We start from the raw sequence: 142,912 nt of genomic DNA on the forward strand, positions 1-142,912 counted from the left end.
GAGGGCATGTGTGCACGGTGACATACGGTTATAACGAGCTTTCAAAACGGCGCTAGCAGGCTAGGCTAGCCACCATGCTAACTGCGGTGGTAACAGTGCAAGAACCCGCCGTCACGACTTTAATTCCACTTCTATCATGACACTGTTTCTATAATACCGTCAGGTTAGAAGCAAACACTGGATAGTAGTTGTTAGTGCCGGGAGTCCCTGCTGACTGTGTGTGGAAGCTGGGGGGGAGCTAGCTCCGGGTAGCTTCTAGCTACATGTAGCCTCAAGCAGATTCAAGCTGTGGAATCAGCAACACAGTTCGGAAACAAGACCGGGGAACCGCTGCGCTAAGAAACGATTACATCAGCATCTTGACACTCTGGGTGTCACTTTATTTAGTTCTGTTAGTTGCCATGGTTCAGTGTGTGGGAGGCAGGCTAACATGTAAACAGAGACACGTGGACTTCTTCTTCCCAAATGGGGTAGGCTTCTCTGAGCTCGTCTTCCGTTGCGCCACCTATGGGTTTGGCGATGAATTTCACGGACTGTGTCGGAGAAGTAAAAATCAAAAAGACTCTTTGCCCCCCGCTGAGACCTCTCCGAGAAACGGACACGTAGTAGTATATAAGAGCCTTTTCTTATACATTTAAATCTCTTTTACGTATATTTATAAAGCAATAAAAATCAAATGTGCAAAGAACCTGAAAGTTGAAATAAAGAAGCAAACCAGTCTGTTCTTTTGTGTTCATTCCAGAATCTCATTCAAAGCTGATCCAGTGTGTTTGGATTTAAGGCTCCAGTATGCTTCTACGTATCCGTTTCTCGGAGAGGGCTCCACGAGGGGCAAAGAGTCTTTTTGATTTTTACTTCTCCGACCACTGTACGTCGAAAAAAATTCACCGCCAGACCCATAGGTGGCGCAACGGAAGACGAGCTCAGAGAAGCCTACCCCATTTGGGAAGAAGAAGTCCACGTGTGTCTGTTTACCTCTGTTAGCTTGTCTCCCACACACTGAACCATGGCAACTAACAGAACTAAATAAAGTGACACCCAGGGGGTCAAAATGCTGATGTAATCGTTTCTTAGCGCAGCGGTTCCCCGGTCTTGTTTCCGAACTGTGTTGCTGATTCCACAGCTTGAAGCTCCGTGTAGCTTGAAGCTAGCTCCCCTCCCAGCTAGCTTCAAGCCCAGCTTCCACACACAGTCAGCAGGGACTCCCGGCACTAACTACTACCCAGTGTTTGCTTCTAACCTGGCGGTATTATAGAAACAGTGTCATGATAGAAGTGGAATTAAAGTCGTGACGGCGGGTTTTTGCTCTGTTACCACCGCAGTTAGCATGGTGGCTAGCCCGCTAGCCTAGCATGCTAGCGCCGTTTTGAAAGCTCGTTATAACCGTATGTGACCGTGCACGCATGCCGTCAGTGCTCTAACGAGCCACCGTCAGCCGGACAACTCCGCTGGCTTAACACACACGTCACATTAATCGTAGAATCGTAGTTGTGTTTGGGTTTATTGTCAAGCAGGACGTTTAAGGTCCGGAAATGTGAAATCCGGAAATGACGTCGTAGGGAAATGATGTCGTTCGCGGACAAATCACAGCCAAGGTCTGTCCGTGGGCTCTCCGACATAAACACGGACAGTTAGAAAAATCAGATGTGTACGAAAAGCTCTCCGAGGCGCTCGGAGAGGGCGTTCTACGACGGATTGGGCGGTCTTATCTGTCCGTAATAGAAAATACGTAGAAGCATAAATTGGCCTTAAGACTGTCAACATACAGAATCAACGTACAGTGTGAACAGAAGGAAAGGATTGTCACAAACTGCCACATATAAATTATACATTAAGAAAATCCAATGGAAGAAAGATATAGATAATGAATAAATAAATGAAAACTGGAGAATTAAAGTGAGGATTTGTTGAATTATCTCGATGACTCCTCCTGCTTCATCCGACGACTGGGCAGTTAGGGAGCCAAAGGCTGTCACGGTTAGGATGGAGAGATGGACCCAAATGCAGAAATTATAAAGTAAAAGGTAATTTAATTAAATAAGTAATTCACAAAACAAACAAAACATTAATACTAAACAGTAACAAACAAAACACGAGGCTTACGCGGGGATACAGGAGATCAGGAGATCATGAAAGCACCATGGAAGGCGGGAGGGATGACGAACAAACACCGCAGGAAAAACAGGACAGACAACACCGCAGGAAAAACAGGAGGAAAAACAGGACCAACAAACACCGCAGGAAAAACAGACAATCCGACCGAGGACAAAGGGAAGACAGAGGTTTAAATACACAGGGGAGGCAGGGGCAATTGAACACAGGTGTAACACATGAGGGCAGAAGAAGACAATCACCGACAGGAAGTGAAGACAGAAACAACACACAAGGAACAGACTACAAAATAAAACAGGAAACAGAAACAGGGTGTGCAAACATGAAAACAACTAGGACACACACAACAGAGATTTACTAGGACAGAAAACACTTTTACAATTAAACTAAACATGCACTAAAGTGCCAGATCCTGACAAAGGCAATGCACTGGCCAACGTACACCATCAATCTCTCCACGCTCACATATCTATCCGCACTGTCCTATTAAAGGGAAAAAAAAAATTCTTTTGGTTTTGGATAAGCTTCTTTCAAAAGTAAGTGTAGGTTTTGGTATGGTACTTTTCTTATAATTTTAAGTTTGGGTGGCCGATAAGAGGAGAATATTTAAGAAAAGGGACATTTTACAAAACAATCCCATCATCCTTTGGGAGTAATGGACCAATCAGTGAAAACTGTCTATTTATTAGGTTAAAAGCCTATGTAATGTGTATACAAATAACTTATAATGAAAAAAGATGACTCTAAATATTAAAGTAAATTTGAAAGTTCCTCCCTAAAAATGTTGAATGTGTGCAGCGTGCTTCCCATAGATATGGTGCTTCCTGCCTGGTCCAGAGAATGTTTCAGTGTGAGAGAGAGAGAGAGAGAGAGAGAGAGAGAGAGAGAGAGAGAGAGAGAGAGAGAGAGAGAGAGAGAGAGAGAGAGAGAGAGAGAGAGAGAGAGAGAGAGAGAGAGAGAGAGAGAGAGAGAGAGAGGCTCCTTTGATGGAGGAAGGAGGAAGGCTCCTTTGATTCAGGAAGGAGCAAGGAGGAAGGCTCCTTTGATGTCATATAAGAGGAGCCTTTTGCGTCATCAAAGGAGCCTTCTCCTAAATAAAAAAGGAAGAATAAACTATAGGATAACATAGCATAGAAACAGCTGGCCATGAATGAGATAACACAGGAAAGGAATATGGGTCATTTTATCACAGGAGCGCAGCAACTGAAGATGGACATTGAGGCAGACCTCCGAAGTATGATGTCAAATAGGGCGTGGAAGGAAGTTATGGACACGGCCTTCAGGGTGATGAGGGACGTGTTTCAAAACTCTCCCAACCCTCCCACTTCACTTGAGGAGATGGGTGTGGCCCTTGCGAAGTTGGGGGAAACGTTTCCAGAGATACCAAACCCCCCACCTTCTCCGGAAAAGCCAGTGATGGTTTCTGCCCCACTCAACCCTCCACCTCCACCTTCTGTCCCACTCAACCCTCCACCTGCACCTCCACCTTCTGTCTCTACCCGGACCCTTCGGCCTCGGAGATGTAGAGTTCCTAGGGACTGGGCAGCTCCATCAGTGGGTTGGCCTCGAGTCAAGTCGGAGAGACTCGTTCCTGTTGGATTTCCGTATGTATCGCACCCATGAATTCAAATTAACACACAACTGTGAGCTTCTGTTTGTATGTTTAAACACACTTGTTTGGTCATCTAATGGATCTGTCTGATTGTGTTTATGTAGGAATACAGAGGCTGTTAATGGGACTCCAGCCAATACAGCTCTCACTACTGCTCCTGATACTGCTACTGATCCTCCTCCGTACACTCGCATTTCACAGTAAAGGCCGGCGCATTGTTCTGCGACTGCAGCTTTTCACGCATTTTTGTCGATGGACTCGTTTTAATTCATGGTTCTCCAAGGGTTGCGCGCGTTGCAAAGCAATTCACCGCCAGAACACTAGGTGGATTAACCTTTTCTGTCAAGGACGACCTTAGAGACGCCTTCTTTGTGTGTGGCAGTTATTGTCGACTGTTTATTTATTTATTTGTCGTAGTTGGACGAAGTCGCCCCATGTATAATATGTGGTTCCGACCAAGATAGGAATAATGAAATGGCAGGGACTTTCTTGCCCCCTGCATCGCCACTGCTGCTCCTCATAGCCTTTTTCTGGCGGACAAATTTGTCCCTGATCTTCCTCCACAGCATCGTACACTCGTCGACCTGCAAGCCGACGTTAGCCGAGATCTCCTTCCAGGAATTGCAGGCCATCTGCGTGCCTTGTATTCCGTCAATGATGGGTTATACAAGTGGTTAGGGTTTTAGGATCTCTTCTGCCAAACGCTCTTCTATTTGGTCCATATTCGTGCTTCAAAATCTTCCTGGGTTTCTGCCAGTATTATGGGGCATGAAACTGAAATGTGAGACTCCGGAAAGGATGTAGTTAGCAGCCCAAACACAGCCTTGCAGGCTTTGTCGTATAGTTACAAAAATTGGGCGACGCACGCAAGAAGAGGTACGAATGCACGGAAGGGGCTTTTGCGCATGGGTGTCCCTGCGTGTCTCTGAAAACGCAGAACCATGCGCCAGCCTTTAGTCCGTCTGACAGGGTTCATCATTTTTCAAGTTCTTTCAACTGGAAGACCGAAACAAATGCTCTTGTTCTGTTTTCCCATATAAGGAGAAGTTATGAGCATGACTACAGTCAGCCATATATCAAGAAGCCAGCCAACGCTTTCATGATCTTCAGGAGGGAGCAGAGGCCCGTCATTGTGACCAAGCTACACTACAATGACTCTGCCTCTCTGAACACCATCCTTGGACAGAAAGTAAGTTTTAAATGTTTTCTGCCATCATTCATCAAGCAGCGTCTGTGACAATATTTTAAAATGTTCCTCCAGTTTCAACTCTTCACATTTTGACAAGTTGTGTTCTTTTGAATTTTTAACACCGGTTTTCCAGCATTGTGAGTCGCAAATTCCCTGTGGGATCTGTGTGTTGCTGTTAATATGTTGTTATGTAGTTACATGTGTGTTGTGTGTCAACAGTGGAAGGCCCTGTCAAAAGACCAGCAGGCCAAATACTACAACAAAGCTGAGGTGGAGAGGAAGCTCCATAGTCAGATGCACCCTGAGTGGTCAACCAGTAAAAACTACGTATGTTTGCTCACATACAACTTGTACATGTTCACATCATTACGCTAAATGATGCAACAAGTTTTATCAGATGATCAATTGTAAATAATGTTTGTTTGTGTTTCCGTGTAGGGGAAAAAGAGGAAGCGGTTGAGAAAGAATGTTCCCAACTGGACTAAATGACTGTATTCGTCCATGGGACACTTCAACAGGGGACTTGGAGCCCTCCTCCCCTCACTGCACACTGTCACCTGTGCTCCTCTCCAGATTTTTTTTTTTGCTTCATTAGGGCCCGAGCACCTCCGGTGGGAGGCCCTATTGTATTTTATTGATTATCATCTCATCAAGATGGAGATAAAAACTACCTGGAATTTTTCATCACACGGTGTGATTGTGGCGTGGCGTCAAAGTTTGATTACACGCCATCAGAACACGAGGTTCTGTATCTCAGACATACATGGTTCAATTGACTCCAAACTAGACATGTAAGACAAGAGTCCTGGCCTGATGACATCTACACAGAAATCATGACTTCAGATTCCAGCGCCCCCTGGTGGCAACAGGAAATGTCTTGGTTTTTGGATGTCTTACACTTGGATGTATTCCTCCTCATCCACTGACCGCAGCCATGTCAAGCTGTGTCAAAATGAAGGCATAAGATTACTGTGAGTATTTGTCAAACGCCATATTAGTGGCTTGGTGTTAAAGTTCATCAACTCGCCGTGACACACGAAATTGCTGTAACTTCAATGTTCATGGTTCAGTCTTACTCAAACTACATCCGTGTAACAACACAACAGCAGTGCGCGAAACCGTGTGTCTGGTTGCCGATCGCTCTCTCCACCAACCGCAACAGGTCCCGAGTTGCGTGTAATCGGGCCCCTTCAGTGCTACAACATAGCACTGGTTTAACTTTGGATTTAAAATAGTTTTACCTTCTGTTTTATATATATATATATATATATATATATATATATATATATATATATATATATATATATATCCTGTATATAGATTTGTAAATTAAATGTTTATCATACCCTTTTTTTTTCTTGTGATTTTACTTTTGATACTTATATTTGAATTTGAAATGGAATTGAACTGAAACCTGATTTTCCAGGTATTTGATGGCCTGTACTGGATAAAACATGAGCATATCAGAGTTACTAAGTTTTTCGGCTCTGAAATGTTGTTGATATATTTCAAACCAGAACTGAAACTAGAATAAAAATCAGTAGAGAGCATACCTCCTCCACCAGTGCCCAACAGTCACCTTAAATTCAATCAAGTTGTTGTAGTTTATAAGCAGTACATATAAATGTGATCATTTTTATTGGGGGTAGTCGTAATAACAATTATGTTATTTCTGAACTCAGCACAGAGGGAACCACATTTACTGTCATAATGATGCCATCTATGGGCTGCAGTGCATCACTACCACAATCATTCTGTAGCGTATGCTCCTTTAAGAGCAAGGCTGCATCAACACAATGAGGTTAATACACAGTCATAGATCAATGTGTTGTATATACTAATAAATGAGAGGGTACAATAGGAGATTCTGTGTACTGTTGAAAAACGTGTTCTTTTATCCTTTAAGAGAAGACGAGCCGAACTCAGTTTTGCTCAAATCAAAGTATTTATTTAGGAAAGCAATGAACAGGTTACGGCAAAAAACAATGGGCTTCCAGTACATTAGGTGTATCAGAGCGCCCTGGACATCCGGCATCTGTCCATTTTATACAGTAGATCTTCGTTCCTCCCTCCTCGGAAGTGCGCAGGCGTAGGCCATCCTCCTGGCTTTTGGAATACGGAAGTGAACAGGGAGACACTCCCAATGACGCTATAGTTGCTCGGCAACTGTTTTACTTCAAGAACGTCCTTCAACCACAGATGCAATATGGGCCAAAGGTGTTTACAATTGGAGAAAAGATTATTATGTTTCAGCTTAATCAAAACATTCCTGACTGTGTAAACATTTGCAACAACTTAACCCAAACAATGAAACAGAATTAAATCAACAAAGTCACTCTGTCTGACCTCCACGACTTTATCAGACAGCTTCTGGAACTCTGTGTGAGTTTAATGAATCTAATGAAATTATGCTTTAATACAGAAGTTAGAAATGAGATCAAGTTAACGTTCATTCTTAATTTGTAGATTAACCCCTAGGAAGGAAAAGGTTATTATTAAATCCTTTGTATGAAGGCCTTATATCTTATTAAAACTATTCCTAGCTTTATTGCTTAAGAGTTCTTTCAGCCACAACCTTTAGTTAAAAGTTTGAAATTCCTAACAGTACACACTATACACATTGTCACAAATACTGTAAATCTCAAATATCTATTTTTAATCTCACAACTTGTTAATACTTGTACTTTAGTATCCATAAAATGTTCAGGGCTAGCCCCGAATGCCCAAGCCAGGCAACGCTCATTATGGACAACATCACAGTTCCCCGAAGTGAAGCCAAAGTGTCTCGCTTGTCCCCTGTGCCTGGTTGTGGTATAGATAATAAACCCCACCTCCTCTATGTTAGTGGATGGGGCATGGATCAAACTAGAAGTCCAAGTACATGTTAAACTGATTTTTCTGAAAGATGGTTTCTGTCGAGTCAGGTCATTTTCATGACATTAATAGTAATATAGTAATAGTAATGAACCACCACCAATCCTCACCACCTTCTGCAGAGGCACCGTGGAGAGCATCCTGGCCAGCTGCATCACTGTGTGGTTCGGGAATTGCAAATAGGCAAAAAGCAAGACCCTACAATGCATAGTGAGGACTGCTGAGAAGATCCTTTACAGTCTCTTTCCCCACCATCATTTTTCAAAACACGTTGCACATCCTTACATCATGAAGGACTCTCTTAAACACCAACCTGCCTTCCACCACATAGTGCCCCCCCAACACATGCACACACACCACTACCCCAACCTCGACAGACCTTGTCAATAAGGTATTTCAGTAATATACTATTATTAACCACAGCTCTGTCCTCTGTTTACATTTTTGTTATGTTTATATATCGTGTGTTTTTTTTTTTATATGTTGTGTTTAAAACTGCACTGCTTCTTTAACGTAAATGGTAAATGGATTTGTATTTATATAGCGCTTTCCTAGTCTGATGATGACCACTCAAAGCGCTTTACAGTACAGTTTCTCATTCACCCATTCACACACACATTCATACAGTGCATCTACTTGCAGCACTTTGTTATTCTATGGGGGGCAATTCAGGGTTCAGCATCTTGCCCAAGGACACTTCAGCATGCAGATGGTTCAGACTGGGGATTGAACCGCCGACCTTCAGGTTGGAGGACGACCACTCTACCCCTCAGCCACAGCCGCCCAACGTCATTTTGTTCAGCTGTATACTGTGTATGTGGATGAATGACAAAAAGTTGACTCTACAATTATTTAAGTCAGTGAGCACTACATGCTATTCTTGACATTGTTATATAACATGTGTCTTTGTCACTTCCTGCCCTTTCACCTATCACTCTATTTTAAAAAGTAGGATCCACCTACATGTGCATGATCCATTCGTAAAGCTGGTTGCAGCATGAATACATTCATTAGTTAACGCTTTATTAATGTTGTCTTGCTGGTAGTATTTTTGTGTTTGCCAATAGTCATTGGATTATTTGTTCATTTCTTTAAAACAACAATGACAGTGCAGTTGGTCGTTATTTTACATGATATCATGTAGACGGGCATGATGCAGGCTTGGCCTCAAGCTTTGGGCATCTGTTTCATGAAAAGTGAAAGTAGCTCCAACACAAAGGAAGAGAAATGAAAGTCAAGGAAATGAGACCTAAATAAAGTTTCATTTTCTCTCCTTATACATTATGACATAATCTTTAAAGTAACAGTTTAGTTCCTTTGATAATCCAAAATATTTTTTACTAATAGACAAGTAGTGCACAAGTGTAAACCTTGTGGTAATGAGTTGAATGACGTTGACTTAAATTTTAAACATAATTGGTTGATAATATATACAGTCAGACCCAACCAGATCAGGTTTGGAACGTGTCATTATGTGCTGACATGAAAAAACGTTCAAAAGGATAAAAATAATATTCTGTCTAAACTTCGAATTTGCTTAAAATGTTTTTTCCTCAAAGTACTGGCATTGTGTAGTTTTTGAGTAATTCTGTGTCAAAGTTCCCTCCACAAAACAAGAATGAACTTCTTCTGCTATATTTGCTGAAGGATGTAAAGCTTTTTTACCATAAGTTCTTCATGGAACTGATATTGTTGGACTTCTAGTGAGACTACTGTGTTTATTGTTAAAAGTGTAAAGTGAGCACAGAGGTGAGGAGGAAACATACGCCGACACATACAAGACCGGACCTTTAATGAGCCCCGCCCACAGTCACTATCTCATAATTACGAGATACTAAGTCATAAATATGAGATAAAGGATTTTTATTTTCTTCATCACGGTGGCGGAAATGGGCTTCCATATTAAACAGACCAGACTTACGCAGAGTAAATACATCATGAGTGTTAATTTCCTTCTATGTGAACGCACCTACTGCATTCGCTGCAGGTTTATGAAAGTTAAGGAAACGAAACCTAACTTTAGAAATCTGGGATTCCGCCCACCTGCAAATACATAAAAGACTGTGACGGAAGCAGCAGAGCCTCTCTCTTTCTCAGCATCGCACGACCAGCTGCTGTCTCTGATTCCTTCTTTAGTTCTGTCTCCGCCACAGAAGAGGAGTCCCGACCATGAACAGTCTGAACGAGCAGTATGAGGAGAAGGTGCGTCCCTGCATCGACCTCATCGACTCGCTCCGCTCTCTGGGTGTAGAGAAGGACCTGGCGCTGCCGGCCATCGCCGTCATAGGAGACCAGAGCTCGGGGAAGAGCTCGGTGCTGGAGGCGCTGTCAGGGGTGTCCCTGCCCAGAGGGAAAGGTGCCGTATATTCCATGGAGAACTACGCAATTGTTCGCTCATTTGTCACAAAATAATGCATTTGTTTGAAGTGATAATTTAACTCTTCACACACCACATCGAAGCTTTTGATGTGGTAAGTAAGAGGGATAGTTCACTTAAAATTTTTAATTCACTCATCATCTGAGAGACGTGGACCTGCAGAGTTGTTGGATGTTCAGTTTCCTTCTCTGATCGGCAGGGCGCTACAGGACAAGTAAACATGTATTAATTCAGTTTAGTGTAGTTTATTGGTTTCAGTGTAGATAAGGAAATGTTCGGGTTGCAAATAAAACATGTTTATTCAATGGTTGTTAGCAGTGGCGTCACTAGGCTGTTTTATTCGGGGCTAAACCCCCGGATCTAATTTGATTAGCCCCGAATCTAATTTTTTGGTAAAAAAAAAAAAAAAAAAAAAAATCGACTTTCCGACGGTCCTTGAACGCCCCTCATTTACCGCACGAGAACAGAGCAACAAGTGCGTCAGTACACTTCAGCAGCCAGTCTCTCACTGTTTACAACAGGTGAGTAGTGAGCACAAGCCCTAGATTTCACAATGTCTTTATTATATGTCAGTAATTAAAATGTCTGTAAACGTTTTGAAAACCTTACTTATGGTAAATGTATATAATGTTATAATTGAATGCAAATGTATATCATGTACTTTGTCTGCAGCTAGAATGCTCTAGCTAGCTAACGTTAATGACTAGTAGTGTGATGGACCAGAAGTCATTGACCGGTTTGCCCAAGTCAAACCAGGAGATACCCACTTGTGTTCAAAGGACAAAGGTCCAAAGAAAGGAGCAAGAAACAGTGAAACGAGTGAAAATAAAAAGTTCACTACAAACAAGAAATGAACAAAGAAAGACAATACATGTAGAGTAACAGTTAATAATACACAGACAAATGTACAAGTATACACAATATGGAAAGTGTAAAGTAAAGACAGATATACTGTAGAACAGGGGTCTCAAACTCAAATTACATCGGGGCCGCTGGAGGCAGTATCTGGGTGAGGCTGGGCCGCATCAGGTATTCAACAAAAAAAAAAAACTTTGCTAAAAAAATCCAAACTTCTCTAATGTCATTACTAACTGTTATTTAACTTCAATGGGTTCTTCTGAACATGAATAGAATATTGAAGAACACGAACGGTTCTTGTAAACATGGCTTCTCTTGCCTACTTCTTGCTGCCAGAGACCTGGCAGCGCTTCCTCTCACATAGCTGAGCCACATTTGGCTTGAGGGAGGAAGCAGTTGAGACCCTCAGTATGGCTTGAAGATGATCATCAGTAAGCCTGGACCTGTACCTGGACTTATTGAAGTTCAAAGTGGAGAAGAGCTTTTCACACAAATATGTGCTCCAAAAAAGGCACATGGTCCGCTTGAACATTCGGGAAAGCTCAAGGAAGCTGGGGTTCAATTCTCACAAAAATTGCCCAAGCTTGTCTTCCTTTCCACTCACCTCCCTGAACTTGGCTTTGAGGTCAGAGTTGCACTGCAGGCCAATGTGCTCCATTTGAAGCACAGGAGGGGCATCTTGCACATCAAAGGAGAAGGGATCCGCAAAATTTTTGTAAAAGTCGCTCTGTGCGTCTTGAAGTCTGCAAATCTATGATCAAATTCCTCCTGTAGCCTCACATTTTTCTATACATGTTTGTGCTTACTTTGTGCCGGCGTGTTGGCTTGCCTGCGTTCTGGGACTTATTTGAGCAGATCCGGTACCTCTCGTATCGAAAAAAATATGAATATTAAAAAAAGTTTTTTAAGAAATGATTAAAATAAAATATAACAATATAATGTAATCACTAGAAGATTACGGAGCCCCTGTTGACATTGGTGGATGAAATACTAATTTGTGGCCACGCAATAACAAGATAATCTAATAAATTATATATAAAGCTTTCTTAACAATAGCATCACAATTTCATAAAATAATAACAAATGCAGACTTCTAAGATGAACCAAAATAACTAGCACATCGTCATGTACAGTCCGTGGCTCGGTGCGTAAATGTCACCACCAGAGGATGAGGGAATTGAAATCATTAAAATTCATCCACACATATCAGGTGTTAATAATAATGTAAACAGCCCAGACTGTAAAATGTAGATATTAGCTCAATGACGTGTTATAAACTGCTGCGGTTTAGAATAATCTGTCTGCGTAAAGAAGCTCCAAAACCTCACAGCGTGTGCGTAAAGGAGCCGTGGTGTCCCTTGAATTTGCCTTCAATTTAACAAATTGTGTGTGTGTGTATGTGTGTGTGTTCCGTTCCGCTGGACACAGAAGTCGCCTTTGCTCAGGACGCCACTTTATTAATCACTGACATAAAGACTGATACCGTCACTGCAGTATAGCCTAAATAAGTCCCACTGCATTGTAAGTGGCATGTGTGTGCTGTTTTAAGCGGCGTTTTATGTGCGTTCCGGGACCTGTGCTCGTCGTACCTGCGCTGTGATATGTACTTAGCGTTCCGGCACCTTGTGATTTACAAATGAAGCACTGGATACATCATGACCTGCGCGAAAGAGGGCGGAAAACTATGAATTTCACCCTCCTGCACCGCGCATCCAAAGCCACTCTTTTCTCTCCCGGCTCTCTCTCTCACTCACTCTCACAAGTACACACACACACACGACTCCGCCCCCCATGTCACTCACTTGCATGCTGCGTTCACTGGTCAGGCACACAGTAGGAAACCAGAATATCATAACATTGTCCCACACAGCAGCTAACAGCGGAGCTGCTACAATGTTTGTGCGGGCCGCACTAACATTAAACTTTCATATTAAGGTGGGGGCCACAAAATATCGTCCCGCGGGCCGCAATTGGCCCGCGGGCCGCGAGTTTGAGACCCCTGCTGTAGAAGAAAAGAAATGAACAAAGACAAACGCATGACTACAGAAAGATAAGATGTTTAAAAGGCTCTTGCCTTTTAAACATCTTATCTTTCTGCATTTCTGCATTGTATACTTTTTCAGACATTGTTTACTATTGTGAAACTAATACAAATATGTGAAGAATACATATATGACTATGTGACTCATTTATTATCGAAATGTGTAATGTTGGTGCTTATGAATGAGGCACTCATTCATAAGCAAAGGGAAGTTTGTGAAAAAAGACAAAGGGAAGTTTGTGAAAATCTATATTTTTACCATTGGTATTAATAAACTGCATACATTGTTTATTTTGTTATTTGTTATTATTTTCAAAAATTGCATGCGCAGTTACGTTTTGGCCCTGGGCTAAGCCCCGGATCTTTCAGAAACCTAGAAACGCCCCTGGTTGTTAGTGGTTAGGCATGTTTATTGGGGGATTTACAATGGACATAAACCAATATTACATGCAAGGGCACGTCGTTATTTTACTTGTACAATTGTACACCTAGACATATAAGCTTGGGGCGAGGCGTCGACGTAATCGAGGTCATTGATTACGCAAATACGTCGACTTCCGCAAAGTGGGTCATGAGAAAAGAGGCTAAGCACCATCAAAGGATGGACTCACCTGATGAGCAGGCTGATGTGAAACAAGTCGCCCACAATCCTCTAACATAGGTCCACAATAATCGGAGTTGTTTATGTTTGTTGAGTTTGTTTATATGTGTAATATAGTTATATATTAAGAAGAAATGGGTAGTGTCAAACTTTATTTATTTTTCAAAAATTGAGCACTTTATTTATTATCGTGCTAAGTGAAAAGTAATTTGTGTCTATGTCATCTAAGATGGCATCCTCCTTTCACCAAGTCCAGTGAACTTAAATGTATCCATTACCCCTCTCTCATTATTCACTCTCTAATAACTCAGGCATAGTGACAAGATGTCCTCTTGAGCTGAAGATGAAGAGAAAGAGATCAGGAGACGTGTGGTACGGAAAGATAAGCTACAGGGACTACGAGGAAGAGATAGATGACCCTGCAAATGTGGATAAAATGATTCGAGAAGGTACAGTACCACATTTTTTTATGTTACTAATAACAGCAAAGAATTGAAGGACCTACTTCATTTTCTAAGGTTTCATCTTTCATCATATTGTCCAGCCCTTCAATTATTATTATATATCACATTCCTTCTCTCCAGCTCAGGATAAAATGGCTGGGGTCGGTGTGGGCATCAGTGATGAACTGATCAGCCTGGAAATCGCCTCTCCTGATGTTCCAGACCTGACGCTCATTGACCTGCCTGGAATCACCAGGGTGGCTGTATTGGGACAACCAGAGAACATTGAACACCAGGTATTCAGGGTCCACAAAAACTCTGTCAACACGTCTCACAGGGACAAACTGTTGTTGAGTCCTGAGTGTTGTCTCTGAATTATCCAGCTGAACCATGCTAAAGCCTTTGGCCCAATACTATATCTCAGATATTACTTCTCATAGAGTTTAAGGATACATCTATTCTATGTAAATGGTATTTTGAAACTAAAACAATCTCTGTACTAGGGCTGCACGTTATATCGAAAATTTATTTTGACCCGTGTCAGATTCATTGCTATGAGCGGTTGAACTCTCTCTCTCTCTCTCTCTCTCTCTCTCTCTCTCTCTCTCTCTCTCTCTCTCTCTCTCTCTCTCTCTCTCTCTCTCTCTGTCTCTCTCTCTCTCTCTCTCTCTCTCTCTCTCTCTCTCTCTCTCTCTCTCTCTCTCTCTCAGCTGATGTCTCTGACTTGCTACAGTTTTAAAGTTCATTTGTTTGTCGCCAAAATAACAACACTGATCATCACATAATGATCAATATTTTAATAATTAGTTAAATTAATAACCCCCTGTATCTCTACCTCGCTCTCACACATGGTCAATCTCCATTGACTCAATCAAATCTCAATCTGGATAAAAGCAACAGACTTTGTCAACTTAGTAAATGTTTTTGGAGCTGAAGTTTCTTCGAGGACCATGTGAACGCCAGGCTTGTTCCTAGCAGACTTGATTAGTTTTCAAAATAAAAACATATTAGTGTGGATGTAGTTCTGTAATATTCATTCATTATGTGATATGTAACATTCTCAAGCACAACAACGTTGATGAATACTTTCAGATAAAGAGACTTATCAACAAGTTCATCACAAAACAAGAAACCATCAGCCTGGTGGTTGTCCCATGTAACGTGGACATCGCAACCACAGAGGCCTTGAAGATGGCCCAGGAGGTGGATCCCGATGGAGAGAGAACTTTGGGTAAAAACATTGGAGTTTTACAAAACGTCGGTCCAAATGTAGGTGACGTTACTCAGCTCTCAGTTATTTCATTCTGTCTCTTTCAGGTATTTTGACCAAGCCTGATCTGGTTGACAAAGGATCAGAGGAGTCTGTGATTGACATTGTTCATAATGAGGTCATCCCCCTGAAGAAGGGCTACATGATCGTCAAGTGCAGGGGTCAGCAGGAGATCACAGACAAAGTGTCTCTGACTGAATCATTAGAAAGAGAGAAAACCTTCTTTACAGAACATGCATATTTCCAGTAAGTTCGTTTTTGGGGTAATGCTACAAAATATGAATATGGTAAAGTGTTGACAGGTTCTGTACTATGTACTCAGTCCCTGTTAATTCCTACTGCAGCAACCTGTACAATGAAGAACTGGCCACAGTTCCTAAACTGGCTGAGAAACTCACAATTGAGCTGGTGCATCACATTGAGGTGAATCTTTATTATTGTTTTGTTACAATTACAGTATAAATTATTATTTGTCAAATTTGGTAACAATCATTTGACCCCTGCTGTGTTATTTTCAGAAATCTCTCCCTCGACTGGAAGAACAGGTCGAGGAGAAACTGGCACAAACGCAGGTAGAGCTGGAGAGATACGGCAGTGGACCCCCATCTGACCCAGCTGAGAGAATCGCATTCCTGATTGATGTGCGAGCTTCCTCATGCTTCATAATATTTACCAGGCAACACAAATACTCACAGCTACTATTTCTGAACAACCTGTTAACAGCTGATTCTGCTGTCTTACGTGGATTCTAGAAAGTGACAGCGTTCACTCAGGATGCCATCAGTCTGGCTGCAGGAGAGGAACTCAGATGTGGAGACAATCTCAATGTCTTTTCTATGCTCAGAAAAGAGTTCGGGAAGTGGAGCATCCACCTGGACAAAACGGGACACAACTGTGAGTGTTTTATTTCTGTCTGGTGTAAAGCCCATCAGCAGGACTCAGAAATAAATATCTGTTAATGTGTCATAGTTAACAATAAGATCGAGAAAAAGGTGGAGGACTATGAAGAGAGGTACCGTGGAAGAGAACTGCCGGGCTTCATCAACTACAAGACGTTTGAGGGCATGGTCAGTGAGCAGATGAAACAGCTGGAACAACCAGCTGTTAAGAAACTCAAGGAAATTGGAGGTAAATTATTGAATATACTGTAAGACAAAAGCATTGTGTTTTTCTGCATTCTGTTTGCCTCAGTGGAAATCAGGCTGCTGCATTTCCATTTCCTCCAGATGCTGTTAGGAAGGTGTTCTTGCAGCTGGCCAGCAGTAGCTTCACTGGATTTCCTAACCTCACAAAATCAGCCAAGGTCTTTTATAACTTCGATATTGACATTCTTATAATTTGATATTCATCGTCAGTAACATACTGCATGTCAAAAATCTAATTTTCCAGGCAAGGATTGAAAACATAAAGCAAGAAAAAGAGTCCATTGCAGAGTCCATGCTGAGAACCCAGTTCAAGATGGAGACGTTGGTTTACTCCCAGGACAGAACCTACAGCAGCAGTTTGAGTGACAGAAAGAGAGAGGAGAGCGAGGAGGAAGAAAAACGTTCTAAAAAGATTGCTCCTAGGCATTACATGGATAATCATGCAACACTTCAGGAGTTGCTCTTTCACCTTAGATCATATTACAGAGTAAGTTTTCATTGTGGGTTAATGTTCATGAACAAATACGATGAGTCCGCTAGAGGTCTGTTTTTTCCCCAAGGACTGTTTTGTCCGTCAAACGTTTCTCATATAATATGTCTATTAAATTTCAGATTGCCAGCCAGCGTCTCGCTGATCAGATACCGCTGGTTATTCGCTACCAGATGTTGCAGCAGTCCGCTGTCCAGCTTCAGAGGGAGATGCTGCAGATGCTACAGGACAAGGACAATTGGGAGCTCTTGCTGAAGGAGGACAGTGACATTGGTTCCAAGAGAGCTGCTTTGCAGAGTCGCCACAAACGCCTCATGAGGGCCCGAGAGTACCTGGTGAAATTTTAAAGCCTGCAAGTTAAAGCCTGCATTACTCTGCTTTTCAACATTCATTTGAGAAATACTGCAAATAAGTCGTCGAAGAAGTGTAGAATGGACAGGTTGTGTTTAATGACCTGTTATGTGCACTATATTGTTAGACAAGGAAAGGTCATGAAATTCACTGAAAACTATGCCTTTCCCTTATTAAACAGGATTTGAATGTTGCTTAATATACGTATATTCTTGGAACATATCCAAAAGCAACAATATTCATATTTGTTACTGCGTTTGTTTAAGATTTCACAACTTGCTTTTACAGGTAATAGTACTCAGACAATCTGTTGTCTTGAAAGTTATGTATTGTCAAAAAATATTTTATGTTATTGTGTATGCAGCTTATTTAGACATCCAAAAGTAGAAATATAAGATTTTTTCAGAATTATGTTTCAGTTTTCAATGTAAGTTGCGTATTCATTTTTTTCTAAGAGAAACATCGGTCTCTTTAGCTGAGACTTATTACTAAATTACCAAATCCTCAGGGGAGGTGCGGATGCAAGTGATAACTACGAGCGACACATTCCAGTCTTTTAATACTTTTACTACCATCAAAATGCTTCTTAGAGCTGCTTTAAAGAAACACTGATCAATTCATGCTTAACTGAATTGTTGTCAGAGTAGAAATGTATCTGTTTTAACCTACTACAATCCATTAAAACACACTTGAAGTTTGCATTACTGTAAAATAAATGCCTGTCACTGTCTTCTTGATGGATGTGTTAACTTTGGACTTGAATTTACTCAGGACTATACTGTACTTTGACTACTCCTGGTGGTTTCACACAGGAACTTGTAAAAACAAAATCCCATCTGGATGAGATGACATTAGTAGAAAGTTGATTCAATAATAACATCCTACTCAGTAACTATTAACCAATGATGAATTTGACCAATTACCTTTTAATAGGCGTTTTTCAATCACTTGTATTTGTTATTGATATCAGTCTAATGTGCTGGATGTCTTGCGTACATGAAATCCTTGTTGGCCTTGAAACCTTGGTAAATCATTCTAAACAAAGAGAGATAGACAATTTCAGTTCTATGTGCCGACATATAAATATGCAGCATATCAATAAATAACTAAACTGAATAACAAAAACGTAGACAAGCCAACTTTATTGAACAATACATACAAAAAGATTCAGGGACAAATACAAAATCATTTAAAAGCGATCCGCTGCATTCATTCTACTCAGGAGCTTGAAACGTTCATTCACCATTCTCTGCTGGGCTCTCCTGGCTGTTGTCGTCATTGTCTGATTTTTCATCATCTAGGAAAGATAAAGAAGATTAGCATAGTGACCTTTAAAATTTCCAAACCTTAACAGAGGTCCGGGTTTGTTGTACAGCACAACAGCTACTGAGAATAGAGAACATAAAGACAACACAAACATGGTACCAACGCATGCCCTTGTTTACTCACTCTCAAGAGTCTGCTGTAGTTCCTGTATGGTACTCAGTAGCACGTGGAACTGCTTCTTCCTTAACTCCAACTGAGTGAGACAAAAGGGGCTTAAAACAATTGAGGTAAAATATTACGGTTGATTGAAGGCACTGGGAGGGGGAAAAGAAGAGAGCATAATTGTATTTGATTTTACCTTATCCACATTCTCCTTGATGTGAGACAGTTGCTGGAGTTCTTTAAGTGCCTCCAACTGTCTTTAGGTGTTCAAAGCAAAGGGAGGTATGCATTATTATTATCACCACATACTAAGTGGATGTTTGAAATGAAACAATATTTGAATGAAACAAGACAAAGGCCTACTTACTTTAATGTCTCGTGTCGGTCTGGGTGCTGCTGGATAACTTTGGCCAAAGCATCATACTCTAAAGAGAAAGAAGAAATAAAGGACATGAAACATTTTTGCTAAATTTTACCTAGCCTCGTAACCAGCTAGTCCTCTGAAATGACTGATGCCTTCTGTGTTAAAAAAAAAAAATTTAAGTTGTGTTGCAATTCTACGTATTGAAACTGTGTATTTTTTTAATCATCCTATTTCAAAAGGTCAAAGCCTATCCTAATAAAATACATCACTTCTGTGTGTGTGTGTGTGTGTGTGTGTGTGTGTGTGTGTGTGTGTGTGTGTGTGTGTGTGTGTGTGTGTGTGTGTGTGTGTGTGTGTGTGTGTGTGTGTGTGTGTGTGTGTGTGTGTGTGTGTGTGTTCGTCTCTGTCCCCTTTCACACAAACTGATATTCACATGTATTTAGTTATGATTCGATTATGACGGGCCATGACTCTGTCCTGTCTGTGCGCGTCAGGTTACGTCTCGTGTTGTGTGAAGCGGGGGAATGCGTGCACACGGTGTTTAAACAGGTGTCTCATGAACTCAAACAAACACAAAGTAAACGTCAATCCTGTACGTGTCCTAATCACTTGTGATCAGTGCTGGTGTTTATTGTTAAAGTGTAAAGTGAGCGCAGGTCAGAGGTGAGGAGGAAACAGACGCCGACACATACAGGACGACCGGACCTTTAATGAGCGGCTTCCCTGCTCTGCTGCGCCCCGCCCACAGTCAGTATCTCATAATTATGAGATACTAAGTCATAAATATGAGATAAAGGATTTTTGTTTTCTTCAACACAGTGGCGGAAATTGGCTTCCATATTAAACAGACCAGATTTACGCAGAGTAAATATATCATGAGTGATTTTTTCCTTCTATGTGAACGCACATACTGCATTCGCTGCAGGTTTATGAAAGTGAAGGAAACGAAACCTAACTTTAGAAATCTGGGATTCCGCCTCTCTGCCAATACATAAGACTCTGTATGTGACGGAAGCACCAGAGCCTCTCTCTTTCTCAGCATCGCACGACCAGCTGCTGTCTCTGATTCCTTCTTTAGTCCCGACCATGAACAGTCTGAACGAGCAGTATGAGGAGAAGGTGCGTCCCTGCATCGACCTCATCGACTCGCTCCGCTCTCTGGGTGTAGAGAAGGACCTGGCGCTGCCGGCCATCGCCGCCATAGGAGACCAGAGCTCGGGGAAGAGCTCCGTGCTGGAGGCGCTGTCAGGGGTGTCCCTGCCCAGAGGAAAAGGTGCCGTATATTCCATGGAGAACTACGCAATTGTTCGCTCATTTGTCACAAAATAATGCATTTGTTTGAAGTGATAACTTAACTCTGCGCGCAACACATCGAAGCTTTTGATTTGGTAACTTAGAAGGATAGTTCACTTAAAAATTTAAATTCACTCATTATCTGAGAAATGTGGACCTGCAGAGTTTTTATTAAATGGTTGTTAATGGTTATGTATGTTTATTGGTGGATTTACAATGGACATAAACCAATATTACATGAAAGGGCGCGTAATTATTGTACATGTACAATTGTACACCTAGACATATAAGCCTGGGGCGAGGCGTCGACGAAATCGGGGTCATTGAATATGTAAACACGTCGACTTCCGCAAAGTGCGTCATGAGGAAAGAGGCTGCGCACAATCAAAGGATGGACTCACCTGATGATCAGGCTGAAGTTGATGTTGGACCGGTTAATGTAGATTTTATTTTGGAGAGATATGGGACTGTAAAAGGCTGATTAGCAGTTCTATCCGGGACCCGGGAATAATGCATTGCAGTTCATACTTTGTTTGTTGTCAGATTTGTTTGTATACGTGTATTTTTGATAAATTCATAATATATAAATCAATGAATAGGATAATACACACAATATCAACCTCAACCCACACATTGAGGAAAAGACTAACAGTAAGAGAAAATTACAATGTCATACAGAAGTTTGGGAACCCATGGTCAAAATTTGTGTTACTGCGAACAGTAAAGATATGAACTGATCTCCAAAAGGCATATCAATGAAAATGCTTTTTAACATTTTAAGCAAGATTAGTGTAAGGTGAAAAGAGAGAGCAGTGTGCGAAAGTTCAGACAGACCAAGAGATTTTAGCTGTTTTGTCAGTTTGTAATGGGATGTGATTAAGAAAGAGCAGATAACAGTAACAATGGAGGTCAAGTTGAGGCCATAAATACATATTCATAACATACATATTCTTTATAAATCTCTGTAAACACTGTAGAATAAACCTGCATAACTAAGATAATTTAACATAAATACTGTTTACTCTATGTATTATTACAGATTGCACTTCAAGTGTACCTGTAGTGTCTTAGTTGTTGTACGACCATTTACTTGTTTGTGCATGCGTACATCCAGAACGAGGGCTGGGCAGAGGCTCTCTGTGTCTGCATGTCAATGATATTGCATTATCCACTCACCGCTATGCCAATGGAGAGGTGGGTGAAGTGTCCACGAAACACTTACAGAGTTTCAGGGGTGAACAGCGTTGCAGCCAATTCCAATACAATTGACGTAAAGGATGACCTCTTCTCCAAACAGAAAAAAACTGGAAAAAAACATAAAATGCCTCCACACACATTGACACCATGTTTTGAACTTAAATGTGTGCTGTTATCATTCTTGCAGTTCTCGAGAATGAGCTGTAGTTACTGCAGCAGTTACTAGCGGGAGGATATCAGAGGCTAAAAAGATGGTGTAAATGATGCTTTTTCGGGTCGAATTTGAATGTCAGGGCTAATTTTTTGGTGAACTATCCCTTTAAGGGAAACTTTTATTTTATTATATTTACTACGGTAATTTAAATATTCACCAGATTATCGTGCTGAATGAAAAGTAATTTCTGTCTATGTCATCTGTGATGGCATCCTACTTTCACCAAGTCCAGTGGACTTCAATATATCCATTACCCCTCTCTCGTTATTTACTCATTAATAACTCAGGCATAGTGACAAGATGTCCTCTTGAGCTGAAGATGAAGAGAAAGAGATCAGGAGACGTGTGGTACGGAGAGATAAGCTACAGGGACTACAAGGAAGAGATACATGACCCTGCAGATGTGGATAAAATGATTCGAGAAGGTAACAGCAAATAATTGAAGGAGCTATTGCATTTTCTAAGGTGTCAACTTTCATCACATTGTCCAGCCCTTCAGTTATTATCATATATCACATTCCTTCTCTCCAGCTCAGGATAAAATAGCTGGGGTCGGTGTGCGCATCAGTGATGAACTGATCAGCCTGACGATCGCCTCTCCTGATGTTCCAGACCTGACGCTCATTGACCTGCCTGGAATCACCAGGGTGGCTGTATTGGGACAACCAGAGGACATTGAACACCAGGTATTCTGGGTCATCAAAAACTCTGTCAACACGTCTCACAGGGACAAACTCTTGTTGAGTCCTGAGTGTTGTCTCTGAATTATCCAGCTGAACCAGGCAAAACCTTTGGCCCCATACTACATTACATTACATTACATTTCATTTAGCTGACGCTTTTATCCAAAGCGACTTACAATAAGTGAATTCAACCCTGAGGGTACAAACCAAGAACAACAAGAATCAAGACAGTAAAAGTTCTTCGAAATAAAGCAAAACTACAAAGTGCTATAAGTAAGTGCCATTTTAGTGCTACCAAAGTGTTAGTTTCAAAAGTGGTTAGTTTTTTTTTATTCAAGGTACAGTCGGAAGAGGTGTGTTTTTAGTTTTCGGCGAAAGATGTGTAAATCTCAGGAATTACTTCTCATAGAGAACCGTGTGGACGCCAGGCTTGTTACTAGCAGACTTGATTTGTTTTAAAACAAAAACATATTAGTTTGGATGTAGTTCTGTAATGTTCATTCATTATGTGATATGTAACATTCTCAAGCACAACAACGTTGTTCGTTGAAAAACAACATGAATCAATACTTTCAGATAAAGAGACTTATCAACAAGTTCATCACAAAACAAGAAACCATCAGCCTGGTGGTTGTCCCATGTAACGTGGACATCGCAACCACAGAGGCCTTGAAGATGGCCCAGGAGGTGGATCCCGATGGAGAGAGAACTTTGGGTAAATACATTGGAGTTTTAGAAAACGTCGACCCAATTGTAGGTGAACTTACTCAGCTCTCAGTTATTTCATTCTGTCTCTTTCAGGTATTTTGACCAAGCCTGATCTGGTTGACAAAGGATCAGAGGAGTCTGTGATTGACATTGTTCATAATGAGGTCATCCCCCTGAAGAAGGGCTACATGATTGTCAGGTGCAGGGGTCAGCAGGAGATCACAGACAAAGTGTCTCTGATGGAAGCATTAGAAAGAGAGAAAACCTTCTTTACAGAACATGCATATTTCCAGTAAGTTCGTTTTTGGGGTAATGCTACAAAATATGTATATGGTACAGTGTTGACAGGTTCTGTACTATGTACTCAGTCTCTGTTAATTCCTACTGCAGCAACCTGTACAATGAAGAACTGGCCACAGTTCCTAAACTGGCTGAGAAACTCACAGTTCAGCTGGTGCAACACATTGAGGTGAATCTTTATTATTGTTTTGTTACAATTATAGTATAAATTAGGATTTGTCGAATTTGGTAACAATCATTTGACCCCTGCTGTGTTATTTTCAGAGATCTCTGCCTCGACTGGAAAAACAGGTCGAGGAGAAACTGGCAAAAACGCAGGTAGAGCTGGAGAGATACGGCAGTGGACCCCCATCTGACCCAGCTGAGAGAATCGCATTCCTGATTGATGTGCGAGCTTCCTCATGCTTCATAATATTTACCAGGCAACACAAATACTCACAGCTACTATTTCTGAACAACCTGTTAACAGCTGATTCTGCTGTCTTACGTGGATTCTAGAAAGTGACAGCGTTCACTCAGGATGCCATCAGTCTGGCTGCAGGAGAGGAACTCAGATGTGGAGACAATCTCAATGTCTTTTCTATGCTCAGAAGAGAGTTTGGGAAGTGGAGCATCTGCCTGGACAAAACGGGACGAAACTGTGAGTGTTTTATTTCTGTCTGGTGTATAGCGCACCAGCAGGACTCATAATAAATATCTGTTAATGTGTCATAGTTAACATTAAGATCGAGCAAAAGGTGGAGGACTATGAAGAGAGGTATCGTGGAAGAGAACTGCCGGGCTTCATCAACTACAAGACGTTTGAGGTCATGGTCAGTGATCAGATGAAACAGCTGGAAGCACCAGCTGTTAAGAAACTCAAGGATATTGGAGGTAAATGATTGAATATAAGACAAATGCATTGTGTTTTTCTGAATTCTGTTTGCCTCAGTGGAAATCAGGCTGCTGCATTTCCATTTCCTCCAGATGCTGTTAGGAAGGTGTTCTTGCAGCTGGCCAGCAGTAGCTTCACTGGATTTCCTAACCTCATAAAAACAGCCAAGGTCTTTTATAACTTCGATATTGACATTCTTATAATTTGATCTTCATCGTCAGTAACATGCTGCATGTAAAAAATCTCATTTTCCAGGCAAAGATTGAAACTATAAAGCAAGAAAAAGAGTCCATTGCAGAAACCTTGCTGAGAACCCAGTTCAAGATGGAGACGTTGGTTTACTCCCAGGACAGAACCTACAGCAACAGTTTGAGTGACAGCCAGAGAGAGGAGGGCGAGGTGGAAGTAAAACGTTATAAAAGGAGTACTAAGGGCTACATGGATAATCATGCAACACTTCAGGAGTTGCTCTTACACCTTAGATCATATTACAAAGTAAGTTGTCATTGAGGGTTAATGTTCATGAACAAATACGATGAGTCACGTTTACATAGAGGTCTGTTTTTTCCCAACAGTTTTTGTCCGTCAAACTTTTCTCATATATGTCTATTATATTTCAGATTGCCAGCCAGCGTCTCGCTGACCAGATACCGCTGGTTATTCGCTACCAGATGTTGCAGCAGTCCGCTGTCCAGCTGCAGAGGGAAATGCTGCAGATGCTTCAGGATAAGGAGAATTGGGAGCTCTTGCTGAAGGAGGACAGTGACATTGGTTCAAAGAGAGCTGCTTTGCAGAGTCGCCACAAACGCCTCATGAAGGCCCGAGAGTACCTGGTGAAGTTTTAAAGCCTGCAAGTTAAAGCCTGCATTACTCTACTTTGCAACATTCATTTGAGGAATACTGCAAATTAGTCGTTGAAGAAGTGTAGAATGGACAGGTTGGGTTTTAACGTCCTATAATGTGCACTATATTGTTAAACAAGGAAAGGTCATGAAACTCACTGAAAAATATGCCTTTTTTTTTTAAACAGGATTTGAATGCTGCTTAATATATGTATATATTTTTGAAACATTGGTCTCTTTAGCTGTGACTTATTACCCAAACCTGAGGGGAGGTGTGGATGCAAGTACTAACTCTGTTTATCACTACGAGCGACACATTCCAGTCTTTTAATACATTGTTTCTAGCATCAAAATGCTTCTTAGAGCTGCTTTAAAGAAAACACTGATCAATTCATGCATAACTGAATTGTTCAGTGTCACATTAGAAATGTATCTCTTTCAACGTAACTACAATCCAGTGAAACACACTTTCTGTCTCCTTGATGGATATGGTTAACTTAGGACATTAAACGTACTCACGACTATACTCAAATAAAAAACATGTACTTTGACTCCTCCTGGTGGCTTCACATAGGAACTTGTAAAAACAAAATTCCCATCTGGAGATGACATAAGTAGAAAGTTGATTCAATAATAACATCCTACTCAGTTACTATTAACCAATACTGGATTTTACCAATTACCTTTTAATAGCCGTTTTTCAAATCACTTGTATTTGTTATAGATATCAGTCTAATGTGCTGGATGTCTTGCGTAAATGAAATCCTTGTTTGCCTGGAAACCTTGGTAAATCATTCTAAACAAAGGGAGATAGACAATTTCAGTTCTATGTGCCGACATATAAATATGCGGCATATCAATAAATAACTAAACTGAATAACAAAAACGTAGACAAGCCAACTTTATTGAACAATACATAAAAAAAGATTCAGGGACAAATACAAAATCATTTAAAAGCGATCCGCTGCATTCATTCTACTCAGGAGCTTGAAACGTTCATTCACCATTCTCTGCTGGGCTCTCCTGGCTGTTGTCGTCATTGTCTGATTTTTCATCATCTAGGAAAGATAAAGAACATTAGCATAGTGATCTTTAAAATTTCTTCAAACCTTAACAGAGGTCCGGGTTTGATGTACAGCACAACAGCTACTGAGAATAGAGAACATAAAGACAACACAAACATGGTACCAACGCATGCCCTTGTTTACTCACTCTCAAGAGTCTGCTGTAGTTCCTGTATGGTACTCAGTAGCACGTGGAACTGCTTCTTCCTTAACTCCAACTGAGTGAGAAAAAAGAGGTTTAAAACAATTGAGGTAAAAATATTACTGTTGATTAAAAGGCACTGGGAGGGGGAAAAGAAGAGAGCATAATTGTATTTGTTTTTACCTTATCATCCACATTCTCCTTGATGTGAGAAAGTTGCTGGAGTTCTTTGTCAAGTGCCTCCAACTGTCTGTAGGTGTTCAAAGCAAAGGGAGGTATGCATTATTATTATCACCACATACTAAGTGGATGTTTGACACATATGAAACAATATTTGAATGAATCAAGTCATAGGCCGACTTACTTTAATGTCTCGTGTCGGTCTGGGTGCTGCTGGATAACTTTGGCCAAAGCATCATACTCTAAAGAGAAAGAAGAAATAAAGGACATGAAACATTTTTGCTAAATTTTACCAACCCTCGTTGCCACCAAGTCGTCTAAATGACTGATGCCTTCTGTGCTAATTTTAGTTTTGAGGCAATTTTAACCTTTGTTAAATAGCCTCAAAACAATCTCTCCCTTTGCACTTTGAAATACCACCAACTTATTTTTCATCATCACTGCCAATAACTCATTGGATCATGTTTGCTAGTCAATCAATGAATGATATTTATGTCTACATCCGAGGGTAAAGCTATGTGTGTTTAACTTACAAAAAAGATGTATACAAATTTTTACTACCTTCTTTTTTTTTTATGTCAAAGTTTAATAGTAGTGATTTCACCTCCATGTGGTTGGGTCTTACTATGGCTACACAACACTGTATATAAGGAGCGCAAGCAGTTAGTCAATTGCAAATGCACACATTTTCTAAAAGTCTAGAGTCCTGAAAATATTCTTACCTTGGCGATTTTTTCGTATCCTCTTTGCCCTCTGTATTTCCTTTTTGCATTCTGCTATCTTCTCATGTGCCGATGTGATGTTTTGTTCTGCAGGGAGAACAAAGAGCTGGTTATGAGGTCATTGTGCGATGCATTTGAAACACAAACATTGATGTTATTTTGCGGTCACAGTTTTTCCTAATTACTAAACAGATAGTATTAAAATCAAGAGGATTTGTATTATACAATAACAATGATAATAATCACTCAAGTTACTCAAAGCCACTGCAGAGTTAGTAAAACATAAAACAAATCAAGGACAGAAAATAACAGTAGAAATACTAGCTGGGGGATAGTGAAACTAGCGCATTACGGCAGGTGGATTTTGAAGAGTTTTTAAAAGTGTCCAGAGATGGGATATTGTGGATCAGTGCCAGACTCAAACTGGGGTCTCGGGGCATGCAAGGGGAGGATTATTGAATGGGATGCATATAAGTGACAGTTCTTACCAATGTTAGTGTAGATTGTCTCATAGTTCTCCATTTCCCGAAGATTCATGTCATAAACCATCAACGTCTTCCCCATGGAGAACTCGCACTGGGCCAGTGTGCTCTGCATCCTCTGCGTGAAGCTACACAGAACAATACGATGCTGTGAGACTCGGAGCAAAGCAGCTGTTCACCACAGTTTTAAACATGAATATTAAAATACTATGCGACAAAGGCTGAGGTCCTGTCGTCTTCCAGGGAGCTCATTTACCCTTCCTCCGGGGTCCCAGGCGAGTTGCACCATTTGGTGAAACTCTTTAGCAGCACATTGATCCGACGATCATCACCAGCTCCGTCCCCGTCGATGAGAAGACGTTTCCGAATAACTTCATCTGGGATGGGGCCGAGAGAGAGGGGGGGGGGGTTAGGCAACCTTTCATAAACAGCAGCTATGTTAGAAAGCCACCGGCTAACTGTTAGCTAGCTAACGTGGCTACTGTTCTATTAGCTGTTTTGGAAGCATGCTAACACGTATTTGTATAAGGTGAGTTTGGTTATTTGTGATCTTACTTTGAAAATGTACACGTTTCTACTTGTGGCTTTTAGCAAAGCGGAAATCCACAAATAAAACAATAACTTACCATCTGTAACTGCGCCCATGTCTACAGCCGCTGGATAAACTTTATTGAATAGCCGGAAGTGAACAAAGCACACTGAGGCGGTGATTGGTCTTTTTTTTCTTCGGTGTTTATTGGCGGTTGGCATCCAAGTCGGGTCATTACCGCCACCAGCTGATATGGAGTATGGATCAAAATGTCTGCAATTCACAGTAATAAAATAGTCCTTTCAATCAGATTACTTATTCGAAACTTTTCAAAGGAAATTATTTATAGTTTATCTTGGGTAGTATTCAGTTCTACCTATAAATACCTACTTTATTCTAACAAAACTGAATGAATGACAGAATAAAGAACCATAATGGATACACATGGATCATTTCGTTTATAGTACAATGAAGCAATATATATGTCTTTTCAATTCATAATCATTATTACCTATTATAATTTGCACTCACTGTGGTGCCATCGCCAAGCAGTATATTTAAAGCTGAAGCCATCAAATTGTGCCTGTGATATGTTCTTCTTGCAAATTGTTTAAGGTTTTCTTTGATGGATTTTAGCCAAAACCATGTCAGTAGCTTTCATTTCACTTAAGTGAATAATGAAAATACTGCAAAAACATTTTTTCTGCGAAACTTCAACAATTAAGAAAGCCATGAAAACATAATAAACTATTTAACTTGCATGGGTAATAAATCATAATTTAAAAAAAATGATTCAACTTAAATGTAACAAGTTGTTTATGCTAACAATTGACATACACTTTACAGGCTGATATCTATCAGTCTGCGTTGATCTCAAAATAAAATAAAACAAAACACAGAGAAGGACCTCAGGTCTGTTGAAAGCCTCCCTGAAGAAAAACTGAAATAAATAACCAGAATTATTCTTTTCTTGAAAACTCACATCTATAGTTTATATATATAATAATAACAATATCTGTTTACCGTACATATATTATAGATCATCTCCTTATATCACCTATATTATTTATTATATATTTACATTATCTGTATGATAAATAAGATGTCTTTATTTTACTTATACATATTATCTGTCAACTTGATCATTATCAGTGTGAAACTTTGTTTATAGCCCTGGCGTTGTATATTTGTGTAGCTGATGATTTGCATTTTTGGTTATGTTCAGGAAAATATATATATTGGATTATGGAGACGCATGTGCGTGAGTGCGCGTGCGTCGTGACGCAGTGACGTCTCCGTCCCAGAATGCAGTCTGGTAAACAGACATGGAAGCACCAGGTGAAGACCTCCACAGAGGCTGAGCTCTGCCCTCGCTCTTTCCCACCGTCTTCTGTCTCCTTCGCTCAGCGCATCCAGCTGATACACGTCGGCCCGGGGCCACCGTCGCGTCCACAGCGTCCACAGCCCGGGTAAGAGCGAAGTTACTGTGTGTGTGTGGCGGCGGTGAATGACTTCTGCTGGGCTGTCAGGCTGCTGCCAGCTTCCTCGCTAACGCTAGTCATGGCTGGCTGGCTACAGGCTGCAGCTAGCAGGCTAATGTAGCCGCCACTGCTCCTCAGTACTGTCTGTACCTGCCACAGACTCACACTGTCACCGTGACACAGCTCCTGATGGACTTACTGGCTTTCTCACACATCGTATTTAGCTGATGAACACGTTTTCTATTTGAATCAAAGTTAACGTACGTTAATGAGAGCAGTGTGCAGCAGAGGTGGGGGCAACGCTAGCCAATCAAACTGCTGGCTTCTGGTGGTCAATGCTAGATACTGTTAGCTAACTGCCATTAAGTTGTGAATGTCAACTGGTAGCTTTCATAAAGCCCAAATCCCAACTGACTTCAGGTTAAACTATGACTTACTGAAATGTTTATACTTCAATATGTCAGACTTTACAGTATAAGATGTGTTATTCCACTCCAGGCTTTGAGGTGAGCCATGTCCGAACAGTTATCCAGAGCAGATGTTATGTGTTTGGGACACTCTCTCTTCACCAGTCTCGAATGGAGACTTTGACCAGGCAGCACAACTAAACAATATAGACACGTTTACTGTCTAGGGACTCTGTAGGCGATGTGCAAACCATTACCTCTCTAGATTTTGAGCTACAGACAATGATGCAGTTTTTAGGGCATCCAACCTAAAGACTGTAGCACAATACATTGTGCTTTACAACTGCAGTTATAATTTGACTCTGCTGCTATTGACATTAATTACTGCTGCATTCAGCTTATGCATGCGACACGGAGCAGAGGAATTTTACAAGTAACACAGGAGCTTTTCCCTTCTAAAGTATGAAAAGTCAAAATGTCTGCCGTGCCAGTGCTGTGTACTGCACGTATGAAGAATCTGGCTCTTGACATAATAGAATGTACCTCATTTCGTTTTAGCCTTTTGCTGACCCTGCTCTACATAGATTTTAGCATTTACGTGGTGACTGGTTGTTTCATACATTGGCCATTACACTTAAAACCTTTACATTTAAACACTCCTTGACATAATTGAGTCTTCGACTTGGAGATGTTTGAAGTTCTAATTGTTTACATTATTTCTGAGCTATTGCATAGTTTAAATATATTTTTGAGCTAAGGGTGAAACTACTGCTCTACTTTCTTCTGATACTCTCAGTAGTTTTAGCAAGGGGGAGATAAATGTGTGTTTTAAAATGGTTGTTATGCAAGCCATGTTAATTTCTATAGATAGCACATACCTCAAATGGATAAGACATCAAGACAAAACCAACACAACACAAAATACAAAAAACATTTATATATAGCTACATATTTGCTGTGTTGTTAAATATTATGGTACAGGTCAATAATCCATTGGAATGCTAAATTCACTCGGATTAAGCAAGTCATAAATATTTGCAGAATTGCAGCTGATTGAGAAGTTAGTTAATTTGCTATTAATTTGCTGTTAATTTGCTAATTTAAAACCTTTTTGCAAACAACATTTGAGGTATTATGCAGGTTTAATCAAAACTAAAGTAAGGTGTTGTAAAATATACACAACACTTAATATTGTATGGCTCTGTGTTCTGTTTAATCAAGCCACTGGTTACCTCTGTCAATTAATTGCTGTATGTTATTTCATCAGTTAAGACTAGAATAATAATGATAAAAGGGTATGGTCTCAGTCTTTAAAAGGGATTACTGTGGGGCTGGATTGGTGGTTAGGGATGCTGCTTAATGGATTGGATTACAGTGGTGAAGAAGTGTGTGATAAGGTCCATAGAGGACAATGTTGCCTTCCAGACGGTCTTATAATCCCCGGTTCACTGAAAAACTATATCCAAAAACAGCAAAACAAAAAACCTGATACTGATTCATCTTTCTTCCATGCTTGTGTGTGTGTGTGTGTGTATATGTATGTGTGCGATTGTGTGTGTTTTCAGTCTTCCTCTCCAGTGTGTGTGGCAGCCAGCAATCACCCATACCGATGAGGATCAACTGATAGGGTTAAAAAGAAGTTCCTTTTTTTCTTATTTTGTCACGGTAAGTTCTCACAACTACTCATTATTACACTCTAGTGACATTAACTGTTTTCTAATACAATACATTACAATAATCACAAGTGCTTAAGAAGTGCTAACAGTTGTTTATAATTGACTTATTTAGAAACACTTTAGAGTTCAGTAGAGTAATTGTTTTCCACAAATACTCAACCCTGTAATTTCCACAAACTGATTCTTATTTTGGTTCCTGGTTTCATTTTGGTTTCAGCCAGCTTACTTTGGAAGTGATTTTCAACACATATGCAACAAACATATATCTATGCTGGTGTGTGGTTAGGAAATGAGGCATAAAGGAGAAGTACTGCTTTGCAGTTGTAAACCTCCACCAACCACTCAAGTTGCATTTTGCATCAATGTCTTTAGCAGATGCAATAAAATTAAGTTAGTTTCAGTGACCTTGACGGATGGGTGCACAGATGGACGGGTGGAGGAACAGCCCATAAACATAATACTGAGTAGTGCAATATTCTACTGTAAATGTACTCCCACTGTGAATGAAGTCTTACTTAAAAAACTGTAAATGTAGCACATATTACAATTAAACAGTCCTTTAAGGAATATAACATGCAGTTTTTCTGACACATCAGCAGAAACATTCACATATTGTGAGGAAGGGGATGCATATATTGAAGGTGATGGTTATATGTGTATTACACTTTGTAAAACGATAACAACTGTGACTGAAATGTAATCCAATACAACACTAGCACCTCAGGAAACGAGTACTGCTACAAGTTTCTGAAAAGCAGTAATTACAAGACTTAAGCTTTGGCTACCTTATGTTGTACAGAGGTCTTATTTATTGTGATTGAATGCACAACCAGCCTGTGATGTTCAGTCTCTAGTGACTAGTTTGAGTGGCAAAAGTTACAAATTTGTGTTTGCCTTTTGTGGCAATGTCACAGCTTTCAGTTATGTTAATATTGTTTCTATTAAAGTATATGTCATCTAATAAGAGTTAGGGTCAAATCGACAAGATTGTGCTCAAGAACAGCACAATAATGTTTAGATTGAAATTTCCAAAAGAAAATAATGTGGTACTAAAAAAAACATAAAGTTTGTTACATCTGGATCTCCAGGATTTTAAATATATATGATAAAGTAGTCAAATATAGTGTTCCACTCCTGTTTGATGTTTTTCTTTACATTGGTAGGTGCTAGTATGATGAAATCCAAGCCTCAAACCAACTCTAGAGAATATATGATATGAATTATGTCAAAATCATGATCTTTACATTCTGGGGTTTGACCATTTTAACAGTTCCTACAGAGGCCAGTCTTAGAATAGAAAATAACGCCCTTATTGACAATGCACAGCTGTATTGAGAAGTTTAGCTTGTCCCCCTGAGTGTTGCTTAACTTTGCTGAATTCTGAAACTCAACATCCTCATTGTCGTAACCTATGCAGCAAGATTTTCAAATTCACCAGCGGTTGTTCACATGTTATTGCCCAGTTTGATCATTTGTGACACAGGTGCATGTATATGCAGTAACTAAAGACAAGATTAGATCAAATATAACTTATATTTTAACCACATGTCACTGGTGGAATCTTCAGGATAAGCTTCTTAATTTGTACTTCTAAATTTAGAGTTTGTCTAAAGACAAAGCCAAGTTTGTACACTGGAAACTACCAGCAGAGGGCCAAGTTAATTTTTGCTCAAGGTTCTTCAGTGTACGTGCCAAATGGGAATACATTCAACTTCTATGACATTTATTAGGAGGAGATGTTTTTAAACATCCTCTTTTGGTATCAGAAGAACAGCACACGTGCTCACACTGTCCTTGTTACTCTGTCAAGTAGACAGTTGATCATATCTCAAGAAGTTCCGATGAGTTGCCATCAGAATCAGATCAGAGTCAGCCCAACGGCATTCACATAATCAAGGACACTATTTGGTCCTAAAGTCAAGTTACAATTTTACTTTATTGCAAGAAGCAATCTCTCCACTATAAGTGGTCTGCTTCTGTTTCTATTTTCTTCTTGCATGCCAGTTTTTATCAGTTTAGATTGTGCAGTATTCTTGCAGATGACACCTTTTGATTTTGAAAGTGAAAGTAAAGAAAACCAGGCTGTGACACCAGCTTGTGTCTTTACTCATTTGAAAAATACAGAAACAAAAGAGAAATCTGTTCACAACAGTCAAATGACATTGAGTGTTACATTATTCGGATTAACAGAAACAAGCTATACATCATAACTTTAGTCTGTCTTCATTTCACTTGCAAAAAAACAGTTACTGATTCAACATCCTTGAAGAGCAAGTCATTTTTATCATTAAATATGTTTCACCTATGTTGTGTGCTGTGTGAGGACATACATCTATGTAAACACCATAAACATACAGCGAGACAAGCCACATACTGTATATCAGTTTCACTCTGACACTAACAGTAAGTTATTCATATCGATGGTCAAATCAGTAAAACATTTTTTTCTGCAACTTCCTCCTGCAATATGTTGGTTGCATATGAAACATCTTCCAGGACTCAAGATATGAAACAATTTGTGGTTTGTCTTCTAGTGTGTCTTCTGATGGATATGTTTACATTTTTAAATGCTGACTTTTCTAGCTATTCTTGACTATTTTGCGTCACAATTTCATATACAGAATTTGAATGAGCACAATGCTTAGACTGTAATCTTACTTCCATAGTAATCACGCCTACAAACGTGTTTAGTAAGCTGACACTGCATGCATTGTGGAAAATCTCAAAATTAATTAGCAGCTATTTTATTTATTGACATTGCACAAAATAATAATTGTTGCGTGTGCAAAAAATATTCAACAGAGATGGTAGCTTTTGATATTTTAACATCCATCCATCTTGATGCAATTTGTAAGAACTGCTGAGATAAACTTACTTACTTTGTACAGTAGTCAATGCACAACTGTATGATGTTGTATTACATTGTTTGTGTTTTTTGATTGTAAGTCAGCAGGATTACGCAAAAAATATGGATTGCCATCAAACTTGATAGAAAGATGCATTATGGGTTAGAGAAGAACCCATTCAATTCTGGTGTGAAACCATATTAGGGGCAGGATCCTGGAGTTTTATTCTTTCTCTTGAATTAAGTTTGCGAGAGAGTACGTTTTGTTCTGATTTCTCAGGGAAAAATTAATGCATTTTTGATGAAAAAAATCATGCTAACGGGCACTGATATTTAATGGTTAAACTGTTGTTTACGGGGGCTGTGGCTCAAGAAGTTGTCAGCTGGCTGCCACTAACCAGAAAGTTGGAGGTTGATCCCAGTTTCTTGATTTTACATGCAGAAGTATGTTTGGGCACTGAACTCCCAAATTACCAGCTGCTGGTGGGATTGACGTACTGTATGATGTGTGTAAATAGGTGAATGGCAAACGCTGTCCTGTAAAGCGCTTTGAGGGGCCATCACGACTAGAAAAGCTCTAGATAAATACAGATAATTTACCATAGTTATGAGTGTGTAATATGGTGCGGATCCAAATAAAAAATCTGCCCCCAGTGAATTCAAATGTGGGACTGTTGGGCCTCGGTGGAGCAATGCACACTAGTTACAGTATTTATCACATACTATTTGCCTGTGTTGTGCATATCTTTTAAAATAAACTGTATGCTATTGCAAATTGAATGAACCAGAGTTCATTATGCATGCGTGCGTATTTAAATGAGCCACCGAGCTAAGTAGCGAAGCACCGCGTGCACTGTAGGAGATGCCAACGAACCAGGAACTCGGAGAGCTTCAGATGAACTGTCCGCCCGGGTACATTGGGGTATTTGTACTTGTTGCCTGTGCAATGGCCACACGCGGCTCCGAGGTGTCGCTCGGTGAGCAAGTCCTCCTATCCCGAGCGCGACCACCGCTGACTCCTGTGTTGTTACATTGTAGCGGAAAGAATGTCGGAAAGGGCCGAGGATGACGTCAGGGGGGAGCAGCGCCGAGCGGCCAGGCAGCAGCTGAAGCAGCAGCAGCAGCTCCAGCGGGGAGAAGGCTCCACAGCAATGGCGACTGTTGCGGAGCGGAGATCCCTGCCTAGTCCAGACATCATGCTGGGGCAGCCCTGGAGCAGCTGGGTAGACGCCGCCAAACTCCACGGCCACGACGGTGAGTCCCTCCGGCGTCCGAAATGTGCGCGGGCAGGCGAGGCGGCGCGCCACAGTTGCCAGTCCCGACCTGCTTTTTGGCCGATCGCATGCAGTTTTTTTTGGTGGAATATGAAGAAACGATACTGGTAGCAACAGCACGGGCAGGCGAGCAAGTGCAACTATTGATTTGTCTGTGTGTCGGGTCGCCTCGTTTTCAGGTGCTGAATCGGAGGAAAGTTTCAAAGACTTGGGGAAAAATCGAGAAGCCATGCGTCTGTGCAGAGAAGGTGAGTGTTGTTTTTTCTACTCCAGGGCCAAAGGTGTATTTTGGTTCTAGGGTTTTTTCATATACACATGCACCCAAACACTTCACACGGGTCGTCAGGTTAAAATGCACACTTACTGTAAACCATGCGTGCTGTGAATTGACTGGACAATCGGATATACAGGGACTCGTATGGCAGCAGACATTTACATCGGCCCCTAAAATAACTTACCGGTTAATAACTTGGACTCTCTTTAAGTGAGTGCAGGCCCAGACATGGCACTAACAAAATCATAATCTGTCTGGAGACTGCATCGTATGGACTTGACTGTTCAGCATCCACATTTTTTGCCATCTTACATGTGAAACCTTACACCATGTGCCATGTGCATCCCCACACTGAAAGACAACAAAAATGTTACCTAAAGAATTGACCATCAAGATTTCAAAAGTTAATAAGTAATACCTTCTATGTTCTGTAAAAAATTTGATCCCCAAATGAAAATTTGACTGTTAAAACAGCTCTGAATTTTCCGTAACAGCTCCGTCTTACGCTTGGTGAAGTTACGCTCCAATATCACATTCTGCCTTATTAAAAACAAAGGAGCTGTAATATTTGTATCGCATATTTAGATAAATAATTATTAAAATGACTTTTTAAAGTACTCAAACAAAACTGGTATATCAATACAAAATGTATTCAGGTCATACAAATATAAAACATTCAACGAAACATCAAGGAAAAAAACCCAAGAAAGAAAACAATCTGACTACTCTGACAACAAACTGATAGGTTGATTATGTTCCTCCTATTTTCTATCATTTCCAGTTTCTCTCTAAAGCTGAAACATATTGTAGAGTTGTAATGTTCAGTCATGGTATAATAAAGAGAAAAGACCAGATCTCACAAAGGTGATTAAACCCACAATCAGAAGTGCATATCACCTGGCTCCTCAGCCACACAATGATGTTTGAAAGCACGTTGTGCTGCAATATCATTATTGGAAATTGGAAACACCACTATTAGCATTAGCTGATTTGTCCTGCTGACAGGCCTGGATTTGCAGCGAGCTTCACCACAAAGGTACATCTGTTACAACGATAAAATGGCATCTTTTTAAATTACATATCAACAATCGTGCCGTCATTTTCCAGGCTCGCCAAGCACTGAGAATGACATCAAAATGAGTCAGGCTACAGGATGAGTCAACTACTGATTTCTTCATTTAAGTCAGATTTAAATGAATGAATGATGAATCTGTTTTCTTACTATAATGATAGAGCGATTTGTACTTAGAAGCCCAGCTTGTTCAAAGAAACATTTTGTGCTTCGCCAATGTTCACAAGTAGTTAACCGGACCACCTTCTTTACCATCAAACATGTGTTTATTTCTGCTTTTTATATGTTTCAGCAACACACCCACAGCTACTTACGATCTGTTTGCAGTGAGGATTTAGACACTAAGATTAAGATGCCTCTTTTTATTTTTACTCTGTTATAACTTGCCATGCTGTGGCCAACTCAAAAATGAAAAGAAAAAACTATCGCTACTAACAACTAAGATTTTTGAAAAGACATCTGTAGTGCTCAGAGAATCTGAATGCACGTACATATTAAATAATTATACAATAGTAGATATTATTGACAGGTCACTTTGAGTGTTGCTGTGAACAGGAATTTAGGCAAAACATTATTTTATTTGACAATGGATGGTCTATCATGAAAGGTGGCACTTTTCATTTTTGTCACATGATTTTGGCTCACACTTACACACAATATCATCAGTGTGTGCCCAGCTTTATCATTTCCTTCTTTCTCTCTGTCCCTGTTCAACTGTTCTCACTTTATAATGCAACTCAGGTTACCCGATCACAAGTGCACAGCTCTAAGTACGTCAGTTCACACCTAACACTAGAAATGCGTCTCCACATCACGTGTGTCTCCAGTGACCACTTGTGATCGGATTTCTCTTTGCTGCTCCATATGTAATTAAGCAAGTTACAACACCATTTCTCTTTGCAAAGACCGAATGCTGTGTTGTTTTTAGCTTCTCCAACAATGACAAACAGGTCTGTTGTCAATGTGATGGTGAGAAAAAGGGCTAGCAAAGGAGTGGCCGATGGAATCAGGACGCTGGGAGAAGATCTTCAGATCAACTGAGACACATTATAATGTCAAGTGTGAACTGGCCTTCTGTGACTCAGTGTGTTGGTCTTAGGCCAGAGATGTACTTGGTGTTTGAACACGTGTTGACGTAGACAACAATCTGCGTCGTGAATGTAGTTGTTCACATACTTACCGATGTACTACGCATGTTACCTGTAGGATAACACTAGAGGGAACACCAGACAAATCAGACTGTATAGAACTTCCTGATATTGATGTAAACAATAAACATGGTGACACTCAAGGAGGTTACAATTTTGTTCATTCTGAGATCACAGCAGAAAAAGAGACAGCGGCGCCATCAGATGGTCTGTAAGGCCCGTAAATCAAGCACGGCGAGACAATGGCCAGGATGTTTCTCTTGTTCTGCCAATGCGAGAAATTGATGATGAATACCAGTACCTTTAAATGTCCACCAGAACCTTTGATGATTTTCTCTGCCGGATTAGCACGCTGATGATACACCACACATTCCTTATACTACTGCTACACTGTCCCTACCGGTCAAGTGCATACTGCATCTGGCGATACCGTTGCGTTGATTTCGGAGCATGTGCACAGCGGACGCTGCAAATGGACGCAGGATGCCGTCTTAAAGGAAAAGGCTTGTGAGCAGGCTCCTTGTCAGGGTACTTAGTGTACCTAATTTAGTATTTGCATTGGTCAGTGTTTCCTTGCATGCACACTCTGAAGATCAATGCACAATTTCAGCAACAAATGTCCTATTACGTCTCGTAAGCATGTCTCAGAACACTATTTAAAATAGGGTATTGGTTATTGGACTACACTTATTTTTCGTGTTTGATTGACCTAAGAGATGCCGTCATAATCAATACTGTTTGAAAGTGAATGAAAGTAGTGTGTCAGAGGCAGGCAGAGAGATGTAGTGGACTTATTCGTTTCAAGGTTGTTATGCCACTTGCCTCTCAACTGGCTCAAAACATGCCTCTATCATGTAGCAACATCTATCAGTGAGTGTGGTTTGTCTCACAGGGCTGATAAACACTTGCTGTGTGTTTTCAAAGCATGTTGTTCTGCATGTGTGTGTCTGTCTTGTGGGGGTATTACAAGGGTATGACTACACCTCTCCATGACTCACCACCAGATTCCTCCTGTGATGCAACTGCCATTCTAATACACACATTGAAAAAAAGCTTTGAAATTAAAGACTGATGATTCTACTCATCATCGGGTTTTTTTTTTCTTTTTAATTTCACAGTTTAATCTGTACAGTCAGGAAGCTCGGAAGTGTAGTCCCAGTGTCACAGTTCAGATTGTGTGTGTGTGTGTGCACTTCTCAGAGGCAGTCAGAGATGCTGCTGTTCTATCTAGATCATTCATCACTGCCATGGATGAGGATGCTGAAATTAACTGGACTCTAGCTCTCTTCCTCTGTCTCGTGCTCAAAGGCTCTTATTCTCCTCCTCAAGCGCAGGTCCACTGCTCACTTCCTCTTTGTCTCGCTGAGGCCTCAGCCTGCTTCTCTGTGTTTTTTCTCTGTCACGCTTGTTTCTTTGCTTTCCTCCATCTCTTGTTTCTCCTCTACGGTAACTTCCCTTCTCTCTCGTTCCTTTTCATCTGCTTCTTGCACAAGATTAAAATGGAGAATCGGTCAGGCACACTGGCGTTTGACCACATTTTAGGACAGGCTGTTTTATTCGTCCAGTTCAGTTGGTGCCAGTGTGTTGAATGCAGAGTGGCAAGGTGATCTAGCCGGGTTTCTTTTATAGTCGAGCAACCTGTTTGTAGAATGCTCCACTTGTACAACAGCAGCAGTTTGGCAATAAGAGTTGTTTGACCTTGCAAGTGATTTAATTAGGAAATGCAGGTGGCCTGTTGGCCTCTGCAGTTTTAGACCTGTCTCTTTAAGATTTTTGGAGAAGGTAGACTTATAATAGAGAATACATGTGAAGTTGGCTAATATGTTTGCTATCTCATCATAACTTCAATTTTCCAGTTGTACAAAGGAAAAGCTCACAGAGAGAATAAGATGTAAAAAGGACATGCTGAGTAGAAAAGAAGTTGCCCAGAATTTTCAGGGCGGCTTCCAACCGTTGCTTTAGTGGCATATGCTTCTGCAACTGGCAACCAGTGGACACTACCTTCCTTACCACATCTCTGCACTTGTTTTCTTTACATAGCAATCAGACCCATTATTGTGCACATCAACAGTGCTTTACTACTCAAGTTCTATATCATTAACATGCCTTTGTCCATTAAGTGAAGACATTCACCTATTCTCTGTGGCAGACCCCAGCCGCTGTGAAAAGTCTTTTCATTCCACTGCTGTTGAAGGAGACACTTAGCTGAGTGGCTTCAGCCAAATGAAGCACATTAAATCGCACTAGGTCTGTCAAATCTTCCACACAAGACTGCCACTGATCTCCCTGAGAGGGAACCCGCCAGGTAGACCCTTTAATATGGTCGTTACTTAATGGCACTCATTCCTTCCAGATTTAGCTAGCGATGTTTGAAGAACCCTTGAAGGCCCTTGTAGAGTACGTCCAGGAAAAGGGCTCCACTTCTTTCCACTTGTATCCTCTCCTCTGCTCATCTCATAACACCCCAGGCATTCTCTTAATTAGCCTCCTTAATTAGCTGCTTTCTGGTTCTGTGCGCCAGAGTAAATTTTGATCACATCCTGGTGAGGAGCGGCACTTCCCTCTGATTTACCATAGAGTGGCTTGAGAAGAGGGTGGCTTGGCTCATAACACTGGGGATCTAGCGATGCTGGAGCTGTACACATTCAATTTTTGTGCCTTGCTGTTCTTGATCCCTGTGCTTTTTAGGATCACCTGTCTAAAACTGCCATACCTACAGGGTTTTTGTGTTCCCCTGAAAGAAAGATGAGACATTAAATCAGCCATATCCTCCCATTTCTAAGTGATCATTGCTATCATGCTTTAATTAGTGAGTTGAACTCTTAAGGGGGCTATGACCTTTTATTTTCACAAATTAACTGTTACCTCATGTCTTGTGTTTAGCATAAGCCGGTTTAAGGGGAGGGCGTTTTAGGTCACCATGCTCAGCATTATTGTATTAGGAATATTTCACTCTTATTTAAAACAGTGCTATAATTCTCACTCTGATGTACAACTTTCGTAACTAGACAAACTATGATAAGCACTAACAGGTCTTGTTTTGATTGTAGAGCTGAAGATAATTATTTCCATTGTGAATAAATATTAGGAAAAAAGTGAGGTGATGATATCTTCGAATTGCTTGTTATGTCTGTCAAACAATCCAAAACCCAAAGATATGCAATGTACTATTACTTGCAGTGCATTCAGAAAGTATTCAGTCCCCTTCACTTTTGCACATGTTGTCGTCACTAACGATTAACAACATTAACAATTACTACACTTTTGCAACTTCACAACAAAGGAAAAAACTGAATTACCTAATTTACAAACTATATATATTTATATTATTTATGGCAGAATGAACGAAAACCACTCTTCAGTAAAAGACACATGAAGGCCCCCGATTCTAAGTGTCATGTCTTGAGGAAGCCAGGTATCACTCATCACCTGCCCAACAGTATTGGTAGAGACATGGTGAGTGGTCAGGCATGAGGAAAGGTTGAACAAAGCAAAGTACAATACACTCACGGCATCAGACTGAACTGAAGGTTCACCTTTCAGGACAGTGACCCTTATCATACAGCCAAGATAGCACAGGTGTATTTAAGGGGAACTATTTGGATATCCATGAGTGGCCCAGCCAGAAACCTGACTTGAACCTAGTTAAACTTCTCTGTAGAGACCTGGAAATGGCTGTCCAACAACAGTCCTCATCGAGCCTGACAGAGCTGGGGAGGATCTGTAGAGAAGAGTGACAGAAAATCCCCTAATCCAGGTGTGCAAAGCTTGTTGCATCATCCCCAAAAAAGAAGAGACTGTAATCCCTGTCAAAGGTGCTTCAATTTAGAAATTAGTTAAAAGTCTGAATACCTATCTCAATGTGATTTTTTTCCCCTTTGAAAAAAATAGAAGATTTCTGAAATTATGTTTTCACTTAGTCATTTTGGGGTATTGAGTTTAGACTAATGAGGGAAAATTGTAAGTATTTGAGCATAAGCCTGCAGCATAGAAAAAAGATGGAGTTGTTTGAATCCTTTTTGAATGCACTGTAAAAGAGAAAAACAACAAATTGAAGTTGATTCCTCAGTGATAGCTCCGAATATGTTTATTTTCACAAATACTCCACACTCCATGCTATGTATATTTTGTAAGGGCTGCGGTTATTTGTGTGTGGGAGAGACACTAGCTTTTTGACAGTGAGTAACCTTTGGATTGCTGGCTTGGCCCTTCCCTGGTTCTTATCACTAGGACATGTTTTCTGCGGTGAGTGGAGCCTGGGGAGTAATACACACTTGCATGTTCAGACTATTAACACATGTATGTGCATATATTGTATCACAATGAGACATTCCTATTTTTCTTCTTTTTTAGATTATGAAAAAAATGTGCCATCATGCTGTCATTACTCTCTCTTGTGCTGTTACAGTGTTAGGTCAGCTAATGACAGATGCTTAGGTGTAGATGCAAATTCCAACTGGGGCACTTGGCGAACACAGGTCTATTTTATTTGCCCTTTCATGACTTGTGCCCTGTCTGCTTTATTCTTCCCCTGTGTACAGACATGCCCATATTCGGCCAGTGTCCCGCACAGGACGACTTCTACCTGGTGATGTGCAGCCACTGTGGTCAAGTAGTCAAGCCCCAAGCCTTCCAAGCACACTACGGTAAGCATCAATCCCATGCACACAAATACATGCATGTATATGTTCAGTCATATTTCATGATAACACCATACAGACTTTGCTTTAATAGTTTGAGAATATTATAGATCATTAGAGAGCAAAGCCGTTATCCGACATGGACTCGATGGGGATTCTTCGGGCAGACGCGCACAGAAAAATCTCAGAATCGGTTGAGGCAAATGGTGGCATCCGGGTGAAACATGCAGGAGGCAGGATATGACGTATAAATTCCTCTGTGGAGATCATATGTTTCTGCTTACAGCAAATCGGCACTGGCGTCAGCACTCATTGGCTTTCCAAGTTGACATTATTGTCTGTGTCTTCTACCGGTGATGCCTGAGATAGTTGTATTATTCGTGGTCATCAATGCGCCCAGTCCGCCGTGGGGAATCCTCCGGTTAACCCCCTGCTGTATTCTCCAGCTTTAATTAGGGGAGCCTAATAAAAGCCCCTGATGTAACATGAAGTATATTCCATGTGTAGAAACCCTATACTCATCCTGTACACCACTACAAGGCTGGTGGTGTTATTTCCCACAATACCACACCCTGTGGTATAACGTTTCCTTCTACCTGTTTATTCCCTCACCACTTTTCCTTCTCCACACTGCAACCTGAGAGGGGACTCATAGACTTTGATTTATTTATTTGTTTGACTCACTATAACACTTGTGTGTGTTTACAATTTCCCTGTCAATATTTGATGTGGCTCTCTCAGTCTTACTAGTAGTTTAGTTTTTTGCAGTTACAGCTAAGATCAGATTTCGAGTCAGGGATGTGCATGTGTGCCTCTCAGTGTGTGCATTTCCAATGCAGAGATAGTTCAGCTGGATGTTTGACCTGAGTGGTAAAGTAAAGCGATGAATTCTTGATCTTTGAATGCAGTGATTGCATAACTGCGAATCACGTTGCATTTGAATGTGTTCACAAACCTCCCCAGTCACAGCAAGAAATGAACTGTCCTTGTCAATGTAAGGCTGAATGTTGATGTTACACCTGCGTTGTATTTAACGTAAAGATTTGTTTTAGTCTTTGAAAGTCAAGCAGACAGGAATTGTTATTCATTTCACAGGACACAATTATAACCAACATCTGGTGATTTCAGCTCTTATTAACATCATTTGTTGTTCCTACACTTTCAGCATCTTAATCTGAAATCTCAGATACTATTCTCTTTCTCATAACATGGATCCTGTTTGCCCTAAATGAGGATTGAAATTTAGACACCGAACTCATCTCAGTGGTGCATTTTTTCCATGCTGTTAGACAGCAATTACAGTTGTCAAGGTCAGCCACAAGAGGGAGGTATAACAGCACATGGCTCAAAGATGAACTGTTCTAACACATGTGTCAACACTCAAAACAATAGGACTCCTCCCACAATGCGGAACAATATAGACAAATACTGTCTGGACTACACTATTAATTGTGTACTACAACTTCCAGTTGAGTTTTCTTACCTGCATTACAGTTCCTCGAAAGTAAAACCATACTGACAATATCACAGCAGGTGGCCGAGCTCATCTTGCACAGCCTGGTATTGTTGATGAAGACTGTACACAATCTGATCAGTGCAGTAGAAGCACCCAGGATGAATAGTGATCTGACAGTCTGTTTTGTAGACAATGGTTTCCTCTGTTTTTGTAATGTGCTCATACACAACAACCATGTGTTTCCTCTTTTTCTCTCATGTAAGACTACATAAGAAGTCAAGTGGCACTCAGCAGTGGGCTTACCTCTGCCAAACCCATAAAGTTCTACACGTAATTGTCCAGCTCTTATTAGAGATAAATACAAAAGGATGAATGTGCAAACTCACAGGAAAAGCTTCTCCTAAACTATCTGGTCCTAAACTAATTTAACATGTTATTTTTCTGTAATGTAAAATTCAATTAAACATTTTCAACATTGATTGTCAAGATAAAAATGGCATATATCAAGTGATAGATATTAACCTTAGTCAATATTATTTATTTGAGTTTTATATTTATCTTTATTTACATTTGAGAGGTTGATAAGATACGACAAGGTTATGTTTTTCTCTGCTTTGAAATTACATTTTTTGTTTGTAAATGTTTTTGAAACTTTATAAATTATCAAAGCAGTTGGATAGATACTTTTTCTTTTGATTTACTAAAGATTCAGCTCCAAAGTGGAACAGTGTAAAACCAAGTGAAATTCAGTGGTGCTGCTCTATGTGGCCGAGCAGAGCAGCAGTGCTCTTGCTGTGATTTCCCTCCCGTCTTCCTCTTTCTGATGTCATTATGGGACGACCACATGTGGCGTTAACTCAGGGCAAAGGCACTGATCTCAGCGCCATGGAGAAGGTCTCGATAAGACTTTAGCAGCCTTCTTTGAGCACAGATGTCTCCCGTTAGGTGTTTGCGCTCTTCGGCTACGGCTGATCCCAGCAGGGGTGACACTCACCGCAGAACGGGAAGCCAGAAGCTCGGCTGCCGTTGTATGCATTCATTTATAAACATGTTGAACAAAGACTTGTCTCCTCACTGCTCCGCTCAGACACGAGGCCTTGGCTAAACAAACACTAAGGCTTGAATCATGTACCTTGAGCTTAAATAAAGACGAACTAACCACAGTCTATTATCATTTTTGCGATGAGAACATTGTTATTATTTAATATAAAACATTGTGTCTTCAGAGACTGCAGTAAGGCCACTTACACGTTGATGTAGACTCCCAGAGGCAGGGATTCCCCTTAGCACCATGATAACAGTTTGAGAGTGTGAATCAGGACATTAAGGCTCCTCCTATTCCTTGTGTCTGTCTTATCCCACCAGAACATTTTACTTGAGATCTTTTTTCCCGTCTTCTGGTGCTGTTGGTGCCTGCTCGCCTCTCTGAACCTCACTGAGTGTCGTGCTGGGGTTTCCTGGTGTGAGTTTGTGTGTATGCTGAGATGTTGACTGCGACTGGAATAGGACAAGATACCAGGGGAACCAGGGAGGGTTAGGGCTAAGAAAGGCTTTAGGGGGTATTTTGCCACTTAGAAGTGAGAGGGAAAACTAATGTCGTGTGATGACTATGTAATGAATTGGTGTGTCGAGAGAGGCCCTCAGGTGACAAGAGGGCACTCTTTATTTCTACTTTTTCCTCCCTGAAAAGGGAAATTGGAGGAAAGCTAAACAGGATGAAGGTGTGTGTGTTTTTGTGTTTACGGCTGAGGGAGATGGGGGAATGATGGCTCTCTGTGTGCATGTGTATTCGTATCCCCTTTACTGTGTCTGCAGCAGAAAGCTTGTCAGCAGATCACCTGCTGAGACTAAACTTTGGCTGCCAGCCCACTTTCCAGCTACACCACAGAGTTAGCTCAGTAAAACGTTTGCTAACTAGGCCCACACTTCGTCCTGGTAACTATCAAAACCAGTTAGTGCTCCTGAGGTTGTGTCCTCTGGCGTTCTGTAATCATTGCATGCGTGCGTATGCCTGCGTGTGTGCGTCCGCTTTCCCCCCTCAAAATCCTTTTATAGCAATGAACTTCTTATATTGATGAATTTGGCCCGGGACAAACGTGATCACTACAAGCTGTTTCCATTGTACTAGAATTTTGTCAGGAGGCTGCATGAAATTTTACGGCGGCGCCAGCTCGCAATTCTCTATGTAGGTAAAACCCTGACTGTGAAATAAGCTTTTGTTGTGGAACAGTATTGGAAGTTTCAATACCATTATTTTAATTGTGCAATTTTCATTGCTCTTACTTAAAGAGCAATACATGAGACCTGTGTTTTGATATATGAGATATATAATTTTGAAGGCAAGCACTTGGTGATATGCGTTTATTTATTTCCTCCTTCTATTTTTGTCTTTCTATCCACAAGTCAGTTTTGACCTAACCTTTTCTGCTGTCATCCTGCTTTTCATCAGTGTGCACAGCAACTGTTGTAAGAAGCTCAGGCAGGAAGTGAAGCTCTTGACCTGTTAGCTGTTTCGGTCGAGTTGGCATGAATCACAAACGCTACTTATTTGTTGTCTTGTTAAACTACTCACTACTGTCAGAGAAAGATATCATGTACTCATGTGTTTTCCTGTTTCTCCTGACTAGTGGCCCACTTACTTACACATCTACACTCACAGACTCGTCTGTTACGGCGTAAGATCAAAGCTTTGTGACATCTGATGCTGATCATCTAGATTTGTATTATTCGATTATCTATCTATAACTTCTATGTTTTAATACCGGCCTTGTTTATACTACTCTGCAGAGAGAAGACATAGTTCAGCCAGCAAGCCAGCCTCCACCTCGCCCTTCCCCGTGTCAGGCAGGAACCGGAGCAGCACTGGGCTTGGGCCTGGGCTGAGCTCGGGGTCTGTAGCTGGGGTGACGACTGGAGGCATCCTTGGCCGACCCTCAACTGCTGGATCCAGCTTGTCCTCTTCGACCTCCTCCTCGACCTCTAATCCCAAACTCCTCAAACCAGCCAAAGAGAAGCTGCCAGGCACTCAGCGAAGAACCCCCTTTCCACCTTTCAGAATGCTCCCGCCAGATAAGACTCAGTAAGTTTCACTGTTATGCAATTTTGTGTTTCGCTAGGGTTTCACGAAATTGTGACGTGTATATATATCCTATATATAGTATATAGTGTAGCATTATGAATTTTTCCCACTGATGGGCAATGTTCATTTACTGACCATTATCTGTTATAATGTACTATTTAGTAGATACCTGTATGTCTCTTAATGTTTTTCATATTAATTTCAGCAAGATAAAACTTCTGTTTCCTGTTTAAGAAGTGATTTCCAGGAGTGTAGCATTAACCAGGGCTAGCAAAAATTTCAGCAATTTGACAATAGTAACCTGGAAAGGTCCACAAGTAAAAAGGCTACGTGTCTCGAATACATTAGCAGTAGGCCATACTACAATAAAAGCAAACACCACTTTCATACTGGGTTAGTAGCATACAGCTATATATTTTTTTATATGCCCGGATATCGGACCAGTACTCTATATCGACTGATACACAAAGTCCAGTTTTCATACCAATGGGATCTTGTTTACATGTGCAAGCATACACAATAAAACACAAGGGTTCACACATCACCATACTCCTGTTGTGGCCTCGATGTCATTTTTCTCATATACAGTAGAGCGATCATTTTAAAACTCTGAACTCCCCCAACTCCTAAAGGTTGTGATGTTACGTCGCCCTACAGCTTTATAGACATTCAGATGCAGATTAAACACAAATATAGCTACTGCTGTGGTAAAGACCTGTATGATGTCATTTATTACTAAAATCTGTATTTCTGACAAAGTAATACATGTAAACACTTCTTTGGGATTAATAATTGATCTTATTAGTTTCATGTTTTGTCCTCCCAGCTCCATTCATACGTGTGCTTCTGTCTCTTACCATGCGTTTCTCACCGGCTCAGTGTTTCTAACTCTCAGCTTCCTCCTCGCTGCCCTCTTCATCTCTGTAACCTTCTCTTCCAGCCTCACCCCGGCTGTCAAGGTGGAGAAGATGCACCTGAGGGTGGACTCGTCAGCTAAGCTGGTGCAGGCCCCACCTGCCCCCACCACCACCCCATCCTCCTCCACATCCTCCTCTAGCACCACTGTGAGCTCCAACACTACCACCATCACCACCTCATCATCAGCCCTTAAACCAGGCCTTAACTGTCCCTCCATACCAAAGCCTCCGTCACTGACCCTGGGTCAGATCCCCAACGGCAAGGGCCACCTCTCGGCCCTCTCAGACAAGAAGCAGGACAGCAGCAGTGCCAGTAGCAGACGCCACCCCAGCAGGAAAGTAAATGGTGAGCGAGATGTTTCATAAACACTATTGTTGTTTTGTACTGTTATAAATTATATTTAGAATATGGTTTATATCTTGTATAAGCACTGATGATAACACAACCTAACCTATGCAACTCCTGATTTGACACATTGTAAGTAACAGTTCTTCCTCATTCTTGTGCTGTGCCTTCAGAACGTGAGTTCAATGCAGATATCCACTGTGGCGTTGTGGATATTACAGCTCGGAAAACATGCACAAGATCTCTAACATGCAAGGTAACTAGTCGATTTTCTGTGTAGTGAACTCTTGAAGTAACTGTCCATTATTTAAAACCTAAAGCTGGCAGTCATCTACATTTCTTGTTATCAACAAATCTATTAAAGGTACAAATCCCTGAGGTGGGATCTTAATTTGAATGTCTTCACTATTTGTGTAAGGAGCGGTAGAGAAATGGTGATACTGGAGTTTATGCTACTATTTTCCCATTTTTCAAATAACATGTAAGCATCAAGCCTCTTTATAGGTGTTCTCTTTGTTAAGAGAAAATTAAAGTTCAGCGTTTCTTAAGCTGCTTTCAGAACCCATATGGGAATACAGCGAAAGAGTGGAAATAAATGGGGGGGGGGGGGGAAATGTCAACGAGGAAGACAGCAAAATGTTTAGTGTTTTGAGCCGAATCTGGTGTAAATGTGCTTTAAACATAAACACGGGCTTAATTAATGCATCGTGTTCTGCCTCATGCATGCTCCATCTACCCAGGTGCAACTCCTGGTGTCACTGTTCCGTACTTATTCCTTACGTATTGTGAAAGGCAAATTCTAGAAAATTCTATTTTCAGTTTTAGATGCATGTTGTCTACTGCTGTGGTTTGGTACTGACTGCATCACCACACAGCCCCTATACAGCGGACGTAATGATGGTATATGTCATGCAGTGCAATTGTGTTGCTTGTTGATATTGGTTTAATAGGTTTTTGGATGACAATGTTATTATGTCATGATTATTAATAAACAATGGTCTTATTCTTGATGTTAAAATGGTTATGATCGTTTTCAGCAAAGTTTTAAACATGTATCAAAACAGAGGCCCTCATTCTAACCAAAGCGACCCTCTACTCTGCCAACAATAGTGACCTTTGACCTTTCCAATATCACAACAGACACATTCCTTAAGCCAGCGAAGGGCGGTGCCAGGGCGGAGGAAGCGCTTTGACACATTGCTGGCGGAGCACAAGAACAGAGCAAGGGACAGAGACCTCAATCCACCCCATTCCCAGCAAAACCCCCCTCTCAGGGACCCACACCCCCCCTCCAACCTCGCCACTGCCCATGACCCGCACCAGGGGGCTCATGGCAACGGCCCTGCCCCAGAAGCCACTAAGCCTTTGCCACTCTGCAAGCCCAAATTTAGTCCTGGTCTTCCACGGTGAGTTTTCAGCCACACATGCTCCTGTATTTTAGTTTATGCTTGTATCGTGTGTAGTGGCATCAGACGAATTTGGTAACAATTTTGGCATTTTAGCGGTTAGATCTCTGAGTTTTTCACAGTTGAAAATGATCTTCCTACTTCTACCATCAGACTAAACAGCAGTCACGGAGTTGGCACCCCTGGAGACCCTGCGGTAGTCCACGAATCACCACACCATCCCCAAAGTACCCCCGATGGGTTTTCCCGACCCTCGAGTGATGAGGGCGAGAACGAGGAGCGGGAGGAAAACACTGACAAACTGGACTGTCATTATTCAGGTTATCACCCTCGACCGGCAGCTGTAAGTGATCCCTACCATCGCTGATAGGTGTCATAGACATCTTTTCTTTTTTATAACAGTAACTGCCATGAAGGATTCATGAATCGATCTGTGCCACCTCTCTTTTCCCAGCACTGTACCTTTGGAAGTCGACTGCTTGGAAGAGGCTTCTATTCGTTTGACCGGCGATGGGACAAAGCTCGATGTGCAATTACCACAATGATGGACAAGCATGTCAACTCTCAGATGTGGAAGTAAGTCTGCTCAGCTCAGATTCTTCAGAGTAATACTGCGGGAGGAAGAAGCATCAAAAAAGTGCATTTTTAAAATACATATTTAAAAAGTTACATCATGTTTACTCAGATGGAGAAAATAACGAACAATCGTTTGTCTTGTGGACAGAATTTCAACTTGTTTACAGGAATATCTAATGTACGAAATGTTTTCCTTATTGCAGGAAAATCCCATTGGCCTTGGAGAACTCCTCCTCCGTTGCACCTACCCATAGGACAAGCACAAATTCCCATGGTAGCACTCCCTCCTCAGGCTTCCTGGGCCCCCCTGCCACCTTGCCCCAGACTCCTTATAGCCAATCATACGAGGGCAAATCTGTGCTCTCCTATGGGACCACCTTAAATGCCCGTAGCTCCCCACAGGGTGGGGCTGAGCACCCGGCCTACGGCACTACGCAGGCCCGACAAGTGTCTTCGTTGCCGCAGATGCCTTCAGCCCACTCGTCCTCATCTTCTTCTTCAGTTTCTTCCCTAGCCTCAGGCCGGGCGCTCAAGTCCCGCTCCTCCAGCAGCAGCACTACCAAGTCATCATCGTCCTTCAGGCCCAAGGAGATCTCCCCTGTCTCCTCCGCTTCTGTCGTCCCCAACGCCACTGGTGGGGGCAGCAGTGGAGCTAACAGTAACATTAGCAGCCCTAGCGTCAGCGCTGGGAAGAAAAGGAAGAACAGCTCTCTCCTCTCTTCGTCCCATTGCGCCTCTGAATCCTCCTCCTCTAATGCCAACTACTCTTCCTCCTCCTCTTTCAAGAAGAACTGTGCAAATGTCGGCAGCTCAGGGAGCACCTACCACCACAGCTCATTAGGCTCTTCATCCTCATCGTCATTATCCTCCTCCCACAGCGGAGTCCACAGCGTGGGGCTTAACTGTGGCCCCAATGTGCGGACCAACTCACTAAGCCTCAAGGCCGAGCCTCCTGGAGGTTCAGTAGGAGGCTCTTCGGGGCCCCCTGCACGAGGTCCTCCCTCGGGCAGCCCGGCAGAGTCCATCAAGCGTATGAGTGTGGTAATGAACAGCAGTGACTCCACCCTTTCCCTGGGGCCCTTTGTCCACCACCAGTCCTCATCTGACCACCACACCAGCTTCAGCCACCACACCTCAGACGGGCGCCTGGAGGGCAAGAAGCGCAAAAGCTCTCCTGTCTCCAGCAGCATTAATAGCGGAGGTGGGGGAGGAGGGCTGGGAGTAGGAGGAGGGGGACCTGGACCTGGTAGACCCAAAGTGGCCAAGTCACCCGCCATTAACAACATCCATGGGAAACATGGTCGGAGCATTCCAGGGACGCCAGGGCTGCCAAACAACTCACATCTACATCAGGTGTGTTCAGTTTTCTGCACCATCCAGGATGTGTTTTAATTCACTACAGAGCAAAACTTGCTATTCCATGGAGATTAATCTGTTTAAATTAACGATTTGTCACATTTAACAGTATGTGACCGTGTTTATGAAACAACAGTTCCTTGTTTGAACGAAAAACAAATTGTCTGGGAAATCCCATTAATCGTTTAGTCATTATTCAATCAGCAGTGCCAAACTTTCATTATCTCCAGGTTTTCTGCTTCATTTGGCACTTAAGCTGTTCAACTGTCATGCCACACAAGCAATTTGATGTCGCCTTGGGCTATGGGAACTTTGTGTTTTGATATTTTACATAGAAAAATCTATGTGATTAATGCTCTGCTATTGTTTGTATCTACTATGGATTGAAGCACATACTCAAGTCAGTTATATGAGCCTACTTAAGCAGTCAATTCATCTACTAAGATTCAAATGCATCTGGCTATTAAAGGGAATGAGAGATTGCACTGTGGTTTGTTTATTGTAGTAAAAACCCAGAGCTGGACCTTGTATTCCTCCTTTAACCTAGCAAAAGTGGATTTGGTCATGCCCTTGAGCTGAGATGTTTAAATTGTGCCCTCAGTTAAAGTAGCAGGAGACATGTCATGGCCAAAGAGAGTATTCGTTTGGATCCAAATTTCAAGTGCAGCACAGAAATAGTTCTTAATAGTGCAATGAATTGATAAATAGAGCCGTGCATGTGATGATTTCAGTGACTTCAAGTGGATTCAGGTAGTTGGGCAAATTTCTAAAAAATACTGACCGACGACTTGTCTCACATGTTTGTCTACAAAAATCGAGCGTGGTGGCAAATAAACACATTTGTGTATGTTCAAGAAAAAAAATACACTTTGTTTGTGATAAGGTTTTTCCAGTAGAATAACTCCACTGAAGTATAAAGTGGTGAATGGCACTACCACAGCCAATTTATATTTGTCTAGATTATGTTTCGCTGATTAAAAGCATTTTAATCAAGTACTTTTTTCTCCTTCCTCCGCAGCCAAAGGCTCGTCCCTGACAGCGGTGCCTGGCTCCAGTGTATGGACCCGGCACACCGACAGGGAAGAGTCCGGAGCGGTCGGCACGCTGCTCGGGACTGAACGAGGCCTTTTAAAGACAAACCCACATTACTCTCAGCTTCCCACAATCCTCAGGGTGGAGATGATCTGGACTGCCCAGTGAAGTCATGTGGTCCTTACTAATTCTCCCAAAGCCATGCGTGTTTGTATGTGTGTGTGTGGGTGTGTGTGTTGGGCATGGTGGCACTGTATAAGGTTAGGAAAGCAGCATGGTGCACAAGGGGTCTAATGAGCGAGCCAAGTGACCCCCCCCTTCTCCACGTGAGTGTTGTCCCAGTATTCTGAGAGGTCTTCCTGTCTGGTTGGACATAAGAGAAACGACAGCAGCAGCCATGGGTCTCTTGAGCGGGGCTGTAAAGCTCATTGGTTCAGGTTAAGGGCTGCAGCAACAAGCTGTCAACAATGCCGAGCAACTGGGGGGGGGGGGGGGAGACAAACCGGCCTCTTCCGTTAGGATGTGTGTGAATGTGCGTGAGTGTGTAGGAGTATTTTTCTCATGTCAGATTCTGCTGGACTACTGGAATATCCAACTTAATTACACCCCCAGCGCCTGATCTCAGAAGCCTTTGGAACAAGAGCAGGAGGAGCAGCAAACTGTTACTTGCAACAACTTGAACAACACACAATCACCTTGTTGTTTCACTATCATCAGTCGGACCCTCTCTGGCGGCGACACGTCGAGTGACCTCGGGGTAACACGCAGTAGCCTGAGACAAATCTGTAAGGACGATCTGGTCAATTCTTTTTATTAACCCAGAATAATTATGCAAGTGTTACTTTTTTTATGATTTCTTATGAGCTTTTTACACTGAACTACAAAGAGTCTTTGTAGACGTGATGAAGACAGTTGTGCTTTCAAATGTGAAACGGATGCCTGATGTGCCCGGTCGATTGAATCTTTTGTCAGCGACAGAGCGAGGTTGGTATTGAGGACACCTGTTAATTGTCTGAATCTTTTCATTGTGCAGAATGATAGCCACAGCAGACCTACCCCCAACTGTGAACAGCACTAAATAACTGCTTTCTCCACAGGCACTGCTTAGTTGTCCACAAGGCTCGCCAAAAGCTGCTACCAGCTTTGCCAACTACTTTATTACAAAAAGGTCGGCCAGGCTTGCTCATGAAGTGCGGTGATGGTGCATTGCCAGCTTACCTACAATTTTTTTTTTTTTTTTTTTTTTACCCAAACAGCTGTTTAACATCCACTGCTGCTGTCGGCAAGATGTGAATTGTAATGTTTTCTTATTTTCCCCATATAGGGAATCAGGTATGGTACATCTTAACTGGAACAAACTTAATGCACATCACCTGTCTTCTGTGGGTATGATTGTCCCTCCTGTGTAACCACTACCCTAAACTCTGGATGTTAAAAGGTTTCGTAGCCTTGTCAGCGTGATTTGAGGAGAGACTAGTCCCAGTGGAACAGAAAGCCAGGCGTTATACTCTATTCCTTTTGTCAAAACGGAGTCTTGAGGCAATACCTGCCTGATTTCACGTTGGGACATTTTCTTATTTTCGCGTGGTCTCCAGTTGGTTTTAAGGTGCGAGATTCATGGAGATGGCTTCACAAGATATATTATTTCAACTTTTGGCATCACTTGTTTTTATGGAAGCTCCACTGATGTCAAGATAGTGTGGAAAAGTAGAGACCATTTTTTTTTATATCTTATTTTAGATAATTTTTTTCTCGTAGCCTCTGTATCAAACAAGTATTGAAGTATCCCTATTTGAGAATACATATTTTGTTAACAAATTGTACATAGTGAAATATGTATTTTTGCACAGGCATTTTTCGTACACGCTAAATTTTTGGTACAATTTAAAACAATACAAAACAAGAGAAAGTTGTTATTTATTTAGGAAGAAAAGACCAGATAAGAAGTCAGAGGACTATTTGAAGTGGTTCACTGCCAAGTCTATATAATGCAATACGCCTATATGTAGAAGCTGAAGCATCTCATGAATCCTGTACTGAGATCCTTTAAGGAACAGCGGTGAAGTGTCGCCACTGTAGCATGTGTCTGTGTGACAGAGGATACCTTTATTCATATTTCAAGGTCTCAATCACATGTGCTTTTACAATACATTTTACGTTGCCTATGAATCAACACAAGGGAAAAAAAAAACAATTTGCTCTGTGACCCAGTTCGCCTGTGATTTTCAAATGTCCTGCAGGCTTGAATCTGTGCCCGTCAGCTGACTAGTTTCCATGAACTCTAGACACTTTGTAGACCATGATTGAAACACTTGTGTTGTTTTTATAAAGGCTGAAGGGACTTTCAGCCGTCACTGCAAGGAGGACAGTCCAGCTGCTCGCATCATTGTTGCCAAACAAGTAATTTGAATCACAGCTTTTAAACAAAACATCAAATTTAAGAAAGTGCCTGAATTTGTTTCACCAAGACTGTTTGAGGACAGTATTCTTTGGGTTGTTTTACCTTACTTGAATGTTGGAAGTGTTTAGGAGTTTGCTTTTAAATCTGCCTAAGAACCCTAAATGTGGTAAAACCTGAGCTTATCAGCTGCCCAGTACAAAACACTGAGTGTTTTTTGTTTTTAATCAAAGTTTTCCAGACACGACGTTGAGGTTTTCAGTTTGCCTCATTGTGTGGCTAAAATCCCCTGTTTACTGGGATTTGTTTACCCTCAAACTCCACTGACATCTTGACCGTTGTTTCCTGTACATGGAAACGTTTGCAAGGATGTTTTATTTTTATCAGCACCATAGACTTGGAATGTGACAGTGAGAGACTACAGCTCGTGTCTGGGAGGAAAAATATAAAGCCACCATTCATACGATGTACAAGTGTGTATAGATTTTTTTTTTTTGTATACATTATCAGAATCATTTTCAGCTGGACTTGTATTGGCTGCTATGTAATTCATGAACAAAACATAAGTTAGAATTAATATTTAAAGAAAAAAGATTGTATAGTATATTTGTTTTGTAACAAGTTTCTGTAAATAAAATAATTTATACTGCTATTTATATGAAATCATGTCTCTGCGTCGTTCCTTTGAGAAAAAAAAAAACTAACTGCAGGGTTAACAGTTAAACAAATTTTATTTATATACACAATGTAATAAGTCACTTTGTCAAACAAACGTCTGGTTTGAGTGTACCAAGAAAAACTCCTCCTTGCTGTGATGAGAGAATATGGCTTCCGTTTACATGTTGATGACTCTCGACAGCTTCTGGACTCTGTTGAGGAGCAGGTCGCCCTTCTTGATGGTTTCCTGGTACTGCCAGTTTTTACTATCAGGTCTGAAAAGAAGAACAGGAAACGTTGAGTGTTCTGAACCCGGTTACTGAGCGACGACATGGATGTGTTGAAGTTAGAAGAATGGTCAAATACCTATTTGTTTCCACAATCTCATTCACTTTATCAATTTTACAGTGAAGACGGCCGGCCGCAATGAACCGAGACAGTTCCCTGAGAAGAGGAAACAGAACAAAAGTTAATGATAGTGTAAAATAATGACCGGAGATTTGCAACAAGGATTCTAAAGTGAAGTTGACCTTTGAATGTAGAATATCACCACTTGATAACTCATTTTATCCAATTACACATTTGTCTGAAGATGTTCATTCTCAAATTATGGCCAAAAACATAATTTGTCAACTCAGAGAGACCTTTGAAAAACACTGTCCATCAGTTTGACCTTGAGGTAAAGCAAATGTTTGTGCTAAATTAGTAATAACTTCTTGAGATATCATGGTCACATGAATTAGACAACCTGAAAACAGTATATTTGAAGTTGTTGCTGTTGCAAGGCATAAAAAACAATACTTATATATTCATAGAGGTTTAGTATTTATAAATACAACTCAAAGGACCAGTTCAACATTTTGGGAAAAATTCTAATTCATTTGACGAGTGAGATAAGAAACTAATACAATACTGCTCTGTGTAAATAAATGCAAACTGACTTTTAAGTGCTGAAGACAATATAGAGACCTACTAGGACATCTGTTGTGACCCTGAAGCTAACCTTTTGTAAAAAAAAAAAAATGAATGTGGCAAATAAATATGGTGCACTGTCACTCACTGGTCGATGAACTCGGTGCTGACCCCGAAGGCCTCACCCATGTAGCCCAGGGTGAGGGAGCGGTAGGACTCCAGGAGCTGGCTGTAGGCCTGGATCCTCATCTCCCTCACATAGTGGCGGTAATGTGGAGCAAAGAGCCAGTCCTTCTTCATCTCCTGCTCCACCGTGGCTGTGGTAACAAGACAACAGTTTCACTTTCATTAGTGAAGGGACAGACCAGGAAATAAGACTGAAGAACTTTGCTACCTAAAAGGTGAAACATCAGTCACAAGATGTGGATTTTATTTCCACTGGTAAAAGAAAAGCGTTCCTCACCCAGAGACTGGAAGAAGACAGAGTAGCGGCACTCGTAGAGCGAGAAAAGATACTGGCGGATAGTGGGCAGACTGTGCAGCACCTCCAAGATCTCTGCTCCCTTTATGACCTACACAGAAAGGTTTTGAACACGTAGGTTAACAGCAGCGGTTTCTCAAAATGTGTGACACACAGATTTCCTCAATAGCATCTTCTGAGTATAAACTCTGCTCCTCTCTTTTTACCTTTTCACGTAGATCAGGCCTTTTGAGGGCGATCATGCAGACGTAAACGGTGTAGGTGACGAACGTCTTGTAGTCCATGAGCTCGTAGGAGGTGAAGGTGGAGACTGTGTCGAGGAAGAGCTCAGCAGCTTGCTTGAAGTCCCTGATGGCCACACAGTAAAGACCCTGGTAGACCTTCAGGCGATTCCTTCGGTCCCAGTCGCCCCCCTCCTCAATGAGGCTGCAGAGAAAGAACAAAAGGTCCATAAGTACTGAGGAGGCCCCTTGCGGAGATGTGCCAAACCAAACACATGAGATTCTTCACCTCTTTGCTTTCTCAGAGTTGCGTGTGATGAGGTCACTATCCATGTAGAAGAGTCCGATCCTCAGCAGGTAGAAGACGATGTCTAGTCGGTGACCCAGAGCAACTGTCTTGTCATAGGTCTTCCTGAAGGCTGTTAGGGCGCCCTCCTGTGGACACACACAAAAAGGCAGACACTGTCAATGATTTGTTTCTACTTAAACTTGAGTTAATTTCCTGTAAGTGGTCAACTGTGTCTTAGCAAAGACAGGAAGGGGATGGAAAACTATTGTTGTTGACCAATACAACTGTACTATATCAGAAAGTAAGAGTCAACCACTTCCCTATGAAGTCTGGTCCCACAAAGGGGGGTCCACACGCAACGTGAGTTGATTTAAGGAATTTCACTTGCGAATACCAGCTGGAGAAGACTCGTACCTTGTCTCCAATTCGGATAAGATATTCAGCTCTGGCCATCATGGCGTCTCGTATCTCGCTCTCTCCCAGGTTCGTGTCTGCGTCCTCCAGCACGTCGTCCAGACGCTTCAGCTCTTCCTCGTTCGCCTTCTTCATCTTGCTCAGCAGATCTGCGTCCAGCGGCCACTTCAGGTCCTTACACAGACTCTCATAATACGGAGCCATGTCTGCACAGAGAGAGAACCACCATCAACACCTTCATGGTCATTCAACGAACAGCTAAACACTGTAGCATAGTACATTATAGATACGGAATAACAACTTAATGCTGTTGCACGAAGTTTGACACACCACCTTATTCACATTGCTCAATCGGCTAACTGACGGTTGCTAGCAGCGTTAACGAGCAATGCTAACGAGCATAATGCTGGAGGTTCAATTAAAGCGGAGGCATTCAAAATAAAGATCATACAACCAGGAGACAACTTTGTGTGCGATCAGTCATGTCAACGCGCATGTTGAAAGCAGACTTTTGAAAGCTGCCGTTCCTGTAGAGTGGAAATGCTAACTCACTGTTAGCTTTGATAGCGTCCATGAGCTCCGTCTTCACTTTGACGTCCTGTCGGTGGCCGTCCATCGTCAGCAGGAACTTGAGCTGCGCTATCCGCAGGTCGGGGTTCTTGGGCAGACCCTCCTCCTCCAGGTTTTCCATCGGCATCTTGAGACGAAGAGGTGCAAGCGATCACGACCGGAATCTTTTCTTTGTGCAGGCGGACTCCGCTGCTCGACGGTAACTGCTAATGAACGATGACTCCGGGAAACACTGGACCGTGTTGCTTCCGCCGGAGTGTCCGTCAACGAGAGGAAACAAGAGCGGAGCGTTCAACCACCAAGCAAAGATATACCGCCACCTACTGGACATGAGGGGGAACACCACCTCCTGTCTGAGTGAAGCGGCTCAGCTCATGTACTGCAAATATGTTCATAACGTGAGTGTGTGTTTGTGTGTGTGTGTGTGTGTGTGTGTGTGTGTGTGTGTGTGTGTGTGTGTGTGTGTGTGTGTGTGTGTGTGTGTGTGGTTGTGTGTGTGTGTGTGTGTGTGTGTGTGTAGCCCAGGCATTACTACACACTATGGGGACCTTGTCTGCCTTGTGGAGACACAAAGTAAGTCCTCAAGATGTAAATAATTACATTTTACGGCGAAGACATGTTTAAAGTGTCAGTTTGTAGAGTTTAGTGACATCTAGTGGTGAAGATGGATGTTGCAGCTAATTACCCCTCACCTCACCCACCCCTTCCCAACATGAAAGTTACCACCAGCAACCCTCTTCACATCTTCTTCCTGTCTGTTTGCAATTTATTTTGAAAAATGAACTTATATACTAACAAGGTGCAATAACTGCCATGCACACTCCATACAGTTAAAGCCCATGCAACTTTTAACGTGTATAGCCTTAGTTTTGTATGGTTTCGTTTTTGACTCTTAATAATAGCTCTTTTTAACTCGCTTTTATTTTATTTTTTCTTTATTCTTGTCCAACACCTTTTACTGGAGACCCTTTGTTAAATGTGTATGACAAATAAAACTTGAAACTTTGTACACCATTACACCACTGCACCATTACACCAAATACAGTATACATTATGCTGGTTTCTGATTAAATCAAACTGAATCAGATTGATGGTCCAGCATAATAATATCCGACCAAAAGACAGATATTTGATAGACGAATGAGGAGTCACTGTTAGGGTGCAGGTTCATTATTTCTGTGTAGGACTGAAAAGTTAATGATAACCAGCCTGACTTACTTAACTGACTCCACTATGCAGTCTGGGCATGTGTCTCTACCAGAGAAGACACAATGGAATCCTTTCTACGGCTACTGGTGAGATATTACTCAACTCTTCTCCATTTCCTGAATAGTACTATAATTGTCACATATATGTATATGTAGATACTTTCAATTGACATTTTAAAAAGTGAGAACAATTTATATTTTTGTCAGAGTGTTTTATAAACCAAACAATTCTATTGTGTCCTGTATGTTTCCTGTATGCTTGTGTCCTGTATGCTCTGTAGCTCTGACTGATCTTCAGAGCAAACACCAAAAAAAAGTAACACAGGTGGTTTTGAAACAGGCAAAATCCGTTTTTGAGTTTGGCTGGGCTGGCCTCCGTTTTTAGCTGAATCATTGCACCTTGAGCCGCTTACAAAATAACACATGTTCCAAAACAGCTGTGATTTCATCATGTTACGTCAGTTTATCAGTTATTGTTATATATGATCAGACTTATACGTACCGAGTCGTTCCTATATCAGGCCAAAACACAGTTACTCTCTTATATATATATTATTAATGATGTTGACAGTATTATTCTAACTATTACATTTGAAAGCTACATATCAGTATCAAGTATAGGCTACAGCACTATGGTTACTAGGTTCTAACATTTTTTGTATTAAACTAGTATAACACTAATATCACCATAGTGGGATAAATTCTTATTTGATCTAATTTTCTCTTCTCTTCTCTTCTCTTCTCTTCTCTTCTCTTCTCTTCTCTTCTCTTCTCTTCTCTTCTCTTCTCTTCTCTTCTCTTCTCTTCTCTTCTCTTCTCTTCTCTTACCTTTTTCTTCTCTCATCTTGTCTTATCTTATCTTATCATGTCTTATCTTATCTTAACAACCATAACTTTAACACCTAGCATAGCAGCTTAACGGCCCCAGAGAACAGGCCACTTGGATTAAGTGGGGGGTGTTTTTAAATCAGTACCCAAACTGATCTTATTTCCATGTTTAATCACCACTGTGACCTGCTGTATTTGTGATCCCCTGTAGACTCGTGGCAATGGTTTTTTGCTCATCATTATTCTGGGAGCTGGAGGAAGTTTTCAGTCTGGTTACCACTTGTCTGATTTAAGTTCTCCCTCACCGGTGAGCTGCATCCATCACACACATATTTTCTTTTCACTCTGTGGTTTCTAACTGCAGGTTACAATCCTCCACAATTTTACCCCCCAGCATCAGTTGTCATCTCTCCCTGAGCTCGGGGCTACAAACTGTTGCTTCCTTGTTTCTTCCTCTCTGCAGTTTATACAGCGCTTCATCAACAGCAGCTGGTATGACAGATATGATGACCCTCCGCCTGCTCAGACCGTCACCATCATATGGTCCCTCATCGTCTCCTTGTATGCTGTCGGGGGACTCTGTGGTGCTGTCTCTGTCAAATTCATCTCAGGCAGGCTGGGGAGGTGAGTAAGAGAGAGTTAATGCAGCATGTAGTTGTCTTTTTGACTGTCCTTATGAGACATGAAGGGTGTGTGCTCCCTCATCAGAAAAACGGCAGTGATCTTCAACAGCCTCCTTTCCATGGTTGCAGCAGGGATCATGCTGACAAGCAAAATTGCCAATTCCTTTGAAATGATCATTGTGGCAAGGATCCTGTACGGCTTCTCATCGGGTAAGAAAACAGGATATACTCTGTCACAAGCATGTCAAACTGTATTAATATGCAACAGTGCAGTGTCTGTTTAAACCTGCCTGTTTGGATTGGGCTGTTGTCCTGTGTTAATGTTCTGCAGCGCCTTCAGAATTATTTCTTGTCATTAGGGAGTTCTCCTCAAACAGTTCTAAAACATACTGTCACTTTGTATTGTTTGTGTGCTGGACATTGTGTGCAAAGCTTTTTTATATGCAGACTATGGTCCAGAATAAAGTTAGAAAATCTTGTGGTCCTTCTACCTAGTTTATCTGCAATAAAGATCAGTGAAATACATTACATGTCGGTTATTTCAGTCTGTTCAGCATCCGAAACAATCTTCGGACCCAAGCTCACAACTTTTCAAAATAGAAGCTCTGTAATTTAGCTTTAAAGAAATTAAACAAATGGAGTGCTTTCATTATGAAGACGAAACAAGAAGTTATTCTATGAATGTTGCTGCCATGAAAGAGATCAGCACCTTTGACTCCCATGAATGTCTGTGTCAGTCCGATATGAAGAAATCTACAATAATTAGAATGTCAAAATTACTTTTTGGAATTAGTAGGCAGATTATGTTTTTGCCTGTTTATCCAAATGTTTTAATTTTCTTGCAGGTTTGGGAGTGAGCTTACATGTGATGTACCTCGGAGAGATCGCTCCTAGAAAGATTAGAGGCATAGTAACTCTCACCTCAGCAACCTTCTCGTCACTTGGCAAACTCACAGGACAGTTTTTTGGATTAAGGTACATTATTGTGAATTTGTGTTAGATGTCAAAATGTGTGGATGAAAAGCTAAACTTGCACTACAGCTACGAACAGAACATACAGTCGCTTCTGGATGATATCATCTCCAGACCAGATGGGAAGTATCCTCCTTCAGGTCTGTCCACAGACAGTCTGTGGGGTCAGAGCTGTGGCTGTGTCATGTGCTTCACCATGTGGACGGTTATCCACATTAATAAAATGTCGCTGAGTTCTGACTAAAGTTCCTTGGATTCCTTGGTGCGAGCCTTTCTACACTGTCAGTTCAGTTCAGTATACGCAGGTAGACTTAGTCCAGCATATAAACTTCCTGAAGCCACATTAAGTGGGTTGTGCAAAAGGGGCTGCTTCAAACCAGTGTTAGAAAAGGTAAAAAGGTTTAATTTTCTATAGTTAAGACAAATAAATTAATTTTATTTATGTTTTTTCAGTGAGATCCTCGGACGTGAGGAGCTGTGGAACATCTACCTCAGCGTCCCTGCAGTTTTCTCTCTGGTTAATATCATGGCGCTGCCTTTTCTTCCAGACGCTCCCAGATATTTACTTATTGAGAAAGGTGATGATAAGGCATGCAAAAAAGGTTGGTATGTTTCCCTATAGTTTTAGAGTACCTGACCAAACAGGCTATCTATCAATGTGGGAGTGTGTGCCTCCCGAGGTAGAGCGGGTTACCAACTAACCAGATGTTCCGTAGTTTGATCAATGTCTAATACAGAAGACGTTTAGTTAGTCTATATTTCACCAACTTTTGTATCTTGAGCAAGGTAGAACATTTTTTGTACTCTTTTTTTAATCCAGCCCTCGAGAGCCTGTGGGGTCCAGCTGACTACAAAGAGGAGATGGATGAGATGTTGACAGAGCAGGCTGCCATGGAAGCCGCTCCACCAAAGAGCCCCCTGCAGCTGCTGAGTGACAGGACGGTCCGCTGGCAGCTCATCTCCATGTCCGTCATCTACACCTGCAACCAGCTGTCCGGCATGTCTGCTGTGAGCATGGCACTTAGATTGGCCATTTTACGATCGATAAAGTTTATAGCCTTGAAGAGATCGAAGAGAGCTTCTTCTTTTTACAATCTATATTATTAACATAACTTCATCCATTTATATACAGATGATACATTATTGTATTGTACTGCTGAGCTACTGTGGAGAACCTGCATCCCATGTGCTGTGGGATATTCATGGCTACACTCTGCACTCCCTTGGGAAATCAAATCCATGGTTTCCTGCCATTTAGCTTCATCTTCTTTAACTTGATTTAAATTACTTTATATTTTGTATTTTTATGCATCATATCTATATACTGTGTTAATTTATTCATTATAGCTGTATTTACTTGTATCCTGTCACTCAACCTCATTGTAAATGAGGGCCTCCCTAAATTATATAAAGGTTGATTGAAAAAATAATAATCCGTGCTTCTCTTCCTCACAGATCAGCACCTTCTCCTTTGACATCTTCTTGGAGGCGGGGATACCGGCAGACAAGATCCGCTACGTCAGTCTTGGTCTCGCAGTTTGTGAGATCATCACCTCAATCTCCTGTGTGAGTCACTCTCTCAGTATGTGTGTGATCATGCTGACTGTAACCCCTGTCTGTGCATTCACAAATATATATTCACATTTTCCACCTATTCCCTCTTAGGGTCTGATCATTGAGCGCACAGGGAGGAGGCCGTTGCTGTGGGGGGGCTATGGAGTCTTGTCGGCCTGCTTGGTGTTTGTTACTATCACAATGAACCTGCAGGTAAACCTCTCACCTCAGATTCTGATCCAGATGAGGGAATAGAAGATGCTCAATGTGTTTTAAAAGGCACACATCAGACACATTGTAGAAAAATCCATGACCACGTGTCAAACTATGCAGACGATGATACAATGAAGGTGAACAGAATCTTTGTGCTGCTCATAGTGTGAAAAAAATTAACTTAAACAAACTACAAAATGTTTTCACAAAAACTCTTGATAATGCCCAGATGTCACTGTTAACAGTTTTAAAGGGTAAAATACTCTCCACCAAAGTAAGAGCAGAAAACAACCCATATTAATTTTCCATTGTTCTCCATTGTCCTGGGCTTAGGATAGAAACCGCAGGAAAACTACACATTTACAGTACAAAACCTCAGCAGATAAAATTGAAATTATGGTTTTTGAATGCTGTTTGAAGAATATACTGCCATTAAACCTTAAACTGACCTACTCACATATAGGCAAAATGTATATTAGTTTTGATATCAGCGATGTAATAATTTCTCTAAAACATATTAATCTAGAATTTTTTATATATATTCACATACATAAGTTTGTATTTCATCCAGAAGTCCAGTTACTGGGTTCCTTACGTTACTGCTGGTTTGATCTTCATCTTCATCATCTTCTTTTGTGGAGGACCTGGTACGTGCTTTACAGTGTTGAAAATAAAAACTAAATTCAGGGCCTCAGACACTGAACCCTGTCCGCTCTGTGGTTCTGCTTCCTCCAGGGGGAGCGACAGCGACTCTCAACAGTGAGTTGTTTATCCAGTCCAATCGAGTGGCAGCGCTTGTCCTCATGGGAATCCAGCGCTGGTCTATTTTCGCTGTGATGGGTTTCGTCTTTCCATTCCTCATTGTGAGTACAACCTGACATCAAACCACACAAATATACAAGTCACTGTGTGAAGAAAAAAGGAATTTCATGCAGAGAAAGGAAAAATAACTTGTGCATACAGATACACTTGAGGTCAATCCATTATTGGTATAGGATGCATTTGTCATATAAAAGCAAGTAGTATTCAAACCAATATATAGGTGTGGCCCAAGCGACCACAGACATACATCTGCACTTGTTTACATAGAAATAAAAATCTGGGCGAACACAAGTTCAATGACAACAATAACAATTTATATTTCTACTATGAGAGCTCCTGGCTAAGACCCCTTGAGACAGTGCAACATACAAGGCATAATAATGTTGCTTTTAGGAATCAATTGAGTTGTTTCCTTGTGAACATGAACCTCATTGTGACGCTTTTCTCTTCCTGTGTCCCAGAACACCCTCCACTCTTACTGCTTTGTGCTGTTCGCCTGCGTGTGCCTGCTGGGTTGTCTCTTTATCTTCTTCGTCCTGCCTGAGACCAAAGGAAAGACCCTGCTGGAGATCTCTGAGGAGTTTGAAGCCATCACTGTCTGTAGGAAATCCTTCGTAGGAAAGAAAAGTGTGGAGACCAGGTTATAATACAGAGCAGATGCAAGTAGCTACAGACTGTTGAGATGCAAGAGTTTGACTTTTTGTTGCACACAAATGGGTTTAACTATATGATAAACATTACTAATGCATCTTTATTGCACAGCTTAACGGCTTCTGTCCCGAGGGAGGATTTTTACTTGTGATTCGTCTCACTCTTGCAGAGCCAACTTTAACTGAAATAAACAGGTATTACGTAATAGACACATGCCTAAGAGGATTTTGTATTCCAAAAAGATGAAACTGAAGCAATTGCATTAGTTTACTTGACATTACAAATTTGTATTTATGAAACGTCATAAATGAGGAAATTACTCTGCCTACAGAGGGTGAAGAAAGACGTGTAATTTTTAGTGTTAACTATATTAAAACAATCAGGAAAGCTCAATTTCTGTCCAGTCTTCATTCTTATTTTTAACATTTTAACACAACTCACCAAAGAACAAACAAAAACAATAACAAGTTGACATAATCTGCCAGGGATTTTCACTGAGCGACAGAACGGCTTTAATGCGTCGGCCGACTCGCCTGTGTTCTCGTCACCAACTTGCTTAGCCTTAGACTGAGCCATTGAAATTGGTTTTGCCGTGTAAAATAATCTCAAATCCAAATGGCATTATGCAATTTACGATAAATATTAAGACAAAGAAAAGGATGCAGATTGCTTGTAGCTCTGCTGCATTTTATTTATTTTCCTTGCTTTGCCGAAAAACAGAATAAAATAAAAATGTATGAAAATAAAATTAATTAGTTAAACAAACTTCTAGAATTTTTTTTACAAAAAAATCAAAAAGATATACATGTAATTTTATGAAAGTCAACTTGAACATATCACTCTTTTTGTTCCTAACTCCGAAACTTCTCCGTCAACACTCGTCTTCTTCACTCCCTTTCCTACCCCTGACCCGCCAACAAACCAGCCAATGAGAGCCTGTCATCCCATACAACCCCACAGCCATTGGTTAGAACTGTCACATGCCCCATCCCGACTTGTTCGCTGAGCTTCAGGACATCTCAATGCTTATTTAACAAGGTGTACTTAGCTGAACATAAGTCATAACAAACACATAGCAGTCAAACAGGAACATAAACCTATCTAACAGGCCATTACACTAATAAAAGGATTTTCTCTACTTTTACAAAAAATATATTAAATTTATAATTGCCTGCTGCACATCTACCCCTGGACCAGCCTTTCCTCCCTCATCAATGTGAATGCTGCAAACCTCGGCCTGCGAGTCCTCCTCACCTCCCTGTTGGCTCTTTGAGTAGCTGCCTGCCTATAATGATGTACATTTAAACCTTTGAAGTTTTCCTCTTCCTTATCACTGGCTGGCAGCTGCAGGAAGCTATGGGGTCTTCATTAGCAGCTAAATCCACCAGGCCCACAGTTCAGCGTTGTGGGGATGTGAGCTGTGATTGGCCGTATCTTGGTTGTGATGATCATTCTGTCGACTAGAGGAGGACCAACTGAACGATTAACTGTAGGAAGCAGCATGAATAATGTGGTGCTGCAAACCTGGTGATTCCCTTCATACACTCTGTGTTTTTATGGGAAATATAAATGTGTATATTATGGTAATATAAATATATTTTCATCCACCTTAACACCTTCTGATGACAATGATGTGTAACTGACATTCTGTTGTGTAGTGTTACTGTGTTAACATGCAGGGGTCTCTGTGGGTTTGGTTAAGAGCTGTAATGGCAAAGTGACACCAGAAGATGGCGATGTGACAACACGGATCAGAAAGAAGCAGACATTAATGTAAACAGTGACCATGGCCTGTTTGCAACCAGAGAGAAATCATTAAAATTCACAAATATCAAAGTTCATGGAACATTTTAACTAATTTCACTGTTGTTAAGTGCATTTAAACTTTCATTACAAAATACACAGCGTTTTTCTGGCTTTCCATTAGTATTATGTCAAATTCTATCAATTTCTCAAAACGTTTTTCATGCCGCTTTTTAACGGCAGAAAAGTTGTCCTTTTTAATGCTGCTTTTTAACGGCAGAAAAGTTGTCCGTTTTCATGCCGCTTTTTAACGGCAGAAAAGTTGTCCGTTTTCATACCGCTTTTTTCTGACGGCAGAAAAGTTGTCCGTTTTCATGCCGCTTTTTAACGGCAGCAAAGTTGTCCTTTTTAATGCTGCTTTTTAACGGCAGAAAAGTTGTCCGTTTTCATGCCGCTTTTTAACGGCAGAAAAGTTGTCAGTTTTTATGCCGCTTTTTAACGGCTGAAAAGTTGTCCGTTTTCATCCCTCTTTTTTAACGGCAGAAAAGTTGTCCGTTTTCATGCCGCTTTTTAACGGCAGAAAAGTTGTCCGTTTTCATGCCGCTTTTTAACGGCAGAAAAGTTGTCCTTTTTAATGCTGCTTTTTACCGGCAGAAAAGTTGTCCGTTTTCATCCCTCTTTTTTAACGGCAGAAAAGTTGTCCGTTTTTATGCCGCTTTTTAACGGCAGAAAAGTTGTCCGTTTTCATGCCGCTTTTTAACGGCAGAAAAGTTGTCTGTTTTCATGCCGCTTTTTAACGGCAGAAAAGTTGTCCTTTTTAATGCTGCTTTTTAACGGCAGAAAAGTTCTCCGTTTTCATCCCTCTTTTTTAACGGCAGAAAAGTTGTCCGTTTTTATGCCGCTTTTTAACGGCAGAAAAGTTGTCCGTTTTCATGCCGCTTTTTAACGGCAGAAAGTTGTCCGTTTTCATGCCGCTTTTTAACGGCAGAAAAGTTGTCCGATTTCATGCCGCTTTTTAACGGCAGAAAAGTTGTCCGTTTTCATGCCGCTTTTTAACGGCAGAAAAGTTGTCCGTTTTAATGCCGCTTTTTAACGACAGAAAAGTTGTCCTTTTTAATGCTGCTTTTTAACGGCAGAAAAGTTGTCCGTTTTCATCCCTTTTTTTTAACGGCAGAAAAGTTGTCCGTTTTCATGCCGCTTTTTAACGGAATTTAAATTCACTAGCTCCAGATTTTTTTTATCTGAACTTTTCATCCTCATCATGGAAAGTGTTAAAAATTGCCCCTTTCTCGCCATGTTAAAGGAAGTTCAAAATGAAATGGGTTCTTTCCTTTTCTCATCCTTTCACCAAGTTTCAAGGACATCCATCCAGTAGTTTTGCGTAATCCTGCTGACTAACAAACAAATTCAAATGAAGGCATATAACCTCCTGAGTTAATAGACTCTCCCCACAGTTTATAAATGCATTCAGGCCTCTGTTTGCACCACTTGACAGCTTGAACTGGCTTGAACGACCACTTGAACATTGATTGAAAAGTTGAAAACCCTGCTGAGGGGGATCTACCTGCAGGCTGGAGTCAGGTCATCAGACTCCATCTGACCTGGTTTGACAGACTGTGTTGAGATGAGGCCAGAAATGTGTCAGACCCCATGTGTGAATGACGCTTTCTCTCCTCTCTGTTTGGACATGTTTGGTTACATTTAGCTTTTGTTCACAGCAGCACCCTATTGTTCAGCTTGACTTTATTGTGGTACTTTTTATTGGTCTTTTAGTCAGTAAAAATGCTTTACATAGTTTCTCCTATATGTGGCCTCCTCCACTTGTTGTTGAAATCATTGTAACACTGTGAAGTTATGATCTTGACCACATTGTTCGCTTGTTTTTTTTGTTTGAATGCCTCATAGATGTGGCCTGACATAAAGAACCTCTTTGCAAATCAGTATGGATATATGCTAAAGTAAAACCTTTGCTGAATAAACTTATCAACTAAACATCTTCATAATGTCTATTTCCTCCAAAAACTGCAGGTCTTGGAAATTCAGGGAAAAATGTGTTGCTGTAAAATCAACATCACAGTCTCACTATGCCTCGTTTCCAGCTGCAGGACTAATTGATCCATCCATCACTTCTGCTAAACAGACGGTCAGAGAGAGGTGGGAGGAGAGAGGGAGAAAGATGAAAAGACTGGGAATAAGTGAATAAACACAACAGACACAAATGTCCTGGATTAAATGCTGCTAGCTGCGGGGGTTGTGTACAGGTGACACAGAACGGACCCCTCTTGGGACCTGAGCCTGTGAATGACGTACTGCCAGGAGGGAAGGCGAGAGCTGTATCATGAACCAGATGGAGCCTGGTACACCCAGCAGATTAACCCAAACCTGGCAGGATCTCACCACGTGTCAGAAACATTGCAAATGCTGTCATTTCCTCTCACTGTGGCTGAAGGACAACAATCAGGCCAAATAAAGTCTTCTACAGATGTATTATCCATTCTAACTAATAGCTGATTGTGTATCCTACTTATCTACTTAATTACTCTAGTAAAACTTTGCAAAAACTTGAGGATAAGCCTATTGAAACAGGGATTAGACTGAGAAGTGAAGCTGAATCGGATACAAATTGATGACCGGTCACATTGAGGAAGGAGGAAGGGCAGAGGCCACGATTAAGTGGGTGAGAATGCATTTTGAGATTAGTGGGTATAAAGGTCTGTCATTCTAATACTGTTCACAGCTACTTAACTGTCTTTCACTGTCCTTCCTCTATGCAGACGAGGGGAGAGGAGAGGAGAGGAGAGGAGAGGAGAGGAGAGGAGAGGAGAGGAGAGGAGAGGAGAGGAGAGGAGAGGAGAGGAGAGGAGAGGAGAGGAGAGGAGAGGAGAGGAGAGGAGAGGAGAGGAGAGGAGAGGAGAGGAGAGGAGAGCAGATGGACAGTGGAGTTAGTGTCACACAATATTAACCCGTCCACCTCAGGATAGGTGTGAGCCTGCCAGACAGGACAATGGTACTAAATTGCTAAACGGAAGGGATTCTGTGAGCAGGTGATCAAGGAGGAAAATCCAGAAAATCCCCCACTGCCCTTATGACCAAGACAGATTAGAGTCCATATAGGACTATCCTGGGCATATCGGATACCTTGTTAAAAACTGGGGATTCACACCGCAGGGGCGAGAAAGAAACATCAGAAAACACAAGTAATGAAATGTTGAAAAGTGCCTGAATTTCAGCTTTAGGTGTTTTGCCGTTCTTTCTGGTCCAGTGTGGCTCATACTTGTCAAGTCAGACTGTTGTAAACTGTGATCCTGTATTTGTGCAACGGTTTTGTTCTGGTACATTCTTCCCATGGTAATTGAACACACATGATGAGGCTGTAGGAGGGGAGACTGCTCGTAAGGCCCCAGTCAGTCTTGTCATGGGTCTTCTATTTACCAATCCAGCCCAGTGTTTGTGTGTGTGTGTGTGTGTGTGTGTGTGTGTGTGTCTGTGTGTGTGTGTGTGTGTGTGTGTGTGTGTGTGTGTGTGTGTGTGTGTGTGTTTGTGCGTGTGTGTGTGGGATAACACACCATTGGCATTCCTCATTTGTGAATAATTGAATCAGGCTATCTTAGTTTGCTTAGAGCGCAGCTGTAATTTGCAGCCGTTCTGCTCTTAAAGACGGGTAATTATGGCTTTTAGAGTTTCCCAAAACACCTCAAATGGCTTCAACTCATGACAGCTGTGCATCTGGACTTCATACACACACACAAACACAGTATGCGCCAATGTGTGGTTGTTAATTAAACTGGTGCATTTTGCGATTGAAGTGGATTACAATCACAGGTATAACACACAGGTAGAGCAAATAGGGTGTGTCCCAAGTATTGCAGACCCCCAACCACAAGAGTGGGACATTTCTAGGCATTTTGCCTCAATGATAAGTGCCTAGAAGTGTCTTGATCATTCTGATTATTCGGGACATTTTTAGGCATTTTGCTATTATTATAAGTGCCGAGAAGTGTTCTAACATTTGCAGTCAGGAGGTTGTAACAGCAGAAAACAGGTTATGAGCGGAGCTAACTATGTCTATTTTCATGCTGTCACCTGGTTTGGTTGTTGTGTATTCAGCACAGACACATACCTCAGAGTTAAGGAAAGGATGTTTGTCATTTCTCCAGACACCGGCTACTCTGTCAGACCTCAGGGAAGCAGGGTGCAGGAAATTCAATTCGATAGAATAAAAATAGACGTATCCACAAAAACTAGTTTATGTAACAACCTGCAGAAGAAACTAATTAAAGTCATCGTGGTGGAAGTTTCCTGAATTCTGAATTGACCCTGAGTTGACACCTCTAGTCTAAACAGACGTCTGCTTCTACTGACTATAGAATAAATCATGAATAAATCATTCTCTGATTTCCAAAGCTTCAGCTCTGCTAGAAATCTCAGGTGTTATTTTAGTTTTGAAAATAAAATGCGTACGTCTTGATTGCACGCAGAATAAGATTCCATAAAAAAATACTACTTAATTACTTTAAATTTGAATATAAAGAAACAGAGGTCATATTCAGGAAGATGCAGATGAGGGAGATCAGAAGCAGAAATTAGGCTTTGCACTGACAGTTTTGTCTTAAGATTTGTCGTCCCAGATGCTTTGCCATTTTATAATCAGGATATATCAACATCATTGTTTCTGAAGAGCCTTCGAGCAGCGGCAGCAGGCCCTAACCTCTCATGGCTCTATTTTGACTTGAGTAAGAGTTTGGCTGAAAATGCCACTGTCTCAACTGGGAGCCTCCATGGAACTCCAGGATTATCTCGCCGCTGTCTGCGACCTTGAATATGGTATGGCCAGGGAAGCATATGGCTGCAATCTGTGGCACCCCTTCATTTAATTTTAATTAGACACTGGAGATATCACCCTCCCCACACACACACACACTTGGGTAAAAGCCTGGCAAGAGACTAACAAGGAAACAAACCGATATGGGTTAACGTTAATGAGGATGTTAGGGAAGCTCATGTGTCAGGAACAATAGCAGCTACTAAACCACTGAAGACAGAGGCTGGTGTGTGTTTCACGGTGAGACTCATTACTCCTGGAGACAATGATAACGGTGATACACGCTCTCAACTTCTGCTGATGTGAAGCACAGTCTGCAGCCGCAGTTTGAGAATTTACTAAAAGCAGGGGGAAGTCTACACTTAGGGAGCAGGCCATCAGCAGCCTGACATAATGCATCTCACATGTTTATGCAGCTGCCGTTGTCGTATCATAGCCGACTAAATTAGGATTCCTTTCCTCCAGCGTCTGGAAGCTATCTATGGAGCGTCCCAGAGTAAACACGAAAAAAACTGGGGCGCACGCCTCGAAGGTTGAGGTTAGGTGAAGTAATCACACTAATGTGCCAATCATGTCAACAGCATTAGTGCCTCGACGCCTCTAATCAAGAGATTGGCGTTCACACACCTTGCTCCAAACATATGTGTGGATTATGGGGGCTAGTGTGGATAATCCCCTGACCACATGGACGTCAGAGGCAATCCAATTTACAATATGACACTGCTTAACACCTGCAGACACAACCTGTCATACTGTGAATGCAAATATTTGTGACGATTAACAGGCTACAGCCATGCTAGGAGCTAATGTGTAGTCAGGCAGATAAATGCTAATGTCAGCCTTAAAGTAACAGTTATTTTATTAGGTTATGAAGCAAAGCATTGCACACATTTAAATTAAGACTTAATGGTGGCGATATTCAAGAAGTCAGGGGATCGTTTTTCTGAGGGTGACAAAAATGTCTCTGCTGAATGTCGTAGCAATCCATCCACAAGTTAATGTGTTATTACAGTCTGGAAGTAGCCAACCCAGACCAAAGCTGTTTTAGATAGAAAATAACCAATCTGAAATCTCGCCTAGGGCTCCAACATCGCCAGGGCCGGCCCTCTGTGTGTGTATGTGTGTGTGGCTGATAATGAACAAAGAGCATCCCCAGATTTCATTAATCCCTAGACCATTGTCAGCACTTTCCAACATGAATAGGCTGATGCAATAAACCAGAGCTGAAGTTGCATCTGTTTCCAGGACAATGGAGCTCAGTGTGTCTGAATGTGACTGCACCCATAATACAGCCTAATTACATATACAGTATTAACATGAAAGTGGAGGGTGACTCAACCTCTACACTACATTGTGATGTATTTATGCTTGAGGCAGATGGAGAAGACAACGTGTTGGAGAGAAACACCAATCATCAATCAATTCAATATAAATCACAGAAATACTCCTTTATTCCAAATGAAGGACCAGGTCAGCCAAATAAAACATGCATACGTTTGTTGTTGACATTTTCTATCTCTACATTATAGATATTTAATACATACATGATTCTATCCATACGAAATATAAAAATATGTGAGGCCTCATTTACAACCATATTTACATGGACTTCCTTAACTTAAAGTGAAATTATTAATTAATTTTCTCTATGTACACACAATGAACTGAATACAATAGTACAGTATATCCTAAATCCAAATCACATTGCATGAAAAAAGCTCAACTGTACCGAACCGACTAGCTTGCACACTCGCTTGCTGTTGACATCAAAGATTGCACATCTTGCATCAGCTTTTAACTTTGTGATTCAATGGAACTGCACATGTGACTCTAACAGCCGTAATACTCAGGAGAGACATTAAATGAACAAACATGCAAACACTGTTGCTTTTCCACTGTAATTCATCACTGACTCTCAATTACATAATATTCAACACTCAACAACACTGAATAAATGAACTGTGAGTTTAGATTTCTCTTTGTTCCAGATGGAGGATGTTAGTGTTCACAAGCTGGATGATGAGTCATTGTTAGGAGGATGTTAGGAGATGATGCAGTTTTTGCTTTTCCTGCGTTTGTGGGTGTATAACTGCCCAGTGCGGTTGGGTCCTCCCATCCCTGGGTTGTACTTGTGCACAAGCTCCTGGTTGCTGAGGTAGCGCAGCTGGATGGGTCTTGGGATCGGCTCGCCCAGAAAGTAACCTTCATCCTCCGATTCGGAGGATGAGGAGCAGGTGGAGCACCAATCGTCGTCATCATAATCATCCCAGGAGTATTGGTTCAAGCCAGTGCGTCGGCTGGCTCCAGGGTTTTGCAGCGTCAGGTCTGACGTGGTCCTGGGGCACTGCCTAAAGAATGGAGCTTGATATCTGTCCCCTCCTCCTCCTCCTCTTCCCATTCCAAACTGGTCCCTGGCGCTCCTCGGTGGCGGGAAACGATCATAATCCTCTCGGACACACAACTGTGGTCTCTCTTGGGGTCTTGTTCTTCTTTCTGCCACCAAGTTGAGAGCGTTTTCTGAGCGAGAGCGACGGGATCTGCGGGATCGGTTGTGGTGATGATGCCTTCGCCTCTGGGGAGTTTCTTCTGGGGCATTTATCCGGACTCTTGCTCCCCTACCATCTCCTCCTCCCCCACCTCCAACACCTCCAACACCAACGCCACCCCCCATACGCTCACTGATGGGTGGCAGACGGGCAGCATTGGCACTGCTCACCAAACTTACCCTGTCCTCCTCCTGGAAGGTGAAGCCAGGCGGTAAGTGAGTCATGCTCATACCCCTACCCATGCCAGGAGGGTCACTGTACTGCACTTTGTACTGGGAGGACCTATGGGGATCCATTTCCATGTATGGCTGACCAGCGGTGAGGCTGTGGATGGAGTCAGAGCTACGAAACTGCCCTGAGGAGTTGAGGGTGCCCATGTTGCTTTTCTCTGACACGTTCATTCCAGAGTCTTTGCTCAGGTCTGGCATGGAGAAACGAGAAAGGTGCTCCTGGCGCTTTCCTGCTCCATCTGCTGAGTTTCCTGAAGAAAACAGCAATGAACAAAAAGTTTGATTGTTATTCCACCATGGTTAGGAAATATCTTAATATTCAACAACAACAGGTTTGATACTACAAAGAAGCCCAATGGCTACAACACCCACCTGTTCCGTTGGAGAAAGCCAGCGACTCCATGGATCCTCTCGGGGTCTGCTCGAGAGGGGTCAGTTGCTCTGGGAAGTTAAGTGCATTGATGGGGTTCCTGCTTCTTGCCACCTGGGCTGCTGCTGGAGGCCCTAGGTCTCTGTCCCTGTCCCTCTGAAAACCATGCAAACTGATGGAGCGCTTGTCGGGAGAGAAGCCATTGTGCTGCTGAGAGCAATGGGATACCTCAGTGTAACTCTTTTGCATCCTCGGTTTGGGGGGATAGTACTCCTCTGGAGCTGGCTGCTGGAACCACGCCTCATTCAGAGAGTGGCCCTTCAAGGCCGAGATGGGGGGTCTCTTTAAAGCCGCATTGTCCTTGATCCTGTGATCCTGCTGTTGATTATTCTGTCCAGAGAAGGCGGGGGTATAGGAAGTCCTGACGTTGCACTGGCTGAGAAGCTGGAGAGGGGTGGGGCTGGCAGTCGGGTTTGATTGGGATTCATAATTATATCCGTCACCTGCTCGCTCCTGGTTCTGCCAGGCCGGCGGCTCGCGAGTCAAACTAGGCGTTTGGCTTGAGAGACTCAGAAGATCCATTTGTAATGACAGTGGATCCACCTCACCGGAAAACCTCTCCGTCTGCACACCACCTCCTCCACTCTTCCCCATTTTGGAGCTACGTCTGGACTCTCTGGTGGAGCGAGCGCTCTGGAAGGCCGAGTCCGAGGAATCCGAGCCGTTAGGTTCCTCCCCGAGACTGCAGGAGCGCGAGCAGAAGATTTGGCCCTGCTTGGGCAGGAAGGGCCGACCCAGCAGGGAGCGTTTACAGCGGGCACAGCAGAAGCAGCCCTCGATGGCGTGCCAGTGCTGCCCATCGTACGTCATCTGGCCTTGATCAATTCCTGCAGCAAAGACAAACACATGAATCCACAGGGTTTAGGTAAAACAGCAGATTCTTTCGTTCATTTAAAATGGTGCTCCATGTGATTAATAGTAGCATATTAAAAGGTGCTAGTTAAGTGAGAATACGGAGCCAAAGGCTGTAATACATGACTGTGCATGAACACAAGACTTGGGGGCAAACTCATTACAGAACTTGCCCCAGCATTATATAAACACATCGCATTTCGACTACGTTTCAAGTTGTCTCAGAGGGAAAGAAAACCAGCTATTTGCTAATGGCTGCCATCTGGTTTGAGCAAGTTTTCTGATGGTTTCAATTTATAATCAGTTGTGCTTTTTGGCCAAATTCTTTTTTTCCCGTATCCTGTCTGACAAATAATTACAGACCAAATTTGTTGAGAGGTATGTGCCAAAATCACACCTGGGCATCCTTTCAGGGGAAGCACGCATATGCACCAATATAAACACACACACACACACACACAGCGCTTTACAGGAAGTGGCATTGGGCCAAGAGGTGCTAATATAAAGGTTTCCTGCTGAAAAATCCCCCAGTTTCTTGCCCCTGTGGCTTTGCCTCTAACACTGCAGTGCTTAAGAGTTTGGTTTGTTTATTTTTTGGTGTATAAATCTGTGATCATGGGGGTAAAAAGTTATCACTTTGGTTGGCCTTTACCCGAGTCAGGTTTCCACACTGTATGGTGTATATTGTATACATTTGTGTGCTCTGTAAGCTGAGGTCTCTGGCAATGGATGACATCATTCTGTGATAAACAGTGCCTAAAGTCCTAACTTTCTCTTCTGTGTTAGTTGCTAAAATAAATGAGGTCACTCTCTCGTCCACTTTATTTTTCCATGTCTCAATCGTAGTGCATTACAATATTTTTTGTTAGGGCTCCTTTCAATGACCTGCGGGTGATTAATGACGTTTGTGTGAATAGTGATAGATGCCGGGCACTTACCAATATGTTCCCCGCAGGAATCGCAGTACTCTGCGTACAGGGACTCAAAGCAGGAGCAGCAGTAGGGCCGTCCCTCCTTCATGATGTAGCGCTGCCCCCCCAGCACCGTCTCACACTCGAAGCAGCAGAAGTGCTTCATGTGCCAGTGACGCCCCTCTGCCTCTGTGCACTCATCTGCCAAGATGATCTAAGAAAGGAGAGATAAGACACAGAGTATCGTTTATCACGGGTCCTCGGAGATATAAACCTCAATTGGGTTATTACCATGTGTTGAATGACAGCACAAAGCCTGGGTTCGCCCTCTCTCCCTCCTCCACACACACTACTTTCACCTCCTCAGATAATCCTATTTTTCACTGACTTGTGTAGGAGGCTAATGTGTGCGGGGACAAGGTGGTGCATTTAGTTGTAATTACCCTGCTGGTGTATTACCGGGGTGCTTTTTGAAGTACTAACTGTGTCCTTGTCCCCATTTGCAGAGGGAATACGTCTGTGTTAATGGTTTGCAGATCAGGACATTGAGAGCTGACCCCATTAGAGTTTAAAAAAAAACCTTGCATTTGTTAAACTGTGGTTGGGAAGCATGTGAGCATCATCTCCCAGCAGTTTGGTTTATATAAGGCATATACATGTGCATATATGTGCACAATGTTTACAAATGAATATATAATGGTGACAAGTGTATCTGTTAACAAATGAACCTCCATATACAGACGTGTGTGTGTGTGTGTGTGTGTGTGTGTGTGTGTGTGTGTGTGTGTGTGTGTGTGTGTGTGTGTGTGTGTGTGTGTGTGTGTGTGTGTGTGTGTGTGTGTGTGTGTGTGAGTGTGTGAGTGAGTGAGTGAGTGAGTGAGTGAGTGAGTGAGTGAGTGAGTGAGTGAGTGAGTGAGTGAGTGTGTGTGTGTGTGTGTGTGTGTGTGTGTGTGTGTGTGAGTGTGTGTGTGTGTGTGTGTGTGTGTGTGTGAGAGAGAGACGGGCGTCTACCTCATCGCAGGCGGTGCAGCGCGGCTTCAGCCTCTCGGCATGGTGCCGGCCGCAGAAGATCTTCCCGTCCTGGTGAAAGTAGATGAGGTCCACCAGGAGCTCATTGCACATGCTGCACACAAAGCAGGCGGGGTGCCAACACACGCTGTGACCCGCCCGTGACGCAAACACAGCAATGTCGCCTCCGTTTATCTGGCCCCCGCACTGAAAAACAAACAGAGGAGGAGGAATGTTTTGAGAAACAGGTTGCAAGTACGTACTATCTATCGGTATGTGTCACTATTTGTATGCCACTGTTTATTTGCCAAGTCAGGGAAGTGACAATACTGAGTAGCAATATAGTAACCACCCTTTTATTTTGTTTTCTAACACACTGTTGAGCACTGAAAGCGATAATGTAACATGACACTGTACATCACTTTAAAAAATGTGAGGCTTGTGCAGTTGTGAATATGTTCTTTTTCATATAAACGTCAGCCAGTGGGATGGTGCTTTGGTGTTTGTTTGTTTGTTCGTAAGCAAACAAACATGACAAATCCTGGATACTTTCTCTGAACCTGCACCTGCTGAGCATACCTAAAGAATGAGGGGACAAGGCACCATGTTGACACGTAATGTAAAGTAATTATTTTCAGGTTGTTGAGTGAATATAATACAGTGAACGAACAGTCATGAAACATCAGTAAAAAGACAAGAGTCACTGTAGCTGGGTCTTAAACATGTGTTATTCTATTGGTTTGAGGTTTTATCTACACAGTCAAGGTTATAACTCATTCTTAGTTTAGTTATGTTTCAAAATGAGTGATCGTTTGATCTTTTAAATGTCACAGCACAGTGAAAAGTACCCGTGACAATTTCCTTAAGGCTGATATCACGTCTTCAGATATCTTGTTTTATCTTATCAACAGCTCAACGCTTCAGTTTACTGTCACATGAGACTAAAGAGCAACACATCACCGTCTGAACTGATTGGCTGAACCAGGAGAATTTTCTCGTGACAAATTGATCAACTAATCGTTTAAACTCTACAGGAGATTTTTCTCTGAAGATGCACCATTTTCAAAGAAAATTCCTTTTTGCAGGATCCTTATCAGGGTCAAAGTCAATGCTGATACTGATGCAGCATGTCAGACAAATGCGTCTATGTCTTTACCAACATTTTGCATGAAACCTGGACTAAAACAGAGCACGAGTTTTGAGTTTGTATGCATGCGCTGTTTCTGCTAGGGCATGGGCAGGGAGAGGAAATTAAGTGGCTCTTGGAGAATGTTGAAGGATGGGGCAAAGGGGAGGAATGAAAATGGAGAGATGCTGCCTACGGGAGGATAATAGGGAGAGCGGGGTCGGCATTGGAGGTGTAGAGGTAAAGAGGCTGGCGCTATAAACAATGGGGAGTGCTAACGAGACAGGGGTGAGGGATCAGGTAGGCAAAGCAGATTTAGAGGGGGGGACAGGAAGAGAGAGACGGGGGGGGGGAGAGTTGCAATCAGGTTATCTAACTGGCACAAAGCCTGCTGCTGCAAGGAGGCCAAAGGGGGGTGGGGGAATTCAATCAATACACACTCTCCCAACAATCTGTTCCCTCACATAAAGTGTGTGTGTGTGTGTTTGTCTGCCGAGTGAATGAGAAGCACAAGCTGTAAAGCACCTATCCACCCGGGGCACCAGCACCACAGAGAGAAGCTGTACTTTGCTAAAGCCTGTTATGCACTCTGTAACAAATGTCGAGCGGATGCAGAAGTGTGCTAGTTTGTTGTTAAAAGAACACTTCATTGCACTCTGCCGTTCCCATAAGGCCACTACAAGAGCACAGGAAGTAAACACATTCAATATTTGATGGCACACTTGGTACTATTGTGATATATCTTCAGCTGGAACTGTAACTTCATCTCAGAGACAAATACTGTGGTTGTCTGAGTGTGACAGCTGTTTTTTGGAATGAGACGCATTATAGTACACAATATACACACACACATACGACACCTCAGCATTCTTGTACAACACCTTTGAGGGTATATTTGACAAGGTCGCTCCATTGTTATAAAAAGGAGACAACTGTTGTGTCCCTGTCCTTCATATGTCATCCTAAAGCACCTCGCGTACATCATCACAAAGACTTGATATGTCAGCCTGCCGTCCAGTAAATCTCTGGCACTATCTATCGCTTTCATTCCATCGGCCTCATGAGCCACCTTTGCTCTTGTCACATTTCAATCACTTGTGTGTCAGGAGTCAGGACGCAGCGCAAAAAATGACATTTAGATGTGAAAATGATGGTTTGCTTTCACAGCATCTCTGATCTTGTCATAGATTTCACTGCTACAGGGAAATGATGTAAAAGTGATGTATCAGACATTTTAGTGTGGTTACCTGTTCGCAGATCGCCCCGGTCATCGTCACAGGGAACGGACGGACATTGCCACGGCCCAGGTTCTCCCGTTTACGCTGGTTACTGAAGAGCTTCAGCTCTCGCTTCTCCTCGTCGTCCAGGCTGTTGCAGTAGCGTAGCTGCACACAAACACGTCACATAAACATACATGTGTCAAGCTTGCTCTGTTATGCATTGTGAAACGTTGGTGTTGTTGCCAATATGTTGCATATCCACAGCAGACATGGAGGTTTGTCACCGCAGAACAAGCAGAGATGTTAAAAATGATTTTATAATGGTTCTGTTTGATTCAAGCATCCCTGTGAGTCATAATAGTGGGACACTGAGTCAGCATGCATGGTACCAGGACTCTGACAATGAAGCAGTAAATGGATTTCCACTATCCAGCCAAGGAGGTTATGTTTTAATCTATGTTGCTTGTTATTCAGTAGGATTACATAAAAATCACTCAAATTTATATTTCGAATGAAGGGGTGGGGCATGGCCCGAAGGAGAAGGCATTACATTTTGGAGTGGATCCAGATAAATGGGTAGATAACGATAGCGGCAATGCACTAACACGTAACACTTAAAACTTAAGTTTCAAGAGTCTTCCCCTCTTTGTGTTTCCATCACAAGTGGAAATATGCAGCCTCAGCTCAATATTTTCCCCACTGGGTTAAGGACAGAGGAGGAACATGCTGGAAGTGATTATTCAATTTCATTAGTTCTATCATTTTCCATTCCAAGAAAGAGAGATCTTCAGCCATGTTTGTGCACCAGAAATTAGAACCTGGAGGGACCTATCCTCAAGATTTACTGCAAAATAATATTTATTAATTTCAAAGCACAATGCAGTGCAGAGCTGGCCTTGTTCCATGCTAACACAAATCAAAGTTGCCATCTCAGATTTGTTTTTCCGAACACAAATAGGCTTGGTGCAGTGCCCGTTGACAGTTATCCACCAATCAGAATTTAAGGATTAAGAATCTTCCTACATTGTTGGCTAGTCTGCAAGCAACACAACATGGCAACAAGCATGGGAGAGATTGCAGCAATTGTTTAGTTTTTCATTCACCACAAGACTCAATAATCCCATCTCCCAAACAGAAACTGGGTAACATGAACCTGATTTCAGACAGAATAATGAAATAATAGAATTTAATGGTTATTTTATCTTATTGTTAGCGGCGTCATGGGGCCACTGGTTTCATATTTATATGCCCAGATTAACTGTGATGACTTATTGATGAAAAATAATTAAAGGCAGCTAAACACACACAAACACACACGCACACACCTCACTATCTCATTCCCACTCATTAAGAAGACAGACTCCATTTTTCCTGGGTCTGTCTCATCCCGTTGCCCCCTCTTATCTCGGCATTGCCCCGAAGGAGGAAAGGAAAGGGGGGGGGGGGTTGATGGGTGGATAAAGATGGATGGATGAAGGTGGTGGTGGGGGAGGGCTGGTTGTTTTGGACTCACCTCATTGTCGTGGGGCGGGAGCTGATGGAGCAGCTGTTTGATGCGGTATTTCTCTCCTGGGCTGTTCACATAGGGCACCTTGTCCTCGGGCAGCGAGCTGTAGTACTGATGGACCTGAGGAGACAGAGGCACAGAGAGGGTAGGAGATGAAGAACAATAACCTAAATACAACACATAGACTAGATGACTACACAAAAATACACTTGGGAGCAGCCAGTGATTAATTTCATTATTGATTTAACTCTTGATTTATTGTTTTTCATTTAGCGATGTTGTCTATACAATGACACAAAATAAGGAGCTGTTAAGTCCTCAATAGGAGAAGCTGGGACCTGCAAATGTTTGATATTACTTGACACACACACACACACACACACACACACACACACACACACACACACACACACACACACACACACACACACACACACACACACACACACACACACACACACACACACACACACACACACACACACACACACACACACACACACACACACACACACACACCACTGATTTATGGCCCACCCATCGAAACTTAATGGAACCACACCACTCCATCTCTGCACACTGACTTGGGAATATATTACTGATCTCAAATATGCAGCCCCCCCCCCCAATGTAGACGTGCACACACGAATAAGTGAGTAACATGTATGCATGTATGCAGTGCACGTGCATACAGCAAGATTAATGCTAATCTGGTCATTCCAAATCACTTGGACATTCTATGCATTACAGCGGCAGACAATGAACGTCATCTCAGTGTTATTTATTGCAGTCTTTTTTATTACACTGTAACAGGGGGCCAGGGTGTATCAGAGGTCAGGCAGACATATATGAATGTGAGTGTGGGGGGGGGGGGGTGCAAACCACGAAAGCCACAGGGTTTTTAAGGGAGAATTGAGAACAGAGGTCATAGACAGAGAGAAGAGGAGGAGAGGAGGTGTGGAGAGGTAATAAAAGACAGAATGAAAGTGTTACATGGGAGAACAAAGTGTGTACTTAAGAAACATGACAATCTTTGATTATTTGAAGGACACACAATAGAGCAGAGTGAAGACTTACGAAGAGACAACATGATCGATACCTGCTGACTAGGTCAAGACCTGTTCTAATCACCTGTCTGTCTCCTGATTGGATATACGGAGCAGAAGCCATCAGCTTTGTCCTTGGCAATAACATAGGATTTGTCACACACAAACAAATTAACTTGGATAAACCAAGGATCAGCACCAATGACCAAAACTTAGAGCCGACTGCTTTCCTGCAGCACACCTCAGGACGCCAGGAGGTGTGGAGTGTCTCAGGATAGTTCATGAAAAGGAGACTGACTTTGGTCAAGGGTTGATAAATCCCAGAACGCCTTTATGCACATATGGAAAAACACATACACATGCTACCAGATATGCACACACAGACACGTGCAAACACACACAGCTAATGATAAATTACGAAACAAGCTTTCAACAACAACAGGGTTACAATCTGGAGGTGAAAGGCTCATCGCCCCGGGGGAAAAGATCTAAAGACAGATAACACACACACGCACACACACAATGGACACCCAGTTGCAGCAAGAGCCAGGAGGAGCAGCTTGTGATAATAACTGTAATCGAAAGCAGACAGCTAAAGACAGGGCAGAATTTGGAACTGTACTGAAAGCAGTGTTTTTATAGGCGAAGGCGAATGGTAGGATTTTGCAACTGAGTGACAAGAGCGATGGTTTCCCACAGATGGTTTGGATTGCTGCTAATGGCCAGATAGCCAGAGGAAAAGATACCACCAGGCACTGGGACGGACATTCTCTCAACAAGCCACTTTACAGTGGTTAGTGGACATAGACACTATATTGCTGAGAAAACACTGGCAGAAACAGTCAAACATGGTGGGAACGATGGTGTTTTCACAGCGAACAGAGCAGTGTTTTCAGTCGTTGTCCTGTTCTTCTCACGTCTTCAGTGAGATGCTCGAGTTCTGCTCAGCACTACAGCTCAGATGTGGGATCCAATTTTTGAAAGTGAAAAGATCTTAGATGGGTTGTCACAATTACAACGATTCTATGCTCTTGTTTAGCTGGTGAAATGTTAACCATCATCTACAACTTAGCTTGTTAGCCTGATGACAGTTGTTAACCATTGGTGGCAAGAGAAAAATAGTGAGTAAGTAAGCAGGGTTGAAATTTAGAAAAGTATGACTTGTCTTTTCTTTCAAGAGATCTCCTCATTTAGCATTAACATTTCGGATAATCTGATCACAAGTGAAAGGCGATGCACTGAGATCTGGTCGTTTATCATATTCTGAGGTGGTTTGGACCAACGATGGCCACATTCTAATTGCGGCATGTTCGTCAGTATAACATCTGCCAAACTGAAGGACTCCATGTTCAATGTACAACTTTCGAGCACGAGGAAGTCCTTTCTAATTCAATTGGTTCTCAAATCACATAAACTGGCTTTGTCAACGATGAGCAGATAGAGATAGATTACAAGTGTGTCAAACATCCTCAGAGATTTGGTTTGCCTGGAATATGCCCCAGAATAGATCCAGTCTGCTGTGTCCCAGTTCAGGAGCTGAATCCTTCTAAGAACCCAGTCTTCCATTTTCACTTTCATTTAAAAGAGTTAAGCATTGAACGTTTTAGTCTCGTTGACGGTCTCCTTGTAACAGTTGTCAAAGAAGAGCAATGAATCCTAGGATAGGGGGTTCTAGCAAGGATCCACTTGTTGGAGCCTTTGTTTCTGAGGGGTTTCAGTAGGCATTACTCAGCTGCATTTGGAGGAACCTTTGAAATGAAACAGCCTAGTCGCACTGCAGTGAGTAATCTGTCTTTAAACGCAGCCTCTGAAGAAGGTGGCCCCTCAATTGAGACACAGCTTTAATTGGTGTAATTTTCTCCCTCTTCTCTTAATTTCCAGAAGACTAGACCCGAGGGAAGTGCACTGCCCCCTACTGCTGGTTAAAATAACTTCAGAAGGCCAGCCATGAACAGTACTTACTGTCCACTTAGTATTGGATCATCCCAGATAATACCAGGTATGAACAATCAAAGCACAGAACAAATCTCTTAGGATAGCCTCATCATTTATCTTTCATTCAATGCTGCAGGTGGTAATGAGGCCAGGTCATTATCTGCCAGTTTTCATTATCATTGAATAAAGGGGGTCTAATTGTCCTGATGTCCATTTTTGAACATCACAACCTAGCCTCATGTCCTTCTTTGACATCCTTTGTCGTCTGAAAGTTAATTTATCCACATCCGAACTCAGGATCCATCACAGAATCTGCATATAGCTCTAGTTTGCACAAACAACTGGATTTCTATTTAAATATACCACATGTGAGCAGTCTGAAAACACATTCTTAATGTTTAACTGCAAATTAAAATCAGATCCACGAGTCTGCACATTTGACTGAGCCTAATCTATTGCTATGTGATTTACAAAAAACTAACGTGCCACTGCACATTCTTGGACTTAACAGGCTGTAACTTGGCAACATGCAAGATTTTATATTGAGATGGATGGAGAGACAAGGGTGAGAGGAGACAGTGAGAGAGAGAATACTGGCAGGTTCCTCCACACTGCAGCTCAATAACATTTCCAGCACACTCTGTAATGGCTTTGTTTGGTGATAAAGAATCATGTATTCAGCCACTGTTGACAGAAATACAACTCACACTGGAGAGTTGACCAGTCCCAACTAAGTGCAGAGTTATCCCCCATAATCCTCAGATATCTCTGACTGAATACCTCAATCCTGCTCAGAAATCTCCCGTTACTGAGCGGTGACTTTACACCACAGATGGCTGAATAGGGCTCGTCCAAGGCACCGGCTCCCTAAGGGGAAATTTAAACCCACTGTTAAGAATCCTGGAGATTCGCTCTGGGTTTTCCATCTCTCTCAATTCTCGCTCTTTCTCACTGCATGCACAGGAAATCAGGGCTTTGAAAAGCTGCACATCAGGTGCACTCCTCTGTGATGAGTCACACAGCAGGTTTTCAAACCTTGAATGACTTGCATATCAGGTTGAGAAACTAGAAATTGTTATAGCTGTGGATAGATTTCCTGTAGGTTGATATAAATGCTTTCAACTTCCACAATTTGTCCACCAGGTCTTATTGTTGTTATCAAATACAATTATTTTTTCATATTTGTGTAGCACTGTGCCGCTACAGTACAGCACAGCCCAGTTTCCATTATGACCTGACTGTTCCAAAGGTCATATCACCCCTGGACGAGAACCTAATTGACTTCGGGGTCAAACGTGTAACCCTGGAGGGGGATGAAAAATAGCTGCGCTTAGTCCTCCGAGGTGAAAACAGGGGGCTGTGCAAACACCGCGTATTGACCAATTCATTGCTTTTAACACATCACCAAAATGAGACCAGCCCCCATAAATGTGTCTATTAACCCATAAAACTGGAAACCCTCCCACATGAGCATTGTAGAGTGGATTTTCTTCAACAAGCGTGGGGCCATTTAATGCGTGCTTAGCTTTGCCTTCGTGAGGGCAATGAAACCTACTGTAAACGTGTTTGCAGGCAGAATGAAATGAAGATTAATTTGACTGCGGGAGCTATATAATCCTTGTTAACCATTATCCTGCAGAAAGCCCAGTCTGCATAAATCGTGAGCTATCACATAGTGAGGTTAAGCTCTAAGTGAAGGGTTAAAAAATATAGAACACTACAAGCAGTTTGGTGCCTGGAATTTTTAGTAGGTTTATACTGAACTGTACTGGAATGTAATTAAATTAATTTAATTTTATAACTGAAACCTGTCTGCATATCACTGGAATCATCCATCCTCTGGCCCTTCAACCACCATAATGTTTTGTAGTTCTGATCTTTGTATGTTAATTTAAAATACAACACATCATAATGTTTGGATTGAAATCAGAGCTATTCCAAGCAATGAGTGGCTGTTATTAGATTCCTCGACTCCCATTGTCATTTGATCTCTTTTAAGAGACCTGACTTGCAGTGCACGTCTGTTCTCAACACCTGCTTCAGAAACAACACGACAATATTATAAATAGAACAGCACTAAGATATAGGATAAAATGCCTACATGCATTCATTTCTTTTAAGTTGTGTTTGGACTGTCAAGTGTTATGGTGTGGATGACAACTTTGGACACTTTGAAACTTCCTGCATGTTCAGAAAAGATTTTGGGATTTGGCCACTGTGTAGTCTCCACAAACATGTGTGACAGAAATGCGTAGAAAACCTTCAGTTTTACAGAAAGGCGTCATTGGTCCAGGTGCTGTCTGGTGTAAACAACATGGTCTAAAATTGCAGTAAGTGAAACCATGCTGGTACCTGTTCAGGTTTGAGTCCGGGTGGTACCCAGGCATACTCCTCCAGGGCACAGCCAGAGTCGTCGTCTGAGGTAGAGTTCCTCTGGAAGTCGTACATCAGCTTGGTGACCGTCTTCTCCATCTCTACAGGCATGGCTGGTACTGCATGCTCCTCACGACGACACTTACAGTGCACACAGATCTTCCTACAGAGGAAGGAGACAAAACATCTGTTAAGCCAAAGTTGTGTGTGGACTACACTTGTGTTTAACACGCACAGATTTTATGGAACAAGAGTCTCCAATTACGTACCGAAGCAGTAGTTATTCGACCGTCTAAATAAAAGTATGATCTGTGGTTTGAAAGTAACTTTTGTGCTTTGAACTCACAATACTTCAGAATACACAATCATTAGTTTAATAAATCACTATGTAAATAGAACTGCATCTCGGGCGAAAAGGTTTTACCATAAAAAAAGATGTCATAATGTAGAGACTGTTTAGGCCAATGAAACTTGCCACTAATCAAATAAATAAATACATAACCCAAATAATCGAGAAAAAAATGAACATCTGTCATGCAACTCCTTTAAAGTTCTTCGAACCACCGTTGACTTTTTTACAAAAGCACATAAGGCCTGTGCGTGTTCGCAGACCCTCTACCCATAAAGCAAGTGAACTCCACACAGTTGAAAGGTCAAGGCTTCCTGCTGCAGCTCTCACACTAAAATGTTGGTGCCACAACTGCAAGGCTCAACAATCCTCTTGGGCATCAAGTATGAAGGTATAATCACAAACAGGCGATGGAAATTAGCAGAATATTGAACCTATGACAGTGATGGAAAGCAGTACTGTACAAACACACCAATACACACACTTCCCTATGAACAAGGTTGGCGAGAAACACTAACAGATGCTTAGCCAGGACAGTGCTCCACACTCATTAGTCCAACGGACCCAACCAGCTTCAAAATGGAAAGTGTTCATGTGTAAGTTTCCACAGTGAAGGAAGCCTGGGTGTTGACACCAATACTCCTCCTACCTGTTCTTTCATTTCCAGTTGTGTCCAGAGAGTAATGAGAAGAGTTATTATATATGATAGACTCGAACAACTGCTCTTGAGTGTTGTCTTGCAAAATTTTGGGCATAAACAGTCAATGATTAAGAGAATTAAACAGAACCTGTGAAACATCTCGCAAAAAGCAGAACAGGATTTGGTAAAACACCTGAGTGCATGGATTCAAACTAAAATATAGGCCACCGTCACTTGGTCAGTAATTTGATCCAAAGGGAGCAGACGTTGAATACATATAAATTCCTGTGTCCTTGACGAGTCTAAGCCACTGCATTATGAAGAAACTCTGGGTGGCCAGAATGTCACATCCCACTAACCCTTGCTGCCCCTCAGGCAGCCAAACAAGGGAGACAATCCCATTAGCTTCCCAGACGGACGCCTGCCTGTCTGACAGACAGCCCTGTGCGGAGGAGCTTAAGGACACTAAGGACACTGTTTGACAGCCTGACAACCCGACTGGCAACAGATCTGTTAGTTTAGAGTGCTTGAAGCACAGACAGCACTGGGCGGAGAGCCGGCCGGGTCTCTCTTTGCATGTTGCTTAGAGTAGCACTTCTTGACCAAGGGTTGAGTCTTGGTTAACAAAGCACCGTATTCTATTTGGCTCAGCACTGATGGATTATGATGACAGAACAGACTTTGGAAAGACTTGAAAACCACTTTCGAGTCGTCTATCCAAACCTCACTGACGTGCCGCAACTGGTTACATGAGCAATCCTGATAAAAAGAAAACTCATAAATCTATAGGTCTAAAGTCTGACAAATTTTCCATCACCACTTGAGAATCCTTGCCCCGCACCAGGAGACTTTACAACCTATTACTGTCTGCTCCAGCTTTCAACACCGCCCTGAGCAGAAAAGCCAGACCTCTGTAAATTCTGCTGTCATGGTGGACGACTTCAGGAAATGACTCCATAAACATTAGCAAAACGCACAGAGGGGTGAGATATCTCTGCCACGACGAGTGAAGCTTATGATATATAGAGGAGTGATGCAGCTCAGGCAGATGAACTCATCAAGTAGCTGTCAAGCAAGCAGACTGGTAAAAGAGTGTTTGGAAAATCCCTTTTATCCAGCATGATACTCTAGCCAGGGGCAACACAGCTTCCCTACCTTCACAGATTTAAGGCCAATTAGTCAATTGACTAAAATCCGTGCATCTATAAGAACACACACACTCACAGATAATGGCAGAAGGAGCAAGACAAAGGCACTGAACATGAAGACAAAAAACACATGAAGACAATTCTTCTGACATCCAGCCGGCTGATTATAAGTTATCTCTGCCTTATGATGGGGAGAGACACTTGGAGATATGAGCATACAAATAGCCAGAAGAAGCAGAACACATCGCAACATCCCAGCTCCTCAATATTCTTGCTATAGTCTGCCTAGAGTTAAACTAAAATCAGCTTGCGACCTTTGGAGCAATGCACCTTTCCAACCCACTCTGTCGGACCAGATGTGTGATGATGACCTTCCTCGAGTGATTCACCTCGCAAACATCCCGATCTCTCTACATCGGTGCTGGCAGAGATACGGTAAGCCCACAGGGGCCTGTTGCTCCTTCCCTCCTCGTCTATCCTCATGATTTACAACAAGGTTCATGCACATGCCTGGGATTTCCCCTTCTCTGAAACTTAATCCCCTGACTTCCCCTTGTAATCTACATCATTTCAATTAGGGGAGATGTGGGGACTTTGGTAATACAAGTCAAGTACATCACCGACGCCCAATAAACGACTCGGGGGTAAATAGCGGGAGGTTAAAATGCTTGTTCTTTACTCAGATGAGACAGGCACTTCATCCCCTGGGAGATATAAATGCTGACGAATCATTTGTGAAGTTTGTTTAAGCCCTGGGGGGTATGCTGTTGGTTAGTGATCCCGGAGACCATGATGTCAGTGGACAATGATTCACCATTTCAGGTTAATTATCGGTCTAGTCTTCTAGATTAGCTTCGTAACCCTGGCAACGGGGGTTGTTTCCTTGCGTAACTAGGACATGATAGGGTACTCTGTTAGATGTTCATCTCTGCTTCAATCCTTTGTTTTTAGAATGAATTTACCAGCCTACAAGTAAATGGGCTTCACAGCAATATGGTTCTATCCCCAATGCTAGGGTTAGAATTAAGAGACTGTTCAACACAAACTTTAAAGAGTCATCTGACTTAACTGCTTCCAGAAGCAATTTCAGAAAGTATGGCCTTGCCGAGTTTGAAGCAGAAGCCTCATTCCACTCTCATTCCTGAGAAGCTCTCAAAACCACTGCAGCCTTTCCATGGCATCACTAGTCTAGATGGTCAGATTAAAATCCCATCTTGCAATGGCAGTTCTGCAGAAAGGCTGAGGTTGGTTGTCAAGCGAGGAGAGAGCGGAAGAGAGATCAGCTGGTTGCACACTGCAGCCACATCTTGGATTCTTTTCCCCTCTTTTTCTGCCTTTGTACTCAATGGAAGAAGTGTAGGGGACGAAGACAGACGCTTCTATTTAACAGCCTTTTGTTTGGTCATATGACATTTCCACTTAGTGGTTTGAAGCTGTTGTCCCCACTTTCACAAATTATTTATACACCAATATACAAAGTCGGGTCAAGTTGACGTCAAAGCCATTTGGGCTTAATCATAGCTAATCATGACTGGAGGGGTTCGAAATCAGGATTGACAAATTAGTAAAAAGCAGATGCAACATCCTGCGAACAAAGTTTCAACCTGCATCCACCTGACATAACAAATTACAGTGAACCAAAGTCATGCTCTCTTTCCAACTAGCCTCCGTCCACTGGCCTCAACCGGACAGTGGAGCTTTTACTGTAGAGGCAGTGACGTATATGCACAAACTTGACATTTTAACTAACAACAAACTTCAAGAATGTTGTAATGTTGTTTGGATATGCCTGACAGATTAATCAAGCCTATGCCAACTGTTACATCCACACGACGCCTTTTGTTCTCCCACTTGAGGCACAATTACACAATGCAGTTTTCTCCAAAATGAAAAGTTACACTTCTCAGAATTGAAAAAAGTCGGGAGGTGCACGGCCAGTGAAAATGACACAGAGCTCCAGCAGAAATAAGCTAATTATAAGGCTTAACCCGCACAAGATTTTAAGTACACAAGGAGTCCTACTCTGCTTGATAAACTGTTGTGATGTCTTTCGTGGCTCAGGATGTTTTTTTTTTCTTTCTTCAGATAAACCTTACGACGTCATTAAGGGATGTAATGATAGGTGCTATTGAGTGAAACAATAAGATATAGTGTTTCTGGAGCTAGAGCAACACTAAAGAGCAAAAGTCAGAATAGCTTAGTCTTTGTTCATCCGTCTCATGTGAGAGTCTCAAGTGAATTGCTGGAATTTAATTGTGCACGCAAGACCAGACATAGGTTAAATGCTGATCACTATCTGAACTTGGTTGAAATGAAAATTGTACATACAGGCAGTGTTTAGTCTTAATGTTCATGTGAAATATGAAAAATTCCTGCTGCCAGAATAAGCCAAATGCTATAATAGAACAGGGATTAACCCCTAACTAAGGTGGGAATCTCAACTGTAAAATCTGTTGTACCTAGTGTTGTTTCACCGAATGCAGAGAACAAAAACTGTTTTACTCAAAAGTCTAAATAAATAGTCACACAACTTTTTAAAGTATAACTGAAAAAAACGTGGGCATCATCACTTCCGTTCTCTCCTGTCTTTTTAAGGAGTAAACAGTGGCTGACAGGATTTGTGTAGAGTGGGAAGGAGAGAGCAAAGGGGAGAAAGAGATATTTATGTAACATCAGACTGGGACGCTTTCAGCTCCAGCCCAACTATACTTGAGACTGGATCACATTACTTATTCATTCACTGCTGACTTGTTCCATAAAGTGACACTGCTTTGGACACGGAGAGGGGGAGTCATGGGAGAGCCACGCTTCCAAGACCACCTCAGTACAGACCTTAAAACCATTCTCACACACCAGCAACCCAGTGCAGATTCATGCAGATTCATCAACATACATAGTTTGGTGATTGACTTACGACACGTTGTGGGAGAAAATATCTCAACCTGCCAGGAACTTTGCAGAATATTACGTTGACTTTCCTTTTAATGTGTCAGTGGGAAAACGCCGCAACCAGTGAGGCTCTGACATTTTTCCAGAGGCAGTTGTGGACGTCAGAAATAATGTCGGTCTGGCTCCTGTCAGCTCAGTTACTGTTTGGGCTGCTCTCAGACCCGAGGAGACCAGTGATCCTGCAGCCACATTATTCATCTCAACCCCCTCCCCGCTCTCTCTCTCTCTCTCTGTGTACATTCATGTGCTAATCCGGTGACCCCGTACACTGCCAAAAAAAAGTAGCCATCTTAACGGGTCAATCGCTCTGAATGGAGTCCTGTAATGGTCTCCTTAAGACAACTGCCATGGCGATGCGATTATCCCACATGTTTCCAAAACAGTAAATTACAGGAAACAATTAGAGCTTTTTCATGAACTGGGATGGTGTAAATAATCCGAATTTACGCAGAAACAACCTGACACAAGTTGATTTAGATGGGACGGGATATAATAAACATTTTACAGAGGCTATTCTTCTATATCTATGCATTCACAAGGATGTCTACAGTCCATATGGCACAGAGGCCGCACCACAAAGACTTTGTGGCTGGCAGGCGCCCAGTGGTAGCCGGAGCATTCACGCTACAGGGGGTGGGGTGGGGTGGGGTGGGGGTAGAAAACTGTGAGAACACGTCCGTAGGGGGAAAGCTACAGTGCAAGTATACGGCAACTCTCGAATTCCCATCGGTAGTCCGCGAGGAACGTGGCCATTTAAGCCAATAACGAAGTGGGCAGAACAACCCCGTTAAGGTCAAGGACTTTACAGAGTGCAGATGACGCTAGTTTGCGCCTCCGTAACAAAGAGAAAGCGGTTAAAGTCAGAACCGAACACGACTTCATTGTGACACATTGTGCCATTACGCGCATTACGCATTTAAAGCTCCCGGCGGTGACCGTGCGTGGCGCAAAGACACCAGCTCCGAACCCGGATCCACAAGGAGCCCACACCGAGCTGCTTACCTTCTCACAGCCTGCGGGGGGCTGCAGCCACAGCCCGGACCTCGCTGCTGGTTGCGCTGGAGCAAGTTTTATGGTACGTCTTCCTCATCGCAGAATGTTGTCACCCAACTCCTCACGTAACACCACAGCATTCACCAGCCTCTCAGCCTCGGTGTGTGTGGGCACCCCTCCGCTACATGTGTCCCCTCCGGTTCCAAAGCCTTGTGTCGACCCCCTGTCCTCCGCACACACACTCAGGAGCGGAGCTTAGAGGGAGAGCCGATTTAGGAAAGTGCGTAAAAACAGATCCCCGTTTAATCGCAGGTCCAAGCCAGAGTCCACGGAAATGTTTCCAATCCCAGAGAATAAAAGAGAAACCTTCGGTACGTGACTGTTAAACTCCGAGTCTGAGGATCCGAGCGGACTTTCTGTGCGTAAAGGCGCTGCGCACTGGAGCTGCTCCTCCAGTGCTCCGCTGGCTGCTGACCGACCCACTGACGAGCTGAGCTTTCATCTTCAAGTCGGAAAAATAACACGGCCACCTCCGGTTGGGACTTTCAAAATAAAAGCAAGTCACATCTATGTATACAGTTTATATACACATATGTGATTGATATGTGATATACCAAATGACATATAAACTGTCCTATCCTTCAACCGGGAAAAGCTCAACCAGCAAAGGAACATCATGATATTTTTACATTATATATAGTATAATATATAATATATATATGTTATTGTTACTGTTAAATACTATACATCGATTCGACTAGCGATTTTGTATATTTGACATATACACGACCAACCAAAAACATCTAGATTTTAACTTATCTTCTGACCTTACATGAGTCTGTTCACTTTGATACAGTGGAAATGTATTTAAACCTTTTGTTTGAAGGCAAGGTTGTTGATTTCCTGTCTTATTCTGAGTTCCTCCTGGATGGCTTGACACAAACACACGCGCACACACGCACGCACACACGCAGACACACACGCACACACAAACAACACACACATCCTGGTGTGATGTCACGAAGTCAGCATCTCAACACTGGTGTAATTAGCTGTGTGAATGACTGGAGCTCTGGCAGGATTTGCATGTGAATCAAACCACTTCCCTGAATCAACTGGCCAGTGGCAAGAAAGTGGCCGGTTGAGAGAGAGGGGGGGGGGGGGGGGGGGGGATGCTGACCTGCATGAAGAAATGGGGAGGTGGACCCCTGTAAACACAACAGTGCTGTTTAACATAAGAAACGCACTTACTGAAAGGACAAAGGCATTACAGACTAATGAAAAGCCACCAAATCAAAAACAAATGTATTCTCCAGGGCACCCATGTCCATGATTTAATGACTGAAGTAGACTACAATCATTTACACTTATATTTATTTGTTATAACATTTACACTAATTAAGTTCAAAGTAATAGAATAGACGATGCTGCATCTGTCTCTCCTCTGTTTTTTTATCTTCCACTGACCAAATGCTGCTGATTAAAACACAGTAGACAACAAGGAAAGTAAAGCAAGGGATTGATTTACTGATATGATCAACACGTGGAGTCCGTTAGCTCAACGATTACCAACAGCAGCCCTTATAGATTGACATCTTCTGGTTCATCTACATCTCTGAAACACTCGCTTGGCTACAAATTCCAGACTGAGATCGCTCCTCTCTTATTCCTTCTGTGAGTGGTTTTAAAAGGCTATTTGTAGGATGGATAGGATGGAAGTGGGTTAGAGCAATTAAATAGAGATTGCTATATATTATTGCCAATTTGCACCATGTTGGGCAAAAAATAGATTAAATAAAAGATATGCAGAAAGTAAAAAGATGCATTAATATTAACATTTTTAAAGCTGTACCAATTAGTTTTTCTCCCACTGCCACTGAAAAAGGACCTAACGACTCAAACGTTTTTTTGAGGACTGTACTGCAGTCTCCTTTCTCCTTTCAGGTGCTGTACCTCCAGCTTCCCCATAGTCAGACAAAAGCTCTTCTGCTTTTTTTTTTTAAAGAAAGCCGTCCTTCTGCCCTGAATTCTCCTCTCAAACGCAGCCAATCTGGCTAAGTCTTAATCTGATACATAAAAACATATAATCACATTCTCCTTTACAAACTCAAGAATATCCATTACAACTCAGGCTGTACTTATGGCCTGTCCCCTACATTTTAAAGGGAGCCTTAAGTGACAGTGTCCTGTGCTCATAGCAGCCACATTCTAGGGTCAGCTGGTTTGGGTCCAGTCCCTCCCTTTTCACCAATAAACTGTTCTCCGACCTGCAGTGAACTTTTAAAATGCCATTAGTGGACTGAATAAAAGCATTGAGGCCAGCTTGGGGGGGACATACCACAGATAGCATTGCCTCCGTGGACTCCTGGCATGCACAGAGAGCCCCGACTTGGTAATTTTAGACAGTGAGGCAAACAGGTTTACTCCCTTCCCAAATACGCATAAGCGTATTGAGCCTTTTGTCTCTATCAAAGCACAGGAAGAGAAATATTGTAAATGCATGTTCCCCTGAGGCTGGGAGCCTATCTGAGGTATGCAAGAGAGTTGTCCAGCCTCAAAGGATCTTATCCTACGAGAAGGTTTTCACGTCTTACCAGGAAGGACTTTATTTATATACTGTCTGATATGGTCAGAAAAAACACACTCTTAATAAATCGGTGCCTTTATCTGGATTTGAAATGCAGCCAACAGCCTAACATGGCCTCCCCATCTTTATTTCTCATCTGCTTTTTTAGGAACACCAGTCTACTCTCCTTTCATGTAGCAAATGCTGATGGCTATCACCCCAGAGTCAACACACGAGGCAGCTGGGACTCACCCCAACAGCTGATAGCCAAGACATGTTTGGGTGGGAGGGAGAGAACTTACTTCCTCTCTCATACAGTGTCTCTCCCCGCTGCTGCAGGTTTACCCCAACTTACCCCAAGTATTTGCTCTGCCAAAATTCTATCATCGGGCTGAGGAAATGGTCCTTAAACCAACTAGAAGGTGCCAGTAGAAACCCGTGTGTCAGAACATCTGAAGCTGGATTTATATTTGAAACCAGGGGGTGAGCAGACGTCCCGCTATGAGATGAAGGGTGTAGGTTTTGATTTAAAGTTCAGTGTCAGTATTCAGATGTTCATAGCACCCCCATCATCCCAAACACTGGCCAGATGTATTGCACATGATCGGGACATACTCCGCTTTATTTTTTTCCACACAGTTTACATTCTTTATATATTTTGTGATAGCGGACTATTAATGCACTTGTAGAAAATTAGTTAATTCATGTATCTCATCATCAAAATAGGAGACTATTCTGAGGTGTTTACATTAATTCACAGTGAGACAGCAGCTACCATGGGGAGCAGAGGTTTGTAGTGGAAACATTACATTATCACCTCTTTACGAGTAGTGTGCTATCACAAAGAAGAAGGGATGGGTTTCTTTAACTTCAGATCAACAATCTTCACTGTAGCAATGCTTTACCTACTTAAAGAACTATCAATAGACTGAAATGTGGCAGTATTGAACAAATTCTGTAAAAATAGCTTAGACAAAGTGGGAAGAAAAAATTATTTGTAAACAATGTCTTCCACATTTAAAGGATGTGAATGAATACAACATTATGTGCATCTATGGGAGGAGCCGTCCTACACTGACAATTTTTTAAATGACAACAATCTCCATCCTGAGAATGTATTAGCGCTCTGTCAGAAATAGCCCCTGACAATACTAACATGCCTGAAAATGCATATCACATGACCATTCACATACGCCATGCATGCAGAAGTCCACAGCAATTTCTCGCAAATCATTCAAAGCCTTGTTTGACTCCTGTGCATGTAGACAGTAGCGATATAAAATTCTGAATTGAACTACACAACAGCTGCCAGCAGAGACAAGGTGGATAATGTTAGTGCTTTGTTTCCCATTTTCCAGTCATCATGAGTTATCAATGCAACTGTTTGTTAGCTTCCAGAAAAGGATGAGAGGAGCATGACGTCTTCACTGATGAGACCCAATCAGGAAGCAAACATTCATCTCTGTGTCATTGTGTCTTCAAACTAAGATGCATGGGGCCAGCAGTGTTTCAAAAAAATTCTCCATTTTAACAGCTCGAAACCTCCAGAGTTACATGGATGTCTGGTATAGATGGAATAAAAGTGGTTGAAAGCATATCAGTGTAGATTTAACCTCATCACTCTCTTCACCCAGCCTTGAATTGTAGCAACTCAGAAAAGTTATAAACACTTCTGCCTTTATGGTCTGGTGACACTTTATTTCAAACAGTTGGTTTTAAGAATAACCCAGCTTATAAATAAACTGGAGCAGAACAGAGTTAATTTTTCATTGATGGTTTAAATACCAGGACACAGACCATTAAATCAGTCGCCCAAGCGTTGAGCTCAGCACACTGGAAGTTGAAAACTGCTGCGGACAATCCTAAGTCTGAAACGCCTTCGACTGCTACTGTTATTGTTTACCTGCGGTTTAATAACTTCTCTTACGCTACATTAGAGGTGTAATGATTCATGTGAACAGAAGAGGAAAGTGCTGCCGGCGAGTATGAAGGTTCACTGAATTTCTTAACCCAGCACCGGTCACAGTGTCGGTGGAGACGCCTGACGCTCAGCGAGAGCATTCTGAAAACCCACTGACCTCCCTTCTGCCGTGACCTCTCGCTGCTTCAGCCCAGCTACTCTCTGCCCAGAAAGTAGATTTAGAGAGACATAAGTCTGGGGGCTCGCTATGGTTCTTCCACCCAAGCACCCCTCTGCACCCATGTTCCCGGCAGATAAGTGGCCATTATTCATCCCGTGCTAAACATTAACTGGATTAATTCTGCATGGGCTGAGGGGTAAAATTGTATTTGTCCAAACGGGGGGAAACGGGAAGGAAACGAGGAGAGTAGCCAGCTTGGCTGAAATTCTAATTAGCTCGGGGGGTCGTTAGCAGACAAACTCTACTCTTGCTGATACAGAGGCCTGGGTAAGCCATTAAGCCAGAGATGGGGGGGGGGGGGGGGGGAGATAGAGGGAGACAGATTGAAAGTGAGAGAAGAGTGAAAAAAGAAAGGGTGAGGACACATACTTTTCATGAGTAAAGACCCAGGACAGGAAGGTGACCTTGTGTAGTGACTCCTCAAGGGAACTAGGGCTATTTTTTGCCCCACTTATACGAGGGCTCCTCAGCAGAGAGGGTAAACAACACACCAAGTCCTCCATCTCCGTCTGGCCATCCTTCTCCACTCTAGGCAGCGCAACTCAATTTCCAGTGGGCCGTTCGGCGGTTTGTCAGTGAGCTCCTCTCAGCCCTGGACTCCGATTCCACGCATAACTAGGTCATGCTCTGATTTAAAAGAAAATACAGGAGAAAGAAATGTTGTAGGAAATAGAGAAATATCGTGGTGGCTGGTGGGATTTGAAAAATGGCAAATAAGAGTCACTGAAAATTCGATTTGACATTATTACTATAATTATTATTCCTTCAGCCATTTATTAGAAGTATATAAACCTTTGGTAGAGGATATTCACTTTCAGACCACTTAGTTAAGATTCTGTGTAAAACAGTCATGTCTTTCTAAAAGTCTTGTGAAGTGATACACAAATGATCTCTCCCAGCAACTGATAAAGCTGCAGCTCTGACGCAGCACGATCATGTGGCTCCATGAATGAACCACCCACCTCCTAACCTCCCACATTCAGCACCCCGCGGCCATTTGTCTGACTCAACTCTCATTCAGCCTCCACTAACGCTCCTCTTCCTCACCTTGTCATCATGACCCAGATGAGGAGTAGGTGTCAGTACTGATTCGCTGACGCTCTCCCTCACACAGTCTAGGTTTTTTGTTTCATTCACACCATCGCTCCATCATTTAAACCCCTGAATCTTCTTTCTGGTGCTCATCCCTGTAACAAATCACTTTGCAGCCGTCGCCTGTGGCCACAATCACATGCCGACTGACCAGATGTTCCATCATTAATAATGAATATTAGCATATACCCATTATGTTGACCACAAATGGCAGGCGCAGGTTTGATATATGATCTCCCCCTTATTTTCAGGGGGTTGCTTATATGAAAGTCAACACGAAAGCCTTTATTTGGAGTTGAGGGGTTTGTCCACTAGCGTACAAAAAACAATATATCCAGTTGTGGTGAGAAAACAAAACAAAACAAACTCATGTTGGATGTGTGTGGAAAAGACAGGAATCTGGAGCAGACACATTGCTCACTGTGTTATACTTCCATGGAGTTTAAAGATATAATATACAACAATTCCATCATTAAAATACTCTGTTGATCTGTGTTCTTATATTATCCAATATATTATCCAATGTTTCCAACAATGTTCAAATAAGGAGACATTTTATTCCCTGTTATGCGATGTTTCCTTTTGATAGCGTCATATCTGCTTCATCCGTGACTTTGCCCGTTTCTGCCATAACGTTGGCTTTTTTCCCCTTGTAATGTTTTATTGGTCCCTTTAATTGATCGTGATTATTCAGTGTTCTTGGCGGCATAACAAGAATTCAACTTTAATACATTACCTAATTCGTGAACATGATTTGCGCCTGAGTCGTGTCAGGTAGTCTTTTATCGGCGATGGCGGTGAAGACTACAACTCCCATGATCCCAAGCTGCAACACGATGTCACCAAACTTTTATTGTTTTGATTGAGAAATCCTTCACAGCTGAAGTTACATATTGTACGTTTAAATCCAGAGATACCATGTGATACAAATAAAGTGAAAGGAAACAGCAGTTCTGTCATATGAGCAGAGAAACTTTGGAAAGACGGGGGAGAATGTAGGAGACTTTAAAAAGTCTTTGCCCAAGCAACCCAAATATTTCCTGTAATAGTTTAAGCTCAAACTTAAATAAACCCCAACGACTCAGCAATGCCAGGCTTAAATATTTAGCTTTCAAGGACAAGCAGCTAAAGACAGGATCAGTTCATCAAGTAAATCCACCCTGGAACAAAATGAAAGAATGTACATATTCAAAGTAAAGCTAACTTGCTTATGTAAAACTATGTCATACGGATAAGATTGTACTGCAATTAGTTATCAGTAGCTGGATGAAAAAATAAAATGAAAAGATTCAACAAGCTAACTACATGTCTGGGTTTTCCCATCAGTTTGTGTGGTTTGGGGTTTTAATAATTAACAATAACAAAAACACTTGAACATGAGTCATGATAGTTAAGTTGGATCATACCTTCTGATTTAATTTGTCCCATTTAATTAGTATTTATAGAAGAGCTACAAGTAGAAACTTGTCTGTGTTGGGAGGAGCAGCTCCTACATTGTTCAAAGCATCTTAGTCGTGATCAAGAGCATTTAATGAGCAACTGAAACTTGAAGGACGGTTTAGCTTCAGTGTACTAAGTGATTTATGAGACTATACAGACACAAAGAGTCTGCTGAATGAATGATTAGAGGGGATGGACAGTGTGTGGATGGGAAAAATATTAGGAGGAAAAAACAGGTTTATCTTTCTTGAACTGCTCATATTATTGTGATGGTTTTTTTAAAAAAAAAATCTAATGAATTTCTCTATATTATGAAATAATATATTATAAATGAGTAACTGTGGAGCAGTGGTTTGATCAAATCTGACTGCTACTGGTCTGGAAACACCAAGACAGCAACTCTCCAGAGGTTGTTATAAAAATGTTGCTGAATCTTGATTTGTGTATGAAGGTATGTGACATCAAATGTTACAAACTGTGACCCGTCCACCTCAATATCTCTCATGTGAAAAAACACTTGGGGCTGCAAATTCCCTCTGCTGCTGTGTCAATTTAGAATTTCCACTATTGAGGATCAATAAAGGTAAGTTATCTATCTGACCTAATCTTATGTTATGTTATGTTATTTCAGATTAATTAAAAACACACAAACACACACTCACCACACCACACAAAGTCCATTTCGGTGAGGGCACTGCAGTCCTCTCCTCACAGGGTCTCGAAGGCCTGGGGAGGCTATGGATTGAAGGAGAGACGGCCATTTCCCAGCCGTGACAGAATCATGGTAGGTTTCATCACTGGCCGATAAAAACGCGAACCAAGGGCTTTATTGATTGATCACTGCCGAGTGCATCGATAGTTGGGAGCAGACATCCAAGGACAGAGGAGGCTGCAGAGGCATCCCACATTGAGCCATTTACATGCTTGGACAAAATCCCATTAAAGAACTTCCACCATACCGAGGTCGAACTTTCCTCAGCTGTTTTCAGAAGTGACCAGAGGTAATGTCCAGAGAATTGGATGCAGTCTTTCACCTTTCACAGATGCACACCAGCGAACATTCTCTGCACAGACGCGTTCACAACAGCAAACAATCCTAATCCGGAGCCTCTCACTCGGACTATGTGTTTACACATGCTGCTCCGGAGAAAATAAGGATGACCTGTGGAGCTCAGTGCGTGTTTGAAAGCAGCTCTAGTGAACACATCTATCTGTCTGTAGCTTTGCTTCCCCCCTCTTGATTTCCCCACTTACAGCTAAGCCCCCCCCCCACAATCCCTATTTAAAGCACCGCCCATTAGTGAGCAGTGAAAGAGAGCTGTGCCCTGAGAGAAACTAAATCACCCCAGCCCATGCTGTTTACACCAGACCCGGCCCGCCGCTTGAGTTGCTGTTTATTTGAACTGTGAACCTCCATGTGAGGTGTGTGTGAAAGGACAAGTCTATGTGCATGTGGGAGAGAGAGCGAAAAAGACAGAGAGCATGTGAGGTGAGGGGGAGGGAACAAGTTCCACACAAAAACCAGTGTCTCGCCCTTCGATTTATTTCACACCTCTCTAACACGCTTTTCACAGTGTATTTATTCGCCCCACGGGCTCCTGGCGCTCCTCGGGTTCTCCAGGCCACAGACGGGCCTCTGTGCAGCCCGGTCGGGGTGTAAGGGAGGCCCGAAAACAGACCTCTCACACCCTCCCTCCCCATTCCACCCTTGGCGCTCCAGACACAATAATGTCCTTCTGCCGACCCACGTACTGCATCACAGCCTGTTCTTACACCTTTGCATATGTTCAGACATGCACGATCACACAGAAAACATACAGCTCTCCTGCTGCGTAGCATTCACACACATACTGTATAATTGAGAAAGAATGCATGCAGTTGTACGCACGATTATATAGAGATTTCCATTCAAAGCAGGGAGGCTCAGAGCTAACTTCGTACCCTCCCATGACACACGCTCACATTTGTTTGGAACAGTACGGTTACTGTGGGATTAGTTGAAAGTGTCCAAGCAGAGGATAAGAAGACCTGAGCATCAATGAAGCCACTGTTTATAAAGAGCACACTGACTGGAAGAGCGATGAGGATTATGAAAGCCAGCCAAGTATTCAAACATGAGAACAAGTACACTCACTGAGGAAACACACACACATGTCAAATAAGAGCACATAATATACATAAACATAAACACACACCCACCGAGCGCTGGGCTTATCTAAATGTCAAACCTACCGAAGCACTCAGCACTTCCCTATGGTGGTATTTTTTTTGGGGGGGATACAATATTGCCTGGCCATACTAATGCGTATATTTTGCATTCCAAATTTTGATGTTTGAGCCAGTTGTCTCCAAAACTGAGACTTTTACATGCGCCTTCCAAAGGGTTTCTGTGTATCCATACACGGAAGTGTTTGGGAAACATTGACATCACAGCCTACTCCATGCATCCCCACTGTTACTCTGTGTAATGAACATTAGCAAGAACCAACAACAACAATGCTACACAAACTTTGTCGACATTTGGTTAGCACTGCTAGGTCTGATTACAAGTTTGCAGCAATATTTCACATTTAGCAAGATTCACAGATGCCTGCCTTGCCCAATATTTCAGCCATCAGAGTTCGTTGATGTAGACCTGGTCATCACCTACTGACCCAGCATTGTTTATTCGATCGTCTGTAGTCATTTTTGTGATCTCATGTTGATGGAGATACTTTGTCAAACGAGAATCATGAGGATGGAGACTTTTGTAAAAACAGGGAGGAAAAGATCCATTCAAAAAAGTATCTGCAGCAGTGTAGTCAAGTGTGGCAGCCTCCGAATAAACAGCACAGGCGTCAATGGCCATAAACACGTCATTCACTCTTATGATCAAACTATCAAACTCACAATAAAGACGATATAACATTTTATATTACATTCCAATGTGAGTGCGGCACGAACAAGCAGAAGACCACAAGTGAAAGCAGGAGCCAAAACCTGGTCTGAGTTAACAGGATGTCAAATAATTTATCATCAGCATCAGTTCCCCTCACACATGCTTAACAATGACCAATCCAAAGGATCATTTGACTTGAAGCAGTTTCATGAAGAAAAAAAAAATAAGAAAATAATATTGCAGCTGCTCCCTGAAGCATGGAACAGCTAATCACTGTGTATCATTCTGCTATAGCCTCTGCTGCCGGGCTCCACATGTGTTGCTGGCAAGCTCTGCACATAAACCACACAGTATTCCCAGACAGAAACATAGAGACATACGGACTAACAGGGCAAACGCTGGACATACATATGAAACATTCCCCTACAAATATGCTTTCACACACATACAACCACGCAAACAATCATATCCCTGTGAAATTCATGCAAGCCCATCAGCTATCGTTAGCACAACAGAGAGGGACACACTAATCTGTGGAAAGGCACTGTTGATATCCACCGTGTCTAATCACATTGCAGCTCAAGTATGTTTGGTGCCTGCTTTGGCTCCACTCTGGTATCTGGGCCAGCGTACCAGCCAGTAGAGTAAACTCCAGACAGGAAAGGCTGTTCCCATGTGTGTGTGTGCATGTGTTTGTGTGTGTGTCTGCATGCCAAGACTGTGCCAGCCACAAGACTGATGCCGGCGTCAGACTGAATCACAGTCAGTGTGCCGTTCCTGTCCTGCAGCATACCGAGAGGTTAGAGAGAGAGGGACAAAGACGGAGGGATCATAAAAACAGATCATAAAAGAAACATCAATGGGGGATAGAGTGAGCGAGAGAGGGAAACATAAAAGAGGGTGTGAAAAGCAGGAGGGTTCGTGAAACAACGCCTGAGAGGGCAGCACAATGGAAACCAAAAAAACACGACAGGGAGGGACGCCATCACCAAGCCCATCCATCTACATGCCAATACATTAATGTATACTCTGCATCTGACCTATGGATTGGTCGGATTGCCGGTTCACGTCTACCTAACAATGACAAGCATCTATTCTTTACCATGGCATACTCTGACAAAGCTGCTGCGACAGTATCAGCCGATAAATAGACCAAATTTCAAGACACTTAGCCCCAATTAGTTGCCTGTGGCCATCAGTTAAAGTCTCATCCCATCGGAATTAAAAGCATAACAATTTTAGGGCTTAATTAAATAATTTTAATGGGATAAGTAGATTTGATCATGGGTGAAAACTAAGTTTTAGTTTATCATTTGCATTACATTCTGCTTTGGTGAAAAACAAATGTATTTACAGCGTTTAAGTTTTGAAGGGAACATGGAGCTGGACAGTAGGGGCTATTGCAGCTCATTGGAATCCTCTATTTTTTACCTCTTCTGTTTGGAGTGTGAACAAAAGAAACATGGTTTGTAGTCATGTAAAAGACAGAGGTCGCTGATTGGCTTATTGAATTCACTCCCTTGTTCACTGATTAATTTCTCTACAAAAGAGTTTACTCTATAATGAGCAGAAAATAGAGAATTCAGACACATAACCTCTCATCAGCATTTGTGTTATATTTGACGAGTGACACAATGAGAGTTTGTGAGCAGAAAGAACTGTATATGCTTGTATTTTGATGACCCAAAACAGGTGGATAAACTTACATCCTTTTAACAGTCATATAATAAGGTAACCTTATAAGATTTCAGACTGAGCTAATTCAATTGACTAAATAGCTAATGATGGCATGTTACTGGTTGTGTTAGTGGTAAGCCACCAGCTACAGTGCTCGTAGGCCGTATGTCACCAACCTTAAAGCAACACCCATATCACAAGCAGCTTCTACTACTTTCGGATGTAACCAGTCTTCTGTTACCCTGAGTCCTCAGTCAATACGGCCAATGGCATCATCAAGCCTCAAAGCTCGACTGTTTAACACAAAGACCTCCAAAACACGAGCCATTGATCTCTATTGATTATGAGCTGGTTTGAATTTAGCTGCAGTGGCTGACCCTGCTCGTCCATTTGATCCTTCCTTAGCGCGCAGCTTCACCATTGTGAACTCTATTGATTCCACATACAGATCAAGAATCTGAGTATTTTAACGGATCCTATTGGGACAGACATTCAGTTTCTCAAACAATATCTAATCAATTCATGGGATGAGTCAGAAGGGTTTAGCGAGAACAATCACAGGCTGCCCCCGATCTTATTGGAAAATGAATAGATGGACGGGTACACATAAACAATAGGGGCATAAAAATGTCTCCTATGTTGAGAGGCGGATTTGAGACAGCACAATTTTTGATGACACAGCACGGAGCTTTGGGGTGCACACTGCACTCCATCTGGGCGCATTTAGTAGCCATGTGCAATTTATTACGTATTTCGGGAAATGAAGCCACGATTGAGTTTGTAATCTGCTGATGGGAGTTAATTCCCATTGTTCATGGTTTGTTCTGTTGTGACTTGAGTGGGGTAAACAAAGTTTGAGGGGAGCTGACTGAGGGGTTAGAGAAGTAAAAAAAAAGAAGAACCAAATACGTCACAATAAGGTCCAACAAAGTGGCTGCAGCTCTGCCACAGCACCAGGCTTTTTACACTCCAAGACACCTCAGCTGTAAATTACTGTTTTAGAGCACAGGGGTGAAATTCATCACCCTCATGGTTGGCAGGCTTGGTAAACTTTGGCGATCCTGTGTCATTCTGCAAACTCTGATCAACAACTTGAGAGGTCCTGGCTAACTTGGCAGTGATGTCGCTGCGGCCTGTGGCTTAACATTTATGAAAAGCACTCAATAGTGAGGTGTGGATAATGGTAAGTAAAGACATATACCTAACAAGCAATTGGTATGTGGCATCTTGTTTTCTGCACATAAACTAGACCATTTCTTAGCCAAGGGCAGGGACTTCCTGGAGTTACTGTTCCCTCTTATACAGACCCAGGTTAGCTGTTTCCAGCTGCCTCCAATATTTATGCTAAGCTAAGCTAACCATCTCCTGGCTTCAGCTCCATATTTAATTGACAGTCATGGGGAGTGGTACCGTATCAATTGTCAAACACATATTTCCCGAAATACCCAGTTTTAACTTTAACTCCTCTAAGCTAAAATAAACTATTACACTGCACATTAGTTCATATGCATTTAAAAAACAGCATGCCTGTACTTATTCCACTGCTCTCAGAACTTTAATACTTGAGTTACACGATATTGCTTTTCCATTACACACAAAACAAAAATTGGAGACTATCCGCTCTTACTTCTAAAGCTTGGGATAACTTTCTTTTTTTTTTGTGCTGCAGCATGAATAATCAAAGACCATACAAAATTGATGTTCAATTTTTTTGGGGGGAATGTGCGCCAAGTACTTGAAAACTTCCAGGAGGAGATTTTTTTTGCTGCTCCAAAGAAAGGAAGAGGAAAAAATGTATGCTCTGAAAAAAAAACCGTGGTGGGATTGTGGGATTTGAAATTTTGAATGTAGTCAGACATTATGCACATAACCCACATCAGCTATTCATTACGCTACTCATAGGGGGGAAAAACCTTGTAAATTTCTTGCAAAACATTACAGAGCACATTACCATTCAATACTGTTTTAATAACGAGCAAAAACAGCATGAATCCAAGTCTGCCTGGTTCCACCACTGACCCAAAACCACATTAAATCTTAATAGGCAGCACACAAACTAACTAAGACATAAAGGGATATGGCTTTAATAAACATAGTTAACATGACGCTTTAAGATCTCCTGCACAGCCCCTCTTCTGAACCTCAGTGCAAACCTCACCAAGCCTCTATTTAGAGTCAGCACCCTACTGGTGGCTCGCTACCGTGTCCAGTGGCTTCCCAGGCAGAACGCTAAACAGCTGAGTGGCGGTGAGGCGACTGGCCAAGCAGCCGCGTGTTAGTGCTGTGGGGTGAGACAGCCACATCTGGTCGGCCTGCTCCCACTTAGAGCAGCACCGTGGTCCGCTGTGCAGCCAAACCTCAGAGGTCAGGGACACATCCAGGGGCCGTGTGTGTGTGTGTGTCAGTGTGTGTATACCCCTGCCATGCAGTGTAACCTACAGAAATAGGAACTGGATCAAATTTAAAGCAGTTGTGCTCAACCCTCAATAAATAGAAGCTTTTTCCTTCAAATGCCAGATTTAAGAGATTACCACTTCTTCTTATTTTGGGGAAGAACTTGATTTATTTTTGGACTGGGCTGAGGTAGAGGAGAATAAATGGAGCAAGCAGGGATTGATACTAGAGGCTAAATGATTTAACCACCGTCACATTCGTCAAGGTGAGGTATTTCTGATCCCGTCCTTGAGCTCTTCCACCAAACCACCTACTTACAATGCCAACTGCAGCCTCTGATACCATAAATTTCCTTTAAATGAAAAACGCCAGCAGGACATCGCTTCATATGCCACATTTGAATGTGAAAATGATGACAAAGAGGCATCACATCTGCACTCAAACCTGCGGCTTAAATCATGAGCTGCCTCTGAGTAGTGCTGATGGTAATTACCCTATAAGGTTATGTCTGTGTGAAGTGATTCATGCATTATCTGGGCACTGTATGACACAGGCATAGCTGCAGTAAGAGCCTGATGATTGCACCATGACGCTGATTATGACAGCATGTGTCACCATGTTGTTGTCACCCTCAAACTATAAGTGTCCAAACACTAAGGGCAAAGATACAGGGTCTAAACATACTGCACACAAATGTGTCATTGTTTATGTTTATTACAGACATGACTGAAGACCTAATGGGGACCAAAGAGAACAACTGCAGCAACTGAAAAATACCCAGTTTGACCACAGAGCGACAGCTGAGATCATCTATGTTTTTTTTCTCTCAAGTGGGAATAAGATTAGACACATGAAAATGAACCAGAGGAAGAACTCAGAAGGTTTTAAGCCTCATCCACTGATTCCCATAATCTGTTTGTCTGTGTAGAACTCAAAACTCGAGAATCGTACATCATCATTGTCAAGTATACAAGCAACCTAATTCCATACATTTCCTATTTCCATTCTACATATAATTTCACACAGTTAGGTAATTGTCAGTTTTTTCAATTAATATATAAAACGCAACAAATGTTTCTGTTGCTAGCAAACAGCAATCACACACATAGGATCATTTCATTTCTTTTTTTTTGTGTATTCCAAGACCTTTCTCTTTTCTCTTCAGCCTGCAGTGTATTTAGTATTTTTCACAAGGGTGGGTGCACATATTTTCACGCTGACTTTTTCAAGCTCAAGTTTTGTCAAGGTTGTTGGTGTAAACACACTGAATAATACAGCTGAACTAATAAATAGGCCTGGCCAATAGTAGCTGATCGAAAACATATTGTTCTATTGTTATTGGTGTTTATGTCAGCTGATGGGTAAAATACAAATTACAGCCCAGATGTGGTAAAGACAGTTGGAGCTTCATTTTGAAACAGTGTCACTACAAAGTGTTATACTCTATTCAGTTTCTGAATTCATCGGCTGGTCAAACAAGTTTGCTGGACTTTCATGGGCATATACGAGCTGATTAGAATTTGTATATGTAATAATATAATACTAAACTTCTTTTATATAGTTAAGTATATCATGGTACTGGGACACACATTTTGTTGCCTGGATCAATTGGACGTGGTTGTTGGAACAAATTAACATAATAAAAAAGGATCCTGAAAATGCAGATGTGAGTAAAGTTAGTTTGAGCTATCAGCACTTTACTGTATACTGGTCCTTTTGCTGCAGTGCATGTGAACACCAGTCAGCACATACAGTATCTGAACTGCACTGTACTGGCATGTGGCCAGGTTCACCGTACCTGAGGTGGGCATGGAAACAACAACATGGAAACAAACTGCAGAGAGCAGCAGGCTAAAGGCCAGGATTACTGTGTGGAAACAGGAATATTTTTAGAATGGCAGAGATGCAGCAGCCAGAGATGAACTCGGTCACTGAACAGACTGTGAACAATTACATCTGGGAAGCAGGTGGCTGCTAATGTCACATTATCTAGACAGACATAAAATATGGCATCAGAAGACACATAAGTATGGCATGAGCTATTGTGGGGCCCCTGTTGAATTCAACAAAACAGTCAATGTGAAGGATGGAAAGTGAAGGACATCGTTTTAAAAAGCAGCAGTGAAGGATGTGTTTGTCACAGCGGGGTGTCACAAGGGAGTAATGTCAGCTCTGGTTCTCTTTGTTTTTCCCTTTGAAGTGCAAGGCTGTCTCATCTGATAAAGCTCCAGGAGGTTTGCATCTTTGTTTAACGTGGAATGTGACAGATTTGGGTTGAATAAGATGCTTGGAGTGAAAAATACTGTACATGTGCGTGTTCGTGTGTGGCAAGTGCACGTGAGAGAGGAGGGCCTGAGCGTGATCGAGAGTCGATATGTGAGAACCATGAATGGGGGGAGCGCAGTCGAGGTAAATAAAGGAAAACGAGCGAATCACATCCCCGTGGCTCCATTGCAGCATCTTCCATTACCCAAGACCACCCGCCTGCCACACAGCAGCTCGCACACACAAGAGAGGGAGGGAAAACACAATTGCTCAAACATGGAGGTTGATTTTCTTTCAGAAAACCCTCCAGTGGCTCTGATAAGAGGCAACAAGTGTACTGACAATATATCGACATGTTGCCAAAACATGAAATCAGTGTTCTGTGTCAGTCTTGCAGGGGGTTCAACCAATGTTTGTCCATTACAACATCGATTTCCTGCAGAGCTGCTCATCCCTCTACGATTTTCCTCTTGACTTACGGACACACAACTGATAGACTCAATGAGGACGTCTGAGTATACATGAGTGTGTGTTATGTGTGCATGTGTGTGGATGAGGATAGGGAACTTGCCGGGCAACATACCAAAGCATCTAACTGCATTATAAAGATTAATTAATAGCCTGGATCTGTTTCCTATTATCTCTGTACGCTTGAAGATGGGGGTCCACGGCCACATGCCGAGCTGTGTTGGGGTTGTGGTCTGCTCTGATTACATCAGAGCCGGAGCCACAAGGGATCATTTTAATGACCCGAAAAATAAAGACTTTCCAACAAAGTTCTCCATGATTACCCGACAGCCTGCAGCAACATCCTCTTGTAGATCAGCAAGTAGGGAAAATGACTATGGCTACATCCATGCTGCTACGTTTTTATTTGGATCAACTTTGCTATGGATACACTTGGCGTCCACACTACTCCTGAGTTTTAGAATTGTTCAAACAGAGAAGTGGAAACGCTGCTGACCCAAATTTAGTTTGAAAACTCTTTTAAGTCTGGACAGGCAGCACCAGAGATGTTTGGAAATGTTGATGTAGCCACTCACAATTGCCTCCTGATTGGGTCTTTTGGGCCATGGTGTAGTCTTTGATGGTTCGCCAGGCTCCTATTACATGACCCCCTTCCAGAAGAAATCACCTGGAATCAGCCTCAGCTACCGGTGTAAACATGGGGAACAATTATTGTTGACCCTGTTGTCTTGTGAAGTTAAATCCTGCATTTCAACTGCTTACATATAAGGAGCTATTATTTGAGCAGTCTTTGTTGTTAAAACAATGCAAACTGATATGGAGCCAAAACACCTGTATGAACAGAGATTGTTCTAGTTTGGATAAATTTTATTTCAAGACAGACAGACAGGCACTTGTCTCCCTAGCCCCTTAACCCTAATCCTAACCATAACAACTAAATGCCTAGCCCTATCCATAACCTAAGTATTACTCTCTTAACCCTCAAACAGCCCTTTGAATTTGTGAGGACCAGCAAAAATCTCTTCTCAATGATGGTTTTAAACCAAAATTGGCCCTCATTACTATAGAAAGCATACACACAGGCAGAAAATCAACAGTGTCTGTCTGCCTCTGTGTTGTAAAACACTCATAAGGGGTTTTGGGGGGATGGTTGGTTCCTTTTGAAGTTGGACAATGACCTCCAACTTGTTGCTTTCTGACATCCCCCCACGCTTTCTCTGCATTCACACACACACCAGTGAACACACTCCGCATCCAGGAAGTGGCTCCTTCAGGATTGTGTGTCTGTGTGTGTGTGTCTGTGTGTGTGTGAGTGGGTGTGTGTGTGTGGGTCAGGAGCAGACATGTGGACTTGGATGGAGATATTGTTGCATGGGTGGATGGAGGGAAGGATGGGGGGGATGGGCAGAGGAGGCGGGGAAACAAACTTTCTCCACCAACTAACATTGACCTGGAGCAAACAGTGGGGCCTTTATAAGGGTTAAAGGCAGCAGCCGCTTTAACACCTCGGTGTCACCAGCTCACATGTGTGTGTGTGTTGGTGCGACTATAAAATAAGTCTGCCACCGTGAGAAAATGCAGAAAAAAAGAGAGGGAAAGAGGAAATGGATCAAAACTAACAGAGAGGAAACAGTCTAAGTTTAGTCTAATAAAGGAATCACACAGCTCTGTGACAAAGTGGGTGTCTGAAGATAAGAACCTTCCAGTGCAAGGGCTATCTTATCTGCAGTTAGAGCTTGGTTAGAGACTGAGGAACATTCAGGGATGGTGTAAAAATCTGGGGTTTTCCAAATATATATTCAGATGTTTAATAATAACGGGTTACACAATTAAAGGGGTTACAGGTCAATGATAGGCTGACACATTATTTATTTACATGCAAAATGCCACAACTAAAAAGTCATTGTTTTTGCACTAATTCAATCAAAAACATCAATCAGTGCAGATCAAATACCACCGTGTGGCCAAAACACACACACCTACACAAACTGTTTAAAAGTCATGCAAAAATTCCCCTCTGCACACTGGTTATTATTTCTTTATTATATCTGTTTACTGTATGCATACCTATGTCCTTAGTCTCTCTGTGTGTGTGTATGTGTATGTGTATGTGTATATGTATGTGTATGTGTGTGTGTGTGTGTGTGTGTGTGTGTGTGTGTGTGTGTGTGTGTGTGTGTGTGTGTGTGTGTTTGTGTTTGGCACTGCAAGGTCTGCGCTAAGCATTTATGAGCTAATTAAGGTCTGGCCAGGACTGGCAGGCTGGTGATAAGGCCCGTCTCTTGCCCTCTCATTAATGGTATGCGCTCTGCTGGGGATTTACACGCATGCACACACACAAACACACACACACACACAGGTATGTACTCTAAAGGAAAAAAAAATCAACAGTGGCAGCACTATTCACTCATTATTAAACAGGCTCCCACACGGATTCCTCAGATTTAACATTTGGGAGCTTGACTGAGTATTTCAAATAAATTAAAGTAACCGAATACGGAAACTGAAAGGAAGGGATAGTGTTGCATTCGTGTGTCACGGTCAAATTATTAACACACAACCGGCAGCCAAGTTCAGTAACGTGAGAGCAATATGGAGCAAGTCTGTCCCTGTTGCTCTTCAATCCTGTATGTAGCTGTGGAAATAATAATTGTATTAACACAATCTGCACATGGGAGGTTACAAAGGCACTAAACAAGTCTTTCCTCAGCTGCACCCACAAGCATCTTCCCTCTGTTTCTCTTTATGTCAGTCTCTCCTCATCTTTCTCCTCTTGATCATTCCCTCTCCAGTCAAGACTTCTGCTCAACATTCCTTTGTATGTGATCACTGCAGTTGTTTCTCTCTCCCTCCCGCCTTCTGCTTCACAAATCAAACACAACCCAACATGCAAACAAACCTTCCTTGTAAAAGAGACATGACAAAACCTCAACAATTCACTGGGACAACAGCACATGGAAAATGTGTGTGCGCGTGTGTGTGTGTGTGTGTGTGCGGCATTCCTTTCTGTATAGATTTGGCAAAACACAGCAGAAGGAGACATGGGTCACAGACTGCCGGGAATTAATCTCTAAACCATTAGTGGCTCCATTTCAGAAAGAAAGAAAAAGAAAGCCTGAAGGTGAGGATGTGTGAGGCAGGGAAGAGAGAAGCTTGCAGCAGTGGAGGAGAAAGAAGTTACAGAGAGCAGTATGTACGTAGGCTGGTTTGCTGAGAAGATGACTTGTTTGGAAGAGGACCAATCTACAGGCTGTCTGTCTGTCGGTATGAAGCTGAGCCAAAGTACACACAAACACACACATAAACACACAAACGTGCACTGGCAGCAACCTGGTGAGCTCCACCAACCTGAACAAGATAAGCAAGGCCACGCTCTACTTCTATGTGTGTCTTTGTCTATTTATCTGTGTGTGACTGAGAACCTGAGTGTCAGAAGAAACAGATAAGCCAAAGTGTGTATATTCATGTGTTAAGATTTACTTGTGTCTGTGTTTGAATGATGAGTAATGCACTTCCATCAGCCCGATGTATTCTCTGCTGTGTAATAGATTTATTTAGTTATGGTTTATTTGACAGGGACAAACATAGTGTCAATAGACAAATAGCTATCACATGCAAATATCCCCTAGAAAAACTTTTGTGAAAACAGAATGGAGTGTTTCAAGATTCAATAAAAATACATATAATAAACATAATAAGTTCAATCAACAGAGGCAACACATCAACTGTAGTCTAACCTGTATGGTAAAAGATTGGGTGCAGTACTAAAGTACAGTATAACTCTCCACTGATCTTTTGCTATATTGTCTTGTGCCTGCATACACTACTGTATATGGGTCAAGCCAACTTGATAAGCAGCTTCGACTCTGCCAAGCTGGCATGGCGGTGGTCGGCAAGGAGATAGAAGAGGTTTCAAGGGGGTGTGTGCTCGGAAACCTGCTCCAGCGGGTGATTTATGAGTGGGCACCAGCAACACTGTGGGTACATATGAAGTGAGGTGAAAGTTCAGCCAGGAAAACTGTTTCCTTGTGGATGCCCCCTAAGTCACATGCATAGTATCTGTTATCCGCTAACTCATTCTTTCTTTTAATCCAATCCCAACCTGACACTCTCCTTCAGCCAATTAGATGTAAGCTGTTAAAAGTTTGAAATGATCTCTCTCCTTTCAATGGTCAGTTCAGTACCATCATCACTGACCTATCTCCACCCTTGTTCCACCTCTACTGTGGATACAAGGTAATATACCTTCTACCCTCCAATCAGACGTCACAACTTCCTGCTTCATTCCTCAGGATCACCAGCCCTAGTGTTCAGACTCTGGGGTAAGTCTCCTTCATACATGAAGCCCTAATTCGTAGGACTGTTACCATGGTGTTCTACTTCATGCTGGAATGTAAGCACCAACGTCTTTTCCTCTTAAATATATTTTATTTCATTCTAATTTACTAATTCTCCTTGGTTTCTCTATAAGTCCCCACTGATTGAAATGACTGTCAACCAAAGCCCTGTGTGCCACAGTTCTGGGTCACATCTAGCAGGCTCCACATCAGAGGGAGAGAGTTGTCATCCTGTCCCAGAGCTACCTGACAGTTTCTACCTGGTCTTCACTCCGTGGAGGCCTTTAGTGCTGCAGACAGCATTAGGTTTCAAGTAACATGGAATACTTTATCATGTGGTGCACACAGAGCACATTCGGGCCACACACACATGGATAGGCACATGAGAACAGACAGAGAAGAGATTCAGTGGAGAGTTAATGCACAAAGAGGCAGGAGGAAGAGGGAGATCCATCGTCTCTGTCCTACTTTGCACCACCGTCCCCCTTCCCTCTCCCGGCTCCATTCTTTAGGGAGGGATCAGTGGAAAAACAGCTAGTCAGCAAATTTCAGACAACACTGTACATCCACTGCTGTTTCCTGCTGATTCAAAGCCTTACCTCTCTGCAACACTGGGGAGCACAATTCAATTTTATACTCCAAATCCTAAATCCCAAGACTTACAGGCTGGTACAAAATAGCATATAAATCCGTTAACAAATAGAATGACACGCACTAGTGTGCATACCTTCACCAAGGCCAACAGTCCCCTTATGAAACCACATTTGAAGTAACCTACTCTGGATTTTTATGAAGATACTTTCAATTTACAGACACTCATAGATTTCTGTGAAGATGGCAAAAATCTTAAAAAATAACAAAGGTCAGAAATCCTGGATCTGCGACTTTGTCCAGACACACTTTAAAATAGAATGGCTTCTTTCTTTCCATTTGTGAGGCTTTTTACGTGAGAAACAAAGAAACCAACCTACATCTTGTCTTCACATACAGGGGACCATTTCAACCGATCCCTTTCAGAGGAAGATATATACAGGAAAGCTTTTCTTCTTCAGAAAAGGTGTGTGTCATTATATTATCATTACATTTTAGGGTTGAATGCAAAGTTAAACTTTTTCTATATCAAGATATGAGCGTTGCACAATGGGATGAGGCAGGCGGCTACATGCAGAGACACTGGTGGAAAGAGATTCTTTCAGATTACTCTGAAGTGCATCTTGTTGACAGTAACCTACATGCAGGTGACACGCACTGCGAACTTCAAGTTAAAGTGCTGAGAATTTTAACTGAATTTCAAAATCACGACTTCTGTGCTTTTGCAGGTGAATGACGATTTGACATTTAATTACTGTTTTAACACATTTTAATGGTTTTCCCCAATCCTGATCATGACATTCCTTCCCCTCATCCATTGGACTCTCACTGACACTTTAGATTTTTCATTTGGACCATATTGCTGAGGTTTGGCCTTTGTGTTACTAACTGATATTTTGCCCTTCAGAAAATGTATCAGGGTTGGTTCTGGGTCAATTCATAGTCCATCTTGCTCATGTTTAATGCGTATGGGAGGAATTGTTGTCATGGTAAGACAGATTTGTTTAACATGCAACACAATGGCCATGCAGACATGTCTGGTCAAATGCAAGTGAGAATGGGAGCCACCTCTTCTCTGCACACTGAAGATGTATTGTTTGTGCCGCGGTGACAACATGACAGGATGACATCATCATTCAGGTATAGTGATGACAGCGGCGGGACCCCCGGGACAGCACCACTTGTTTACCTCAGAGGAGGAATCTACATTTTGTCTCGACCTCCATGAATTACCAGCTTGAACAATAGGCTGTTTTACAAAACCCTGACTCCACCGACCTGCCACCCCTGGTCTGAGTGGAGAGACAGGGACTGAGTGAAGGTAACAATGTGTGTTTGTGTGATGAGGATACAGTGGGTGGTAGGAAGAGACAGATCGTCTGTCATATGCTCCCGTGTGTATATCTGTGTGCTTTTGCAACGCAGGACCTTGTCTCAAATAACTTTGTGTGTACATGTGGATAAACCAAACTTCACTGAGCGTGTTTGTGTGTGTGTTTGTGTGTGTGTGTGTGTGTGTGTGTGTGTGTGTGTGTGTGTGTGTGTGTGTGTGTGTATTCTCCTTGGCAAAACTGAGCAGGTCTTGCTGCCGTGCCAAGGCTGTGGTTATTCTCCAGAGCCAGAGGAAGAGGAGCACATATACTTCATTATGACCTGCATTCATCACCCCTGGGACAGCTTGGCACTGCTTCTCCTCCCGTCGTCCTCCCACCTCCTTCTAACCGTGTCCCTCGCTCCTCTTTTTCAGCAGCACAGGTCCATCTTCCACCATCTCTCCACCTCATCTCCCGCCCTTGCTGCACTTTCTCTCTTACTCCTCTTTCATCTAGTCAGATCCTTCCTTCTCGCTCTGCTGCTTGCTTTTTCCCCTTCAGTACGACCACCCCCCCCCCATCTTACTTTACTTACCTTGGTCTAACCTTCAATCTGTACCTTCTCTCTCTTTTTTAATTAACTTCCTCTAATCCTCACTTTCCGTCTGTCTTAACCCATCCTCCCAGCCTTTCATCAGCTCACCCACTCCTTCCTCTCTCTTCCCCGCAAACACAGCTCATTTTCCTTCCTGTTACTCCTCCTGCTCCTTCAACTGCTTCTGTGCCACCTGATCTGCTGAATTAGCCAAGTGGTGGCATCCACTGTGTCTGTTAAAGAATCACATTGATATTTAAAAAAAATAATTCTGAAATTTTCGAGGATTCATTTGATCCGACAAGGAACAATATAACTTTTGAGAATTAAAAAGTATTGGGTAACTGAAAAAAGGCAAAGGTACAATACTACACACCAGCAGCAAACAAACCATATGAATCCAATCTCTGCCGATAAACTATGTTCTCAATATTAGTTTGCTAAACTTATTGTTACAATCCATTCCCTCTAATTTTAACTAAACTTGGCTAAAATGAAAATGTATGGTTTCCTAAGCTGTATCCTAGGCTGTTAATTGGCCTTTTAACTTATATACCTGTTGTGTGAAGATATGTAGTTTGCCAAAATGTGTATGACATAAACATGTAGTTTTGCACAGATGGCAACACCAACTGTTGGATCGGCTTAAATCTCTTCCATAAGGCGTACAAAGTCAAAAAGAGGAGCCTACAGCACAGAACCTGTGTTTGTTCAGCCCTTTAGAGTACTTTTCCAAATCTTCTTAATGTGTGTATGTACTTTAATGTTTGTGTGCGTGTTTAGACCACACGTGTGGGGAGCCTACCTGCTGTCCCATATGGTTGGCATTCGGCCTAATTAAAGATTTTGTTGCCCCACAAACTGGGTGTATTGCCATAAGTGCTCCCTGAAGTCCTGTATTTATGGCAACTTGGCATTATAAACGAGGATAAAAGGAGAGCAGAGACGAGTCTGATTTCTCCACACGTCGCCATAGAGACAGAGGAAAAGTTCCCAGGCAACACAGCAGCTCTGCAGCCATGCCATGATATGACTGTATGTCGTATAAACTGCGTTGATTAAACTTTACAATACCTTTTCAGATGATTTCTGGTCATAAAGATATATTTTTATGAGATGAGGAACAAGAGGACACATACACACAGTGATTTTAATGTATGAATATCACAAACAAACCAATAAAACATTTAAACAATGTTCTCTGGGAAGATTAATGGATGTGCCGCGACCTATCTCTCTCTCGCAATCTACAACACTGATCAAACTGACAGTTATATACTCTATAAGTGCTCATCGCCAGCCTTTTCTACTGTGCAGGCTTATTCCACATAGCAGTCATACCTCTGGGAGTAGCTCAGAGTGACCTGAGCCGGAGACATTTGACACTGAATCACTGACACATGACCCTGAGCTTGACGGGTGAGGTCAGTGCAGGGAAGCTCACTTCAGTCCAAATATTGGCGAATGCTTTACCAGTTCCATCGTGTGAGACCCACGCAAACAGTAAATTAAGCTTAAAGCCTCAGAGAATTTGTGAATACAGAGGAACAGCTATTGACTCGGCTAAGGGCATGAAAAGCCACGGCTCTTGCTGTAATTCAGTTCATAATTATGACCAGGACTTTAATGAAGTGTGCGAGAGCTGGCACTTCCTCTGCTTGCTGTGAAACCAGAAATAGCTCTGTTTTGGGTGGCACATGCCGTTTCACCAGATGGATCAAAAACAAAGTTATTTCCGCCACCAAATTTTCCAACCGTGAAACTTTTTCCACAGACAGAGTCGGGTTACGGGGCTCTGTGTTCTTGACCGAACGCGATGGAAAAAATACGGGAGGTGTGAAACAAAAATCAAATTAGCTCACTTCTGACGTCCTGGCTCAGCTGTGCGTCTAATTTCCTTATTAACTCACGCAGTAGAGGAGATCTGAGGTCGCTCCTCATCCGGTGACACTCCAATCCATCTCCTCATGAGTAATGAATGCTTAACAGGGCTGGAGGCAGCCCCCCAGCTAAATGAACGCTACTCAGGCCACTTTCACAACAATGTCAAGAGATGGTGAAAGGAGATAGATGAAGAACAACATCTGGGGCCTCTTTGTTCGCTGATGACTCTCCGTGGGAGAGGGGGAAAAAAAGGAAAAGATGGAGGAAGTCTCTATATATTCTCTGTGTAACTGCATGCGCGTTATCAAGGACAGAAGTGACTCAAGAGGGATGCAATTCATCCGCTGCTGAAAATGTGGCATAGACAAAAAACTAATTTCCTCCCTTCGTCAGCAGAAAAGATCAGACAGAAAAAGTTCAGCTAGAGGATAGCGAAGGTTTCCACTCTTCAGCCAGTCACCTTGCGATGACACATCTGCCCAGTAACCCCTCCAAAACAGCTGGTCTAATTTACATCTTTTAATCCCGGTTGTGTTTATAAGAAAAAACAAAAAAACTGTCCTCCATTGTTAACCTTAAATTAAGATCGATTGTTCAGTCTCTGTAAGAAAATGACTTGATTTCCATGAGATTTTTTGGTGATGTCTTCATGTGTGTAATATAATCAAGGTGTTGGGTGGTAAACAGGAAAAAAAAAAAGGAGGACGCTGCTCTGGTTAGATTAACATTAGCATTTCAACATGCTGCTGTAGAATGGTTGGTCTGGCTGCTACGAGACAACAGACCCCCACTCACTCCCGCTACAGTTTCATCATTTCATTTTCAATTCCTCTTCATTCTGCCTTTCTTTCCTGTTCCTGTTTTTTTCCCTTCTCTGACCCCCCTCGTCTCTCTTCATTCATCTGCCTCAACCCTCGTATTCCCAAGCCACTCTATATCTGTCTCCTGGTCTCTCCATCGTCCTCTCCCACACTCCTCCTCTCTAATCACTTCCATCACTCTCGTGTGACGAGTGGGGGGAAGCAGGCTCTTGTGTTTGACGGACAGGTCCTGAGTGCAGACATCTCCCCACGGTCGACCTTATCACCAGTCCGGCTTGGCAGAGTTGAGTGGCAGTCTGCTTTTCCTGGCTGCACTTTTCGCCTCTGGTCGTCTCCAGAGCTCTTTGTGTATTGTGACGGCCTCCTGCCTGTGGATGTGTGTATGCTTTGTCAATGTGTGTGTATGCTTTGTCAAGCTGCAGGTGATGAGCTGGTGGGCGTGGCCAATTCCCAAACCTCTGTTAAGCTGGTCCTTCCTCCTGCCTCAGTCTCTTCCTGACATCGCCTGGCTCCGGAGGGAGAGCGGTGTGCCGCTCCGCCGCAGCCCCTCGTTTTCTATTGTGTTCTCTTGGTTTGCTTTGCCGTCATTTTGGTCCCTTGTGTTAGGGAAATAAATTATCCTTTTGTTACTTTTACCTGCGCAGTTCCTTTTATTTGTCCGACCATGAGCCGGGTCGTGACAAATGTGGGGGCTCGTCTCGTTGTCCGTGTGCGCTAGTAAGCCAGAGTTGTGAATGAACTCACGGGAGTTTGTGAATGGAACCGTTTTGGCGGCGTTACTATTGAGTGGCGTGGGAACCCGGAAGTCGCGAGGGCTTGTGTGTGTGGTTTGTACGCCACGGTTTAGCTGTGAACTGCGTAAGTAAATTTTGGGCCATGGTTGTGTTGTTTCTCTGGGTCACTTGGCTTTTGTTGCTGCTTGAAGATAATTGTTTTGTCCGGGCATCCTGATCAGTTAGCCGCCGGGTGAGCAGATCTCGCCACTTTAATATTTTGCCTTTTTTGTTTTGGTCGGTAACCCTGAGGAGGGAGTGCGCTGGCTTTGGGTTGTTGCAGCTGGCCAGTCTCGGTCAGATGTAATTTCCTGCGGTTGGTGTCACTTCGAGCTCGGCAAGCCGACGAAGACTACGTGAGGTTTAGTAAGTATTGTGGTAGGTAGTTAGGGGTTGGGGTGTCTCGGCTTGTGTTTTTTCGTAGCTCCTTGTTGGGAGTTACCTGGTAAGTAGCAGCAAAAGTAAGTGTCCTGGAGTTTTGTATTACTGTGTGTAGAGTATGGCGGATGTGGCGTTTTTTGTTCAGGCTCCGTCGAAGGAGTTGCTGGATAAGTGCACGCGGGAACAATTGTTTAAAATAGCGGAGCATTATCGTATCGATATCCCGGATAGAAGAGTGAAAGACGCGACAATTCAGAATGTTTTGTTTGCTGCATTATGCGAGTTGGGTATATTGTCGGGTGCTGCGCGTCCTCCCCAGGCCAGGGTGGAGAGTTTGGCTCCACTGGCTGCGAGCGCGAGTGACCTCACGTTTGAGCAGCAGAAAGAGTTACTGTTGTTGCAGTTGGAGCATGCTAAGACGTTGAAGTCAGTTGAAATAGAGAAGCAGATCGCAGTGGAAAAACTCCGCTACCAGACGGAGCAAGCGAAGCTGTCGGTAGAGCAGTCTCGGCTGGAGTTGCTGAGGGCTGGATTTTCGGGTGGAGCCGCCTCGGGAGCGCAGGAGAGTTCCTCCGTTCGTCCCGGGGGCGGAGGTGAGTGTTTTGATGTGCTTGGCAATCTGCGGTTACTTCCGAAGTTTAATGAGCGGGATCCAGAGTCGTTTTTTTCTTTGTTTGAACGTGTGGCTGAGTCACGGAAGTGGCCTGAGTCAGCCCGCACGGTGATGCTCCAGTGCGCACTGACTGGCCGTGCGCAGGAGGCGTATTCTGCTCTGTCGGTGGCTGATGGCCAAGATTATGAGTGTGTAAAGTCTGCCGTATTGAAAGTGTACGAGCTCGTGCCGGAGGCTTATCATCAGCGCTTTCGTTCATGGAAGAGAGTGGAGAAGCAGACGCACCTCGAGTTTGCTCGTGACCTGACGGGTCATTTTGCGCGTTGGTGTGCCGCGTTAAAAGTGGAGACGTTTGAGGATTTGTCCGAGTTAATTGTGTTGGAGCAGTTCAAAAATTCCATACCTGAAAACATTGCACAACACATTAACGATCTCAAGGTAAGACGTGTGTCTGAAGCTGCTTCAGTGGCAGATGACTATGTGTTGACGCATAAACGCTCTTTTGGTGAGTGGCGCGCGCATAGTGGCAGCCGTGGTGGACCGTTTGCAGAGCGTGCTGAGGCAGTTCTGGGGAGTTATGTTGGTCGTTCAGGTAAATCCGACGCCAGGGAACGTAACTCGAGGGGTTTTGAAAAAACCTGCAGTTATTGTCATAAAAGAGGTCATTTCAGAGCTGATTGTTACGCACTTAAACCCAGGGTTCCCCAGGGGGGTCCCATGGCGCAGCCAAAAGGTGCTTGCTGCGCTGTCTCGTTGCCTCGCGCACCAGCCGTGAGTGAGGTGGGTGTGCCAGCTCGGGGTGAATCCGTGTCTGTGGGGTTGGCGTCTTTTCTGCCGTTCATTTCTGGTGGCCATGTTTCTCTGGTGGGGGGCAGGTTGAAGGTGCCAGTTAAAATACTGCGCGACACAGCGGCCTTTGATTCCTTCATTCAGGCTTCTGTGCTGCCTTTTTCCGCTGAGACTCACACAGGTTGTTGGGTGCCTGTTGTAGGTATGGAAATGAATGTTTTGCAAGTCCCTCTGCACAAAATCACATTACACTCTGATCTCTTCCAGGGCGAGATAGCTGTGGGTGTGAGGCCGGCGCTGCCTGTTGAGGGGGTCACTCTGATCCTGGGTAACGGTGCTGCAGGTGAGCGTGTGTGGGGTGATGTGGCCCCGTCTCCAGTGGTTTCCTCAGTTCCCCTGGTGAGGAAGCAGCCTGATGAGGATGAAATAAGTTTCCCCGAAGTGTTCACAGCGTGTGCGGTGACGCGGTCTATGTCCCAACATTCTCCACCAGAGCCGCCTGAGTGTGGCGTGGGTGATGGTGAGGCAGTAGATGGGTGGTGTTTCTCCCTGTCTGATGTTTCCCTTTCAGTTACGCAGGAAGAGTTGGAGAGTGAACAGCGAGCCGACGCGTCCCTGAAGGGACTGTTTGACATGGTGTTGCCTGCGTCGGAGGTAAAGAACGACTCTCACTGTTACTTTCTGTTGAAGGGATTGCTCATGAGAAAATGGGTGCCTCACGGGGACGATTTTGTAGGGGATCCCGTCCTCCAGATTGTCCTGCCTTCGAAGCTCCGGGAGACGGTGCTTCGCCGGGCCCATGATGACTCGGGTCACTGGGGGGTGAGAAAAACATACAACCGAGTGCTGAAACACTTTTTTTGGCCTAAATTAAAGAGGGATGTGTCTGAGTATGTGAAAACCTGTCATACCTGTCAACTTGCGGGGAAGCCAAATCAGGTGATTAAACCAGCTCCTCTGTGTCCGATTCCGGCTGTGGGTCAGCCATTTGAACACCTTATTATAGACTGTGTGGGTCCGTTGCCACGTTCCAAGTCGGGTGCTGTTTATTTGCTTACGGTCATGTGTCAAACCACCCGTTATCCGGCAGCGTATCCTTTACGCACAATCACAGCGCGTTCTGTGGTGCGCGCCCTGACACAGTTCATTGCTATATTCGGTATCCCGAAGGTGATTCAAACTGACCGCGGATCAAACTTCACCTCTCACCTGTTTTCACAAGTTTTGAAACAGTTGGGGGTTAAACACAATAAAGCATCGGCATATCACGCTCAGAGTCAGGGGGCCCTGGAGCGTTTTCACCAGTCTCTGAAGTCGTTGTTACGTACATATTGTGTGAAACTGGACGGAGACTGGGAGGAGGGGTTGCCCTGGTTACTGTTAGCGGCGAGGGAGGTGTCCCAAGAGAGCACAGGGTTCAGTCCCAACGATTTGGTGTTTGGGCACACTGTGCGCGGCCCTCTGGATCTTTTGTGCGAGCAATGGAAGGATGCTGCTCCACCAGAAAATGTACTTGATTATGTAAATGGGTTCCGTCATAGGTTGTATGTTGCAGGGGTATTGGCAAAGAAAAACTTGGGTACTGCACAGAGTAAGATGAAGACACTGTATGACCGGAGGGCTGAGAAGCGTGTGTTCAGTGAGGGGGACCGGGTCTTGGCGTTACTTCCCATCATTACTTCTCCATTTCAGGCGAAGTATGGAGGTCCTTATGAAATAAAGAAAAAAACGTCTGAACATAACTACATCATTGCTACGCCTGATCGTAGACGGAGTGTCCAGATGTGTCATGTCAACTTATTGAAACCTTACTATGAACGTGTCCCTCCAGGTGAAGCTGTCTCCGCCTCCTCTGTGCCTGCGCGGCCTGTGTGTTCTGTGAGTAGAGTGTCTGTGGTTTACCCTCCACAGTCGGTGCCTGCCGGGGTGGAGGATGGTCTGCCCGACGCTGATGCTGGGGTGCAGCAAGGTCGTTTAAAAAACTCTGAGTCCTTGAACAAATTACATCTTCTGTTGGGCCATCTGTCTGAGTCACAACAAGCCGACCTAGTTGAAGTGATAAGTTCCTTCCCATCTCTGTTTGGTGACACTCCTACTCAAACAAATGTAATTGAACATGATATAGATGTAGGTGATGTACTCCCAATTCGCCAAAGGTTTTACCGCGTTAGTCCTGAAAAACGTGTGTCCCTTGATGCGGAAGTGAAGTATATGTTGGATAATTGTATTGCTGTTCCCTCCTTTTCCAGTTGGGCATCTCCCTGCATTTTAGTGCCGAAGCCAGACAAAACATTCAGGTTCTGCACTGATTTTCGCAAGCTAAATGCTGTAACGAAACCAGATTCTTTCCCGCTGCCTCGTATGGAGGATTGCGTTGACCAAGTGGGCCACGCCGCATTTGTGAGTAAATTTGACCTGTTGAAAGGATATTGGCAGGTGCCGCTGTCCGAGCGTGCACGTGACCTGTCTGCATTTATTACACCAAATGGTCTCTTCTCGTATAATGTTATGCCTTTTGGTTTAAGAAACGCTCCTGCCACGTTCCAGAGGCTCATGACCAGAGTCTTGGGGGACTTAGAGGGGTGCACTGTGTATTTGGACGACGTGGTGGTGGTTTCAGACTCGTGGCCGTCTCATGTGGAGCGTGTCAGTGCGTTGTTCCTGCGCTTGGCTGAGGCGCGCCTGACCATCAACCTCGCCAAGTGCGAATTTGCACGGGCCACGGTGACGTACCTGGGCCGAGTTGTGGGTCAGGGTAAAGTCCGTCCCGTTGCAGAGAAAATAAGAGCTGTCCAGTTCTATCCTCCGCCCACTACTAAGAAGGAACTGATGAGGTTCCTGGGTTTGGTGGGGTATTACAGGGGGTTTTGCCGTAATTTCTCAGAAGTCGTTGCACCATTAACTGATCTACTTAAAATGCGTGTCCCATTTGTGTGGTCTCCTCTCTGTCAGCAGGCGTTTGAGAGGATAAAGTCTCTGCTGTGTGAAGCACCGGTCCTGGCCGCTCCGAGGTTTGACCGACCTTTTGCGCTTCAAGTCGACGCTAGTCACATCGGAGTAGGTGGCGTTTTGTTGCAAGCCGATGAGTTGGGTTTGGAAAAACCAGTTTGTTTCTTTTCCAAGAAATTTAACTCATATCAATTGAACTATTCAACGATTGAAAAGGAGGCACTGGCCTTAGTTTGGGCTCTGAGAAACTTTGAAGTGTACTTGGGCTCTGGAGCGGTACCCGTAGTGGTGTACACTGACCACAACCCACTTTTGTTTTTGAACTCGCTGCAATGTCCTAACCAGCGTCTGATACGTTGGTCGTTATTTCTACAGTCACATTGGCTTGATATTAGACACATAAAGGGTGCGGAAAACGTCGTAGCCGACGCACTGTCTCGCGTTCCTCAGGATTGAGGTTTGAGCTAAGACTTTATTGCTGTTATGATGTTGTCCTGTTGCGCTCCTGTTCCCTCTTCTGTCATCCTTCCCTCTTAAATTGCTTCCCACTGGTACCAGGTTGCTGAGGTGGGGGTGTGGAAGATGCGCGTAGTGAGCTGTGTGGTTCTCAACAGCAGCTGGTGTTCCTGTCCTCGGATGTGTGTGCCCTTGTGTGTGTGCCTTAAACATCGTAAACTCTATACGTGTAAAAAAAAAAAAAAAAAAAAAAAAAGTAAAACTTCAAAGTAAGTAGAATGTATATATTTGTGAAGAAAATAAACTTTATAGTAGGTAGAATGTGTAGCCTATATATGTGCAAAGTAAAAAAAAAAGAAAAAAAAATTGGTTTTGGTTTAATAATGAGGGAGCCATTGTCGAGTTCGGGGTTGGGCCCCGTTTTTCAGGGAGGGGGGTGTGACGGCCTCCTGCCTGTGGATGTGTGTATGCTTTGTCAATGTGTGTGTATGCTTTGTCAAGCTGCAGGTGATGAGCTGGTGGGCGTGGCCAATTCCCAAACCTCTGTTAAGCTGGTCCTTCCTCCTGCCTCAGTCTCTTCCTGACATCGCCTGGCTCCGGAGGGAGAGCGGTGTGCCGCTCCGCCGCAGCCCCTCGTTTTCTATTGTGTTCTCTTGGTTTGCTTTGCCGTCATTTTGGTCCCTTGTGTTAGGGAAATAAATTATCCTTTTGTTACTTTTACCTGCGCAGTTCCTTTTATTTGTCCGACCATGAGCCGGGTCGTGACAGTATATTTTTGGGTATTTGCATATTCTGACACGTGTCAGACTAGGCCAGTCTGATAAAATGGCTAAGTACACAAAGGACTATAATTGCAATCTATTGCAATCTGTTGTTTAATTCAAATTAACCTCGTGCTGAAATTTTCTTTTATTGAAATAACCTTCAGAAGTCCTTCAGTGGGGATCACAGAGCTTTTGTTTGACTTTAATCACTTGAATGGATTCTATCATAACTGTGACTCAACCCAATTATCCATTTTCCCTTCTAGTTCACTGAAGTTCCCTCCTTTCTGACCCCTGAGACGGGCTGAGAGCCGATTGCCGGCTAAATGTTCCAAGACTGATGTTATCTGGCACTGGAGAGATATGAATTACAGATTCTGTACAGTCCAACAATGCATAATAGAAAACAAAAGGATGTAACAAAAAGAATGAAAAGAAAGAGGGAAAGTTTCTCTTCCCTCTCAAGTCATCCTCCAGTTTTTTTTTCTAATAATAAATAAGCTAGTGACACCCAAATGTTTGAGGAACAAAGGCTACTGGCCATATGTCTCTCTGGACAGCAAAGTTTTACTCCAGATTGAAATATTTGCGTTGAATAATCACAGTTACTGTGGCTGGTTGAAACAGAGTGCATTCTGGGATGCTTTGCTGCCTTAAGTCCACACAAGTCGGCCCCAATACATCCCAGAACTAGAATGGTTCATTCCTCTGCTGTGGTCCATCAGTCCCCTTATGAAACCACATTTAAATACACAAGATGCAAATTTCATTAATATCAACTTCAAATGGCAGATGTAGAAAATGAGAACAGCGAGAACCCTTCCTGATGTATGATCTGTACTCAGCTCCAGGTTAACTTTGAATTTGAAACAGAAAGAGAACTTTGAATAGTGCCGTTTCATAAGTCAGGTTTCGGGGAAGAACTCAGATTTAGAAAAGGTCTCTTGTCTGTCTTTCCTTTTAAAATGTTCCTCACATCCGTGTTGCCAAGAGATGAAGTCTCATTTTCAACACGTGAAGAATATTGTGGGAGGCAAATCTTCACATGGTGTGAAGTGTTGGACTAATTTTAATACTGATCACAGAAAATAGCTGTATGATAGAATACAAAAATGGTGCTATCACGATAGTGCATTTTTTGGGGGGGTTACAGCAAACAGAAGTGGAATGAGCATTACAATGACTATCCTTTTAGAGACTCATATGATGAAATGTAATTAGGATTAAAATCAATGGGACTTAAAAAAAATCAATGCAGCTCCAAGTTGAGATGCCACTGTGAGCCAGCTCCTTCACATCGATTGGTCCTCTTTCACAGCACGCAAAATACAGGCCGGAGGTTTGGCATCAGGGGGAAACCGCTTAAAAAAAAATCAATCAATGCCACCCTCACTACCTGAAGATTGACTGAGGATCCACTCACAAAATCCTATTCATTGATTTCCCCCCAGCCCGCCCTCACCCTCTGACTCTAAATGTTCATGTTCCTTCTTCTTTAGCGAGCTCGGCTGATTTTCTTGTCCCTCTTCAATCCAGAGAAACTTTGAAGTGAGGAGTGTTTGTTTTGAGCTCTGGAGGGAAGTGGTAATAGGATGAGACGACAAATCTTTCCACAGCTGTCAACAAATCCATTTTACCTTGTAATGCCACTGTTGATTTTATTACTCAATACGCACACCAAACTACACAGTGCGCCCCCATGGCAACACATTTAAATCCGTCAACACGGAGGCAGGCTTCTGTCGGTGCTGTCGCTGTGGGTGGGTGCTGGCGTCCCAGGTGCAGAGATGGTGCGAGCTGCATGGGGTGTAGGAGGAGCAGGAAGCTGCATGAGGAGCTGTGCTTTAACTCCAGCCTCCCCTTATTAGTATTTTACCAGGCTCTCACACGAGGGTGCCATCAACAGAGCTGGCAGCATGTCTGTGTGGAATGCACTCTGGCAATTTACGGACATACTCACATGGTCAATAAAGACGGTCGAGCCAGCGCTGGGTCCCGCACGTGTAAACTGTTCTTAGACTTGTCACATCGGACATGATTTGAGGCTGAACACACACCGAAGGCTTTAAGGCAAGGAGCCCTTGATATTGTCATATATAGGCATGCTATGATACAGTCACACAAATACACACACACACACACACACACTGTCCTGGCACCTGAAGACTGAAACACATGGAACCACACATACAGAGCTGGGGAGACAATAGTCTGGTCGCTGCCTGGGCCTCGCAGCCTGATATAGGTGTCCGGGTTAAAAATAAAAAAGGGAAGGCATGTCGCACAGCTGTGAGATGCTGTGAGATTTGTCTGCTGTCAGCCCACATAAATCACAACAGCTGAGATGACAAGACGCTGCCTCTCAAGTGCCTTTTCCTCTTCTCCCTTCTGTCCTTCACTTGCTTCTTTATTCCCCTATCCCTTCGATTTCAATTCATCACTTCATCTTTAGGCTTTTTCCCTTTTCTCCGTCTTTCTCCCATGACACACATTTGTCTCACATCCGTCTCGGCTCTCCTTGTCTAAAGATAAGGAAAACACCCACTCCTGACAACTGCACTGGCAGCTCGACGAAGCAGCACCCGAGGGAACAGAGAGGCAAGATTAAAGAGACACTTTAACTCTGTGGTCACTAGTCTGTCCTAATGCACACTAACGCAGAAGCGCAATCACTTTAAATTATGATTACACTCCTGAAAGGATGCAGGTACATGAAACACACACAACATGGATTGCATGTACTCTGAGCCAAAATTTAAACATTCCATTAAGTCTAAATCATTCAGATAATTCAACAGTGTCCTTAAGTAAACCAACCAATCACTGAGGGGATTAGTTTTGATGACTGAAGGCGTCAAAACTTCAAATTTACACCACCCAGGGGGAAATCTTGACACCCTTCCAAAGACAACTCTCCTCCGCCAATCAGCGCCTCGGAAGCAAAAACAAATCGGGAGCAGAATGAAAAGATTGAAAATGTTTAAAAGTTACTCACCGCTTCCCGCTTCCCCCCTGGCAGTGCTGGGAATGAGGTGAAGGGGAGGGACGCACTAAAAGAGCAGGAGGATCTCAGGGGAGGCAGAGAGAGCAGCAGCAGTTCAGCAGCCTGCAGCGAACACTTTCAACGGCTCTCCATAATTGAAAAAGTCTGTTTTCATCTCTCGGAGATCAGTGAGTGCGAGAGAGGAGAGGGGAATGGAAATGATTGCTTTGAGCGGAGGTGATGAGGAGGAGACGAGCGATCCTGCTCGCTGGATGGTCAGCAGGGCGAGGGCGTGTGTGAGAGGGCGCGTGAAACACCAAGCGGATGTGAGAGAATGACAGACTTTTTCAACAGACAGATGCAGTCAGAGGGTGCATGACCACCAGGCTGGTTGCTAAGAGGGCAAACAGTCAACAACATTAACCCCTCCCACTGCCTGGCAACAGCAGTCAGCATTATTCCTCACATGCACTGAACCCGAGAATGTTGTGGCAGTTTGGTTTCTGCACTGACACCATGTGGGAAGAGCAAGCAGAGTCTCACAGGAATGTGCAGGACTAGAACCGAGCAAGGTTGTCCACACCGTTCAAGCCATCACACCTGCATCAAAGTTTGATACCGAATGGGAAGTTCCTCCATATGATGAAAGCAGGTAGTTATGAGAGAGGTTGGTGGAAAGCTATTTACATTACAGTGATGACTGTCCTTTTAATTTGACAAAACAATCCTGAATCAAAGTCCCTAAGCTCTAAACCACACAACATGATCTTCATGGATCGTCAGATAGATGAGATTTCATCCTCAAGACTTTCAGGACATCTAAGGGAAGTTCGTCCTGAAATTGAAGTTTGAGCACAAAAAAAACGCACAAAACCTACTTACTAACTTACTTGCCATAGCTGGTTTGCAGCCCGGATGTAAGAGCTCTGGAAAACAAAGTGGAAAAATCTTTTTCTATTTTCTATTTCAAATGTCACGAATCCTCTTTATTGGTCGTCCCTTTGACATATTGTTTTGTATTAGGTCATTGTGGGCAGTTTTAGTGTCACCAACATCTGATGAGTTAAAATATGCTGGACTCTGTGGGAAACAGCTAACTTGGCTCTGTCCGTATCCACGTAGCAACTCCTATGAAGCTCATTCACCACATTACATCTCGTCAGCACAAAAATTTGACAAAACATTTCAAATTGGATTCTGGATTTGTTAGATTTTTTCGTCACAGTGATGGAACACTTTGATTGTCAGGTATTAACTAATAAAACAAGTATTTTCATCTGGCTATTTTATTTATAATTTCTCACATGGATTTTTAGAATTGGATTGTAAATACTTAAATTGCATACTTAATGCATTCTGTGTGTTCAGTTGTTTAATGACTGATCTGGGACTATGGTGTATATAATGCATTATACTCAATCGTCAGCAGTCAATCAGTCTACTCTCCCTCCTGCAAACCCACATGGGCAGCAGTGAAAGGAAACATCTGCTAGAGCACTTTTCAGAATATTTCCTCTTTAAAAGTGGGACTAATGTACATTCAGTGAGCGATGGACAACTCAAATCGGACCAATTTGGCTGTGTCCTTGTAATTGGTCTCTGGAAGCCAAAACCTGAACTGACCAAAGATGGCCACCTCTGAATAAAGGTTCCCACCGCACCGCCCTCCCTCCCTGCCAGTCATATGTCAAATAAATACAGGAAGAGAAACGCTGAGGGAGAGAGCGAACACAGGAAAGAGCGATCTATCTCCGTGCAGTTTGAGCTTGAGGTTTCTGGCTCCGTCAGCAACTCTGATTTGGGCTGAATGTCATCACGTCTTCTGTGGTGCTCTCACTGTGCACCTACTGTTCTCAGGAGTGTGGGATAGCTTAACGCACAGCTGCAAATCTTGAGGGATATCTGGAGAACAAGCAGAGCTGCAGCCGAGAGAGGGGGTGCCTGTCCACACCTGACAACAAAGACTTTGTTGTTTCTGCTGAGTGTGTGCACCACGTATTCACCCATTTAAGCACAATGGAAGAATAAGAGGCTCAGGTGAGGACATGCTTATACAATGTTATGTAGATTAAAATCTGTTACAAGCGACTCGTTTTTCATTTCCTGCTACTATGGAAACTGACCTGCATAAACCTGCATCACCTAAATCTGATTCAAAAGCTCACCATCATGTTCAAACTATGTTGAGATTCACCCTGCTGCTATGCAAGGAACAATTAGCCCCTTCTGTCCAGAAGAAAATAGCAGAAATGACCAGGATGAAAAGCGTACGACCGCACGCAAGATCTCTCTTCTGACAAAAAGCCCTCACACCTCACTTTCCTAATCACCGACCCAATGCTTTTTAAGAAATGAGATCATCCGTCACTGTTAAAAACTGGACATGCGTAAAGAGGGCCTAATGTGAAGTCAGGAAGACAAAAAAGGAAACACCCACCCCCTCGTCCGTCCTTGCCCACACAGAGAGGATAAGTCATGTACTGATCCCCCTCTTCCCTTCAGGAGCAATAGAAGTTATCAATCAATCCCATAGTCCCCCGGAGAGAAAGGGAGAGACGGCCAGAGGCATACAGTGAGCAAAGCTGAGGCGGCCAAAAACACAGGAGGAATACAAGCTGATTGTTCGAAGCTTCTATAGCACAGTAACACACATTATATACAAGTGTAAATCGCACACTGACACATTGCTGTGACACCATTTAAAACAAGGGAGATTTCTTATATTTTATATTCCCTAGGGCCCGTTCTATACTAGCCTGTTCTCTTGTCCTGTGTAAATGCTCAGCTGTTGCTTTAGAATTATTCCCTGTCATTAGTGAGTCCTTCTTAAACAGTTCTACAATATACTGGTACATTTTATTGTTTCTTTGCTGGACGTTGAGCGCAGAGTTTTTTTATAAACAGTATGGTTCAGAGTGAAGTTCGAAAACTTTGTGTTCATCCAACCATGTGTATTCCTCAATAAGGATTTTATGATCAATGTTTTGCATAAAATGAAACTGAATTTGTTCTATTAATGTGCACGTGTGTGTTAGTTTTAATGATGTACTGAAATGCTGTTATTTTATCATTCATTGCATTTCAGAGGTCTGTTCAGCAGCCGACAATATCACAACTTTTCAAAAATAAAGGCTCTGTAATTCTGTTTAGTATAAAGCACTACAGCAACAAATGGCCGTTATGCTTTTACTTTGAAGACAAATCACGGAACAGGAAGTAATTCTGTGAATATTGTTGCCATAATCGAGATCAGCAGGCCTCATAGTGGTCAGTCAGTCCATCCGTGTCTCTCTGATAGCGTGAAATAAAAATAATCAAAATGATAACCAAAACAATTTTGACCTTTGGTTTGACCCAGCTACCAACAACAGCTGTGGTTTATCCGAGGACATAGAAGAAGACACGTTCAGAGTGATCATTAAGGCATGGTGCTTCAACCCCACAAATCGTATGTGGAGAAACTGTTTGGGTGGTTTAATACATTTTTAGAAGATGTTTTTCGATTGGATAGCCATTATTACTGCTGTGAATCCAAGCTGACGATTTAGATTTTTAGTGGATTATTCCTTAAAGCAGAAATAGCTCATTGTTTTGGTTTCATAACTCAAAATTGAACTGTTTTTTTTAGTTGAGTCCTCCAGCTCTCATCAGCTGCACCAAGCAACAGAGCTGCACTTGGCAGCTTCAACAGCCAGATACGTCCTTCAGGAGACAGGAGAGTGAATTTTCCTCAGTTGGAAACAAGCATGACCTCCAAATGAATACTTGAGTTGATCCTTGTCTACTACGTGTCTATACGCTAGCCCCCAATTTCTTTACTTTATATGGTAATAAAATGTCAGTGTTGTAGTTACAGATATTTGTGTTGTTCCAAAGTAGCAAAAAGGTAAATTTATAAAAATGTGTTTTCCCTCATTATAATGATGTGCTAAATACCCTGAAGAGACAACAGTACTGCTGTCAGAGCCGTAAAATGAACCAGGAGTATGATAGAGAACAGAGGTGCCTTTTCACAAGAAGCCAGATGCTGTTCGAAACTTAAAGGAGGTAAAAAAAAGATCAGTTGCTATGCCTACCTGTGTGAATAACTCTCTCTTCTGAAGCCAGAGAACATTTAGTCTACAGAAGGTAGTTCTCACACAAATAAGGCAGCAGCAATTACAGTCAATTGTGAAATCATTCTGCCATGTTGAAAAGGGTTTTTTGGATACTTACAGAACAGAGAGTGAACAGGATCAAAATGATGGTGTCCATTGCAGAAGAGATGCTAGATTCTCTCAAACTCCTCAAGCAAAAGTAGATTATTTCATATGAACAGACAAAAACAATCTTGAAAAAATTAAAACCAAGGCCTCCAAGCAAAACATATCTGCTCTCAGATGAACTCAGTTAAGACTGCATGTGAATCGTCTGGGCTCGAAAACTCTGCCCAAAATGCTTCAAGGCCACGCTCATCACATTTCGCCACAAGAAGGCATGCAATTTATCATGTGACCCAGTGTGTCCGTCCAGCTCACCAATGAACTCATCCTCTCATGGTTTCTGTCAGTTTCCTCAGCTTATTAGCTTGGCTGCGTTTCTGCCTCATACAGCGTGACGGGTGGTGAGGGCAGCGGTAAGGCCGGGAACCACAAGCTGAGCTTTGGCCAAGAACCATTAAGAAAGAGAAAGAAAGACAGAGGGAACGAAACAAGACGGAAAGAAAAGAAGTTTAGATTGAAATATTTGTAAAAACACAGAGTGATGAGGACAGAGTGCAGAAAATAAATGGACTGTGTGGCTGCGGGAGAGAAACCAAGTGACCGAAATAGAGAAGGATGAGAAGTGTGCACCCCTTCTTCTCTTCTTTTCGACCTGGCAGTCAGCCTTTTGGCAAAGCCTGTGGTGTCCATTGCACATGGGTAACCCTGCAGAGAGAGCAACACACAAACACAAACAAAGAGAGCCAAGATAAAGCAATGCCGCAAACCTTGAGGGGATTTTCGAGGCAGGGTGGTTTTCTTCAGGCAAAAAAAAAAAAAAAACTCTGGGGCATCACACTGTAGCTAACCAAGAAGCCAAGATAGGATCTTATTAGACAAAATAATTTTCACAGCTGTTTCTGATCTGTTTGTGTCTCACTTGTACGTAGGAGGAGAGGAGAGGAGGGAATGGAAAAGTGAGGAAATATAAAGAACAATAGGGAGGATAAAAGCACCAAAAAAAAGATCGGAGAGGGAAAAGAGTTGCTGACTGAAACTTTCACAATACACACACACACACGAAAGTCCTCCAGGAGTTAACGTTGTCCTTGGAGAGCTCTTGAGGGCAAATCCCTCTACTTAGAGGAAGGCTTAGATTTCACAGTACCCACCTGTTTCACTTGCACATGTAAAGCCCATGAAAATTCCTGCAAACTGTTAAAAGGCATTGCTATGGTCAAGCGTACCCCTCCCCCCCCTCCCACACACACACACACACACACACACACACACAGGGGAAGGAGCAAGGCAGAGGAAGTTCAAGCAAGTTAGTTCAGGAGTCTTCCATCCTGTGCATCTTTTAATCCCTTCTTTTCGTCTCTTGTCTCATCTTTCAATCTGTTGTCCTTCCACTCCCTAAGAGGGTCTTAAATATCTGGGGAATCTTGGACACACACACACACATTTTAGAAGTCTACAGAGTGAGTCTCTGTATCATTATTAACTGTCCCGTCCACCTCCAGCAGAGTGGACACAATCTAATAACCAGGGGATTTCAGAGCTGTCAGTCAAACCCATCAGGAAGACAGCGCATTAGAACAAAACAAACACCAGCTGACTACTTGATGATTAGGACTTGCGGTGATAAGTTCAGTACAATTACTCATTTGATTCAGGGGATACAATAGGAAAGAGACTCGTATACCATATAAGGGGAAAATAAGAAAGAGAATGTGGAGAAAATAATTGAGCTTATTTATTCACCACAGAAATGATCACCATTGATAATTGGGATCGAGCAGATTTTCACCTCTAAAACCAAATGTTATGTCTCTGACAAAGGATCAATTGGTGGGAAATTATTCTTTCCTTCTTCCATCTTTACCGAGTCCCTTCCTCATCTCACCATTGAAAACTCAAATGCAAGTGAGAATTGATCTGGCCACTTTGTCACTCTTTCAAAGTGGTGTGCTACATGGGTCCATCCCACGGCCTATATAATTCCTTATTTAAATTACCCGTAGATAGGTGCAAATTTCTTCCAATATTTGCACATAACACTTCAAATAGTTAGCAGATTGAATTACCTGGGGAAACATTGTGTTCTCGCTTAATTATTCTTCGCTATTCAACCTGCATGCAAGTAATGTGCATTTTCCATAATCCTTCAATACATTTTCCGTCTCTATAAACATATTAAAATATAACCCATTGACATCTTTAATCTCCATTCAATCCTTTATTTCAGGAAGTTGACATCTTACAATTTATGATAAATATCAATATTTCGAAATATTTACTTTAAGAAAGGAGGTAAACTCAGAGAAGATCAATTCATGGATGAATAACAGCCAAATATGTGCCAAGTATTCTGGTAAACCTTCTTAAGATTAAATGTTTAACTCCAAAAGCAGATTTTTCAGCAAACTGTCTGGCAAGTGTTTAAAAAAAAAACAATTCCCTGGTGAATCAGATATTAGTCACAATCATCAGCTCATCAACAATGTTCAAGTAATTCTCAGCAGGAGTCCTGAAGTCACACATACAGACTCCCACACACATACAAACACACACACACTGAAGTACGTGCACACACTTAACTGAGTAATCAGCCAACGGCTGTGAATCCAGCCAGTCCATCTGCAGTAGGTTTTCCTGTTAAGCATTCATGGGTAAAATGAAATCACACACACACACTAATCGAGCCAAGTCTGATTAGGTCTTGACCTGGGTGAGCCCTGACATGTTTGGATTTTCTGTGTGTGGGGTCATATTTGTGTGTGTGTGTCATGTTGATGCACACACACAATCATGCAACGTCTAAATGATTCCTCAGTGACATGGGCATCTATCTTTTGCTCCAGCTGTAATCCATGATCTAACCACAAATTTCAAACGTCTCCATAAAAAGGATTGTGTCATCTGTGTACAGTCTGTTCATGTGCGTCAGTTTTGTGTGTTTCTGTACAGCTGGGCTTGCATGGGTGAAACGCTGCCTTTGTTTATCACTGTAGCCACATTGATGAGCTGTGGCTGAAAGCCTCATCCTAACAACGCGTCTTTTCCCTCTTTAGACCTCAGAGGGGGGAAAGAAGTGGAAATCACCCTCAGTAACTGGTTCCAAGTGTAACACTCCAAAGCTAAACCTCTCACCATACACACACAACACATGCTTTGCTATTCAGTGTCATTAAAAAGCCATCGCCTCCCTCTCTCGTGTGCCCAAATAAATACAATCATGAACTGAGAACAGGGTGGAGGAGCAAAAAAAACAACAAAAATCCCACAAACTGGAGGAGCTCCATTAGTGGTGACTGTGGCTTCACAATATGGGACTGCTGGAGTGTTTCCAAAACTGGCACGTGGCCCCCTGCTCTGACAACAGCTGAGGCAACCCCCCCACCCCAACACACTCACACACACAATGTCTCCAGGGATCAGCTCTGTGTGACATAATCAATCAGTAGGATATTGCTTCTATTGACAGTCCCCAGAAGAGTCTCTTTTGTTTGATGATCTGTCACCCATGTTTTTTTCCCCCTCTCTTTCTTCTTACTTCACTCTTTTCTCTTTCGTTTATTCGTCTTACACCGACCTTTGAGTCCATAGCAATTTTCTATTCTCTCTTTCAAACTGTACATCTCCCTGTCACCGCCATCCACTCGGCAAACCTATCTTTCTTCTTTCATTTCCGCTGCCATTTGAAGTAAATTCCACACAACCGTAGGCAAGAGGGTATGCGCGCACACACACACACACACACTCACACACAAAGCACACCAATTCATTGATCCTCGCCCTTAACCCAATCAGACAACTCACAATGATTCCTTCCTTTGGGGGGAAGGAAATAGGGAATGGGGAGGGGAGTCATAACACAAGGGCTCATGCATATTTCATATCCACTATGATACACTTTCTGGCCCATGCATTATGCAGACACTGTTTAAAGATGAGCTTTGGGGGGTGGGAGGGAAGTTAAGTTGGCGAAATGAAATGGAAAATGAGATAGCACCAGCTAACAGCCCATCACTCCATAATTTGAACACAGTGTGTCTGCAGACAACACCAAACGTCCTGACCCAAAGTCGGCCTCCAAGCCATTCATCAGGACGAAGGGTAGATGTTGTCTTTGAACTGATCCGAGTGTTCTTCATCCAGCTGAGACTTCACATGTGGTGAACAAGATATGTTAACTGGACCATCATGTGCATCTCTATTCAGTGGGAAATGGGCAAAGGTCAATTGGAAAGTTTATGTTGTGGAACAATGATTCCTTTGTTTGGTAGATCCGCAAATCCATTAGAGTGTGTTTCATCTATATTTTATGCTCAATATTAATTAGCAAATATCAGCATACAAACATTATTAAAAAAATAATGTTAGGGTTTAGCATTAGGGTAGATTAATACAGCTTCATAATGTGACTGCAGCCTCACACATCAAGGCTAAACAACCATATGCTCTACACTATGTTGCCAGGAGATAATATGGAATATGTGGAGAAAATTGTGGACTGTGACAAAGATAAAATGTAAAGTCTTACCTTACTGATGCTAACATTTAGCTTAACATACTACTACTTCCTATTGTTATGAAGAAGGCTACTAACAGAAGTAATTGTTGAAATATGATTTTTTTACACAACCGCGCAGGCTAACACGGGGTAGGCTATCACCGGTCTTGGCTAAACTAATGTGGATCCTAAGGACAAACAGTAAAATAAATATCCAAGCTTAAAGTTTAAGTACCAACTTATAGGTACATCTTCACTGGGAGCATGCCCACAATTACTCATACTGTTGGTAATTACCCATACTGGTGGTAATGGTGGGTTTATCGTGGGGCGGTTAAGGCAGGGCAAACCCACAATAATCCCATATGGGCCAACAGAAGTCTTGCCCTTTGGGGCTGCTTTGTGGGCTTTTTGAAAACCCACATAGTCCCCATGTGGGATAACCCGCAGGAGGCTCAAAGTAGTTTTGACCAGGTGGGGGCCCAGCGGGACAGCCCACACTCAGCCCATGTATGGGCATACTATGGGCATGCTGCAGGCCCACTCTGGACCCCGCTCAGTATGGGTAACCCTTACTCATCCCACACTTTGCTGTCTCCCTCTAGGCCCCACTTTGGCCCCATAGTATGGAGCTCACACGTTTCTTGCATTTCTTACTGGTAGCATAGTCCACAGTGGGCTGCTGCGGGATTCCCACAAGAAAGCATGCATAGGGGCCCAAAAGCAGCTCCCAGCAGGGTCCCAGTGGGCTTTAAATTGAGTGTGGAGGACCCATATTTTTTTTACAGGGTTTGATCAACATACATGGCACGTAAGGTTTTCATGTGCACTGATCAAGATAATCTAGCTAAACTATTTATTAACAACTAGTAGCAACATCCCTGTGCTCCCATAAGTCAGCAATTACTTTAGTAAGTCTACATCATAACCAATAGAAATGTTGACCAAACTATAAAAATAAGTCCAAGTTGTAATAAAATGGAATTGCCCTTTAGCAGAGGGAGGTTAAGCCCAAAATGTAAAATTCCCCCAGCAGAAGCTAATACTCGTCTTCCTTGAATTCTCTTTATGAACGATCCAGTTCCAGTTAACCAGATGTCATATATCAGCCTCGCTGTGATTCAGCCAAGCCACTTGTCCGTAAGCGAGGCTTTCAAGGCACACGATATGAATACCTCTGTGTTAAAAGTGTGAGTAAAAAGGGTCAATAACATGGCTGTGACAAAGGAAATCCCTTCTGTTTAGTGGCTTTAACAGAGAACTGTGAAAGTGTCCATCTACTTCATCAGGGGATGAACATTTAGACAGGAAACAGAGTCAAAGTGGAAGAAGAAAATAATTTAAGATGGTCTATCACTCGGATGGAAACAAGGCAATAAGACTTCTGGCAGCAGCCCGTCAGTTTAATGAGGCTCGATGTTGGCCTGCCTCTTTCTTTATAGCCGCACTTTCCCTCCTTTTCTCAATGAGTAATTCGCCCACACTCACATTTCTTATCCTTTCCTGGCTTCCTCCTTCCCTCTGTTCTCTCTTCCTCTCTCTCTCCCAGTTCTGGGATTTGCTGATGTTTTGTGAGATGCTTCAGAGGTGAATGAGCTAAGTGATTTTAAGTTATTTTATTTCAATCCAAACCTCCTTCCTCCGAACAGATGCACAATGCATGAAGGAGATACCAGAGATGCGTTTCCATGTGCCACTAGGGATGTCCACAATCCAATTCCAGTCAAACAGATGTCATACATCAACCTCTTTCTGAGGAAGCCACGCTAGGAGACAGAAAGGAATGAGTGAGGGAGGGAGGGAGCGGGCGGGGAGAAAAATAAGAAGGAACAAAAGAATGATCAGGGTAGCATTTGAAAGGCAGCAAGCTGCTCAAAGTCAGACCCCACATGCTACAATGCAAGCACACACACATGAACACACTAGGATTGAAACAACAGAGAGAGTCTTGTTACCGTCCCATTATATAAACTCTCTACAACACTATCTTCTCCCCTTTTTCTATTCTTTTCCTTGTAATTTTTGTTAATTTCACTCTCACCTAATCCACACCTCTACCCCTCATCTTCATCATACCTCCCACTGTCTCTGCTAAACAGTGAAGAAAGGGATCTGTGGTGAATTTACTCCATTTCATTGAGGGACTACCCATTGTGCTTTTGCTTTTGGCCTAAAAGGCACCATAAAGGTTGTCAGATGGGCTCATTATGATTTGTTGGTGCTGAGCAGAAGTCATTAGTCACAATGGGGGAAGGGGGGAGGCGGGTTGGCTGACTGTACAGCTAGACAGTGGTTAGAAACCTGTGGATGATTAGCTCCATGGACAGACAAATGATCCCGATACATCTGGTGTTAACATGCACACTGGGTTATTAGATTCTAATTAGACTGAAAAAATGCATTTATTCCAGTAACTGCACTCTGAAGATCAGATTATGTGAGCATGTTGGAGAGGTAGTTTGAGGTAACAGTACTTTCTTTAAATTTGAAATGTATTTGAAATGTATAGCAAATGTAAAACATGTTTATGTAGGAGCTAAACAGACGCAGAATGTATAGATACAAAATAATGTAGCATTTTTTGGAAGACATAGCGATTATCTGAGCTTAATGCTAATGTCAACATGATAAAATGTTAATTATGTAGGATTAACCATTTTCGCCATCTTTAGTGTGTTAGCATGCTAGCATTAGCTAATTAGCAGTTAAAAAAATCACAGCTTAGACTAACGGGTACAGCTTTGAAGGTTTTTGGTCCCGAACCAAAGCATCGGACATGTTTATGGTAAAACATCCAACTTGCATAATTAATAAATGTCAACCATAAATTGCTAAACTATATTTGGATATTTCACAGGATAAGTGATAAGAAGAACAAATCCTGGAATCGCCAAATAAAACATTTGGATTAAACTGTACTTTATTTCATGTCAATCCATACCAAAGTTGTCAAGATACTTCTACTAAACACCCAGAAGGTGAGCGTCATGTGGGATAAGAAGAAACGTTTTGGGATCACCAAGATATATGATGTCTCACCAATGCAAATAACATTAAGTAATATAGAAAACTGAAAGAATAACAAGTAAGACAACCAATTGCCCATTTTGGCAGTATAAACATAGTAACATGTAATTGTGCACACTTGATGGGTGGCCCACTACTCAAGAAGACAGGCAGGTTCAATGAAGAGGAAATATAAATTTCCCTGAATATATTGTCTGTTATTGTCTTCGCCTGATGTATTCTGGTTTAGGGTCTGGTCTTCCATGAACTTGAACAGACACAAAGAATGGTTGAACGGAAATAAATAGGATCCTTGTATCAGCTCTGGAACCTAAATAGGATGAATAATGGATGTTGGATGGATGGATGGAGTGTGACATGTGTTATTAATCTAAGATCTTGCTGCACATTAATTCTGAACATCACCTTGACATCCCACAGGGGTGAGATACACTGTACATGACGTACAAAGATAATTACAAAGTGCTGAAACAAAATGCATCAATTATGTATAGTCATGAGCAGTTACAGGGCGCTCAGTGACAAACATCTTTATATTGGAAAATCTGGAAAAATTGATTGTGTGACACATCAACAGCTAATATGGCAAAATGTAGCTGTTCATTCATGTCTGAAATTAATGTCAGGACGTAGACTGGCAGCTAGTTAGGCTGAGAGGAGTCGAGTTAGGCATCTGTCAGTGTATGACAATTACTATAATTTCTGGCTTCCCCTGTCCTCTTCATCCATGGGGCTGTCCTGTGTGTGTCCAGGCTTTGGTGTTCATGGTTCAGGGCTTCTATAGGTTTACCACAGTTCCCTTGAGACACCATGAGACGGAGTGGGGAGAAAAAAAATCTAATTAAAAAAAGGGATCATCTGCTGTCGCCTATCGTCCCGGCCCCTACCGAGCTTGGACCCAGAGAAAATACAAATGGCCAGAAAGACACCCCAGTGCATTGGAGCGCTGCCATACTTCATATTGCTGTCAGCTGCTCATTGGACATTGCGGTTTATAAAAGTCAAAA

At 42.6% G+C, this 142,912-nt stretch overlaps 8 protein-coding genes across 10 annotated transcripts; 4 read left to right on the plus strand and 4 right to left on the minus strand.

The window, feature by feature from the left end:
* Nucleotides 1-9,860: 9,860 nt before the first annotated feature.
* Nucleotides 9,861-18,100, plus strand: LOC133000242 (interferon-induced GTP-binding protein Mx-like). The gene is made up of 12 exons (XM_061070126.1): nt 9,861-10,143; nt 13,976-14,113; nt 14,249-14,403; nt 15,200-15,338; nt 15,425-15,623; nt 15,722-15,800; nt 15,896-16,018; nt 16,130-16,271; nt 16,347-16,505; nt 16,604-16,680; nt 16,767-17,009; nt 17,135-18,100. The coding sequence occupies exons 1-12, from the start codon at nt 9,957-9,959 to the stop codon at nt 17,357-17,359; spliced, it is 1,866 nt and encodes a 621-aa protein (XP_060926109.1). The 5' UTR covers nt 9,861-9,956; the 3' UTR covers nt 17,360-18,100.
* A 410-nt stretch (nt 18,101-18,510) lies between these two features.
* LOC133000245 (THO complex subunit 7 homolog) lies at nt 18,511-19,244 on the minus strand. The gene is made up of 4 exons (XM_061070129.1): nt 19,159-19,244; nt 18,988-19,048; nt 18,813-18,882; nt 18,511-18,660 (listed from the first exon to the last, which is right to left on the minus strand). The coding sequence occupies exons 1-4, from the start codon at nt 19,242-19,244 to the stop codon at nt 18,599-18,601; spliced, it is 279 nt and encodes a 92-aa protein (XP_060926112.1). The 3' UTR covers nt 18,511-18,598.
* An 863-nt stretch (nt 19,245-20,107) lies between these two features.
* On the plus strand, nt 20,108-25,817 carry LOC133000243 (interferon-induced GTP-binding protein Mx-like). The gene is made up of 12 exons (XM_061070127.1): nt 20,108-20,428; nt 22,147-22,284; nt 22,391-22,545; nt 23,119-23,257; nt 23,344-23,542; nt 23,641-23,719; nt 23,815-23,937; nt 24,049-24,190; nt 24,265-24,423; nt 24,517-24,593; nt 24,680-24,919; nt 25,045-25,817. Exons 1-12 carry the CDS (start codon nt 20,242-20,244, stop codon nt 25,267-25,269), a joined length of 1,863 nt encoding a protein of 620 aa, XP_060926110.1. The 5' UTR covers nt 20,108-20,241; the 3' UTR covers nt 25,270-25,817.
* A 337-nt stretch (nt 25,818-26,154) lies between these two features.
* On the minus strand, nt 26,155-28,526 carry LOC133000244 (THO complex subunit 7 homolog). The gene is made up of 8 exons (XM_061070128.1): nt 28,483-28,526; nt 28,113-28,233; nt 27,863-27,984; nt 27,375-27,461; nt 26,837-26,894; nt 26,656-26,722; nt 26,479-26,548; nt 26,155-26,324 (listed from the first exon to the last, which is right to left on the minus strand). Exons 1-8 carry the CDS (start codon nt 28,499-28,501, stop codon nt 26,263-26,265), a joined length of 606 nt encoding a protein of 201 aa, XP_060926111.1. The 5' UTR covers nt 28,502-28,526; the 3' UTR covers nt 26,155-26,262.
* Nucleotides 28,527-29,737: 1,211 nt separating this feature from the next.
* On the plus strand, nt 29,738-53,840 carry LOC133000562 (ataxin-7). Of its 2 annotated transcripts, XM_061070510.1 has the most exons (13): nt 29,738-29,854; nt 31,839-31,938; nt 35,833-36,048; nt 36,248-36,316; nt 43,104-43,208; nt 47,446-47,737; nt 48,678-49,000; nt 49,174-49,256; nt 50,141-50,406; nt 50,560-50,749; nt 50,861-50,982; nt 51,186-52,335; nt 53,357-53,840. In XM_061070510.1, the coding sequence occupies exons 3-13, from the start codon at nt 35,841-35,843 to the stop codon at nt 53,372-53,374; spliced, it is 2,826 nt and encodes a 941-aa protein (XP_060926493.1). In that variant the 5' UTR covers nt 29,738-29,854; nt 31,839-31,938; nt 35,833-35,840; the 3' UTR covers nt 53,375-53,840. The 2 variants fall into 2 exon arrangements, with proteins under 2 accessions (XP_060926493.1, XP_060926492.1); XM_061070509.1 differs by lacking the exons at nt 29,738-29,854; nt 31,839-31,938; nt 53,357-53,840 and having other exon boundaries at nt 35,749-36,048; nt 51,186-52,380.
* A 2,640-nt stretch (nt 53,841-56,480) lies between these two features.
* psmd6 (proteasome 26S subunit, non-ATPase 6) lies at nt 56,481-59,560 on the minus strand. Its single transcript, XM_061069444.1, has 8 exons — nt 59,295-59,560; nt 58,743-58,948; nt 58,329-58,474; nt 58,025-58,244; nt 57,801-57,909; nt 57,486-57,654; nt 56,792-56,869; nt 56,481-56,700 (listed from the first exon to the last, which is right to left on the minus strand). The coding sequence occupies exons 1-8, from the start codon at nt 59,437-59,439 to the stop codon at nt 56,604-56,606; spliced, it is 1,170 nt and encodes a 389-aa protein (XP_060925427.1). The 5' UTR covers nt 59,440-59,560; the 3' UTR covers nt 56,481-56,603.
* Nucleotides 59,561-60,546: 986 nt separating this feature from the next.
* Nucleotides 60,547-66,576, plus strand: slc2a9l1 (solute carrier family 2 member 9, like 1). 2 transcript variants are annotated; one of them, XM_061070149.1, is made up of 12 exons: nt 60,547-60,607; nt 61,560-61,655; nt 61,812-61,972; nt 62,057-62,181; nt 62,817-62,946; nt 63,397-63,545; nt 63,764-63,951; nt 64,399-64,509; nt 64,609-64,710; nt 65,282-65,357; nt 65,446-65,573; nt 65,994-66,576. In XM_061070149.1, the coding sequence occupies exons 1-12, from the start codon at nt 60,584-60,586 to the stop codon at nt 66,177-66,179; spliced, it is 1,476 nt and encodes a 491-aa protein (XP_060926132.1). In that variant the 5' UTR covers nt 60,547-60,583; the 3' UTR covers nt 66,180-66,576. The 2 variants fall into 2 exon arrangements, with proteins under 2 accessions (XP_060926132.1, XP_060926133.1); XM_061070150.1 differs by having other exon boundaries at nt 65,285-65,357.
* A 7,599-nt stretch (nt 66,577-74,175) lies between these two features.
* prickle2b (prickle homolog 2b) lies at nt 74,176-94,279 on the minus strand. The gene is made up of 8 exons (XM_061070133.1): nt 94,021-94,279; nt 87,912-88,095; nt 82,585-82,698; nt 81,099-81,236; nt 78,729-78,932; nt 77,745-77,931; nt 75,897-76,781; nt 74,176-75,775 (listed from the first exon to the last, which is right to left on the minus strand). Exons 2-8 carry the CDS (start codon nt 88,041-88,043, stop codon nt 74,790-74,792), a joined length of 2,646 nt encoding a protein of 881 aa, XP_060926116.1. The 5' UTR covers nt 88,044-88,095; nt 94,021-94,279; the 3' UTR covers nt 74,176-74,789.
* Nucleotides 94,280-142,912: the final 48,633 nt, after the last annotated feature.

This window comes from Limanda limanda, chromosome 4, assembly GCF_963576545.1.
Source record: "Limanda limanda chromosome 4, fLimLim1.1, whole genome shotgun sequence".
Lineage (NCBI taxonomy): Eukaryota > Metazoa > Chordata > Actinopteri > Pleuronectiformes > Pleuronectidae > Limanda > Limanda limanda.

What these genes read in the sequence shown, in the direction of transcription:
- psmd6 (XM_061069444.1), bottom strand. Translation starts at nt 59,439, where the DNA reads ATGCCGATGGAAAACCTGGAGGAGGAGGGTCTGCCCAAGAACCCCGAC. An exon ending in TTATCCGAATTGGAGACAAG is followed by an intron (nt 58,475 to 58,742) that starts GTACGAGTCTTC and finishes GTGTGTCCACAG; the next exon opens with GAGGGCGCCCTAACAGCCTT. An exon ending in GGCCTGATCTACGTGAAAAG is followed by an intron (nt 57,910 to 58,024) that starts GTAAAAAGAGAG and finishes CTTTCTGTGTAG; the next exon opens with GTCATAAAGGGAGCAGAGAT.
- LOC133000242 (XM_061070126.1), top strand. Translation starts at nt 9,957, where the DNA reads ATGAACAGTCTGAACGAGCAGTATGAGGAGAAGGTGCGTCCCTGCATC. An exon ending in GGATAAAATGATTCGAGAAG is followed by an intron (nt 14,114 to 14,248) that starts GTACAGTACCAC and finishes CCTTCTCTCCAG; the next exon opens with CTCAGGATAAAATGGCTGGG. An exon ending in ACCTCACAAAATCAGCCAAG is followed by an intron (nt 16,681 to 16,766) that starts GTCTTTTATAAC and finishes CTAATTTTCCAG; the next exon opens with GCAAGGATTGAAAACATAAA.
- prickle2b (XM_061070133.1), bottom strand. Translation starts at nt 88,043, where the DNA reads ATGCCTGTAGAGATGGAGAAGACGGTCACCAAGCTGATGTACGACTTC. An exon ending in TTCCTGCGGGGAACATATTG is followed by an intron (nt 76,782 to 77,744) that starts GTAAGTGCCCGG and finishes TCTTTGCTGCAG; the next exon opens with GAATTGATCAAGGCCAGATG. An exon ending in GGCTTTCTCCAACGGAACAG is followed by an intron (nt 75,776 to 75,896) that starts GTGGGTGTTGTA and finishes TGTTTTCTTCAG; the next exon opens with GAAACTCAGCAGATGGAGCA.
- LOC133000243 (XM_061070127.1), top strand. Translation starts at nt 20,242, where the DNA reads ATGAACAGTCTGAACGAGCAGTATGAGGAGAAGGTGCGTCCCTGCATC. An exon ending in GTCCCTGCCCAGAGGAAAAG is followed by an intron (nt 20,429 to 22,146) that starts GTGCCGTATATT and finishes TTAATAACTCAG; the next exon opens with GCATAGTGACAAGATGTCCT. An exon ending in GGATAAAATGATTCGAGAAG is followed by an intron (nt 22,285 to 22,390) that starts GTAACAGCAAAT and finishes CCTTCTCTCCAG; the next exon opens with CTCAGGATAAAATAGCTGGG.
- LOC133000244 (XM_061070128.1), bottom strand. An exon ending in GATACGAAAAAATCGCCAAG is followed by an intron (nt 26,895 to 27,374) that starts GTAAGAATATTT and finishes CTTTCTCTTTAG; the next exon opens with AGTATGATGCTTTGGCCAAA. An exon ending in GACCGACACGAGACATTAAA is followed by an intron (nt 26,723 to 26,836) that starts GTAAGTCGGCCT and finishes GAACACCTACAG; the next exon opens with ACAGTTGGAGGCACTTGACA.
- LOC133000245 (XM_061070129.1), bottom strand. Translation starts at nt 19,244, where the DNA reads ATGTCCTTTATTTCTTCTTTCTCTTTAGAGTATGATGCTTTGGCCAAA. An exon ending in GACCGACACGAGACATTAAA is followed by an intron (nt 19,049 to 19,158) that starts GTAAGTAGGCCT and finishes GAACACCTAAAG; the next exon opens with ACAGTTGGAGGCACTTAAAG. An exon ending in TCAAGGAGAATGTGGATAAG is followed by an intron (nt 18,883 to 18,987) that starts GTAAAATCAAAT and finishes TGTCTCACTCAG; the next exon opens with TTGGAGTTAAGGAAGAAGCA.
- slc2a9l1 (XM_061070149.1), top strand. Translation starts at nt 60,584, where the DNA reads ATGGAATCCTTTCTACGGCTACTG. An exon ending in ATCTCAGGCAGGCTGGGGAG is followed by an intron (nt 61,973 to 62,056) that starts GTGAGTAAGAGA and finishes CTCCCTCATCAG; the next exon opens with AAAAACGGCAGTGATCTTCA. An exon ending in GGACAGTTTTTTGGATTAAG is followed by an intron (nt 62,947 to 63,396) that starts GTACATTATTGT and finishes ATGTTTTTTCAG; the next exon opens with TGAGATCCTCGGACGTGAGG.
- LOC133000562 (XM_061070509.1), top strand. Translation starts at nt 35,841, where the DNA reads ATGTCGGAAAGGGCCGAGGATGACGTCAGGGGGGAGCAGCGCCGAGCG. An exon ending in CTCCCGCCAGATAAGACTCA is followed by an intron (nt 47,738 to 48,677) that starts GTAAGTTTCACT and finishes CTTCTCTTCCAG; the next exon opens with CCTCACCCCGGCTGTCAAGG. An exon ending in TTTAGTCCTGGTCTTCCACG is followed by an intron (nt 50,407 to 50,559) that starts GTGAGTTTTCAG and finishes TTCTACCATCAG; the next exon opens with ACTAAACAGCAGTCACGGAG.